This window comes from Rhodamnia argentea, chromosome 2 (genome assembly GCF_020921035.1).
Source record: "Rhodamnia argentea isolate NSW1041297 chromosome 2, ASM2092103v1, whole genome shotgun sequence".
Taxonomy (NCBI): Eukaryota; Viridiplantae; Streptophyta; class Magnoliopsida; order Myrtales; family Myrtaceae; genus Rhodamnia; species Rhodamnia argentea.
In genome coordinates, this window is record NC_063151.1 from 26,785,397 (window position 1) to 26,900,629 (window position 115,233).

Genomic DNA, 115,233 nt, shown 5'->3' on the forward strand with positions numbered 1-115,233 from the left:
TCCCACCATAAAAGTTCCATGGTCCATCAAAATCTTGCAATGTTAAGTATCAGTGTACCGATTCAATTATTTAGGTTAAGTCGGTGGATGAATTGTGTCCACGTCTGTCAAAATGGGGGCCCTTTCTCAATAAAAGGACCTTTTCTTGAACGGGGGCTCCTTCAGCCTCTAAGACGATGTAATTGATCGGTCCCGGAAATAATGAAACGCGGCCGATACATTTAAGTCCACATTCACATTGCAATCGAATCAATTTTCAGATCAACTTCATAAATACATCTTGGCCGGGTATAAGTAATGTTAATTTTATAATCGCGTACTTGACATGAAAGATTGGTTAGTAAAATCCCGGCCGTTGTCGCACATCTAACTATCGAGGTGTGTACAAGCACGACTACAAAAGTGCCTAAACTAATAATACACAAAATCTGAAATGCCGACATTGGAAACTTCCCAGGCAAGAGCTAAAATGATAGAATTCGAAGAAGATGAACAATCGACCCTCTGTTATACAAAAACCAAGTCCAACCCACTCCAATTTGGAAAAAAAAAAAAGGAAACAAATTACAAATAGATGGAGAATCTGGGTAAAAGGAAAGAAATAGAGGGAAAAAACCAAAAAATTTAAGTCACAACTAACAGTCCAAAGGGTCACGAAGACGGAGATCCGACGCTCCCCATCAACCCACGCGTCCCCGCGGCTTCCTCGTCCGCGGACAGGTCGTCCGTCTTCCTCATCGCCGCGTGCAGCACCACCACGACGGCCCCGATCAGGATCGCCACCAGGATGTTCACCGTCGCGTGCGTCAGCAGCAGGAACACGATCGTCAGCACCGACATCACGGCCAGGACCACGCGGTCGTCGATCGTGCGGCCGAACACCGCGAGGGGCTCGTCCCGGAGGAAGTAGAGGAAGAGCCACGCGGCCATCATGACGATGAAGACGATGAGCGAGATCGGGTGCCAGAGGAGGCTGAGGAAGAGGATGAAGAGGAAGACCATGGCGTAGTTGGTGCGGAAGAAGGAGAGGTTGGTCCGCACTCTGGAGAGGGCGTCGGGGAAGCTGGAGGGGAGCCTGAGGGAGCGGATGTCGAGCATGAGCTTCCACGGGCGGCGCTCGGCGAGGCCGGACTTGATCCGCTCCTTCGCGCGGGAGATGAACTCGAGGTTGGCCGGCGCCGAGGAGGCGGAGGAGGTCGGGATTGTGCCGTACGTGGTCATCTTTTGAGTTGGGCTAGGGTTTTTGCGATTGCCGGCGACTGATCGGAGGTCGAAGAAGCAGAGAAAGAAGAGGATTGGGGGAGGGCGAGGGATTGGGGGAGGGCGAGGGATTGGAGGAGGACGTGGGAGGTGGTCAATGGAGCGAATGTGGCAGAGGCGGGGTTTTTATAAGGTGGGTGTGAGGTGCATGGGCTCCAAGTACACCCCCATGTCTATTCTTCCCCCATTTGTGGTAATATTGGGACCCACTTCGAGCCAAACCCCAGCATGGATCGGTCAAAATGAACGGAATTAATTGAAATTCTTGGTCGCAGTAATTGAAATAACTTTTAGGACTCCACCGAGTTATATAGAAAATTTAGGTCTTGACTGCATTTTCTTGAAGAACTCTAGACCTGTACTTGCAAATACGAAATTAGGAACATGAAATGCATTGTGATCAACTCAAGAAGTTTGCTTCTTTGGAAAAGCCATCCAAAGACATGCATAGAGGAGGCAAATTCCTTTGATCCCTGGGTTGGTAGGGCGACTTCGAATGTCGGGAGATTTCTAACTCCTGAATTAGAGGTTGCATGTTCAAACCCTACGAACTGCATGCAAGGTCAAATTTATGATCTTAAAACCGGAAGTCTCAATCAATTCGTAGAGTTTGTGGAGTATGTTCTAACGAACTTTATTATAGTCGGGCCTCCATATCTGCGCCCTCGTTTACGTGAAAAGAAAAAAATAGAAAAGACATAGACAAGTAAAGTTGGCTTGGAGCTGAGCGCACGCCATCACGCCAACGAAAATAACCCAATAACTTCGGCCTGCGAACATTATGACTTCTCGTTCCGTATTCGACCCGCTCCTGCGGCAATCCCGGTGCTAATTGCATCATCACGGGGCGCCCCGAGAAGATTTGACTGATCGTTTCGGCCTTTCGAGAGAAAATTGGGGAAAAACAAGATGAAGTTAGACATGCCCACATGGAGCTCTTGGACATCAACGACGCGAAAAGGAATGCCCCATCGGAGTCCGGCTTTTGCCCATCATCGCATGTGGCGAGTGACTGAGATTCGCGCTCTTTCTACTTGTCATTTGGCCCTTTAGGGACGCGCGGAAGTGATGATTTCCCCAATTATTGGTAGCTATCGTGTCGCAAGCTTGTTATGGCCAACAAGACACTGAAAGACCCTCTCGCTTTGGTGGGTTAGTGCTTGGAACGTAGGCACTTAACCGCTTGCGAGCCAGACTGGGCGTCGACGTTTTCTTCCCAATCAACGATGCGATTCCGTGATGCTAAATCTCTCGCTCGTGGAAATGGAAACGTCCGGAGAATGAGAGGGTCGGTGGAATCCACCCGCGAGTCTCTCCGCTTGTTGGCTCCACCCTCTTGTGATTTTCCTAAAAGGTACGGTTTCTATCTTGTCATGCTAATCCAATTTCGGACTAACTTAGTAAGCATCGAATCTTGGCACAAGTGGATTGCTATGACTTTTGCTTGTTATTACACTTCCTCATTTGTAATTTGCTTTATGTGTGGGAAGAATTTACAAGCTCAATTGGGTACGGATGTCGCCCGAGAATCTACCGGAGTCGATGAAAAAGGCAAATCCAAAAGAATCGGCTCGGAACGATCCTGTTTGTAATTGGCAAGAGTAAAATGCTCTTGTCCAGAGTCAAGCCCCGAGGACGCTAATTTCTCGGGTCATTGAGGGAAATACTCGGGTAGGGGAGGTCGTGTCATTTGGATCGATTGGATTCACCGACAAGTAGTCAAGATCACATTGTATATATGTGTGTGCGTATTCTTTGCATGCAAGGCACTTCTCTCAATCTGTCCCGTTCAACAATTTATAGAGGTGGGTGGAGCCGAATTCGATTGCACGATTTGAGAGAGTTAGAATAGTAATTCGTGATTAGAAATTTAAAGCTAGAATTTCTTACCCTTTTTTTGTGTTATCTATCTATTGTGGTTAGTTGAAGTGCTTCGATCTTCCCCGATTAAGTCAACTGCTTGGGCTTGACAAATCACCACCGCAAAGGGATACTAGTGGGTCGAGTCTTGTAAGATACCTTGCCCCCATCCCGTACAGGTTGATAGGTTGCGATTTGAAATTTGAATAGTGTTGTGGGATGGGCATGGGCCGAATTTGGCATTCATCTTGCGGGTAACCCGAAATTCGAACTCAAGGCCGCCTACTTTATTAACATATTTTTACGCTTTCGAAAAAATATAAGGTCGGTTATGTATCTATACCCCACCCCCTCCCCCCAAAAAAAAAGACTCGTGCAATTCACATTTCTTTTGCAAAAATCATTTTTTTCTACTTCATTTTTTTTCTTGGAAATAAATACGCTGAAAATCTTAAAATATGTCTTGAAAGTATAAAAATGCAATTAAGTTTTTCCATTAACTCCGTCCAACTTGGCTAATCTAAAAACCGATATGATTACTTTTTTTTACTATTTTTTTCTCTCCTATGTGGCGTCGACTACCTAAAACAATAAGTATAATGCTAAAACAACGTCGTTTAGATCTAAACATGATTTTTTTAATCTGAAATTTTTTAAAATTAAACTAAAAAATTAAGAAAAAGAGGAAGGAAGTCAAAACGGGCAGGGCATCCAAGGCCCTGGTTTCCTTCCTTTTTTTTTTTTTGGGTTCTGTATTTCTAAAAATATCTTATTTTTTAATATAACTATTTTTATTTCTAATAAAATATTAAATTTAGATCAAATCAACGTCGTTTTATCAATGCAATCACCAAATAGGAAATAGAAAGTAGTAATAAAAAGATAACGTCAATATTTTTCATTAGCCAAGTTGAATGGAGTTACTAGAAGAAGTTCATTGATTTGACAAATTTTAAGATTTGATTGCACTTCTCATAAGTCTTAGGGCTCAATTGCACCTTCCCGACGAGTTTCGAGATTTTGAATACACTTATCCATTCTCTGTTTTTTCATCTATAGAACCCATACGAGAGTTTTGAAATTGAAATGATTCCACGATCTGGATTTCCATGACAGAGAACTTTGTTGGGAAATTATAAATGATTATGAAGGAAACAAAACTCGTATACTTTGTTAAAAAGAATTTGATTTATACTTTGAGAATTTATTATAGATATATTCCTATGCCTTTTATACATAATGAGCTCAACGCTTTTATTTTGATAAAAGCGGGTTTCACAATAGAGGCAATGTCATATGAGATTCTATGGGAGATATATTTCAATATTCATATTAATCCTTAGTGTTTATGCAATATTACTCTTATTTATTTAGTAGGACAAATTTCCCTCACTAATGGTTAATTATCTAGTTAGAATTCCGTTTATAAGTTAAATTGATTGATTGACAATCAAAAAGATATTCTCATAACTTTCCTCGTGAGACACAATCATTCATAGATAATTTCCTTTGATAATAGCTTAATTTAAGGATTCTAATTTGATTATATAGGCGAACAAATCCTCTCAAACCTCTGATCATTTTCACTTCAACGGCTCGTGATCTTTATTCATCAATCAACCAATGGCTAGTTTTTGAGATTGATCATCGAAGTGGTTCTAGCTTGGAAGACGAGGAGTATATAAAGAGCACTAAGTTCAAAGAAGAGAGATCAAGAGAGGTTTACTTATTCATAATTGTTTATTTACGCTTTTGTTGACACCTAAATTTTGAGCATAAAAAATTAGGGACAGATCTCGCTCCCTAAAAAAAAAAAAAAATCATTTAAATTGCATATAGATATTAGGAGCATCTGCATTAATAGTTTACTAGGTTCATATGGATGCATTGGACCGACGACGGGCGAGGTAAAAGGAATTGGACCAAGTGCGCGGAGAAAGACAATTTAGAGAAGTCTATTATTTTCTTAACGGCCTAAATTTTTTATCGAAAATCTCAACAATATATTGTTTCGATTTTTTTTTCATCACATAGCCGATGGTTTCTGGGGTTCGAATGACGAAAATCTATATTTCTGGTGTGATATATATATAAATAAATATATATATAAAAAAAAGGAAGATGAGCACATACGCTTAAAGATATTCACGCGTCCATATCTGCAGGGGAAACGAAAGGAAGGTGTAAAATAACAAAGAATGGAGATTTCAACGGGGTTGTTTTTTTAAAAATAAAAATAAAAATCAATTCTCCCACCGCTTAGAAAGGGCACATGCATGTCGTCTATAAAAAGAGAGGGGGGTGGGCTTCATCCAGTGTGAAGAGAGGAGAAAAGGGGGCGTGGCGGTACCAAAGGGAGCAGAAAAAGTGAGAAGCCAAGTGAGAAGTTGAGGGAGAAAGATGAGGTCATTGACGCCGGCACCTCCTCCTCAGTCCTTCAAGACAAGTGGCTAGGTCATAGGCTCGAGCGGGTCTTCCTTTTACTTTTGGGCAGATTCGGGCCGAGCCTTACTCGGAACAGTACCGAGGCCCGGCCCGAGAATATGCCTAATTTTTAAGCCGGGCCGGGTCGGGTCGGGCGGCCGCTTTTTGACACCTAATTGGGCAAAAAAAAGGATGGAGAGGGAGGGAGAGAGAGTCCACGGGTCCTTCATTCACAATTCACGTCAGAATTTTGACTGACAAAAAAACACACACGGGACAGAGGCCATTGGAATTTTCCAGAGCTCCACCGTTTGAGAGTTTTTTTTTATTATCGGAGTCCCTGTTTTGTCGTGAAGGAAAAACGAATCAGTCAACCCTTGAGTGCTTTCCCTCATCTTCCAGGCCGCCCTATCTCCAAATCATCCATAGTAACCCCGAGTCCTGATCACAATCACCAACGCTGCGAAATTCGCGTGCTAACTCAGTGAACCATCACGACCACGACCTCTCATCCTCATCGTCGTTGTCCGACGCCATCATTGCCTCTGGTTACCAAGGAGTTCGCCGACGCCGCCGCAACACATTTGCGGAGCTACTACCAGTGTCCACTATAAGCACCCCCAAAGTCAGCCGCGAAGTCCTTCACTGTCTTTGTTCAGCTAGTCCCTTTGGCGAGCGTGATCCGTGAGTTGTCCCGGTCAACCGAGTTCGAAAGTAAACAATATCGGCGGCAACTCGATCGGTAAGTATTAATTTTGCTTGATTTTATTTCCTAATTTTGAATTCGCGTGGCTTTCGAATATGTTCAAGTTTGATTTATTCTAGCTACCTATTTTAAATGTTTTAGAGCTTTGCTTATTTTATTAGACTTAGAAAAACCGATTCGAATTAAAGGAGTGATTCCCTATTGACAAAGTGCATATTCGAACTAATCTTGACCCTTAGATTTGTCTCGATGGCACGGGGGTTTAACGACAAGATTTGATTCTTTGATCCAATCCGTCATCTAATTCAAATTGGAAAATATTTTCAAAAGATCATGCATTATTTTTGATGTGTTTTGGCTTGTCACCTCTAATTTCTCTTAGTAAGATAGGATTTCCTAGATTTCCTATCTCATTAGTTTTTGGTAGTAAATCAAACACATTTGAATCAATCTATAAATCTGTTGGAAATTGCATCACTTTCCAAACATGCACATGCGAATAAAGGGCTAAAAAGATTTTTCTAAAAATTATGGGATTTAATGAAAATTTAATTTCAGAATCTTTTAAGATAATCTTTAACCGACTCATATCGGATTTTCATCAATTTTTTATTTAGAAAATTCATAAAAAAAAATTACCAAAAAAATGTTTCACTCATGTAGTTGCATATAGTTTGGAACATTCTATTCATATAGACTGAATTCATTCTTTTATATATGCATGTCATGTAGGTTTAGTCGCATGACCGTTATATCATTTTCACGTTGCATTGATTCGCCGTGTCATATAGTTTTGCGGTGTCATTAAAGTCTGTCATATCATATAGATCGACATGTCATTTTGTCATATTATTTAGTGCATGTAGTATTAGCTTGGCAATGATGCCATTTTGCATTTGTATGCCATTTAGGTTTTTTAAATCGTCTAGTTTAGTCTAATATCACATGTCATTTAGATTAAATTCATGTCATTTTTGCATGACATGTAGGTTAGAATTTATGTTGTTTTACATTTTTTTTTTAGATTCAAAAACTAAAAAAATTCGTTATGCATCCATATCATGCTAGGAGTAGTCATTATCTATCATGTCATTGGAATAATTGTGCTCTTAGAATACAATCACATTCATGCATTGCATCATTCATTTAAATAAAAAAAATAAGTACATCGTTTGGAACTTTAAATCACAATCCTCAAAAGTTGTTGACTCATATAATTTTCATTGAAATGAAAGGTACCGAAAATGCATTAATAGAAATATTAGCGTAACCAAGTTCCCGAACTCAATGAACCTCTGGTTCATAAAAATAAAGTATTTCTCTTGATACTTAATTTAGGTGTCTAATTAGCCTATGATTAGTGGCGACTCCAAGTCAAATCATTTGCTTGTTAAATAGTGAACCGTAAGTTGTGATTTGGTATGGACTTGGGAGAGTCCGAGTTAAGTTAATTAGATAATTAGCTTGATAATCCATTAGCCTAAAAACTTGATTTTTAGGTCGTGACAACGTTTATTTGAAATCTTGTAGGAGGTGTATATAGAGTCAAGTGTGTATAGTGAGACAATCTCAATAGAGGCAGTACTCGCTTTTGTGGAAGTGCTTGTGGCGATCAAACTTTCTGTAATCTTTTATTTGATTCCTTAGTAGAATCCAGCCGGTAAGCTATTAGTGTGAGAGAATGGATGTAAGCTTATCAAAAGCCGAACCACTATAATTTCTTGTGCATTGTCTTCTACTCTTCACTTGCCTCTATCAACCGTTTAGTAGAGGCATTGCATGGTTCTGTTAATTGCTTTTGCTCCTATCAAACTTGTTTATCTCACTTCCGCATTAATTTTTAAAGTTTGATCACAAACACATATTCACCCCCTCTAAGTGTTAGGTCTAGCCAAACAACAACCTTGTATGGTAGTCACTATTTTGTTGGGCTATTGGACAGTGACCCCTACCTACAAAGGCTTCAATTTGGGCCCTTACCTCCTTCTCTTTTGCTTTCCTTGGCATGTTGGTCCACATAGCGAAAAACAGACATTGCATTATATTTCTTTTGGTCGGAGACATTATATCAATTGAAAAGAGAAGTCTAGTTTGAAATCACAATTTGTCTAGTGACTTCATCATCTTATTTTAGGGGATGAACACCGGGACAATCGACTTTAAAAGTTATGGCACTTGAGAAACTACTTCTAATGAAAACCAAAGACGAATATAAAAATTCCCATAAAAAGTTTCGCAATCCTCAACCGGTTCAATAGGTATCATTTCAATAAGTGCAATCTCTTTTAAAAGTTCCGTTTTCAATGAAAATTTACAAATTTTGTCGTTGGCAGATAAGTTGAACTCATTAGATTTGTAGTTGAAAAGGTATAAAATTTTCGGCTTGAGTGGGTAGTTCTACGTCGGCCTTGCTCGTCTACGACGTCTTGGCCTATGCTCGGTTTCTGAGTCGGGCAGGGAGGAGAATGAACTATTCTTTTTGTTGGTCGAAAGAGAATGAACTGCTGGCGATTCCTAGTTCCTGCACAAAGTTCGTAATTGGAGAAAAGGATTTGCCGCTTGAATAGTTTTACTAAAATGAAGGAACGGATAATGTCTTTACTATCCACGAAAATATTTAAATCTTAATTATTATCGATAATGAACATATTTGTCATTGACTAATCAATAATTATCTCAAGCGATACAAGTCATCATGTTCAAAAGAATAATATCAAATTAATCATCTATTGCAAAATAAGGGGAGAAAATTTCAAATAAGGACACAAATGTGTACTCATTTTCTCAAAAGAGAGTTCAAAGTGAAAATTATTTTAAATAAGGATTTAAAGCGACCATATTAGCCTCAAAGAAGGATTTAACGTCGCGTGGCGAGCCAATGGCATTTTTGTCTTTTTATTTTTCATCCCTCTCTCTCTCTCTCTATGTTTATTTTGTTTTTCTTTTTGCCGGGCAGCCACTAGCTAATGCCCGAAGAGGACTAGGGTCGTGGCCCTTGCCGACGCCGACAAGGGCTACGACCTTGCTAGTGGTCGGCAAGGGCTTGCATTTCCTTGCTCGGAGGGCCGGCAAGGGTCGTTGAGCCCTCGGTGCCGCAACAAAGGAAAAAAGAAAGAAAAAAGAGAAAAAGGAACAAAAAATTTATAATTAAAATTATCTTTGGACGAAAATACGCTTGATCGATCGAAATATTGAGGTTATGCCCTCATTATATACCGTTATAGCATTTTTAAGCATTTATTTGAATTAAAATTCACTTTAAATTATTTTTTAAGAATATAATTTTTTTTTTTGGGGGGAGGTTAATTTTTAAGAATATGAGGTTACTTCAAATCTTTATTTGAATTTTTCCCTAATTAATGTCGATGGAAATCATGGGGTTTACGTGAATCATCCTTGTTCTTTAATCTTTTTCAACAACGCGTAACACCCACGCCCCCAAGTGGGATGCTGACAGCGGAACTCATCCATATCCGTCCTACTCACCTCCATATCTCCTTAGTCGACAAAAAAGGTAAAAAAAAAAATCCATAATCATCACATTCTATTTAAGGGAGTTAAAAAAAAAAATTCAAAACCTGAAGAAAAAAAAAAGCCTTTTATCCCAATTGCCACGTCATCTTAATTCTACTTTTGGTTTTGTTTGCTCGTCAATAATTATCTCCAAAGTGTGGGGACCACCCCAAATAAACAATTCGATTTTTTTTTTAATTTTTATTTTTTCATTTTCGAACGGAATGGGCACATCATCATGATTAAAAATCAGGAGGATAGCACGCAATGATGACTTGACAAGTTTTGTATGGAGTCGTGGTCGTGGACCCAGTCTTCAAATACGGGGTCGTATGGCCCACCTGCTCGGATGAGGTTGAGATACTCGTCGTTGCTCCTGAGGATCGAGTTAAGATATGTAGGAGAACCATTCTATTTCTTTAATTGCATTTTCCCTAAAACAAAAAAAAAAAAGAGAATCTTGTTTGCTAACGTAAATGATTCTGATTCTGATCTAGATTCTATTTTCGGAATTGATTTTAGAAAATCAAAATCAATTTTAGAGCAAAATTCCGAAAAAAAAAATTGATTTTGAAAAAAAGAATCACTTTTAAGAATCATAAAACATAATAAAGTCTCACATATCTCACTTTTCCCTTTTAATTCTCTCATCACTTTTCCCTTAACCTAATAAAAATAAAATATAAATATAAATATAAAAAAAATTCGAATTTAAAAAATCACAAAAAATTTAAAAAATCCCTAAAAGTAGAAGAAGCTTAAATTATGCTAGTTTGACATCATTTTCATAAATTTGGACCTAAATTTCATAGATTTCACTCTTCTACAAAAATTATTGCAGTAGATGAGGGCATCCAACATAGGGATTAAAACAAACACCCGCTAACATTTAGGATAGAAGCTAAAATGATAAATGAAGAGTTCTTAATATAGGGAACTCTCATGTTTCAATCGAACTTCGAACGTCATGTATTAAAATTTGTGTTTCGTTTATGACATGCTAAAAAAAATGTATTTTAAATTATTTTAGTGTGCATTGGAAATTAGTCTTCAATTTAGGATGAAATTTTACAAAGTAACTATATAGTTATTTGACTTAAATGAAAAAAATTAGGAAGAGAAACCGTTTTTCGAAATAAAAATTTTGTGCAATTATCAAACACGTTTTCATTTCAAGAACAAAAATTTTGGATAGTTATCAAACGCGTTCTGATTCTCTAAAACTAATCCAGGAATATAATAAAAAAAATTCATTTTAATCAGAATCGGAAACATAATGAGTACCACACGTAGCCTTATTTTGGCTTGAACCAAATCAATCATTCGCGTTTCCCCAATTTTAAAATACGATATTCATATATTCATCTCTTGTTTATTCTGAAATTCAAAAAAGGAGCCGATTAAATAATTTCGTTCAGATTAATTACGAAACGACAGCGCTCGATAGTCGATATAGCGTTATTTGGAAAGTGGGGACAACCAAACGACTAAGAAGAGGCTGTACGAAATGATAATGCTGGAAAAGACGAGAGAGAACTGGCGACTGCCTCGCGCCTGGGGGCTCCTCCGTCTGCTCCGAGTTGCGGCTGCTGCAGCAACCACAGGGGTCGGAGCCGAAGCCAGGAGCCGAACCGTTGCAGAGCAGCTCGTCGTCGTCGTCGTCGTCGTCGTCGCTGATACGCAGCCTCTGCAAAATCTGAACTGCCATGGCTTCCTCGACCAGCGCTCTGGTACTCTCTCGAAACGTGATGACACCGGTTTTCCTACTTCCCTTCTTATTTTTTTCTCTTCTTGCGTGTGATTTTTTGTTTTCCCCTTTTCCTGTTGTTTTTCGATTTTGATGACGTTTTCCGTGTGCGTTCGATTCGGCGGTTCCCACAAGGGACCGGGCTCTTTAACGATCGGCGAGCGGCTTTGCGCGTTGGCGATCCCGCTCCTCGGCTTACTCGAGGCCGTGGTCGTGAAATTCTCGCGCTGCTTCGACTCCGACCGTCGTCGGAGGCACTGCTACACTTTCGACGAACTCTCCCGCATCGCTAAGAACACGCCATGTCTCTCTCTCTCTCTCTCTCTCTCATCATCCGTTCCTTTATTGTCGTTGCATGACAAGGGATTAGTCGAAAACGTTGAGCTGATTGAGCGCCATTCGGTTGTTTTGGTTTTCTGCTGCAGTTTCTGTCAATGAGATCGAAGCCCTGCTTGAGCTGTATAAGAAGTTGAGTAGCTCGATCATTGACGACGGCCTGATCCACAAGGTGATGTAGCATTTATTGAGCTTTCCTTTATCAGGCCGTTTGATGAGTTGCAGTCGTGTAAGTTGTGGAAATGGTTGAGTATGTGGAAGTGGGAGCACAATTGGTTCACAGAGATTGATAAGCTTAGGCCTCTAACTTGTTGCCGCTTATCGAATTGCTTACGGAATTTACAAAGAGAATTGCCTAATTAAAGAAAGAGTAGTCTCTGGTCTGCGAGGAGCAAGTGCAAAGAAGTTCAGGTTTATGTCAGTAAAACATCGAGTCAATATAATCACCATTATCAGTTAAAATACAATCACTGTTCTAACAAGCATCATGTAAGTTGACTAAGTGTAACTTGGAGTTTGATCTACTCACCTATAGTGCTTCATTTTAAGAGTATTTCACTTGCCGATTTCACAGGAAGAACTGCAGCTGGCACTATTTAGAAAAGCAGCGGGCAAGAATATTTTTCTAGACAGGGTAATTCCCAATTCTGTTTTTATGTCAATCGGGGAGATTTTCACTCAATCAGATTCATGGTTTCCATTGGATTGATTTTTTTGACAGAGCCATATCATGTTGTCCTCATTGAAATATTACTCAGGTCGACTTGAAGAGTTCTTTCATAAATAGAGCGCAAAATGAGTACTCGTGAGCAAATTGCCATGAAAATGCTAAATAAACAGTATCTATTTTGACAAGGGGAAGGGCCAGGGATTATGCGATGGAAATCTTTTTTAACTTTGATAGTATTTGTGTAAGAGAAACGCTAAAATGGTAATTTTTTTTCTGAACTCTCACATTTTTTCTGGTCATGAAATAAAAGTGGGACAACTTTGTGCACTTAATGGTTAGTGCCGTCAATAGCCAACATGTACTCCTAAATTGGTGTTGCTTCAGCTCAGTAGATTTCAACTGCCACGGCATCCTTCATTTGTCGTTTCACCAAATTCATAGTTCATTAGTTAGCTAATTGAGGAAGTTGTTCTGTTGGGCATCTCTTCACACTGTTTATGCCTCCTGTAAATGTAGCCAAGGAAGCCCATCTTGGTTGTGTAAACTCTAAGCTGCCTTTGGTGCACTTGGGTTTCCTGGATATATTTCATTTATTTTGCTCAAAAGGAAGTGGTCCCCATTCCCAGGAAGTTACTTTTTATTGGACTTAATCTGCATGAAACACGAGTTGCTGAGGGCTGCTGCTTGCTTCCGTCCTTTACTTTTGTAGTCCTTTAAATCCTTAACTATCCTTAAAATGGCAAGCAAGTCTCTCATTGATAACTTTGCTTGCTTATTCCTATTATTATGTAATTCAATGGATTTATTTCGTGATAATGTCTGTAATTTAGGTTTTTGATCTTTTTGATGAGAAGAAAGGATGGTGTTATAGAGTTTGAGGAGTTCGTTCGTGCACTTAGTGTCTTCCATCCATGTGCCCCTATGGAAGACAAAATTAACGGTAAGTATCCAGCTGGCATTTTGTTCATTATGTTCAGTATCCATGTGCCCCAATAGTTGATAAAACTATTCCACCCGGCATTTGCAGTTGCATTCAAGTTGTATGATTTGAGACAGACTGGTTATATTGAACGGGACGAGGTAAGTATCTAAATTGATATGTTCAGACTGAAGGTTCATGCTGTTTTATCTATCTCGGAGACCAAGTATTATAATGTTCTCAATTTCTTGTATGCTTAACCTTAAGGTCTCTTGGCTGCTTGTGCTTCAAACTGACCTGCTAGCTAGCAATGCATGGCATGCACTTGTTCAGGTTAAGCAAATGGTGGTTGCCACTTTACAGGAATCAGGTTTATCTGTGTCTGATGAAGCCATTGAAGCTATTATAGATAAGGTGAAAACTTTGTTGAGGATTGATATTGGCATGCCTATGTGTAGCATTGGGTTCCATGAATGTCTTTTTCTTTCTCTTTGAACTATGTAGACATTTGAAGATGTTGACATAGACAAGGATGGCAAAATAAGTAGAGCAGAGTGGATGGCTTTTGTTGTTCGGCACCCAACGCTTCTGAAACATATGACTCTTCACCATTTGCGGTAAACAATGCTAAACATGTTTCGAGTGTTTTGGTTTTCATTAATTTGATTAAATACGGGAATATCCTGATGCCTACTTTACTTCAACCTTACCTAGGTTGCTATTTTTCTGTTTCCTGCGCTTCCATTGAGTTTGCATTTCTTTGTTTGGTCATCCTCAGGGACGTTACTACAGCATTCCCTAGTTTCATTTTCAACACGGAAGTTGACGAATGATGGGTGTGACAATTATTCAACCTCTTGATCAAGAAGAACCAAGGTCGCAAGCCTGTCGCAGCTGCATTGTTGTCCAAGACTGCGAGGGACTTCCGACAGGTTATTGTTTATCTCAGAGAAGAAGGCCCTATTAATAACTCAACTACTGCTACGCAAACACTGAGCTTCTCTTGATAACGCCATTTCCCTCGTCAAACTTTAGCTCTCAATTCATCCTCGGTGCGAGGGCACTCGTCCAATCTCCTCGGTCAACAAACTACATTAATTCTTTTGATTCGTTTATCAACCAATTCATCTGTCATTTGTATTTTTTCCCCCTCTCTGCCCTCCTCTATTTTGCTGTATAGACTGCCGAATTAGAAGATATCTGAGGACTTTTGAATGGATCTCACAGGTCTCTTTGTGGCAATTTGGGACATTGGCTTTTGCTCATCATTAAACTAAAATGGCTTTATATGGAGTACGGCAACCGGCGAAGTTGTGTTGTGCAGAGACGCTATGACGGTCACCCGTCAAAGAAGGAAAAAGAAAATCCGACAGATGGCTATTCCTACCGAGTCTCCGAACAAAAGTATCGAAGTGAATCGAATGCTAGCTATAAGGGAAAATTTCAAAAAATGACCTAAAATGTCTTTATATTTTTAAATAAAGGCCTAAAGTGGATCTTGTTTCAATTAAGAGTCTGAAGTGTTCTTTTTATTTCGATGAAGGGCTTGATCAGGGCATTGTTGTCTTTTTACATTTTCATCTCTCTTTGTGTCCATTAAAAGCATCTGATAACCCCATTTCCCACTTCACCCGTACTTCCCTGTCCATCTCCTGCCGCGCACTTCCCACCGCCTCGCATCCCCTCTGTTCACGTGTCCAACCCCACTGGAACCCCTTCCGTCCGGAATGGCTGGTATGAATTTGAAGTTTCCTAGTTCCCCTACCTCCTGTTGAACTGCTCCGGTGAGAGCAGGGGCTCGGGATCGCTGCAACTCAGCCGGCTCGACGAGAACCTCGTCGGCCTCGCGAACATGGGGCTCGCGATCTGCTTGCTCCACCGCAACGATCCTCCACCTCCGCTGGCACCGCTCGAGAACCTCATGCTCGACTCTGAAAGCGGGAAGAAGGCCTTCTCCTCCTCTTCGCTTGAAGAACCACGACTTCATCCCCTTGTAGTATCAGAACAAGAAGACCCTGGGCTTGGGTAAGGAGCCGAACGGCGACATTCTGTTGCTCCAGAACCCTCTGATGCCTCCCCGTCGGTACCTCCATGGCGAGGCCGTCTCGGGCTCCAAAACTAGCCTCTCCAACGCCAAGCTCCTCACGAAGCCAAACGAGTACGATCGCTTCAGCAGGAAGTCCCTCGCGTCGCTCGTCAATCCTCTGATAACGGGTTCTTCTGGGCGATTGTTTCGGAATCTTTGATCGTCGTTCTTCGAGGTTACTGTGGTGGCTGTTTAGGTTGTTGAGGTTGTTATGCCGGGATTTTTGAGGATGATGTGGGGATGTGTCCTCGTCGGCTCGGTTGTATCCTCACCGCCATTAGAGGGACGAATGGCGATTCTGGCAGGAGGAATATCCCGGCACTGTAGAGGGGGCAGTTGGCGTTTATCTATGGTTTCAATGTCAGGCCCGGCAGGGGGATGCCCTTCCTCGTCGGCGGCGGCGGTGCCGGCCCTCGCCTGGGCTGACAGGCCGCCAACGGCCACCGGCGGACGGGTGGAGAGAAAATGGCAGACAAGAGAAAGGAAAAAATAAACAATTTTTTTAAAAGGTAAAAGACGAAAGAAGTGAAAAGGCTGGTCGGCTCTTTATTGAAAAAAGAAATATTTTAAGTTTATTTTAAAAAATGGTTATGGGCTTTTTGAAATTTTCCTATATATAAAACAACATTAGATTTTCCGATGGACAAGTCAAAACTTAACTTTGGAACTGAGGTTTTTACGTCAAATCCGAGTAATTTGTCGAGAGTGTTTTAACACAAGGTCGTTAACAATTTAGAAGTGATCTTACTCTCATGTCCTTCACTGTTTGTAATAAGTATTTGATGGGTTGAGTTATTATATGTATCAATTATATTTATTAAATGAGTCATAAATAATAAAACCCAAAATAATACGAGTCGTAAATACGTTTACAATTTATTTACACCCAACTCAACTCTAAAATTCTTTCTTCATTCTCTTTGGCACTTGCCCAATCCATACTCTCACGTCGATTAAATATAGAAGTACTTGAGTAATATGCGTTAGGTCGAGTATGCGTTGGGTCGATATAGATTATTAGGTTTGTTTTTTTTTTTCCGTCGAAAAACATTAGATTTCTATTGCATGGAATTGTGTCAAAACGAGTTAAACGAGTCAATTTAGGTCGGATCATTTCCAAACCGATCCAAATCCGACTTGATCTACCCGTTTAACGGACCTACTGATGAGCAAGGACACGCTCCATTTTGTTTTGATCTGACCATAGTTTTGATTGGATCGGATTTCTTTGAAGAAAGATGGTTTTTTCCTTGAATGATTTCTATTATTTCACTTTTGATTTTTTTTTCCCTAATTCGCAGCGCTCGCACTTACTTTTCTTATTTAACCCGAAACATCTATATAATTTACATTTCTAATTTCTTTAAATCCCGAAATACTTACGGGCAATTTTCGTGTTCTCCCATTTTGGAGGGGAAGTCCGAAATCGAGGAGAACTCCTTCGCGTTTGACTGAGTTGAGAACTCCTTCTGACTGAGCTAGCAGTCCCGGGAGTAGAAGCAGAAGAAAAGATGGAACCTCCGTAATTGTTCCCACATCTCCAGCTTCGATTCTCTCGCTTCTCCGATGGCGATGAGGCACTTCAGAAACCGATCCAACACCCTGCTCGTTCGTCGCTTCACCTCTCCCCTCTCTCCTCCGCCGCCCAATCTCCTCCGCGGCCGCGACAACCGCCATTTGGCCCCCTCCAATCCCGGTCCCTCCGGCAACGTCTCAGTCCCGCTTATTCGCAGTCACTACACGATGATCCCGCCTTCCAAGTCGCGCCTCTACGCCTCCTTCTTCTGCACCCTCATACACCTCTTCTTGACCTGCGGTAGGTACGCCAAAGCCGTGGACGCCTTCGCCTCGATGCGGAGCCGCGGGATCGTTCCCGGCTTGGCCTCGTGGAACCGGCTCATCCACGGGTTCAATGCCTCCGGTTTGCTCTCTCACGTAGGGCTTCTCTACTCGGAGATGATCGACTGCGGCGTTGCTCCTAATATCTTCACTAAGAATGTGGTGGTCCACGCTCTCTGCAAATCGGGGGACGTGAATTCGGCCCTTGGGTTGCTTTGGAACGACGCGGATGTTGATACGGTGACTTATAATACGGTCATGTGGGGATTCTGTAGGCTAGGTTTGGCGAGGGATGGTTTTGGGTTGTGCTCGGCTATGGTGAGGAGCGGAATTAGTCTTGATTCTTTTACTTGCAATATATTGGTGAAGGGATTTTGTGATATTGGGATGGTAGAGTATGCCGAATGGGTCTCGGAAAATTTGGTTAGTGGGGGGATTAGCAGGGATGTGATAGGTCTGAACATTTTAATTGGTGGGTATTGCAAACGAGGTGATGTGAGTTGTGGACTCGAGTTAATGGATGCGATGAAAGGGCAGGGTTTGTTGGCCGATATTATTAGTTATAATACTTTGATCAATGGGTTATGCAGAGTTGGTGATTTTGTTAAGGCTAACGGACTTATTGAAGAAATTTCTAGGATTAGTGCTACACAAGATGGAGAGGGTTGTGGGGATTTGCAAGCAAACCTCATTACGTACACTACACTCATAAGTTCGTACTGTAAGAATAAGAGCCTCGATGAAGCATTCTCCTTGTATGAGGAGGCGGTCATGAGTGGGTTTTTGCCTGATGCTGTTACTTATGGTTCGATCGTTAATGGCCTCTGCAAATGCAGTAGATTGAGCGAAGCAGGGGTGCTCTTAGGGGAGATTGAGGATATGGGGATAGATCATAATCATATTGTGTTTACTACTTTGATTGACTCTAATTTGAAAAATAGGAAATATGCAGATGCTCTTGCACTTGTGAGCCAAATGATAGTTCGTGGGATAGTTTTTGACGTTGTTGTGTATACTTCTTTGATGGATGGACTCTTTAAGTTAGGAAATGTCGAGGAGGCAGAGAAGTTGTTTAGGACTATCATGAATGACGGTCTAGTTCCTAATTACATCACCTATTCTGCACTGATCAACAACTGGTCCAAATTAGGCTATATGGATATAATAGAACGGACACTAGAAAAGCTCGAGAATGAAAATATTGCACCAAATATCAGGACATATACTTCCATTATATGCGGCTACATTAAGAAAGGCATGTTTGATGGAGCTGTCAGTATCAAGACGAAGATGGATCGGCTAAAAATATTTCCAAACATATATACTTATGCTGCTCTAATTGACGGCTTCTTTAAAGGAGGTAGACAAGAGGTTGCTCTTGGTCTTTACAGTGAAATGAAAAGAAGAGGTTTGGAAGAAAATGAGTTTGTAGTTGATGCTATTGTGAACAACTTGAAAAGGGAAGGAAAGATGGAGGAAGCTGAAGAGCTCCTTAAAGATGTTGTATCTAGAGGTCTATTGCTTGATCGAGTGAATTATACATCTTGGATGGATGGCTTGTTCAAGGTAGGGAAGGAGTCAGATGCATTCAAGCTCTCTCAGGAAATGATGGAAAAAGATGTTGGATTGGATGTTGTTGCATATAATGTGTTAATCAAAGGTCTTTTGAAGCTTGGCAAAAATGAACTGGAACCTGTGTTTGCTGAAATGAGAGAGATTGGTTTGACTCCGGACCATGCTACATACAATACGGTGATAAAAGCATGTATTGAGAAAAGGAACTTGGATAATGCTCTCGAACTTTGGAATGACATGGAGATCTCTGGGTTAACTCCGAACCTGATCACATATAACATTCTCGTGAAGGGACTCTGTGAAGCTGGTCTGATAGAAAAAGCAATCTACGTGGTCAACAAGATGCGCATCCACGGCTTATGCCCTACCTTCACTATGTATAGGGCTTTGCTAGATGAATCCTCAAAAGGCAGGAGGGCCGATGTAGTTTTGCAAATGCACGAGAGACTTTTAGGAATGGGGCTTGAACTCAACCAGGCAGTGTGCAACTATCTCATAATTACATTTTGCAGGCTTGGGATGACCAAGAGAGCCACTTCGGTTTTGGAAGATATGAGGAAAAAGGGGATCCCGTGTGATATAGTTACATACAATGCTTTGATCCTTGGGTATTGCAAGGGAAGCCATCTGAATAAAGCTTTTGCTTTATACTCTCAGTTGTTGGTTGAAGGGGTTTCTCCAAATAGTGTGACATATAATACTCTTATGGGTGGTCTGACTTCTGATGGTTTAATGAGAGAAGCAGATGAATTATTCGGCGAAATGAAGAGAAAAGGCTTACTTCCTGATGCTATGACATACAATACGTTGATTACTGGCCATGGTAAAGTTGGAAACAGAAAGGAGTACATGAGACTCTATTGTGAGATGATAACTAAAGGCTTTGTTCCAAAAACCAGCACTTATAATGTGCTTATTAGTGATTTTTCTCAGGTGGGGAAAATGGAACAGGCTAGAGAGCTGATGAAAGAGATGCAAGCGAGGGGTGTGTCGCCTAACTCTGCAACCTACGATATTCTAATTTGTGGTTGGTGCCAGCTCTCCAATAAGCTGGGGCTGGATAAAGTGTCCAAAAGGTCATACAAGGCGGAGGCGAAAAGACTACTAACTGAGATGGATGAGAAAGGATTCATTCCATGTGAAAGTACCCTCTCCCATATCGGTTTTACCTTTTCAAAACGTGGGAAACATGTTGATGCTGAAAGGTATTTGGCAGAATTGTACAAAAGGAGAAGTATGGATTGAATGTACTTTAACCAGGTGAGTGGATACACCATATGCTGGTATCGACCTCTTCAGTGGCTAGGACTATCTGTATAGCAGGATAACCTTCAGCTTCCATGGGGTATGCTCTTTGATGAATTTACTTTTTTATTCATTTCATCTTTTTCATTTTTCACATATACGCTCGTGTGCATATGCATATGTTTTGGGCTCATTTTTTTCTTAATCTTTTTGTATGTTCTGGGAGGTGATTGCAGATTTCGAGGTTTTGAATGTATGCGCAGCAGCAAGTGCTTATATTTGTGTTTTTGCATGTGCTTGTGCATTCAAGCAGAAGTCCCTTTCACTAAATCTATTTGTACACCTCTTCTGCTGCTGGATGATTTTTTTTTTACCACCTTAACATTAACATACAATGTATTCCTGAGGATGTCCGTCTTTATTGGAATATCAGTCAACTGTGTGCTCTGCCGCGGAAGCATTCCTATAGCTGTTCAGTGAATTAGGAAAATCTTCATATGCATCTTCAGGCAGTTAGGAAGATGCCAACACCAGATATTGTGGATGCAGATTGGAAACAATTGAGAGTTCCGTTTTCGTTCCGTTCTTTTGTATAGCTGTTGCCTCAACAATAACTGCCACTTTGAAATCAAAAGCATAAGAGATAGAGTAGGCATGAGCACTAGGAAGATCACCATCCAGAATATGATGAGAGCAAGCAGTCATCTAGCCTTCCTTATATGGATCAGTCTTCTTAGGTGATTTGTCCTCTGTTCCGTTGAGAAGATTATACAAAGGAATTCCTACCAGGGTGTGGGTCAAGAGAGGAGTTCTCCATTCCTTTTGTTCATCCTGAATACACACTTTCTCCTTGTTGCTCTCTCCAACTTACAAGCAAGGCATCCTGTCTGTATTCAGGTATCTTCATTTCCCCGAGGGAAGGATTCGTGCTGCAGCTATATGAATAACAATTCCATCTCTTGAAAATCTGACTTCATCAAATGTCTTCCTCCCCTAAGTACTCGACTTCCTGGAATTTTTTTGGTGAAGCATATCCATTGTAATTTAACCGCTTTCTTAAGCTTTTGTATATACACTGTAACTCAACCCCCTTCCTTTATTCTATTTATATTATGTCTTCTGTCTTGTCATTCCTCTTTTCCTTTTCCGTGGTTCTAACTTGTCATGAAGGAATGGCAGACGTGCATCTAGGTAGGTGGAATTCTTTTGGATCTGATTTCTGGGAAGTATTAAGGTTTTGACCAAGTGCTTATGACTGGAAATGAATCAACAATCAGCTTAGGATTGCTTATTTGCATCACATGAATGCTGGTTGCCATGGCACCTGATTCTAGTGTCTTTTGCTGCATGAATTTCGTGGAGCTAATTTGCATAAGGCTGGTTCTGGTTGTTAATTCATCTGTTTTCATTTCCACTTGTATGTTGAAGGTTTGTAAAATCATCAACTCTGTTCCTGCCCAGATATTTGCAGATGCTGATACTATTTTGGATGTTCAAATGGATGTGAAATTGAGAAAGAGCAATGTTAAATGGTAGATGCCTAAAGTTGTTTGTTTGTTTTCTCCCAAAGGATTAAAGGAATGCCTGGGTTAACGGAGTGCCTAAAGTTTTTTCCCAAAGGGTTAAAGGAATGCCTAAAGTTTCTATAACATCTTTATTATGGGCCTATCACACTGGAGGTGCAGAATCTGATTGCCTGGGTTAAAGGAATGCCTAAAGTTTCTAAAGCATCTGTTTTCGTATCTGTTCTTGAAAATTGAGCGCATCATACTACTAGGTGCCAGAGATCGCTTGATAGAAGAAGTTCTTCATCCTTCAGGTTAGCTGCGTAAATGCAGATGCAACTTCAGCTCTTGCTGGGGGACCTGCTGAGATTTAACGCCATAAAAATGGTGTTTAAGCATACCTCAGAGTTCAAATCAATGCAACTTAGGTAATCTCTCTCTCTCTCTCATGCCCCCACACGCATGCATGTGTGTGGATACATGTTCCTGTCCTTCACCCTTTGTTTTCAGCTGTTGATGCGTTCTAACAGCATTCTATTGTATCAGTCTATGATTGGACACTGTCTCGGAGCTGCTGGAGGCTTGGGAGCCATTGCAATGGTGAAAGCCATCACAACGGGGTGGCAATGTCCCACTATTAACCAGTTTGTATGTACTTTATGCTTAATGCTTATTATTGAATAGCTCTAAGCTGTGAACTAGGAAGAGAGTGCTTGTTAGGCTTCATTGTGTATGGAATGATTGGATGAAGAGACCCATGAAAATTCCCGCTAAACTAAGCTTAAATTTGTTTGGCAGATGTCACTGAAATCTGACAAACTCTTAGTAAAAACTGGAAAGAGAGTGCTTGTGAAAAAAGAAGCCTCAAGTAATTAGTGTTGTGGCCGAAAGGAATTTAAATGCGGGGCAAAAAACATATTTAAGCAAAGTTTATACATGTTTATGGATGAGAACTTATTCTAATGAGGAAGCAAATGACAAATGACTAATGTAACTTGTAATATTAAGCATTGGTTAACTTATTCATTGGAGTCTTCTCCTTCCTGTCTCATGCATACAAATTTTTGCTTGTGTGATCAACTATGTTGTAGAAGATCTTTGCTTCGGTAGAACAGTGTTAGGCAGCTGGCCGGGGTCTGTTACCTTTGAGTCTGTGGCATTTAACTCATCATCGGGAGAATCCCGAGACCTCTGTGGAGTTTGACACTGTTACAAACAAGAATCAGCAACATGAAGTGAATGCTGGTGAGTCATTACCCGAATATGGTACGATATTGACATCGGTTTGAATGGTAGATCTCAGGTTAATTGTGCATTTATTGTTGCAGCCATTTCAAATTCGTTTGGATTTGGAGGAAACAACTCGCTGGTGGCCTTTTCAGCATTCAACCCTTGATTATGCCGCTATTGTTATGAATACCCTGAAGAATTCATCTTGTTTGTTTGAGATGCCAGAAGTAATTTCTCACCGAGAGCTGCCTTCTGCTAATAGTCTAGAGTTGCTGCATACCTTGCATGTCATTTGCAGGTAATCAGTAATTAATAATTGCCACATCCAACTCTGGGGGAAGAACTTTTTATGTCTGTTCTTTCTTTCTGTATCACTAGAAGCTATTTACTAGTTGTAAACGATTTGCTTCATCTTTGGGTCTTGCATTGGCAAAGGATATGCTTTAGGCTATCGTTATATTAGTGATGATTTATGATTTTGGGATCTTTAGGTATCTTATTCTGTTATTGGGGGTGATGGAGGGGTATCTTCCCAAAAAATTTATTTATCTGGACAACTTGGTTCTGGTAGAAGTGTGTGTTTTCTCTCTTGTGGATTGACACATTGCTGGTAGTGTACAATTTCTGACATGGGATAGGGCCCCTCGCTAATGTACTGTCCGAGGATGGCACTGTGTCTTAAAAGAGGCAAAATGGTGATTAGGGTTGGTAATTGGTAGGGTCTGACTTGTTTGTAACATTGGCAATGACCACTTGCATACCCGATTCGCTAGTGATTTTTCGGGAGCACTCAACTTTGCAAATGGTATTTGGATAAATCTATGCGAAAGTTAAGATTTGTAATAATCCGGAGGATTTGGTTATAAAGTGAATAGAATCCTCTTCTAAACGAGTTTAAGCCTTGTTCTCTTCTTATTTATTCCGCAGAAATTACCAAAAAAGTTTAAAACTCAGACATTTCAATTTGACCAATTTAGTCCTAAATTTTTCTTTAATTTGCCAATTGAGCTATTCCGGCCAATTTTGGTTGTGAATCGGTGACAAGGATGATAGGCATCCTTCGTAGCACGGCCACGTTGACATGAACAATTTGTAATTTCTTTTGTCTTTTGAGTATTTCATTTTATTTTTTCTTTGCTTTGTTTTTTCAATTTGTTGGTGAGGGTCATTGGCAGCCCTTGTCGGCTCCCAAGGCCTCATCTACGATCGGTGGGGTCGCAAAGGCCCTTGCCTAGGGTCTTCATGGCCACATTGACAACAGAGGAGGGCGCAAAGGCCCTCGCCTATCTAAGCGATGGTCACGGAGGCCTTGCTCAAGACCTTCGGTTAGTGAGTGATTGGCAAGCCTCGTTGGTGATTCTCGCCAGCAACAATGAAAAGAACAATGGAAAGACAAAAGAAATACTAAAACGATGAAAAAATTGTTCATGTCAATGTTAACCATGTCACTTAGGACGGTCGTCTTGGCCGAAATTGGCCGAAATGATTCAATAGGCAAATTGTTAAAATGTTTAGGATCAAATTGGCCAAATTAAATATCTACGATTGAATTGACACGGGTGCAATAGTTTTAAGGGCTTTTTTGAAATATTTTTCCCATTCCAAACCACGGCAACCATGTTCTTGCCCATATGTGTTTCATGTGTTTTAGGAAATACTCTGTATATTTAAGGGTAAGTACCCAATTGTCTGACCTTTTCCATCCCGTTTTCCATAGTTCCCCCATGCGATAGCGTAGTTTTCGGACCCAAATTATTTTAACCCCGAATAATCCATGTACATCGAAAGAGAAAACTCCCATGTAAATTCCGATCACCCAATTCACACATATTAAATAACCACCCACTATATGTACACTCAATTCCTTACACAAAAGAAAAAAAAAGGAAGGTATCTTTTTTATATTCCTAACTTTTGCTCATTCATTCTATGCAACACTTCCATTATTCTCGTCGCCACGGTTAGGGGTGAGCGGTTCCAAGTTCCTTACGGGTTCCACCGGGAATCCGGAACCTACCCGTCTTATCTTGGAACCTTGAATCTACCATGTCACGGGTTCTAAGGTCGGTTCCAGGATATCCGAGAACCTATCAATTTTTTTTATTTTATTTTATTTTTTCATTTTTAGTTAAGCAAGATAAGAGTGAACGCTACAATATCTAAGAGAAAGTAGAGGTGAGTGGTTTTAGGTTCCGTACATATTACATTTAGAACCCGAAACCAATTCATTTGAACATGTTTATCATTTTTTGGAACCCGAAACCTAAAAATTTGTTTGGCTCCAAATTATACACTCATCATCGGAAGCCATTGAACATTGTAGGATCGTGCAAAAATATATACCTAAAAAAATATAAAAATTTATTTCAAGATCTAAGGTCCATGTTCTAGGTTCTAGGTAGTGGAATCTGGAACCTACCCGTTGGAACAAGTTCCTCAATTTTTGGAACCTGGAACTTACCTTGCATACCTTGGAACCCGGAACCAGGACCGGATTTCCGGTTTCGATTCTCGGTTCTACCCTGGAATCATGCTCACCCCTAGCCACGGTGGTTGGCCCGGTGAGTGCTCATCTTATTCTCGAGTGATTTGGGGTCAGTAGCAAATGGTTCAAACCGATCCACGATCGTCGTAGGGGGTGGAACTCCTGTGCCGACGCCCAAGGGGTGGGTCGTCAACGCTGGTCATCTCTACCCATTCCTTTTTAATTAAATAAACATAGAGGCTTTTATTGTTCTCAAGTTATGATTGAAGTCCATGTTACTTAAACCGTACCATCGACGCATTTGCCAAAAGCAAAAGGGGCTGTAAACAAATTGGCTCCAATCATTGTTCCCATGTGGTCGAAGCCTTCATTTGAAGGCCCCTTCCAGATTTCTGCTTTTCGACCCTAGCACCTGCCCTTACTGTGAAGATGTGATTGAGCAGCCAAGTCACACATCAATTGGGAAATCAATCCCCCAGAATTAACATTAATTTCAGCAGGGACCCATGATAGGCATCATTACATGAAAGCCCATCATCTGAACAAAGAAAAGAAAGGCAAAAAAAAGAAAAAGAAAGGTACTTTCTTCTAGCTTTTACCTCTTACCTTTTCTTTGTTTCTCCTTTTCTTGTTCCGGTGAGCTGATCTTCTACTTAGTTTGCGTACATATGAAGTTGAAATATGATGCAAGTGAGAGAAGGGCTCTGAATCTGGCTTCCAAGAAAGTTAGACATTCTGTTGGCTAGGAAGTTCATCATCTTAATCTAGTGAAGAAAAACAAAAGGTGGTCAAGCTCCTGCTGTGATGGTGCTCCCACACGTGTGTCTTGGAGCCCAAAATGCATCTCAACTTCACTTTCCTTCTATGTGGTCTTTAACACTGTCATTGTGTGAGAGTCTTGTTGATGAAGCTATCTTTCCTTTTCCCCCTTATTGCTTCTTTGGGTTGTGGTGTTTGTTTTGGGGAGGCCAAAGCAGCTCTATGAATGTCATCTCCTTTCGACCCAAATTGGCATTCTCCTCTTCAGTCTCACTGTGGGGAAGTTCACTACCGTGTCATCTTCGGCCTTCCAACTGCGTGAATTGGTACAAGATTCTACTAACATTAGAAAAAATACCAATAACAATGCCAGAGAGGGGGGAAAAAGAAGTTAGGGATAAGAGTCCTCCAAAATATTGTCCACCGCCGCTCATGGCAGATCATGCGCAGACCTCAGCCGAATGAAGAGATTTCAAGCCACTTGACCAGTCAATGTTTGGTCTGTTGGGTTTATGAGATCAGTCCAAAAGAGAAGGTAGTTTATATTAATGGTTATGGCTATCATTGGTCGGGTGAGCAACATGTGTACACCACTATGTTAGGTTTGGGTGTCATTCTCATCAACCTCCCTCATGAGTCTGGTCATGATGCAGTGACCAAAAGTTTGAATTTTGATTCTGTTTGAATGTATCAGTGGTCAGGGTAACTGTTCCTGCATATTGTATGGCTTCTGGGTAATCAGTAGGTTGAACGTGGAACATGCAAAGAGTCCTCAAGTCATCTCGTCTTTCTAGATAGGTATAAATTAGAGAACTTCTTCTGTCACTTTCATAGGGTACAATAGCAACCTATGTACTTTCAGCTAGATGAATTTTGTTCTTCTTTCTTGTGGGAGACAGCAACTGTGCCCGATGACCCATGCCAATCGCATTCGAAAAGCATGGCATGCTTGCCTTAGAATTGAGAAGGCGATCATTCTAGGGATGTGAATCTCCCCAATTCAGGAGTGCAGCATTAAGTAATTTAATTGAGAGATCCTTATCGCACGTGCACCAACTGTCCAAATGTACTTGTTTTCTGATACAGAGAAAAGGAATATTACCTAAATTGAGTGACAAGGTGGTGTAGGAAGATGGAGGCTTCCAGCCTGGCCAAATCCAGTCCAGGACAGAGTCTTTGTCCACCTCCAAAAGGAGTGAAGTTGCTACTTGTCACCATCTCTTTATGCTTCGTAAATTTGCATCCAAAGATTGATCATCAGTTCATGAGACTACAAGAATTCATATCTTATCCAAAATAGACAACACAACATGTATCTTACTTGCCACCTCCATGGGTAGAACTGGTATGGCCATTCGTAGTTGGTCTCATCAAGATGAACTGACCGAAAATATGCAAGTACACACCATCCTTTTGGAATTGAGTGCCCTTTTATCTCGACATCTCTCGTCGCCTTTCTCATCACTCCGATTATTATGTTTCCCATCCTTAGAGTCTCTGTAATGACCTGTTTGGATCATCCGGTTCTTGAGCTGCTATTTCATTTTAAAGTCCACCAGAAGATGAGACCCATCAGTTTTGATAAGGAAACTTACATCTTGGGTGAATGATAGGGACAAATAGTCATTCCAATTCAATTGCTCCCCAAGCTTTGCCTTGCTTCTTTTCAGCTTCATGTTTTCCTCCTGAGGTGATCGATCGATAGCTCAATAACGAATGGAGCGACAATGTCAATGGCCTATCTTTTACTGTTGCATACAGTTCTCTCTCAAACCAGGATGGTCCCAAATAGTTATCCATGGATTCCGAAGATTTGACACATAAAATTGGAGCACAAAAATGTTCTTTGAAATTCAAGTAAAAGCCAACTGATCTAAGTCCTCTTTGCAATTTTTTTGGTTGGCGCAGAACAGTATAAGATCTCAGAAAAGGATGGACTAACTTCTTCACATAATGAGTCGGCGATGGATGTGTTAAGCGCACGTGAGACTAAGCCCTAGAATCTAGTGAGTCTCACGTGGGGTCTATCTGATTCAAGTGTCTAAATGCAAAGATGAAATATCTTAACTGCATGGCAATTCATTTCGAAAGATGACATAATGATCATTGGGATTTCGCAGCTCACATAAACAATATGTAATGGCCTTTCCGGTGCAACATTTTGCAAAATCAAAGTGCGCGCCATACCGTCAATTGTTGTAGAGCAGCTGGACAATCTGAAAGGTATTTAACTGCTAGAGTAATCAGAACAGGCACTGAATCTTCTCCTGGTATCATCATATCAATGACATTATCTGCTATTAAATCATCTGTCAACTGCTCATGTGGGTCATTTAGCAACACATCCACTACATCTTGTGCCACTGTTGAGATTATTAGCCCTTTGTCCCTCTTAGATTTTATAATATTTTTCACCAATTTGGACATTCTCTTCTTTGCCTGAAACCAACAAAAGAAAAAGAAAACAACAAGATGAGAAATAACTTGTGAAGGAAAAAGGAAAAGAATTTTCTAGTGATTAATTTAGCTTGCCTGAAGGGATCTGTGGAGTCTACTTCCAGGTACATTTATTGGAAGAGACATGAGCCCCAAGATAAATTCTTGGAACTGTTTCTTCAAGAACTCCATTCCTTTACCAGGATCAAGGCTAATCAAGGCCTTGACCAGTACTTGAAAGGCTATCTGCAGACAAAGGAAAAGAGAAGGGACACTTTGGCTTATACTATCCGAATAAGGAGTTCCTTTTTCTCTTCCCCTTCTCTTTTTAAGCTTAGAAGGTAATTATGTTGGACCAAAATTTCAGGACAACGTGCGGCCATGCATTATCATTATGCAACCCATTGATAGCAACTGGGGCTTCCCCACTTCTTCAGCAAATCATCTCAAAACTGGGCAGAAGCTACATATAAAAAGTTCATAGTTCACATTCATTACACATCCAAGGAGAGAGAAAAAGGCTTCTTTTTTTTTTAATCTTTTGACTCATTTCTAGGTCATCTCAAGCTTTTTGGCAATAAAGTTCATCTCAAACTTGGAAGGAAGTAAGTAATAGCCGCATTTCAAAAGTTATTCAATATAGCAGGACAGAAAAAGAAAAATGAAATAGCCAACTGAAAAAGTAAAGGATCAAGAGAGAGAGAGATTGGTACATTTTTGGCTTCATCTTGTATGAGAATTGGGTGATCATCCCTCCAACATTCCATGGATTGTTGAACGTACTTCTGCATGTCTCGGGTGATCTGGGCTTTGAGCTGTGGAGATTTGAAGAAAGACCCAACAAGGCCATGGATCCTCCTCTGCAAGCTTCCGTTGATGAGCAAAATGGAGGTCTTGCCCATGAGCTCGGTGAGGGATTTGGGGTATGATGGCACAAAGGTCTTGGCATCACTTTGCAGGATGAATTTGGTCACTTCTGCATCGGTTGATACTACCGTGGGGCTCCCAAATATGTGTGACTTGAACACCTTTCCATAACTTTGCACATTCCAAAGAATACCCAAACAAAAAGAGAGGAGCTCAGTTGTTGAAAAATTTTCATCAGTGATGTTTCAATCGCATGGCTGGAATCATGGAAAAATTCCTCTGTTTTTTCAGTAGATGACATAATAGTACTAATAAGAAGTACGTGGTAAATTTGCATAACAGTGGAGAGAGAGAAAGACGAGTGTGCCAACGCGCACATAATTTGCTACTTCCCCATTATGTTCATTGAAACAAGAAGCATGAGTTTGTGGGTATGTCCTATAGACTCTGGCTGAACTTACATGTGACGTCGTTTGTTCATGAAGGTCTCGGGTCGGTCCGAGTAGGCAGAAGAGATAAACTCGATAGTTTCGCCGATGAAGGGCCATCCAAGAGAACCGGGAGGGACTTCAAGTTGAAGAAGTGGGTTCTTATCCCGACTGCGTCTCGATGACATGACGATCACTTTGTAGCAGAAAACAATGGCGCAGAATAAGATTGCTGCTGTCAACAAAATCGAGGCATTATCCATTTTCTTTCCAACTCAAGGCTCTCTCTCTGAGCTAAACTCTCTCTCTCAATTGAACACTGTGTGCTTCAGTTGAACATATGTTTTAAATATATGTTCATCAATGAGAGAGAGAGAGAGAGAGAGAGTAGATTCCAAGTTCATGTAGGGTAGAGTTTCTCCGATTTAAAGGTGAGTGATTTGAGTATTGTTAGGGATATTTAAATTGGATATTTGATAGAGTGCCGACGGTGAAATCTTTTCTTTACGCCAGCGGTCTTGATAAATCAATCAATAGGTTGTTACTTTGTAACATGTGTATGGCGAACAAAACCGCATCGAAAAGATTAAGGGAGTCGAAGAACTTATACAAGCTTCTCTCTATTTTCTTTTTAAGTTCCTTTGTTATAAGATCTCACTAGTTGTAATTTCCTCAGCAAAGGCTCTCAAGTGAACCAAAGTGGCCTCATAAGATGTCGGAAGAGGCCTGTCTTCATATTCAGATTCAAGGGCTATAAGGTGAGATAGTTAATTAGCCCCTAAAGATGGATAAAAGCTCTATTCACGTGAACATCTATTGAACTGTGGTGTTCTTGCTTATTTCTGTTAGATGCTGCTTTTTTCGGTTTCGGAACAAGAACTGCAAATGTTCTGCGACTTTCTGCATCGAACGAGGTAACTTTGCGTCCGCCCATACCGATTAGCCGCGCATGATTCTTCGGATCCTTCATGGTATTCTGCCTAATAGAGAAGTAAAAATGAAGAACTGTCAAGGACTTAACGAGGGCTTAAGCTCATCCTGTGTGTCAGCAAAAACTCAGATGGACGAAATCTAATCAAGACAACTCATAATGAGGATCGCATGTGATGATCCTCATTCCCCCCGAACGTGTGATACAATACTCGGGGACCCAAATTTCCACAGAAACGATTGGTCGCAAAAGCTGAGCTGACACTACTCATGATTGCACCTTCGGCAAAAGGGTCTGAATTAGCTGGGGATGTGGGGGGGGCGCTCTTGCAATCTCCTAGAGCCGCACGGCTGCATTCTGAAATCATAGCTGCAGTGGACCCTCTTCCATTTGCCAAAGCAGCTTGACACGAAGCATCATAATAATAAGTTTCACACTTTGAATTTGAGTTTGGTTGTTCGTGTGTTTTCTTCTTATGAACATCAGTAGTTTGATGGGTCAAATACAGAAGATAAAGTTACGAAGAATCTCTACTTTTTCGTCCTCGTATTTTTGCCCATTTTCTGATCAAATTCATATACTTTAATCTATGTACTCGAATCATTTTTACTTCAATAAATTCTCCGACATCAAATTCATCCGACGTAGCTGTCGGACGACATTTATAATGTGGCATGGATAATATTTTTTAGTGTCCGCGTGGGTATCCGTTTTTGGCTAATTTTTATTTACATTATACTCCGACTCTGTCTACATCGTCTAAATTTTTACAAACACGTCCATGTCCATGTCAGCTGAACTTGGTCGAATTTAGCGGAGGAGGCAGATGGTCAGAAAAACCATGAAAGTGCAAGGACTACAAGTAGAATGTTTCCAAGCATTGTAACACTATTTAGGAGCTAGAAATGGTTCATGTCCCCCCGATATGTCGGCAAGTTTCGACTTAGCTGTTTTCTTAGGTTCATTTTTTCACAATTATTAGTTGTTATATCTCGATTCTCTGAAACAAAACTCTCCACCTTGCCTTGCAAACCTAAGAGTTTATATCCGTTACTATCGTAAATACAAGTAGAAAAAGCTCTATAGGTAAGTCATATCAGATCAGAAGTTATGGGGAATGAGCTCAAAGGTAGTCCCCCACCTCCATAATTTCTTGTGGCACATTCTCTCTCTTCCCTATTAGTTTTCAACATTATTGAAACACCACGTCCCCGTCCATCTAAATGAATATTCATATGGTAAAAAGTTATATCTCGCTTTGAAAGAAAATAAGAGAAAAATACGTACTTGATGCAGAGGAACATCATGCTCCGAACTGATCTAGAAAATTTCTCGTTGTCCAAAACATTCTAGACATATCCCTACTAAAACAAATCAATCACAATAGTTCCCGATGCATTGTCTCGAGGAGAGAAATTCGGAAAAATTTGGGATCATATGATTGTACTTAGATCTTAACCTTCCGGTTGTCCTGTCCTAACTTCTACCGAGCAGCTCCAAAATAGCCGAACATCAAACAAGAAACCAACCAAGAAAAAGTTGCAATTACCATAAATTAGTCCAAACCCTAGACTTGTATCATTGAGGGCAGAGGGAACCCATGATTGCATGAACGCATGCACTCAAAAAAAATTACTTTTTCCCACAAAAATCATGGCATTGTTCCATGCATGGACAAGTCAGCTTGGTCTTAACTTATTGAGGTACACACCATAGAGATGAGCTTTCCCAGCTTTCATATTCCAATTAAATCGACAGCTTTGAATAAATTACTTTGCAAGTTGCGACTCCTAAAATTTCGTTTCGACCATCATCAAAGCACATCTGCATCCATAAAACCTTTGACCCAATTCTACGTTCTTCGGAATCTCGAAGGTTGTTTGTTTGCATTACTTATAAGCACCTCCCTTTTCCCTTTGTCCAAACTGTGCAACTCGTGATGATTCGGCTTCTTGTCCAATACATATATAGTTAAAAAAAGGGAAAATCACTCAAATTGTTCATGAACTTTGATTCAATGTGTAATATAGTTCATGAACTTTAGCCCAATATGTAGTGTGGTCCATGCACTTTCAATTTCTTCAATATGGTCCCCGAACTTTTAGAACATGTTCAACTTAGTCCCCGAACCATAAAAAAAAATGCTCAATATCTTCTTTGAACTTGAATTAATGGAAGGACTACATTGAACATTTTTTTATAGTTCGGAGACTAAATTGAACACGTTTCAAAAATTTAGATACCGCATTGATCAAATTAAAAGTTCGGGGACCATATTATTTCTCTTTGTGTTTGCATTTTTCCATTTAGTCCTATATCATGTCGAGGATGTTAGGGAATGTATTTTATAGCTAATTATTCATTGAAAATTCAAAAATAAAGGGTCTAGATCAGAACCTAGCATGATTACACTTCCACGTATCTATTATTAGCAAATTATGCATCGATGGGGCGAGTGAAATCGTCTCGCTATACAAGTCTTTGCCTTGTATACCTTGTCCTCGGCATTTATGACCGGAAATCGCAGCTAACGGCAGTGTATCGTTTAACTGAATCAGAGTAAGTAGCTAAATTCGTTAAACCAGCAACAAGAGTTGACGTGAAGGGGAAGAATTTCACAGCCTTATGTCCATATTTCCAAAAGCTTGCCCTGTCCTCTTTCTGCTTGTGTACAGATGGTTTGTCTTGAATATCTTCAAATTTCCTACCTCTAGCATTTAGCATAGCCATAGAGGTTAAAACGGCAAGACAGACAACAGATTGCGAAAATAAAAATGGGACAGCTATATCTCGTACCTCCTAAAATACTAGAGATTAATTTGGCCCTGAGAAGCTTTTTACCATCAATATTTTTCAAAAGAAGACATGTACAAGCAAATGAACCGACCGAATTTCAGGGAAAATACCGTCCAGAGGATGATGATTCAATCTCCCCGAGAATGAGTTCTTCAATCACGAAATTCATTCAGATTGAGCAACAAAAGTTCCAAATCTGAAAGAAAGGGTTGCTTAGTCCGACTAGCCCTACGGCACGACGAGTAGCAAGGCAATCCATCAAATGGACGGCAGAGACTTTGCACGAATGAACTGTTTGAGAGTGGCTTTCTCCTCATCAAGGCGCTTCCTTTCTTCAGGATCTCTTGGTTTGATCTTCCTCTTCTCCTCCAGTATCCACTTGAAGAGTTCACGTTGTTTATCCTCTGGAATTGGCTCTCGTGGTTTCACAGGTTCTGTGATGATTGGCACAGGTACAGGTTTCTCAGTAGCAGGAGTAATCGTAGACACTGCAGTTGAGGATATAGCTTTGGAATCTTCTTCCTCTGTGGTATTGTCCTTCTTGTTGGTCCTCATGAACAGGTAAACTACAAGAATATGTAATATTCAGTCAAACAAGCAAAGCCCCCAAGGTTTCACCGACTTCACATCACAAGGAGACAAGTTGACAAGATTTAAAGGGATTCAATGAAATGCTTAGCAGTCACGCCATGATCAAATAAGTAGTAGCCTGACAATACAATCATGAGATAACAGGACAGAACAGATTCTTAAGCTACAATTTTCAGCTGGTTTAAGCTATGTTTTTAATCAGAGCAGAATGTACGTGCAATGAAGAGCCCGAAAAATCTATACCTTCTATCATAAACGCCAGGTGACAAATATCAACATTAACACTAGTTTATAATTTCTTCAGCACCTTCTGCCTTTCATCACATTTCCTATATAGGTTAATATGATAGTGATATCCAACTTCCAGACAGATAAGCGGAATAGGTGAGGGTAAGCTGGGGGAACATAGTTTTGGTAAAGGTTGTTAAGCAAGCATTCAGTCCATTTTGCTTCACATGCTGTATCTTCAGATTCTTACACATTTCGGAGTCTTATCGTGCTATGCATCCTAAGGAAATAATATCCACATAGAATTTGCCACATTCCCACAAATAACTGTCCATAACAAAATACGCAGCCATAGCTTGAATAAGCAACTCAGAGTCAAATCACGATGATTTCCACATTCAACTGCATTGGCAATACAGGCAATCGACGGAGTATGATCTGCCAGAACTCTCCATCCATTTGGCATGTGCATTGATACTCTAGCAGGGTTCCTTTTCCAAAGTTAAGATTAATGGAAGAAGGGGATTTGCTCGTAATGTAGCAAATTACACATGTGATAGCAGTCATCACTATAAGCAGATATATCTGGCAGAGCAAGAAAGAGACTATTACTCTTCCTTCATGAATGCTTTTATAACTGTACGGCATATCTCTTACACCAAGTTTCTTGGGCTGGCATGACATGAGCTTCCTGGAAAATTCCAAGAAAAAGGAAAAATAAAGAGCAGAATGCAGGGTCCTGTCTCGACAGGGTATTTCATAGAGTTCTCGACTAATAATTTCCATTTTCCTCAACAAAATCTGCTATCTTCTTCCAAATTTTCAGGGAGAAGTATTGTGAAATATCAAATGCAAACCTCAAGCAATAGCTTTGCTGCATACTTGAAGCTGTACCCCTAATAGTAAGCTCACAAGATACACATATCTCTCGTCGTCCTTACAGGCCATCAATGAGCTGACTTCAGAACTTCAAGAACGATCGAGAGAAAAACAGGAATTTGTTTACATGAGCTTTCACATGCATTTCATACTTAAGGTGCCATCCCTCAAAATAAGAAAATCTCTCAACAAAAGGATTGAGCAGACCATTTTCCAAGAATAAGTTAACGTTAATGCAAGGCCTAAAACCCAAAGACACTGGCAAGATGACTCCCACTAATATCCTATTGTACTAGACTTCTCACTCCTGGTTGTCATCCATCCACCAAATCTAGAACATTCACAGGGTTCTATTTTGACCCATTGAACCAATAAGGATATGTGACTTATCAGGTCGCTGTAACATTTAGGCATAGTTCATGGAAGACCCTTTGTAGGTCCAATTTGCAAATGCAGTCTACCATATGTTATGTGAAAACATATTCAAAATATGCTGCAGAACCAACCCTTGCAAGACGCTTCAACAATTACTAGCCATGAGAATCTGAAATCTATTCAACTTCCATCACTTAAACTTCACTGTAAGATGCCCTTTCCAGCCACAACTGCAGTATCAGATCAATAGATTACTGGAGTGCATAGGACCAGTACCCACCCATCAGAATCCAAGCATGCGGAGAAACAGGATTCTATTTTTTGCACCACTCTTTTTTCTGATGCATCGCCAAACTTCGATAGCGCAAGAACAGCCTTTTTCCATTCCGACAATGGCATTCAGGGTTTATTCCGCATCGACATAAGACTGGTAATTCCTTCGACACATCTACGGAGCTCCTTCTTGTTGTAAGCTTTCGGGCATTCTAGGGGAACAAAATCCATTTTGCTTCATTGCAAATAGTGGATGCTTATTATGCCTTGTTTTATACAAAAACGAACCAAGGGCCTGGAGAAACAGCGTTCACTTCTAGAAGGATCTCTGCTAAGTCATCCAGATGCTTAGTGCTAAAAACAGCGCGCCACTGAATCCTGCTTGCAGGCATATAAAATTCTCAGCAAGCCAATTGAAACAGATGTCCAACTCCAACAATGCAGCCTCCTGACTAAAACGCCATACCATCATTCTCATCATTTCAACGACTTCTGGAAAGATTAATATTCTCTTCATTGTCCTTTAAAGTCACCTTTGAATTTTCCCTTTCTGCCCAAAAAGGTAGCATAAACGCATTCCACTCAAGTTTTCTCTCCAGGCTTTAGTTTCCCTTCTCTTTGTCCTCTTCCTAACAAAGTAGAATGAAAGAATTCTAGCCTAATTGATATCAACTCAGGGAGTTAATTCTTACAGGTAGAACCAAAGACCTAAAAGAAAGAAGAGGCCAATTAACCAAATTAAAGCCCCGAAATAAGTGAGGGGTTCTACCGAACACAAAAGGAGCGCGACCATACACACAAAAGCACGGACGAAAAGAAAACGCACGGACCTCCAACGGCGGCATTGACAGTCAAGAGCAGAGGCCAGAGGAACTTGTAACGGCGGGCAAAGGACTCCTTGGGAGGGGGCGGGGGCGGCGGCTGCGACCCCATCGTGTACGACGCTGCGGCCGCTGACGGCGGCGAAGTGGACTCCTTCCCGCTCGGTTTCAGCTGCGCTGTCGATGCGGAAAACGACAGTGGGTGGCGTTAACTATTGAAGGAAGAAAGAAAGACGCAAACCAGGGAAAAAGAGTCTGAAAGCTGGTGCAGAGCTGTTCGCTTTGATTGATGATGCTTTACACCTTTTTCACTTTTTCTTGTGTCAGAATCAGATGGGCTTTGTTCGTGAGGAGATGAAGAGGTTCAAAGGGCGGGGGCGGCGTTACCTTTCTTGGGTTTGTTGGTGTAGAGCTTGGGACCTTCTTCGCTCATGGCGGACCTGATGTTATTCTCGATCTCCACTGGGTTGACAGTGACTTTGCTCCTTCAGATCATCTCCTTCGCCAAGCAAATTGCGGGGTAAGACACCCAAGCGAAAATGGCCCTGCACCCTGAACTTTAATCCTCATTCTGGTCTCAATTTTACCTTTTGCCTCGTAAAAAATCTCCAATATTAGGTATAATCCCATAAAAAAATCCGAAACTTAGAGTTCAATTTCAATTATATTAGACGATTAACAATGATTTAAAAAGTATATATTTTTAAGTGATCATTAATTTCTCTTGAAATAATTAATCATTGAGAGATGTTTTAATTATCGATAAGGTAAAGGTATCGGACACTCCCAACCGGTAGAGATCGGCAATCTAGACTCATCAATGAAAATGCCATCGTTCTAAATATTTTCGTGGAAGATGAAATTATTTTTTGTCCATTCATTTTTTTAAGCAATTCATTTTTCTCAAAACAAATAAGCAGTTGTGAATTTTTTTTTTCGAAAACTCGAATTAACATGACTAATGAGTGAAAAGGAATAGAAAAGCCCATCAATAGGTAGCGCATCATTAGAAAGTTTTGTTTTGCAATTGTAGACGATAGGATGGACTGATTATTTTTGAAGTAAGAAAAATGATATGAATGCTTCCTAAATTCAAACTTAATATGTAATTTCGTCCCTAAACTTTTAATTCGTTAATTATAATTCACGAAATATCGATAAACATTCAATCTAATCTCTAAGTTATATTAAAAAATTCAATGCCATCTTTCCCCTAGTTCAAGTTAACGGAAATTGCCGATATGTCTTCCAATTTATAAAGTTTGAATAAGTGACAAATAAATTATCCAGGTAAGATATTTATCTCAAAATAAACAATCTTTGTCATCAAATAATGATGGGCATGTTAATGCCGTGAATTTTTTTCTCCGTTTCTAAGGTAAATTAATAAAATGATGCACATGTTGATTGTTGACTCATCATTTTTAATAATCCAACTCAAAATATAACGATTTATGTCATCAAATAACATCTAATATGTCGTTTGAGCAAACAAAAAGACTTCATTAAATCTTTATCGATAATTTAAAAATTATATTGCATATTAAATCAAAGTTCGGGGACACGTTTGTGTCATTTTTCCTTTTGAATTAGGAGTTAGCCCTCAGTAATTACCTTCATCTCGAGGCTCGAGCCCGGTGAGATATATCCATAGGGAGGAGTCGAATTGGGCCTAAGAAACTTTAGCAGGAAAAGCCCACGGTGGCCCAACATGAGCCCGACCCATCATCGTCTTCGGTCTTCGTCTGCGATGGATGGCACTCTCTTTCGAGCAAAACCAATCGTGAACTGTCACGACGCGCTCGCCTCGCTCCCGCCCAGCCATGAAAGTAGTCGCTGTATCCATGCCTTCATTGGGAGCGCGAGCGCCTTCGTGTTCTTGCTCGTGCTCCTGGGACACCCAACAGAGGCTCCCTTACAACCGCAACGCCCCCAGGAACCCCAATTCCGGCAAGCTCAAAACCCCCGCTCAATCCTCCACCGTCCCGACGCCGCGCACCGCCGTCGCTGCTCCGACCCACCGCACGGACCCCCGTGTCGCAGATCTTCTCAAGCGCTCTAATGCTCGCCCACCGCGCGCTCAAGGTGCTGTCACTCGCGTTTCGCTGTTGCATGAGCTTGTGTCTTGTCTGGCGTTGTTAGTGGGGTTTCTTGTTAGAGACTCTGAGGTTGTGCTTTTTGTGAAGAGCGTTTTTTTCTGATGGGAGCGGGAGTATGAGTGGGTTAGTCGAATGGTTGACTCACTTGTTTCTGAAGCAATAGAGTTGAGATGAATAATTTCTGGAGACATTGTTGAAGCTGGTGGAAGATTTGAAGTTCTGTGCCGTTTTCTGTTGGATATGTTTTCATCATGAATTATTTTGTCTAAGTGGTTGGTGTTGAGTTGTGTTGCTCTTTTCAGATGAATCGTACTTGGGGTACGAGCAGTGGTTGCCTAGTCCGCCGAAAGTGGAGAAGCCTCGGTCTGTCTATAATGCTGCGTTGTTAGCATACATTGGGGATAGCATATACGAGGTGTGTGCTCCTTGAGTTTGATCTTATTTTGGAACGCGCATGTGGTCAAATTGAATCATTTTTGTAGTGTAATGAAAGGAACCGAGCGAAGCTCAAAGACAGGTTCTTGTATCTTGAAAAAGGAATATATTGTGGGAAAAAGAGTGGTAGTAGTTCAGATCAAATAAGTGCATTCTAGTTATGAGGACTAATTCTCAGGAATCGAATTCTTTCAACAACACTCACCCTCAGTGCTTCTTAAAATATGCAGCTATATGCTCGCAGGCACTTTTTGTTTCCTCCCCTGAGCATTGAAGAATTCAATGATCGTGTAACATCTGTAGTACGTTGTGAAGCGCAGGTAAATTGTAGTTCTTGACCAAGCTTCTTTCCACTGTAATGCTTTCTGCGACTTTGGAAGTTAAAGTATGTGCTCTGACTGAAGTTCATGCATTTAAGTTTGTTGGTGGTGATCGTTATGGTCTATGTCCTCAGTCCTCACCTGAACTGACTTGCTTTAAGAATCTTACTTCACTGTCTTAGTTACATATAAATGTTTCTATGGGAGAGCCAGTTGCTTCTCAAGGTCATGGAAAGGTATCGAAAGAGACTTTGGCTGAAAAAGAGACTGTTCACAGAATAGATCTAGTTGTGGTTGGTCAGGTTGAAGTTAGACGTATGTACGTATGTGTGTGTGTGTACCCCTGAAATATAGAAGTCGAGAACGGATGGAAAAGTGCATGTCTCCTTATCAAGGCGTACTGTGGGTTTTGTTGAATGTGGTTATAGATGTTTGTCTTTCATTGTACTCCGCGTATCTTAAAATTGCCGTCTTTTATGGTATTCTCTGGTTCAGACGTTTGAACTTGCTGTGGTTTACTTCCAATGACATCTACATTAATTTTTTGCCAAATTTCTTTCCTGCTATTATTTCTTTTCACATTGGGTTGTGGGGCATTCTTGGCTGCATTCCAGGATGAACTGCTTCAAAAGCTGCTTGCTGACAATTATCTATCAGAAGAAGAAAGGCTGGTGAAAGTTGCAATGCTCCTTAATAAAGACGTGCTGCGTGACTATTTCACACTTTTTATCTTTGTTATCTTTCTCAGAAGCTGCTTTGCTTGTCGCAGGGGTGTTCTTCGGTGGGGAAAGAATGTTGTTACGGCTAAAACACGGTCTAGAAAACGTGCTGGTTCTGCAGTTTACAACAGAGCATCGTCACTGGAAACTTTGGTTAGAACCCTTACATGACATTAGTCTAGTAGTAGAAAAAACATATCATCCAAACAGTGGAATTTCAAACACTTGAAGCGATCCTATGGTTCTTCCGTTCTGTTTTTTTATATCAAATTTCCTATTACATTGCTTTGCAGATTGGTTATCTGTACTTGACGAATGTGCAGCGCTTGGAAGATGTCATGCTGAAGTTGGGATTCTCAACAGGTGCTTCGTCTGAATGGGTGCTGAATCAAGAGCTACTAGTAAGTTCTAGCTTGGTGATATGATCTTTCTGTCATTCTATTGGTCAATGTGACTCGTGGGGATTAATCCACTTGTTCAAATGTCTTTCTTTGCCATATTTTTCTTTGAGCGTTGGAAATGGACTTCTTTGTCCATTCTCTTTGATAGTGGTAGTATTTACTTGTTGGCTAATACGTGTCTCCTTCCAGGTCAGCTAGGATGAGAGTGAAGATAAATACATAACACATGGCTGTGACAATGACCAGCCACTACTAAACCCCCAAAGGGCAAATGTGGAGAGCGAATCAGTAAGAATGTTTTAAGTCTCATTATCTTCAATTAGATGATAATTGAAGGTCACCGCCAGTATCGGACGAATATCTGGGTTTACTTTTCCTGTTGCACTGTACTCCATAGGCCGCTGGATAAATTATCAAAATCTGGTTGTAATGCATACTCGGTCTCCTCTTCTTCCGTCACCTTTTTCCTGTTTCTCTGGTTGCGAGACCCCATCCTCGTGTCCCTTGTGAGGTGAGGGGAAAGGCTGTTAAGTGATACATCACTAGAAAACACCCACATCGAAAAGCGACCATTTGAGCGCCGTTTTTTGGGCCTCAATCTGCTTGAATTTCGGTCATGCCATTCATAAATGGTATCGGGACATGGACCATCGTGGTGAAGGGAGGCTCATATAAATTATGCAACATATCGGTCTGACAAAGGGGTGGCTTCCTACTCTGGTGGGAAGTTGGTGGGCATATATGCCATGCTACACTGCCCGAGTCGTGTGTGTGAGAAGCGCCAAGGTGGTGGGTTTGTGTCATTGTGAGACCCCATATTTCACAGTGGTCGAGTGATGCATGGATCAGAGATCAACTCCACAGGTCATCATCGGTCGACTACTCCTTTTAAGGCACACTCATGTATCTGAGTCAGGGAACTACAGTCAATTGCCACGGCTAATCCTCAAACTTGAAGTCTTGAAAGGCCTCTTTTCCCCAAAACCACATTCGACACGTACTTGGTGTGTAAATCCAGCATTGGTGACAAAATAACTAGGCCTCAAAAGTAGTTACACAGTGGTTGTTAAAATCTAGATTTAGGGTGGGTTTATTTCGCTGAAAATTTTATGATAAAAGAAAATAGTTTTCATGAAAATCATTTTTAAAGAAAATGATTAGTTTTCATTTGTTTGATCGTTTAGAAAAAGTGATTTTCTTCTTGCCAAAATTGAAGTTTTTCCCCCTCTATTTAAGTTTGTTGTTATGAATCCACGGAAACCGTTTTGTGTAAAATTTGATTAGTTTTTTGACATCCAAACACTGGAAAGTAAGTAAACAATTTCTCGAAAATGGTTTTCCTTTCGAACAAACGGATCCTTAATCACTAAATTCAACGATTCTGCGATCTGACCATGGGCTAGACTTTGATAACGATGTTGGTTATGGTTATCTTGCAGATTGTTGAAGCTTTACCTTTGTACTTTGTAACTGTTTAATATTTCGTATGTAAAAAGTAAGGACCATGGGATTATATAATAGCTGGAGTGGGCAGCATGATTATGCTTTTCACTTGGCCAAAAAGCACTCAGTATCTATGTCTCTGCTTTAGTTACTCGCCACGCAAAGTGCTGCTTGCGTTCTTTAATGTTTATGATGCAGGCCATTTATAATGATAGAGCGACATATTTCTAGCTTATATGTGATATGTTTGTATAACCTCTATGATCTTATAGACCCAACAATGATTTTGCAATAACCTATTTCAATAAAGGTCACGCCTACGAAGGAAAGCTGTCGCCATGTATGGCCGCTACTGGAATCGAGAAATGGACACGCGAAGCTTCCTGATTGTGAGCAGAAAGGGGGTAATCAATCATTGCTTGCTTAAGGCTTAAGACACGAAGGCGCAATAGATCAGATAAAGAATCGATTCGGTGATTGTTTGGACATGATAAAGAACGAAACTTTGGTGTGTATCCACTCACTTTGATCTTAGGATCCCAGTTCAAAAGGCGTAAGCAGCTTCAAGGGCCCCCACCCCACCAGTCCCAGGATCACATATCTTTTCCCCACCTCCCCCTCGTTCGTTGGGCAGCATTCGATATTCCCACGATTGCTTCTTACGAAAGCCAAAGTGTTTTCCATGTGTCTTCTCTTGGAAAAAACCTCCGAAGCATCTGGATATCGGTACCACGTTGTGATTGATCTTGTTCATCGTATTAGTTGGAACGTTGGGCGAAAATGGACCGAGGCCGGAAAAGTTTTGAACCGGGGAACCTTATGGAGAGAAGGGGGTTAGGTAACTTCAGTAGTGACTCTTAAAAGATTGGTGGTTTGATTGTACTGCAAATCTCGATTTGGGTCCGAAGGTCAGCGACTCTCTGTTCCGCACATGTTTCAACTAACACTGTTGCTTTGACCTTTGGTTTTGACGCACAAATATTTGAGCAGATGAAATTTGATTGGTGATTTGGCCAAACTGGCGAACTTGGCCCGAGACATACCTCCAAACATTGTTCCCAACAAGATTGAGGATCGATAGTAGGGGTGAACATAATTTCAAGGTAAAATCTAAAACTGGAGGATTGAATCGATGGAAACATGGTATGTTTCAGGTTTCAGGATACGCATGGTAAGTTTTAGGAATAAGTTTTTGTGTTTTTCTTTTTCTATAATGCGGTAATCCTTGGCATAAGATGATAAATGTGTAATCTAAAACCAACCGAGCTTCCATTTCATGTTATATCCATGACTGGGGCTTTCACTTTGTTAATACTACACATTCTTTGTGTGTCCAAATACAAGTTCTGATTAATGTATTGTAATAACAAATGGTGGTCATTATAGGTGATAATTTATTACAATCATTCAATTAAAAATGCAACTGGAACCTGAGTACACCATGGAATCGACCTCGGAACCTGTGACAGGTAAGTTTCGGGTTCTAGGGTGGTTCCAAAAAATGGGAAATCGATTCCAACGGGGTGGGTTTTAAGTTCCAGATGAAAATCAGTCAGCCCTGACCTAGAGCGCAGCCACTAGTTTCATGAAAATGAAATGTATACTTCTTCAAGAGCTTCCTCCAGTTCCGACGTCATTGGTCTGCCCCTGACAACACCGAGACAATTGACGATCTAGTGCTCGAAAGCCAGCTGAGGATAAGATACCCCACTCGACGTGAATCCGGAGTCCACAGTAGTCTCGTTACAATTGAACTATGACAAAATAGACCGACGTTCCTCAATGATTAGGAAGAGTAATCTGTCTTAAGCATGCTTAATTACGTCTTTGATTTGAAGGGAAACCTGCTTTCGATCACTATATGACGGTCGGAACATGTTTTATTTCTATCGAAGTCCATGCACGTCCAAGGGATCCGTGAAGTGGATTATAGAGAGACAACATAACAACCCACTCTTCTATAATCTCGGCAGAATCGTCCTTAGTAGCTATTTCAGCCCCTAGGACAAACTTGGCCGTGTCACATACTACTAATTTTCTATTGTTCAATGCTACTTCATAGGATTAGGGGTCACATACCTAAGTTTAGTGGGGAAAACACCTAAAAAAGTCATAAACTTGTTGTATTTGTGCCTTCGATTCTAAACTTGCTAATTATGCCAATTTAATCCTAAAACTTTTCGTATTTTTCCAATTGAATAAATCTGGCCAAGTTAGGCCGGCAATTGTTGACTTGGACCCTGGTGATCGTAAGTGGTATGACTAACTGACGTTGACAATTTTTTTTTATAATTTGTTAGTATTTTTTTTTTTTTTTGGTTGTTGCTTTTCTTTACTCTCTTTTGTTTGGAGTGAGGGTTGGCGACCCTCGCTGGCACTAGGAGAGGGCTTTGTGGCCCTTGCCAGCCACAGTGAGGGCCGCGACGCACTTGTCTAGTGCCGATGAGGGCGTTAGGGCCCTCGGTCCAAAACAAGCAAAGAAAAAACCAAAAAAATATTAAAAATATCATTAAAAATATCCACGTTAGCCCCGACCGTGCGACATAGGAGAACCAGTGCCAATGTCAATAGTTGTTGGCATAAGTTGGCATAATTGAAAGGTTTAGAACTAAATTGGCTTGAGTGTAATAGGTTTAAGGCTTTTTGAGTTTAGTCAATATGCTCATCATCCGCATAGCTATAAAATCCAGTATTCATATTGTAGGGTAACATACCAGATAGGGATGCGTCACGCACCGTGCGAAACGTGATGACCGACCTTATGTGCGGAAATCGATTGTGCATTGAATTCAAATTGGTTCAGAGTTGAGTTTGATCCGTATGATGCAAAAGTCGTGTAGTACAAATGTCGATGGATGATCTATATGCAGGAAGGTGCACATTGGACCATACTAAGCTAATGGTTTCATGACAAACCTTAACACGTCAAGAAACCACTAACCAAGATTTGTGATCTCTCTATAACGAGGCTGGATAAAAAAACAAACGCTTTTTTATTTGCTTCGGAACCTTCGGTAAAAATCCAGAAACATTTCATCTCAATTTCTGGGATCATGTCATAGGATTTGTTAAGCCACTGTTAGTTGTTTTAAAAGTTTAAGATATTAGATTTAGACGAAAACATGATTAAGGCGAAATACGGGCCTCCTGCTATGATACAACGAAATATTTCGTAATATTAATACCAACTATTTCAAAGTTTTAAATTATCTAATAAAATAATGAATTAGGGATCTACGTATCACTAATGCGGTAAGTAAAATAATTTATGATAGGGAAACGAGAGCAGTTGGGAGTACCCATCACATATTGTCATCTGGCTGTCCCATGTATGCTGCTGTTGCCTTCTGGCATCATCAATTATTTTACCTAGACATCGTCCGTTGGTGCCCCACTCGCAGTGATGTCAAAACCGGAAAGAATGGTTCTGTATGTCTTGAATGATTCATGCATCATGCGTGATCGATCGGAGAATCGCTGAGAAAATTATCCAATCAATCACGAGTCTTGTTATAAAAGGGCAGCATATTAATTCACTTATCGAACGCTGACGTAGAACATAACTACCCGCCTGATGCCTTTCTGTAGAGAGACCGTCAAAAGGGAGTTCAAGTTCGAGCTCGTCAACGTATTTAGTTGACCCCACATTGACTCAAAAGTCTAAGTCGATGAGTTATGAGCCAACTTAGATATATTAATTATTCTACGACACATTAGTTTTTCGACGTGGGACTTCTTCGACACGACTTACATGTTCACCCTAACAAATCATCCCCTTGCGTGTGAGTTCAGTGTTAGATTTTGTTCCCTCTTAATTCGGGCAACCTTGATATCTCAACTTGAAGCTTCAACGCCCACTTTCATCCTTATTCTCTTTCTTCATACCGAACCATGAAGACTACCATAGTGATCGCTTTTCTACACCACAATGCCTACGTGCCCGGAAACTATATTGATTATTAGATTCCTTTCTCGAGATATTTACCATGCTACATGAATAGATTTTGTCGATCATCGGCTCTGATATCATTTATTATTGTGCCCAATTTTGTTTTTTCTATTATTCTTTTTTGTGAAAGCCTTGAGGAATATGAACAAGGGAGGCCCACATGACATGACATTGGAAATTCTTCAATCTGATGAGCTGGACACGAGCATGCTGATTATCCAGACAGAACCCATGGGTCCGCCGAAAAACAAAAGCAAATAATAATAATAATAATAGTTTATGATAAAGTAAAATTCGCGAAAAGGATTCACAAGATGAAGATGAAAGACGCTCTAAGAAAAAGGACATTATTCATCGAAGTTGTTGGATGTGTCGAAACTGTTGACTAATGTCGATAGTGTCCAAACCGAATAAATAAACATAATTTCGTATTGATATGATCGATCCATTTCACATCGAACGATGTCGTGTTCAGGTCTTGCTCACTTCATTTAGCTCAGTTTTGGGAAATGAGTTGACAAATATTGACACAACTCACATTAACCGTTTTAGTTTCCTAATAACGTAATTATCTATTAGAAAGCGTCGAGATAGAGATGAAAATGAGTCTCGATTGGCATTTTTTTTTCGAGGATAGAAAACTTGACACAGTCAAATTCATCACGGTATCTTCAATGGGTTTGGTTTCGCTCGAACACGTGAAGTATATAATATATATTTTGACGTGAGTAGGTATAAGTATGAAAAATAATCAGAGAAAAAAATAAATAAATCCTAGCCTTACAACTCGATGGTTGCAAGCCAAAGCCCCAATGATTGCGATGAGACTTGATCATGTCTCATCTCACTCAAAGTCATTTGATTACAATGGACAAGGCTTGAAAGATGGGGTTCATGTAAGATTTTCCATTGCTTGGTTTATGGGTTTTGTGACAGATCCTAATCATAAAAAGCCTTTTGCTCCTTGCTTTCTCTTGCTCCTCCCGGCAAGTAATCAACACCCATGAACAGTGAAGGTTCTTCAGCTTTGGCTCGTTATAGAAAGAAAGAGAGATCATTGTGTTAATTAGATAGCTGTCTCCGAGGTTTATGTCGCTAAGAAGCCTTTCTATGGTCCCTCGAACCATGATATCCTCCTGCCACGACGAGTCTTAACGACGCATAGTTTGACGCGTCATTATCTCGACATTAAAAGGTTTTTTTGGAGAACAGTTGCCCGAGAGAGATCGGAGAAGAATCAAGTTGCCGAGTGAACGCATCAAATCGAAAAAGGGCCCTTTGGAAAAAGGATCATGTGCTAATAATCCAGAGAGAATTGGATTTTTGGTAAGGATTTTGTCGGCGACGTCCTTGAGGCACTTGTTAAGCAACCGATTAAGTAGATTTCATAATTTTCAATGCGTTGATTACTCTCGTGTTATGCGCAATCAATGCCTTAAAAATCGAGTTATTCCAAATAAATTATAAGTAATAAGTGCTCTGGGAGCACTCGACAATGGGACCTTAGAAAATTGACACTCCTTGGTAAGCGTTAACTTCTTTTTTTTTTTGTATCTTAAATCCTTTAAAATCACATAACAAATTGCTAATTAACCTTCAGATAATTTGTTGATTCGCTCGGTTAGTAGATCTAATCACTGACTGTTAAACAAATATAGAGTGCATTCCTTGCAACTTTGACTTGCAAAGGTCCTCAACATCAAGTGTGCTATGATATGTTGATGCTGATTAAACATAAGAGTGGGCACTCGAGGGCAAATCAACCTTCCTAATGATTTTATTTCCCATTAAATAGCAGACTAATGCCTGCCATCTTATTCACCTAACCATTATTAAATTTCCAACAGTCAAAGAGCTTCATCTATGGACATTGCCTAGCCAAAAAAGAAAGGGAAATGAGGGGAAAGAAGAGAAGAACTACATTTCTATGTATACCCCATGTAACTTTATTAGAAGTCATTAAAATTTCTAAGTTAGACATTGACATCATATCTAATTTTATGGACATTTGCTCAATTAGTGCCTCATTAAGCCTAATGTGGCATTTGACATGGTATAACGTGATGATAGACGAGACGGGACGAGATTTTTTTACCTTATGAATACGAAGTGACGGGTCACATTAGAATTTTTTGCGGCAAATCTTCATTGCCCCAACGATATCTTTGAAACAAAATTGTCTGGAGTGCTTATTGTAAGTGCTTGGATCATCCGATTGCACGACACGGGTAAAGTCACGGGGCGATTGCACGAACCGAACCGCGAAAAGATAAAGTTTAGCTTGAACAAAGCGCAGCCTTAACTAGAGCCTAGGAATTAGAAATTTGGACTTGGCCTAGAAAAAAACACAAGCAGACAAAGCCAGGGACTTTAAAGATGCTTTTTTGTTCCTCATGAAACATGCGCAAGAAACCGTCAGCCGACCATGCCATCTCGGGATGATTGAGTTCGGAATCTGTGTGTTTTCCGTAGGAAGAGCGCTTCGTAATGCGGCCAAACAGATCGCTGCTCTTCACAGCGTTCATCACGTACATTTTTCACATAGAAACCAAAAAGCTGAGTCCGATAAAAAAAAAAAACGGGAAACTCAGAAATTTTACGACATCTGTAGCAGTTTCCCTGGATGACGAGATGGAATCCCGCGTCGGAGCAGGAGGAGGAGCATGAGTCCAAGGTTGGTGGGCCCAAAAGTCGCCCAAACATTGAATTGGTCCCACCATTTTCTTTGCCTTCACATTGATCTCTTCGTTGTTTGTGATTTATGGTGACAGCTGCGACGAAAAGCACCTTCATTTGTGGTTTCAGCTAGAAACCCAACTTGAATCCACTCGCTCAGTGGCCTGGCCTTCCCTTTCTTCGACTCTAATCCCTTCTTTTTCTCCACCATTTCCATTTCCTCTCCTTCCTTCTTGAAAGCCGTAAAGCTGTTTCTTCTCTCTCTCTCTCTCTCTCTCTCTCTGTGCAGAAGCATAGAATAAAGTGGGGCAAAGTGCTGCTGGAGACAGAATAAGAGAGGAAAAAAGGGCATTGCTTTGGTGGTGCACTGACAAGAGTGCTGGGCTCATGGGTTTGAGGCTTGTGCTGGGGAATGTGTTTGGCTTGTCGCTGGTTCTGTGCGTTTGTTCTGTATTAGCCTCTGTTTCTTATGATTCCAAGGCTATTGTCATCGATGGCCAGAGAAGGATCCTCATTTCTGGATCCATTCACTACCCAAGAAGCACTCCCGAGGTACTTACAAAATGCATAGCACTTGTTCTTGTTTTTCATTTTTTGTCTTCCTGAGGGAACACTTAATTGTGGTTGTCATGAAATGTATGACTTTGGCTTTTGTGATTTGGGTTGGTTTTCCAAATTTGTGAAGAATTCTTGTGCGGGCTTTGCATCATATGATTCTTGATTTCATTCTTGCTGGTTCTCTGGTTATTCTTTCTTTTCGTAAAAATGTGATTTTTGCTTCATGCTTTTTTTTTTATTATTATTTTTGCTACATGTAGATGTGGCCAGATCTCATTGAGAAGGCAAAAGAAGGTGGTCTTGATGTGATTCAGACTTATGTTTTCTGGAATGGGCATGAGCCATCACCTGGCAAAGTGTGTATAAGCGACAACATTTTCTACTATAGTATTATGTTATTCCTACATTTTATTTGACTGTGAATTCCGACTGAATGTATTCGTTTTATGTCCTTTTGGTAGTACTATTTTGAAGGAAACTATGATCTGGTAAAGTTTATTAAGCTGGTGAAGCAGGCAGGTCTCTATGTTCATCTCAGGATTGGCCCCTATGTGTGTGCTGAGTGGAACTTCGGGTAATAGTTCAAGTGTTTGCTATTTATAGAAATAATGAAATAAAGGGATTTCAAATTTTGCAGTTAAATTGTTTTGTGGTAATTCAATTTTCCAGTGGGTTTCCTATTTGGCTGAAGTACATTCCAGGAATCAACTTCAGAACAGATAACGAACCTTTCAAGGTGAGGCATTTTGCCCTCTCTCTCACCCCTCCTATCTTTTACCTTTTTCAATTAACGTCACCAGTATACCGACATGATCTTAGTCTCTTCTGATGTTGACTTCTGCCAAATATGAAGTATCAAATGCAAAAATTTGCAACAAAGATTGTCAACATGATGAAAGCAGAGAGGTTGTTTGAATCTCAAGGTGGTCCAATTATTCTATCCCAGGTACATGAAGCAAGCCTCTACTTGCATATTATCCTTTCTACTAGTTATTATTGACTGAATTAACTGTAGTGTTTTTTTCTTTTTTCACTACAAAAGATTGAAAATGAATATGGACCCATGGAGTATGAAATCGGGGCATCAGGTCAAGTTTACACGCAGTGGGCAGCAAAAATGGCTTTGAATCTAGACATAGGGGTCCCGTGGGTCATGTGCAAACAAGATGATGCTCCCGACCCTATTGTAAGCTATTTTTTTTGTCACCTGTTCTTTTAAATTTCTAGATCCACTCGGTATGGTTCTTGTGTTTTATTTATCCTGAGTAGCTGCTCAGGAGCACATTGTCCCCTCGCTGGTGATGGGCAATATGCATAATTATTCCTCATCGCACATGGCTCAAGTTTACTCAATGCTTTGTCCGATCTGTTTCTGTTTCTGTTTCTGTTTCTTTTCTCATTTCCTTGTTCTCTGTGCCCTCGTTGTGATGATTTGCATTTCTAGTTTCCCTTGTACGTAATTCTTCTCTTCCCAGCTTCCAAGATCAGCAATGCTAATAGGAGATGCTTTCTTTTTGGTTTCTTTTCCGTGTTGACGTACTAAACAGGAGTTTTTGAAGTTATCCAAGTAATGAGAATCAAATATATTTGGCACACATCATTTTATGCTTTTCATTCTTGTGTCTCCTAACAGATTAATACTTGCAATGGTTTCTACTGCGATTACTTTTCTCCAAACAAGGCTTATAAACCCACCATGTGGACTGAAGCTTGGACGGGCTGGTAAGCTAATGAAAGTCAGTAAAACGAGATCTTTTATTCTCCACCCAAGAAGAACGATTTGCATGAATATCTTCCTTCCCCTTTCTGGTTTCTTATTATTTTGTGGTCCGCATTTTGAAGGTATACTGAGTTTGGAGGTGCAGTCCCATATCGTCCTGCTGAAGACATGGCTTTCTCAGTTGCTAAGTTTATACAGAAGGGAGGATCATTCATCAACTATTACATGGTACTGAATTGCCCGCAGCTCTTTTTGTTTGAAGCACACCTTATATCCCTGAATAATCTCATTTGGTTTAATTTTGTTACTATGGGTTTTCAGTATCATGGGGGAACCAATTTTGGCAGGACTTCTGGTGGTCCTTTCATTGCTACTAGTTATGACTATGATGCTCCTCTGGATGAGTATGGTATGCGAAATTGTTTCAGTTTCCATGGATACGTGCTGTGCCTCATTTATTTTCTAAGAAATTATGTTTTCGTGCAATTTTTTTGCTTAAACAGTGTTTTTCAATCCAAATTTTGATCAAGCTCTGTGGGGCATCCTAAAGAAAATATCCAGTGATTAGCTGTTTTTGCTTTTTGTTGAAATACTGCCTCCCCCAATACTCGTAGTAGTTGACTCAATCTCTGCAATCCACCAATTAGTAATCATGTTTACGAAGCAAAAATTGCTGTGTAACACATGAAATCTCAGAAACAATGTGCAGAGTATGAGTTGACTGACAAAAATAGGTAGTATTATTCTTGAAACATGGGTGTTTATATGGTTATCATTTTTACCAGGCAGATTTTTTAAGTCTCTGATAGTCTAGATAACTAGATCTCCTGTCCAGAAACATTTGGAAGCACACATACACATGCTGGGTTGCTTTGAGGACCCCTTATCTGAATGGCCTGCAAGAGCTATTTACAGTGTAGAGTAACGATTTTATACAATAGTCTGCCTATCTTTTAATCTCGGTGGCACTGTTATCTATAACTTGAACTTTAGAATCTACAGATTCTATTTAGATGGTTAAATTTATGTGAAATACCTTATTTTTTTGTTATGGGTCAGGATTATTGAGGCAACCTAAATGGGGTCATTTGAAAGATCTGCATAGAGCTATCAAACTTTGTGAACCAGCTTTGGTATCTGCAGAGCCTGCTGTGACACCACTAGGAAACTATCAAGAGGTTAGGGTTTTTTTCAAGTGTTATCTAAGAGTTACATTTTCCACCTGGAGAGTATCTGAGACTAAGCTTCATTCATGATTATGTTACTGCTTACTACAGGCTCATGTCTTTAAATCAGATTCTGGAGCATGTGCAGCATTCCTTGCAAACTACGATCGGTGGTCTTTTGTTAAAGTTTCTTTTGGGAGCATGCATTATAACCTTCCTCCTTGGTCCATCAGCATACTGCCTGATTGCAAGAACACAGTATATAACACTGCACGGGTGAGAGAATAAAATGCCCTTTCTCCTATTCTTTTCCTCCTCCATTTTTACCCCATTAGCCTAAGAGAAAGGAATACATGATGAAGTTAATGCAGTTGCGAGGGTTGCATTCATTTCAAACTATATCAACATCTTTGTATAGCATTGCACTGAGTAGTGATGTGTACTGTCAGGGAAGTTCCATTGCATACTTACTATTCCATCCATGCTAAATCCTTATGTGTATAATGTCATTACTCCATCTCCTATTGTCATATTTTCAAATTTATTTAAAAATAAAAATACAAAATAAGCATTTTGTGCAACCGAAGTATGCTGAAATTAAAAAAACAGGTGGGAGCTCAAAGTGCACATATGAAGATGACTCCAGTGGATGGAGGATTCTCTTGGGAGGTTTATAGCGAAGCGACTGCTGCTTTTGAAGACAGTTTATTTACAATGACTGGGTTGTTGGAACAAATAAATACAACCAGAGATGTTACTGACTATTTGTGGTACATGACAGAGTAAGTAGACTACAAACAGTGAATTACCTCAACTTCTTGCAGTCTTGATTTTAGGATCAATATCAGAACATATTTGGTCTACCTTTCTTTTACAATGCCCATACTTTCTTCAGCGTCTATGTGGATCCTAATGAAGAGTTTCTGAAGAGCAGAAGTTATCCAGTTCTCACAGTATTGTCTGCTGGTCATGCTCTGCATGTTTTTGTCAATGGTGAACTTGCAGGTAACTCATATGTTCTTAGGATATTGTTGCATGATTTATCATCATTTTTGCATTGCCTTAATGGCATAGTTCAGCAGAATAGGGCCTTCATTGATAATTGTTTCTAGAAATTTTGAAGAACCAATAGTACATGAATAAAACCACACCAATAGAGGTTGCCCCAAAAGTCAACTTCATTGTTGATATGCTAGCACGTAACATTTATAGTTTTTAATGCTAGGGCACTAATATGTTCTTTTTTGACCTCTTTAAGTGTATAGAATCTTAAAATTGCTCGCACGTTTGCCAACCAAAGTATTCAGTTTTCTTTTTGTCACTCTGTGACAAAAGTAATATAAGCAGCCTATGCTTTTTTCAATGATTATGTGTCTTCATCTCATGCAGGAACTGCCTATGGAAGTCTGGAATTTCCTAAACTAACTTTCAGTCAGGGTGTGAGGATGAGAGCAGGGACCAACAAAATTTCACTTCTAAGTATTGCTGTTGGTCTCCCGGTAGGTCTCTCTTTCTCTCTCTATGGGGGTGGGTGTGTGGTGTTGGCATTAGCATGCTCGATGTTCACACACTCATTCCCAGGATTATGTCTAGCGTGAGTGAATACTAGTTTTTTCTTGCCTTGTGACAATCAACTCGATTCCAGAATGTTGGAGTACATTTTGAGACATGGAATGCTGGGATTCTTGGTCCAGTTACGTTAAGTGGTCTCAATGATGGATGGAGAGACTTGTCATGGCAGAAATGGTCTTACAAGGTTTGTATCTCGAATTCTACGCATCTATCATCTTTTCATACTTCTCTGAAAAGGCTGAAGGTTTCTTTTGGTTCAGGTTGGTCTCAGAGGAGAAGCTTTGAGTCTTCATTCTCTTAGTGGGAGTATTTCAGTTGAGTGGGCACAAGAATCTTTAGTAGCAGAAAAACAGCCTCTAACGTGGTACAAGGTAAGTATTTTCAAAGTTCAGCAAGGCAAACTGATTTATCCTCCTAGCCTCCTAGGTTAATGAACTGTATGGGAATCAAAACTCATGCTTATGGTCATTGGTCAAACCAGGACAAATAATTTAATAAGCATCTGCAAAGTTGCACACATATCCAAATCCTACATCCCTTATATTTGATAGCTATTCTCTTTAAATGAGAAAGATGACTTAAGTTCTCAATTTGCCTAGGGCTGGTGACATCCATTATTCTTGTTCTGTGATTTGTATTATGAGTATCAGAAAATCCCTTTCTGGTGAAGTTTTTCAGATTTGGCTGCAAATAGGACAGATGCATGGTTGATGGTTCTACCTCATATGATAATGCATGATATCTAGTTTGTAGTTGGTCTAGTTTGACATCAGTAATGTGACAGAAATTGACTTTGGTGTTTATCATGCTTCCAGACTATTTTCAATGCTCCAGGCGGAAGTGCACCACTGGCTTTGGATATGGACAGTATGAGTAAAGGTCAAGTATGGATAAATGGACAGAGTCTTGGGCGCTATTGGCCTGCATATAAAGCATCTGGCACTTGCAATAGCTGTAATTACACTGGAACTTTCGATGAGAAGAAATGTTTAAGCAATTGTGGAGAGGCTTCCCAGAGATGGTAAGAACAAGTATTATCCTTTCTGAACTTTTTCCACAAGGAGATATGAAATCATCTAGAAAGCTTATCAGTGCCTAAAACTTGTCAGGTATCACATTCCTCGTTCATGGTTACATCCGACTGGTAATTTGTTGGTTGTTTTCGAAGAGTGGGGTGGGAACCCGAATGGGATTTCTCTGGTCAAAAGAGAGATCGACAGTGTCTGTTCCGATATATTTGAATGGCAACCCACCCTGATGAATTGGCAAATGAAAGCTTCAGGCAAAGTTAACAAGCGCCTGAGGCCTAAAGCGCATTTATGGTGTTCCCCTGGTCAGAAGATCTCGTCAATAAGGTTTGCTAGCTTCGGAACGCCGGAAGGGACCTGTGGAAGCTTCCGACAAGGAAGTTGTCATGCCTTCCACTCGTATGACGTTTTTGAGAGGGTAAATTTTCTAATGCCGCATGCATTATCTAGCATTGAGATCTCATCCGTATTCTACTCAGCAACATAAGCCACCTGGATAAACTATGCTTAAGAAATGCTTCCCAGTCATTCATTGCTGCTATCGCATTTTAAATGCCCCTTCACGTGCATACTATGGCCGTAAGACTGCATTTCATGACGTGCTGTGAGAACTCAACTTGGTGATGTGCTAGATTTTACAATAAAACATTCCCAAGCAATTTGAGTCTCGAGAGTTTCACGGTATTTATAATTGCATCTGGTAGCCTTGAGACTTCACACTTGGCGCATCTTGAGTTTGACCTATTGTTCCGTAATAATTCATGATGTTCTTGCAGACTTGCATCGGGCTGAACTCATGCTCAGTAACTGTAGATCCCGAAATATTTGGGGGAGATCCATGTCCGAATGTCATGAAGAAGCTCTCTGTGGAGGCAGTTTGTAGCTGATGGCCTACAGAAGTTCAAAAGTTAACCAAGTCTGATTCTGGACAACATCAGTTCCGGCATTTGGGTTTTCGGGTAAACTGAATTGACACATTCAATACTCCAAGAACCATTTTTTGGCTTTTTCCGAGGTGAAGTTTAAAATAAAGGACACACCTCTTGGTAAAAGCCCACATAGATTCTCCAAGGGAAATCAGATAGACATGTACACAAAAGCTATAATTACTCTGATTTTGGTGCTCTGATGGAGAGTATTCAGAGGAGGGAGTTTGGTGGAAGCACATTGAGACGAAATCAATTTGAGTCCATGTGCGCATGAGTTTAGAGTCGGAACATGGAAGCGTCTTGTTTCCAGTAACTTTTTTGTATTGTAATGGATGTAATCCTAAAGCAGCAATTTATTCGATTTCTTGTTAGAAATTCTTCCTCCCAAGTTATCAATCCGAGGAATATTTAATCTGTGTCAAAATGCATAGTAGATCCTGCTAGTTACCATTCCTTGCAGTTTCTTTGTAATCTGCAATTATGTCTCCCTGATAGGATAGTCTTTCAGCCATGTGTGTGGAAAAAGAAAGAGAGGATCCAGACATGAGTTGAGTCGACCGAACTTTAGTAATCAGTTCGATCAGTTTCAAGCTAATAATAGTTACAGGACCCCAAGAAATGTGTTGAACGGGACTGGTTTTCTTTTCCTATGTGGTATATATTCCCTAAGTTTGGATACCTAAGTTTGGATATTGGGCCGTCGTGGTTCGCTCGCCTAAGGGGAAAGTTCTGGCGGTGCCAGATCTTTGCACAAAATGAACATGGTCCATTAACCTTGGAGGCGACTTCCTGGGAGTCGTGGACTTCTTTGCGACAGTCAGACAGCATGCAGCGAAGCGATCATGCAATTTTAGATGATGCAGTCACAAGCAATTATTCGTGTGAGTACGTGCCGTGAGATAACTTCTTACGGTTGATGAAAGATGACAGGATTTTCAAGCATCGGACAGACCTGTAAGGACCTTAATTGCCTATCCTGGACCCCGGTATTTATCCACGAAATAAAATGTATACTGCTGTTCGATAACTTCTCCAATTGACAATAATCACGGCGCGGAAGCAATATGATTTGGTAAGAGAACCAAGGAATCCAAAACATTTGGCGTGGAACGGTGGAAAGACTTTGAGATTTTGACAGAGTCGTCATGCTCTAGGAGCACTGAAATTATTGTCAAAGAGGAGAGGGTATTGCATCCTAGCACCATAATTACACAATGCTTAATGTATTTGCTAACACCACATATTTACTCTCCTGTAGGACATTTTAGCCATTAGCATTCAGCAGAGGATATTACATTGCGCAATCCATGCCATGCACAGAATATAGACCAAAAAGAGTGAACCATCAAGGACCTACCAGAGACTTCCTTGGCCCAAATTAAAATCTCAGACCACGAGTTCCAACGTTTGGCTCATACACACTTTCATCACATTAACAGCTGACAAACTACCAAAATCTATGGTGAGAAAAGGGCTATATAATAAAGTACAGGCAAAATCTTCCGGTCCATGTAGTTTTAATAGAGGTGACAAACCAACCGCAGCCCTACACTAGTACGATCAGAATTTTAGAGTTCCAGTACGTCACTTCCCAGAAACGAAAGCGGCGACCCTCGCGAGAGCAGCAGTTTCTGCTTCCCTCTTTCCAAGTTTTCATTTGGCAGTCTATTCTGTGGTTGGATTAATCAATCTTCACTGAGGAGTAGATCTTTCGAACAAACCAGAAGCAAGCATAGAAGCCAATTGTCCCTGTCAAGACGAAAAAGGCATATGAAATGATTATCATGTACCCGAAGTAGAGGATGCCTGAAACCAACTTCGTGATTTCCAATTTCGTGAAGAAGTAGAACACTGAATAGAGGAAAAGGTATAGAGCCGACGACCCAGCGGTCAAGTAAGATCTCCACCACCAGTGGTAGTCCTCACTGCACAACTGGAAATAGCAGAGCACGATCGTGATCTCAGCACAAGTGACCAAAAGGATGATGAACACAATGAAGAGGAAGCCGAAGATGTAATAGAACTGGTTCAACCATATTGAGGTCAAGATGAAAAACAGCTCGATGAAAACGGCACCAAAAGGAAGAATTCCTCCAACGAGAATGGAGAAGACCGGCTTCATATACCAGGCCTGTTCAGGTATCTGCCTCGGGATTTTATTGGTCTTCACAGGATCTTCCATCGGCGGTTTTTTGAACCCCAAGTAACTGCCCACAAACACTAAAGGCACTGAAATACCAAACCACAAGCAAAAAAGAGCAAACATTGTCCCAAATGGCACAGCACCAGATGATCGCTCCTCCCATATTAGGGCATTCAGCACGAAGAAAACAGCAAACAGAATACCAGGAAACATGACTGCAGTCTTTAAGGTGGTCTTCTTCCACTCAGTGCCCTTGAACATCTTGTACAACCGTGATGACGAATAACCAGCAAATAAGCCCATGAAGACCCATAAGAGGACCATCGCAGTCATAAGACCCCCTCGGTTGGAAGGAGATAAGAAGCCCAGCAAAGCAAAAATCATGGTCACTAGAGCCATTGCAAATATCTGAACACCTGTTCCCACATAAACGCAAAGTAAACCTGGATTGATAGGAGCCCTGAAAACATCTCCATGGACGAGTTTCCATCCTGTTTCTTCCTGAGCCTCGTCTTGGGTTTCCAACTGGTTATAGTTTGCAATATCTCTGTAAAGAGTTCTCATCATGATCATTGCCACCATCCCAGAAAGGAAGAGGACAATCATTAGGGAATTTATGATGGAGAACCAATGTATCTGATCGTCATTCATAAGGAGGTAGGTATCCCAACGAGATGCCCACTTAATGTCACTTTCCTGAGAAATGCCAAAACACAATTCAGAACCTCAAAACATAAAGCAATTGAGAGAACGAAAAAAAGAGCAATTCAATGAGATCATTTCACAAGTACGCACCTTGAAACTGACATCGTATGTGAACACAACTTCCTTATTTGTGTCGACTTCCTGAGGAACAGTGCTACCCTGAACTAAATTTTTGGTATTTGCGTTACATGTCGCCACTTGAGGATTTTTTTCATCCCATACCTTGTAATCATGCTTAATACTGTGCAAAATATCAAGTCAGAATGCACCAAATTGCCACTATTTGACAAATAAAATAAATGGCATTGAAATATTCCACACAGATAGACAAAAGCAAAATATAACAATGAACATGCATAGAAATTGTGGGCATTGAATGCCTTTTGCTAATCCAACGTTAAACAGCTCGGATAGCTAAAATCATAAATAGTAGCGAAAACCATATATTATGTATAGTTCGGCGCGAAAACAGAAAATGATATTCGTTTGGTTAGTTTAAAGCCAAACCAAACAAGCTTCAATACTGCTGAATGTCCCAAAAACCTGCGTACAGCCAAGATGCATAATTGCTTTTGAAACAGGTATGTCCACATCAAACCTCCAAAAGAGCTGCACGAGATTCATGGTTCCCAGTATAACCAACATCAAAATCACTCTACGATGCATCTCACAATAATAATCAATGACAACAGTGGGGAACTACAGAGATGCTTGAACATTGCAAAAGATCCTCTCCGAAATATTAAGGTAACTAACGACCATGATTTTGTCTTCCTCACTTCTTCCGACATAATATCTCCTTCCTAACTATCAGCAAAAGGACTCCAAACTTTATGATCAATTAATGGTTAAACAACTAAACCTGAGAAAGAAGTAAACATACAACTCGTTGAAGATAGAGAGTCAAAGCCACACCTATTAGGAGTGACTTCAAATCCAACAATTCTTGCAGTATCAGTCAGCTCGTCCTTGTGAAACATGACTCTGAAGCTCAAGTGATTATTGATGAAATACTTCTCCTCTTTGCTCTGAAATAAACAGACAAAAATATCGTCAACCATTCAGGCTACAGTTTGCTTAATTGTAGTTTGATCTGATACTTACCCCAGCATAATTTCCTTTAAATCCGACACGAAAACCGTGTTCATAAGTGGTTGATGAGCTTCCATCCCTCCTTTGTCTTAGAACAGCCACTGGAAGGTTATCAAGGATCCTGCCAACACAAATGATTCGTACTAAATCTGATCATAGAAAGAACCTGATAGTTTAGGAAAACAGATCGTCACTTAATATTGGACCACAATAACCGAAGAAGGCCCTACTCAACCAGACAACAAGGAGGCCCGAGTTCTGGAAATTTATTCTCACTTAACTTTCAGCGAATTATAGACATGAAGTACTTACATATTTACTCGATATTCATCATCAATTTTCTCCTTAAAGTTCTTGGCAGACTCAGCATCAAGAGTATGTCGACAGGCTACTTTGCATGGTTCCTCCTCCCTCATTCGAAACTGGGAGTATATATAAAAACAATAGACATATACACCATCATACAAGAATAGTATTTTAATTATCATTCAGTATGATCCACGGAGAAAAAGCCAGAAGATGCTTACCTTGTACACAGAATTCTCAATGCGGTCACCCCTAAGTACCTCTCCCAGATTTTCTGCATTGTTTACAATCTTATTGGGCTTACAGTACGTCAAATAATAGTAATCATAGGGAAGCTGTGTCTTGGTAGATGACAATTTGTTCACTTTGACAGTAAGTTCTTCCCCCTGTTCAGAATGATGAGATTACGAGTCAAATGCCCATAAAGGTCTTCTAATGTCATATAAAATTCAAGTTATGACCAAAAAGAGTTAGTTCCTGGATTCCTATGTCGTAAAGTAAGTTTTTTAACATTCACTCAGAAACAGAGGGACCGCATAATATGCAAAAGGGAATTGGTCAGCTTATGAATAAACAAGATAAAGTTCTCTCAAAAGACCAAGCTATAAATCATTCGTTTTGCAGCTATCTCTCATGTTTGTGACAGGTTATACGTCTATAAGTGGGCCGTCAACAAATCTCATGGCACATCTCGCAAGGGGGCCATCACTTCAAACTTTTTTGAAAACACGATCATCACCACCAGCACATGCTAATGCCATCAGCATTATCAAGGGTCGCTTATGCATCATCCTCCTAGAGTCAAGCACATCATTCATCACCAGAACCCCTCTTTGGAGCCAGAATTAGCCCATTCAAGCAACAGTCTCCATCTGCTAGCGCACCACTCTCATCTAATTTAGTGCAAAAACGTCTCAAGACTGTAAGCAACTGTTTTGATGTTATGGACCATAACGTCTCTTCAATAACAATTTCATCTCCTTCTCCTTACTTGCCCGTCCTCACTCATTCTTCACATTCTTCTGTTGATTTACAAGATCATCAATCGAAAACTTAATAGCTCCTCCATATGCCATAATCTTGACACCCCCGACCATCAATCATCAAGTGATTGCTCAAATTACCGTGCTAAAGCATGTCACAGGCCGATGTACAGCTAGCCACTTCACCCGACAAAAAGTGGAACGCAGTACCGTAAAACCACACCAAGTGCAGCAAGAAACCCTAGATCTAGGGACGATCGGCAGACCCAGAAGCACGCAGCACGAATCAAGCCCAAAACCCTAGATCCAACATTAAGTCCCGAGCAACGCTCGAGGAAGATCAACAGACGCGACGGATCAGAAGCGACAAGCAGTTAACGGATCAAGCGGAAGACCAATGAGGAGAAATGATCGGGGAACGGGGAGATGGGGGGGAGAGGCGTACGGTGGTGAAATCGCGAGGGGCGACGCCTGGGAGGTAGAACGAATGAGCGGAGGAGCTCAGGAGGAGAGCGAAGAATAGCCATGTCGTAGCTCGAGTGGGAACTCTTCCCATCGTCTTCTTCGTCGCCGTCGCCGTCGCCTTCTTCTTCTTCTTCTTCTTCTTCTGCGATTCGCTGCGGAGAGAGACGGAAGCTGAGCTATGAAAAGGCAAAGCAGAGTACGTATGAGTTTTGGTCGACTTCAGATTCTGTGGTTGGTTGCCAAGAAGGGAGATTTTATTAATTTATGTAAATATTAGAAGGATAAAAAAAAATCACGTGAATAGAGATTTTCACCACATACAGAAAATAAAATCAAGCGCACTATGTAAAATCACTCATATTTTTTTTTCTCAATTAATTTTTATGTGTGAATTTGTCTGGTAAACATCTCCTAAATTTTTTTTTTTTTTTTTTTGCCCTTGTGGGCCATCAACCTTTGATGGAATCTCACTACCTCTCTCCCCCGTTTGGATTATCCACAACAGAAGCCAGATTATAAGGATGCGTACGGCAACGTTTTGGGTTCTAGGAGTAATACCTTAGAAATAATTTTTTCTGATTCTATTCTCGAAAACGATTTCTGAGTTCAGAATTTCTATTCCCGAAATAAAACCCTCAAAATTTATATTTTAAAATTCTTATTTAATTATAAAAATTGTCAATAGAAGTGGCGGAGGTCGGCGAGCCGCGACGAAGGAGATCGGCTACGGGAGGTAGCGGTCAACGATCGGCGAGCCATACGGACTCGTGGTTGTAAATACGAGGAGTAAATTACACCGTATTTATTTTTCTAAATTAACAGTGTTTTTCTTTGTACTCCCGAGAATAAAATATACTTTTCATTGGGGTGTAATTTATACTCCCCATCAATACGAAAACATGAAGGTGCAGAGGAGCCACCTCGGTTGGAGACTCAAGGGGGCAACACCGACACCTTATGACTTTTATAGTTTGAGCTCATATTTTTCATTGGTGATTTAAGTTTAGGTGCACGAATAGCTACTACTACATATACTCTTTTTCGCATGTGCGTGTGCTAATTATAGTGAATGGACATAGACCTGATTTAAGGGTGAAAGGGGATAAAATCTCGTTTCTCAATTTTCTTTTATCGCTTTTATGCTTTACTTCATTTGTGGTTTGTGCGTCGAATCTTAACATTTTTTTTCACTTTTTGTTTCTGTTCTCGCGAACACGAATTTGTTTTAGGAAAAGAAAAATCAATTAACGTGCCCAAACGGGTTTCTGCTCTGGGGAACAATAGAACAGAAAAATGGAAAATGATAAACGTTGCCAAACAGACTCTAAAACCAGAGAATTCTCAAAGTCGAGATTGAAATAACAATGCAGTCGGATGCTCCTTCGGACCAGATATCGAATCAACATGTCCGTGGCTTCTCCATTGCAGTTTCTTCCGGTTCGATGAGCAACTAAAGAACAAAAAGGGCCCGACAGAATATTGATGATAACGGAAGATGGGCCAACGGACAAGGATCTTCTCTGCTTTGAGAACAATTGTTGCCCGGCCCGCAAGGTTTTGTTCACAGCCTATTTCGCTAGAATTCCTTCTGCGACGAAATATCTTTCACCTAATTAGTTCTTCGATTTTTAAATGTAGGAAAAGGATTAAGTGGCGATTCCTGATAGGAGTGATCCAGAAAATCATGAAATCAATGAATAAAACTTCAATAAAATTGTACAAACGTGGACCGAGCAGTAGTTTGACTCAACGAAAAGGGTTCAAAAAGTACAGTTTTTACAATTCGACGGAATTTGACTCAACGACAAAACCTGAAAACACTTCGACACTATATTAGAGTTTGACTTGACGGCAAAGTGTCTAGGACAAAGATAAGCGCCGGAGTTCAACTCGACGACGAGAATTTGAAAGTTCTGACTAAGGAAATTAAAGCGCAGGTAAAGATAAAAATAAATTTGTTTGACTTGTTGGGGGCTTTTTGGTGGATGCTTGGTGGTATTTATAATGATTGAATGGTTAATTGCTGCAACTTTCAAATGACCTCCATCGACTGCGTTTGGTATTCCTCATGAATTGCTCGATTACGTTTTTTGGTATTTAGTTCTGCCATATAAGAGGTCATATGACTGTCGATATCCCTCTGAGGACTTGCAGCAATTTGAATCTCCTTCCTCTTCTTCTTTTTTCCCTTATCGATCATGCCCATGTTTGTTTTTCGCCACGATTCTCACGATCAAGCCTTCAAGTTGCTGTTTAAGGGCTTTCATGAATGTCGATCACTATTCTACCGCCGTACGTTCAAACGGTGACTGGCCTCCGCTTCTAGCATGCATTTGCCCCGGATTATTTCAAATTTCTGACGGCATAACCTGCTGTCGGCGTAGGAATCAACAATTACTTCAATTCCGTCGTCGTATTTGACCACTGGACACATGGCATTAATAGATGTCATTGTCGGTTGGTACATGAACATCCTTCAATAGATTGGTAACTGCAAGATAATTCCCACATGCCGTATGCCGTATGCACGACATATCCATGCTCTGACATCTTGTCTTGACCCTTCCTCTCGTGCCTTACTCATGTATGCCCGCGGACGAACTATTTTTGGTGTCAACATGGCCAATCGTCGCCTTAATCGTCCACAAGTCACGATGACTTGGACAATGAACGGAGCGTGCCTCGACAAATTCCGGGGCTTCGCATAAGCGAACTATCATTGCCTCGTGCTGCCACTGTGGCCGCGGGTTTTGTGATGCTACTGCTTCGTCCAAAGGTGGAAAAACAGGAAGATGATGACAGTTCCGAGTCCCACAAGACCGTTGTCTCCGGTGAAGAAAAGGTAGCGTTGCTCCGCCCAGAGTTATTTCAGGTTCGGTCCTCGTGACCGCCGTGCTATAGCCAACGCTGCTTAGCGAGATAAAGCTCGACAGGTTGGCGGCGACATTGTCGTGATAACGAATTTCCAACAGAGTTGAGGTGATTTGCTGCATGTCTCTAGCGTGAAACGCCCGTTCCATTCCGTGCTTGGAGGGACCTCTTTTGTTAGGGGCAATCCCGTTGTGCATCGGCTAATATCGGAGCTTTTAACTTTTACCGTCGGAGGCGTCAAGACAACAAGACTTGAAATAATGAATTCCGAGTCACTAGTCATATTTTATTACTTTTAGTGTACGTTTGTTTTGCAGAAAAAAAAAACGATTTCAAAAACATTTTGTTAAAAAATGATCGATTGTATTGCCTATAATAAAAAATAAACAAAAAATATTTCTATCAACCATAAAAATGTATAGACATAATTTGCTATCGATAGCGAAAATATTTTTCATTGACTAATTATTTCAAGCGGTGCAGGTGATTACTTCTACTAAAATGCCTTTGAAGCTATTTATTTTTCACGAAACAAATAAAAAAACTATTTTTTTGGATTTTTTTCCGACTTTTCGGCGTTTAGCTGATGGAAAACTAATCAGTTTTCGGGCTTCATTTGTTTTGCGAAAAATAAACCGTTTTCGAAAAATATTTTTCGGGAAGCCGTTTTCTAGGAAAATGACCATATTTTTCTGATGTTTGGCTAAAATTTGAAAACGGATTGAAAATTTTTTCCACCGTTTGGCAAGGAAAATATTTTCCACCGTACCGATCTTTTAATAATTTTTTATTTATTTTAAAATGATTATGTTAATTATTTATTTTATCTTTTTTCTTCTTTTACTACTTTCTTTTTATTTATTATTAAAAGTTCGATTTTTTTTTTTGTCTTTTCTCTTATTTTTTCCTTATTTTTTTTCTTTTCTTCCTTCTTCCTGCTTCTTCTTCCTTTGTGCGCTCGCCGCTCTAGAGTTCTACAAAAAACACCAACGATTCATTGCTCGATGAATCGCCACCATTGCCATTAAAGCTTGTCCTCAAGCTTTAAGAGAGAGAGAGAGAGAGGACATGATCAGATTCTCTGTGCGGAACCATGGGTTCGCTCAAGAACGAGATCTACCCACCTACCTCGCTGATCAACTCATCGTCCCTCGTTCTGACCCCGCAAAAAAAAAAAAATCATCGTCCCTCTTGCTTTCCAAGTTGAAGAAGACGCCTCTGCCTCCGTCGGATATGTCATCCGTCGCTCTGGAATTCTGCGAATCCCGAACCAAAGCGAGCGAGCGAAACCAGGATGATTAGCATTCTGGCTGGGGTAGTTCACCGAATGATCCACTGAATATTCATTGAGATTTTCTCTTTCTTTTTCGAGTTGTCAAATTCGTCGGGGAGAGCGGGATGGAGGAGAGAGAGAGACTATGAGATCACGGTGGAGAGAGAGACTGCGAGAGCATAGGGATGGAGGAGAGAGAACGTGGATGGAGGAAGAGGCAAGACAGAGGAAGATTTTGGGGAAAATGATTTCCCCTCCCCAAAAGATCGAAATCGTTTTCTTTGATTTTAGAAGGTTTTTTTTGTTGAACGGAAAATATTTTTCGTTGACCACTCATTTTCCGCCTCCCAAGCACTGAAAATTAAAGAAAATGTTTTCCGGAAAAATATTTTCCTTGAAACAAACAAAGCCTCAGAAAAAAATTTCTATATCTGACCATCACAAGTTTAGATTGCGGGAAAACAACTTCTCTTTCTGGCAAAAAGAAAATAGCTTTCCATAATTATCCTCACAAATAAAAACTAACAATTTTCCTTGAAAATGATTTTCATTCTTAAATGATTTTTTATCATAAAAAGTTAAATTAACATCGAAAGATGCCTTGGAGCATTTCGCGCTCCAACTTATCATTGGAGTGTGAAAAATCAATGTTGTAATTAAGCAAGCGTTTTTTTCGTATGCCGATTTTCAATTTCCAATCAACAAATAGGTAGATCTTTAGGACAAACACGAACACATACTTCACAAGCAATGCATTTATTAAATTCAAAATGAATTTGGTAGCGGAAACGCTTGGATGTGGTTATTTTTTTTCATAAGGATACTGAATAGTTACAAGTAAACGATTCGCGTGGGAAAACCGGATAAGGTAATCATGAACCATTGACCAATGTGCCTTGTGGCTTGTACGCGCAATCGACTCCCGATGCTTTCATCTAGAGCTCCGATCCGAGCCTCTCAACATATTAAATTAGATCCACCTCTACTAAAGAATTTTATTTAATGAGTTATGGACCGATTATGATAAGTTAAGTGCTCAATGCCACATTTATTTTTCGATACGAGACTTTCCAAACACAATTCACACCCGCATCTCAACACTTTTTTCGTGTATTTTAACTTAACGTATCGAATTATATCCACCTTCACTAAAAAACTATAGTCAATGAGTTATGACCAACCATGATATATTAAGTACTACATAGTCTTGATATGGGACTTTTTCATCGAATTCTTGCGTTGTAATTTAATTTTGATATTGTTCAGCGCTAGTTCATAGGCCCTCCACGCAGAATTTTATTTAATGGTTATGGACCGATTATGATAGTTAAGTGCTCAATGCCACATTTATTTTTCATACGAGACTTTCCAAACACAATTCACCCATCTCACACTTTTTTCGTGTATTTTAACTTAACGTATCGAATTATATCCACCTTCACTAAAAAACTATAGTCAATGAGTTATGACCAACCATGATATATTAAGTACTCAACGCTACATCAAGTCTTGATATGGGACTTTTTTCATCGCAATTCTTGCGCACGTTGTAATTTAATTTTGGATATTAGGTTCAAGCGCACCTGTCTAGTTCATCGAAAGGCCAGTCATCCACGCAAGGATCGGAGGATTTACGTCGGATCGGGACCCGACCGAGACCTACCTCCCCCGTCAATGGACCGCTACCCCATGGTCTAATTCAATCCTCAACTAACGCGGCATGCTCTTTATTCATGTGGTCAAATTGTCATCTCGAAATCTCGACCCACTCTCTTTTGAATTCCATTATGATAAACGGCGCCGTTAGGAACGAGTGCAAGTGGACATTGTCGGGCGTTGGGCAACTCCAGAAAATTGCTGGTCGAATTTGGGGACAAGTAAGATTCCATACAAGACTAAGGTGCAGACAAATATCAAGAATCATTTTAAGCGCGCAGTAGAAGGCAAAAGGGAGAGTTGGTGCTTTCTAGTACAAGACGATCTGCCCTTTAATTGAGGTATCTTCCTGCGCAAGATGTCTCAAACAGGTCTCAACGAGACCAGACCCAACCACATGTTGGTAGCCAACTTTCTTTTCACTCACGGCATCCGAGCGGTCCATGGTCCGCGACAACTCCCCTCTTCTCGAGAATCCATACATCCGTCATCAATATATGGACAGCCATCTCTCGAGCACAAATTTAGGTTCGGCCCTAGTGGAAAAATAAAATAGAGGACCCAACAACGTATATTCACATACCAAGATTTACGACATCGCTCAATTCGTGATACTCAAAAGTAGAAAGTTCAGATTCTTTACTCATAGATAAATAAGTTGTTGGACAATACTCAACACCGTTACCACAAAAAAATATGGATTCCGAAATCAATGTTTGTAATTAAGCAAACGTTTTTTTCGTATGCCAATTTTCAATTTCCAATCAACAAACAGGTAGATCTTTAGGACATACATGAACACATACTTCACAAGCAATGCATTTATTAAATTCAAAATGAATTTGGTAGCGGAAACGCTTGGATGTGGTTATTTTTTTTCATAAGAATACTGAATAGTTACAAGTAAACGATTCACGTGGGAAAACCGGATAAGGTAATCATGAACCATTGACCAATGTGCCTTGTGGCTTGTACGCGCAATCGACTCCCGATGCTTTCATCTAGAGCTCCGATCCAAGCCTCTCAACATATTAAATTAGATCCACCTCTACTAAAGAATTTTATTTAATGAGTTATGGACCGATTATGATAAGTTAAGTGCTCAATGCCACATTTATTTTCCGATACGAGACTTTCCCAACACAATTCACACCCCCATCTCAATACTTTTTTCGTGTATTTTAACTTAACGTATCGAATTATATCCACCTTCACTCAAAAACTATAGTCAATGAGTTATGAACCAACCATGATATATTGAGTACTCAACGCTACATCAAGTTTCGACACGGGACATTTTTCAACGCAATTCTTTCGCACGTTGTAATTTAATTTTGGGTATTAGGTTCGAGCGCACCTGTCTAGTTCATCGAAAGGCCAGTCATCCACGCAAGGACCGGAGGATTTACGTCGGATCGGGACCCGACCGAGACCTACCTCCCCCCCCTCTAAATACACATAGTAGAAGTAGACTATATGATTGACATAGGCTTGAATCTCTCCTAGGACCTTCCCTCGTTTCAACCAAAGTAGATTTTGAGGGGACCATGGATGCACATAGGGCTCGAGAGCACCTCCCCAGTCCCCATTTTTTTTAAAGCAACAAAAGTAGATTTTGAGGGGACCATGGAGTTCACATATGGGAAGTTCTGAGGGACCGACGGCCGAGCGTGGTAGCCATAAATTTGGCCTTGCGGTACCTAATCCTCCTCGTAAATTGGGGTGCGTGAAGCATCACATCATGCTTGTGATGCGTGGAAATTACCTAAGTAAAAAATCGAAAGAAGAAGAAGAAGAAGAGGAGGAGGAGAGAAATTGGAGTGAAAACAGGAGGGAAATAAGAAGAGCTCGATTGTGATGAAAATCTCCGGTACTTTCGTATATGGCACCGAACTCCATGCTTCGCCCTCATATTAATTAGCAATGAGCATGGTTTCAGGATGTAACTTGAAACCTGAAATCGGACCAATAGAGAACCTATTCGGCTTTAGATTTTAAATTATGCATGATAGGTTCCAGGTTCCAAAAATTGAGGAACTGTTTCGACGGATAGGTTTTAGGTTCTAGATAAGTGGAACTTGGAGCCTGTAACATGTATTGTAACTCGTAACAAGTTTTTGTGTTTTTCTTAGTATATCGTTTCACGCGATCCTGTGGTATTGCATGTCGTTCGATTATGAGTGTGTAATCTGAAATCATTGACCTCGGCTTCCAATTTCGGCTATATTTATGACTAAGGTTTTTTATTTTGTTAATATTTCATATTTATTCGTGTGTTTAAATATGAATTATGCTTAGTGAATTGTAGTAGTAAATCGTGATAGTTAAATGTGATGATTCACTTCAATCATTCATTTAAGAATTTGTCGAGTTAAATTGACCAAATAATTGCAGCTCTTGCATTTACAGCCGGATCCCAAGTTCTTTCACGTGCAAGTGTCCCCCTCTCGCTGGTCCAAACATCGTAAAGGCATTTTGGTTGAGCATCCAATTGCACAAATGCCTTCATCAATGCCAACACATACGGGTAAAAACAGATGAGCGTGTGCCGTGTGGACGCCGATAACGTTTCGATGAGACGTTTTCTCGGAACACTGCATTGATACTGAAAGTGCAAAACCTTTATAATCTGTCAGTTCATGAATCTTTTTAAAGAGTTCATGAAGTTCCTCGAAAAAATTCCCATGTTATTGACTGGTTGGCTTAGATTGACGGCAAACTTAATTCAGATCTTCAGGTGCACCGCCACAAGAGATGGACCGATGAGGCGCCGCAAAAGCTGGTCCAGATACCCACCCGACTCGCTAGATCAAAATAAAAAGAAGAAGAAGAAGTAATGGCTATCATTTATTGACTTTTGTAAATATGTGATAATTAAACAGCCAAGTGCCGAAATTGTGGTTGAAATTCAGAGCGAATGAAAGCGAATGACAGCATGACCACAGCATAGGAATTGTGGATTCGATTTTACGAAGTTTCGAGATATTCAAGAATGCCTGATGAATGTATTTGTTGATCGATGCAGCGATTCAAGATTTTTGCCCGCCCGACTCGGTTAACATACGTCACTATACAAACTCCACCATCTTGTTATAATTGCAATTTTATTACCGGGTCGAACATACCAAATTATACATCGACAGAGAAGTCGCAAACATCTTGCCAGAGCATGTGAATGTAAGGAGGGAATTATCCAGTCGGTTCTTAAATCTATTGTACGAATGCCGGTTCGGTCATGAACTTTTTAATTTTATCAATTCGGTCCTCAACTTCTACACGAAATTTAAATGTACTCCTTCCGGTCAATTTTCCGTGAGAAGACTCGGAACATAGCCACCTTCGACGCTCGGCAAGTCGGCAACGACCGAACTTTCGGGTCGGCAATTTTCAAGCGATAATTGACCGGAAAAGTTTACGTTGGAATTTCGCGCAAACGCTTAAGGCTAAATTGATAAAATAGAAAAATTTACGATCGAATTTCACGTATGTACGATAAATTCATGACCGATTGGATAATTTTCTCTACACGTGAGCATGCAACTTCACAAGTGTGGTGTTGACGCCAATCGCGAGTCTTATTATCGATAAGTCAATGAATAAATTTTTATTATCGACACCAATCGCGAGCCGCAGCTCGAGCTCATGGCCATATGGGCATAATTTGACTACAGCTCGAAACAAAATAAAAACGAGAGTTGGAACGTGAAGCACACGCCACACGATATGTGTTCTTAAGGCATCAAGTTGGCTCGTGGTGTCCGTTTTGGGGATGTGACGTCGTACCTTCGTCGGGTTGGGGGTGTCAATCCCCACGTCCTGTCCCAAATACGACGATCAGACTCAACCCATCCACCGGGAAAATCGATACGTAATGTGATGTGGCCTTTTGCATGATTTCGTCTTTGCTAGAGGGGCTCTCGATGATTTCGTGATAAGGACAACAGTCGTTGTTGACGTGGCCTTTTCTTATTATCGAGTCAACTTAATTTCTATTGATTACTGCTTTTTTTTTTAGATTTTTTTTTCCAATTCTGTTGTTATCAAAAGAATTCATACAAATAAAACAACCACTGAATGATTTGAAAAATATTTTTCAATAGACGATCGCTTATATAGATTAAAAATACAATTGAACAAATATATAAATGTTTAGACATAGATTATCAACAATAATAAAAATATATTCATTGACTAGTTACTTCAAGCAATATAAACTATTATTTCTTAAAATTATTTTCTGAATTATTTTTTTTTTTCGAAATAAACATAGCATAAATGTGTTTGCACAAAAAATGGCTAAATATTTTTTGTTATTACCGAACATGTAATGGACTTAGTCGATGAAAGCAAAATTTGGTCATTTATGAATAAAATTATCGACAGCGTGATAAATCGACAATTGGAAGGAATCGACAAAAAAGTGGAAATCGAGGAAATTATCAAGGTAGTGAAGTAAAAGAAATAGTCGATAATCGCTTGTAACCTCTATTGGTAACTTCCCTCTGCAACCTTCTCTTATAACTTCCATTTATACCCTTTGTTTGTAACATCCGCTCCTAATGTTTTTTTTTTTTTTTTTGTGAGCCTTCATTTGTAACCTCCGTTGATTGTAGACTTTAAATAGCCATATCGTACTCTTCAGAGGCTCCCGCACAAATCAAACAAAATATTACCTCTCAATACGATGCTTTTCTAACCCCCAAAAAAAAAAACGGTGCTTTAATTTCCTTTGTTCTTTCGACCAAAAAAAAATTCCTTTGTTCTAGTTTTCATATTCACGTTGTCGATTAAATTTTGGCATGTATTTTTATCTCGAGTGTTGCGAGTTCGATTAAATTGTGGCATGATATTATAGAATATTTAGGCTTTGTCGTCGATTAAATTCTAGCAAATTTTGTTTACATATATAATTATTGTACTTTCTAAATCGTATCGTTGATCAAATTCTGATACGGTTTATGTTTGTATAGTTCTATTAGAAGTGAAATTGTTGATTCCCTAATTAACCTAGATATTTCCATTCTGGAACCCTCATGTACCTTTTTTCTCCGCTTAAAAGGTGAAAAACTACTTTCGACGAATGATATTTTGTCGCGGGAGAAATTCCAAAGAAACAAAATGTTAATACGTAAATTCTTATATAATTTTGCCATAACTTTTTTAAGTTTGAAAAACATACTGGATTGGGTGGGGAAGTAAAAAATTTGGGGCTCGTTCGTTTAAGATTCAGCAAAAATACAAAGTACCTTTTTTCCGAGCAAAATCCAAACCATTATATACAGCCTCTAAAAAATTACGAAAAAGCATCTATTACCAATATTTCTATATTACTAGAGTTTCAAATGTTTTAGATTTTTAAAAAGTTAAAAGTTCCCAAATTTCAACATCGAAATTAAATGAAAAAAATCAATTGGTAATAGCACAAAAAATCTCAAATTAGTACATCTATGACAAATTCACTTCTCATAAAAAAAAAAATTCAAACCGATACATCTGCGACAAATGAATGGTAAAAACGTCAAACCAGTACACTGATCAACTGTCACGTGTCATCTACCTCAGCAACTTGATGGTAGCATTTAATGGAAGTTAAAGGAGGGTGAATTTATCATATGTGTACCAATTTGAGATTTTTTGTGATAAAAAAAAAATTTAGAATAAATTTGATATGTGCATTAATTTGGGTGTTTTCGAAATATAAACCCGAAAATCAAGATAAAATTGAATTTCGGGAGGACAAACAACCCCGCGATTCTGAGAAAAAGAAAAGAAGACAAGCTTCCGGCCCAGAAAGTTCTGAGCCTGTGATTGAAGTCCTGGCAAAATCTCCACCATGAAAAATCCGAAGGAACAAAGAAGAGAGCCAAAGCGAAGGTGATGTTGCAGAGCCATACCTTTAGGTGCGTAAATGGCGAAAGCGAAAGGCGTCTCCTCCATTTCCTTTGTGGTTGGGAGTCCCATTCAAAACCAGCTCGGCAGATGTTAAAAGTGTTCTTCTTGTCCGTCACTTCTCATTTACGCCGCTTTAACCCTCCAGACTTTACTGCCCCCACCAAAATCCGACACCCGCCATTGATGAACGCACGTCTGTAACTTCTGGAACGCCCCAGTGGGAAAACCCCTAGACGACGCCGCCGTCGTCCACAAACCGCAGGTCGTCCTCCCATCTGGGTACAACACGGCCGGCGAAGAATGCTCGGGTTCCTTTATAAAACTCGAAAGAATCCCCAAGATCCTCCGTATTTTTGCAGTTGCTTCGAGCCCCGTTGACTGGCCGTTGATTTGTCAGTCAACGAGTCGCGTCAAGATACGAAAAGTATCTGCTGCGTCGGCTAACGTTAGTCACTCTGTGTTATGCGCTTGAATGCGCTTAAATTGCTTGTGTTGATCAGCAAAAGATGTGAATGGTTTTTGTTTTGCTGTTGGCTGTACCATCATCCTCTTGCAGTGTTCGTTTCCCCGTTTCAATCACCATGCATAAATTTATAGCGTCCAACCGCCACCGATTTTTCCGTACTAACTTTGTGATTGCCATGAAGAACACGACGTGCTTGGATGGAAATTACCAAAATAAAAACAAAGGTTTTAAACTTATTGTACATATGTCAATTCAGTCTTGAATATTTTAATTTGTCCAATTTAATCCTAAACATTTAGATCACCATAGCTGGTCTTTTTGTCATTTTTATCATTTTTGTCGTTTCCCTTTTTTCCACTGTGGTTGGCGACCTTCGCCGGCCACTAGGGAAGAGTTTGTAAGTCGGGGAGGGGTTGCTGACCACAATGGGAAAAAAATTAAAAAACAATGAAAAATTTATATTTTTTTTAAATGCAAGAATAATCCGCGACAGCATTAGCCAGCGTCCATGTCATGATTTCTAGCCAAAATTGGCCAAAAAGATCGTATAGACAAAGTTTCAAAATATTTAGAATTAAATTAGCAAATTGAATGGTATAGAGAATTAGGATGAAGATTAAAACTCAAATAATGGCCGAAGTGTCCTCATTTTCTCAAACAAGGGCTCGAAGTGGGATTTGTTCTAAACAAGAACCTGAAGTTGCAATATCAATCTCCAAAAAAGCCTCTCCTCAATTGGTCAGTAACATTTTCATCATTTATTTTTTTAAAATTTTTTTCTTTGTGTTTCCTTTTTCTATTTTCTAAAAATTGAAAAAAAGTAAAAAAACAAGAAAAGAAAACACAGGGGGGAGTTCCCCCCTTTTTTTGGTATTTTAATTTTAAATTTTTTAATTTAATTTAACTAAAAATTCAATTCAAATTGTATTTTGTCGAAAATGCCCTTGATTGACCAGTCGACAAGGTCAAGCCATTATTTGAAACGTGTATAACCGCTTCGGACTCTTGTTTGAAACGAGAAGGGCACTTCATGCCCTTATTTAAAACAATGATTACTTCAAGCCCTTATTTGAAAAAATGACTGTACTTCGAGCCCTTAATTGGAATTTTCCCTTAAAACTAAAATGAAACAAGGAACAGAACGTTATTACAACACACTGTTTTACTGTAACGAGGAAAAGATGTGGACATTCGAAAGAATTGAGGCTACGTGTGTTCTAGAGTTGAATGGAATGTCCATGCCTTCCATTGATAGAATCAGCATTTCCTATGAATTTTAGTTTCTTAATGCTGAAGCCATATCAAGTACTACAATGAAAAATGAATGATTTCAAAAATATTTTCTTTTAAAATGATCACTTGTATGGCGCACAAAAAATGAATAAATCAAATATATTTTCATCGTCTATAAAAACATTTTGTTGATAATGAAATATTTCTCATTAACTAATTATTTCAAGTGATAAAAACCATCACTTTTAGGAAAACATTAAAACATTTTCCAAACCATTCATTTTTTTTGCGAAATAAATGGATTATAAATACACAATTCTTCTCCAGCCCCATTTCCTGCTACTAAACCTTGCCTAATATAATTCCATTTCATTTATCACATCGATCAAAAGTTAAGCGAGTGAGCTTTTTCGTTTTAAAAACATGAACCGTTAGAAAGCGATACGGCTTACAAGTTCATATCTCAGTACTCTAAGAGCACTTATTGGTTAATGTGTTGTTATTTTGTATAGAGCATAAGCTAGATATCCAACATTAACTATAAATAAGTCTTGTTAATGAGTAAATCATACTTAATACAAAAAGTATAGAAAGCGGCAATGACTTGGGATTGGAATCTTTCTTCATTTGGACAGTTTCCTATTGTGTTATGACGTGGTTCATACTCCCTATTGACTGAAAGGCACAGAGGTCCCACTCTTTCTCCATTTGGACAATTTCGCGACTTCTAGGGTTTTCTTGTGTCGTTTATATACGATATCTTTCTCTTGTATTTGAAAATTGTAATGGAGGAATGTATGATACTAATTATAGTGGAATCCTTTACTGGATGAAAGTTTTCTCTATTTCATTATATTTGTGCGCTTGATCCCGACACATTCACACCATATAAAATACACAAGCTACATTAATACCACCCGCACTCGGACGCAAAAGATGGTAAGTTTCAATGCATGACATGAGCTGTCCACGTACGTACAGCTGCGGGATTGAGGCTTGGGACTTTGAATCCTAATGGCCAAGAATTCCCAACTCCAACCGCGGCATTCACTCCCCCCACCCTACCCTTTTTTTTTTTTTCTCTTTTACCAATTTTTTTTTTTTTAGTATGGCCACGTTTCAACCTCAACCCCATTGAATTGAATGACCCCTTTCCAGTTGTAGTTCCAGTGAATCTTTAATAGGGGGCCTGATTGATGACCAGACACCCATTTGAGGAGCTGGAAATTTTCCCCGGGGGTCTTACTCATTGTTCATGAAATCATGTTTTGGGGTTTTAATCTTGTTGTGTTTCACTGCTCGCAATCGAGCATTTACTCTGCACGTAATTATGCTAATCTATCTCTCGGTTTTGGCTAGAGTTTGTACATATATATATGGTCGTTCAGAGAAGCGCACGGAACAAGGCCAACCAGAGCGAGCCACATAGCGCTTGAGAGGAGCAGCTCTCTCTGAGTTGGGTTGGGGAGTGAGTGCGAGCCCTCTGTTTTCCTCTGTGTTTTTTTGTCTGCTTCTGCGATGGCTCTGGTTGGAGCAACCACAGCACCACCGCCAGTCAAGCTCTCTGTTTCTTTACTCCTCTTCCTCATTTGCCTGTGCTTGCTCTCTCCTTGTCAAGGTGCATTTTTTTTTCCCGTCTTTTTTCCTCCAAATTTTCCCTTTCTCTTCCTCTCTCTCTCTGTCTCGGCGAGTTTGTTTTATTCGTCTTGGTCTCTTGTTGCTTTTGACTTGGGAGGAAGTTGGTGTTCCGTTTGCGGTGACGTCTTGTTAGCTTCTCTCTCGTGAGGGGTGTCCTGATTTTCTCTTCCATGTCCTCAGTGTCTGCAATCCTTTTGTGATCACAGCCTTCTCAGATAAGAGCTTGTTTGATCAGTGCCATTGTTGGGTCTAATTGTACCTCATTGAGACACACAAACATTTGCATTTCTAGGGGTTTTATGTTTAATGGGCACTTCTTCTTTGTGATGAGACCGTACTTCCTGGGATTTGTGGTTCCTTGATTGATAGAAAGGTTTTTTTACGGGAAAAATATCAATGTCTGTTGCCTTGTGTCTTTGATCTTTTCTCATTGCCATTCAATCTTTGATCTTTTCTTCTGCGCAAAATGTAAACATCATTTTGCAAGTGAAGCTGGCCGCCGTTGCTCCTACGCAAAAAGCCCTTGCTACATTCTTTTTTTTTTTTTTTTTGGGGTCAAATCACTTGCTATATTCAGTCGGTACATTTTTCAACCTTTGCATTCTCCTTCCCCATTCGTTTTGGTTAATGCCTTAATGGTGCTTTGATTTACGTGGATGTTGGCAGCTGATTAGAGACATGGGGCTGAAGAAATTAAGGAGGGAAAAAAACAAACTTTGCCACTGACACAATGTTCTGCAATGCAGGGAAACCAAATTACTCGGAGTACAGGTACCCATTCATCCGGAAGGCAAGCACATTCTCATCGTCCTTGTCGTTTTCATCGAGCGCCAACAACGCCTACGACTACATCATCGTGGGTGGTGGCACCGCCGGGTGTCCCCTGGCGGCCACCCTCTCTCAGAACTTCAGTGTCCTGCTGCTTGAAAGAGGGGGTGTCCCGTTTGCAAATGTCAATGTCTCTCTCTTAGAGAATTTTCACCTCACCCTGGCGGACCTGTCGAAGACCTCAGCCTCACAGTTCTTCAGCTCCACGGACGGCGTTCTCAATTCCCGGGGTAGGGTCTTGGGCGGCGGCACCTGCATCAATGCCGGGTTCTATACCAGAGCAAGCACAGAGTAAGTCCTCTGAGGACATTTGACAAATCCATGGCACACATCTTGTTTATCTCTTCATAGCCGCATGCAGTTTCTACACTGGTATATCTCCTTAAAGATTGAGGTAAAAAAGGCAGAGAAAGAGAGAAAAGATTACTACTTGTGAGTGGGATGAGGAATTTCTTTCTCTTGGACCCTACTTTCAGTAGGGTAAATGAGAATCAAGAGAAGAACATGTTGCAAGCTAGTACTAGAAAAGACAGCCTATTTGCCTAATTCCTCTTTTGGATTATGGAAGTCGCACAGTAAATTTCAATGCATTCACAGTATCAGTGGCCAACTTCCAGTTCAGCAAATAAATGCTTTTCAAGGGGAACAGTGCACAGAAAATTGATACATACACTGCCACTGTAAAGAAGATTTTACAGAGAGGCTAATCTCCTATTAATTTCAGCATTTTAAGTACCCGCTCTCTCACTAATCATCAAATCTAGGGTGGATAACACCACTTGTGTAAACTTTTTTTTTTCTTACACCAGCGGGGTATACTATAATCATTCAAAACTAAACGTTCCCCGGCGAATGCATATATTGTTTATCCTCTAGGTAAAAGTACGCAAATTAGTTTGAACATGTCAATACTCCAAAAAAGCTTGTAGTCTTTCTTTTCCTTTCTGATGTGAGAGATAGCTATCCTTTTAACCAAAAAGGCAAAAATGCCTTCTCGCTAATACAGAACAGAACCTACTTCTAAAGGTAGGTGTTCTATTAACTTCTTTTTTGCTTTTTTGGGGGGCGGTCATAACTGTTTTAGGGTGGTTGAAAGACATTTGACTTTAAACCATTATGTAGACAGTTCACCATCACCGGAAGATGTTGACATGTCCATGCAGCTGTAGCCTGTAACAGTAGTGCTTCCTAGCATTTGCAGATCATAATTCACTCTGCTTCTTAAGAAACCTTTGTGGAAATTTACTTCTGCAGTCTGTATTTCCCTGGTCTCACGTTAGTTTTGCAAGATCTAGACATATATTTGCTTGTATTAGTCCTTGGATGTCTCTTTCTTGAAGAAGGAAGAAGAAGAAGAAGAATGGAGAATATACGCCGTAAGCACAGACGTCCGGTTTTCGTACATTCCTTGAACCAGCTCCCACATTTGAATGCCCTCCAATGCACCAACGTGTCCCACCTAATCATAAATTTCTGGATGACCGTCGAAAATAGTAGTTGTTAGTGATATGGAAACCGGATTAGAGGTTGATGACTGTCAATCGCGCATCATGATGTCTTGTGAAAGCAAAATTGCGCTTTCTCTTGCAGTTGTAGCACAAGATATGAAGGCATTTTAAGCAGACCATGCTTGGCAAAGTCGACAGATTCAATGCTGCAATCTCGCTACTAAAGCAATTAATCTTTGAGGTTTGAAAGCAATGACGGTGACCACGTGACAATAATTACATCCTCATGGTACCATATGTCACCGCATTTATGATACCCATCTCTCATTTTGCTTCATTTGGTTAGATGCTTGTCTGGTCCCTCTTTATTTATTACTTCTCATGAGATAAGCATTGAACTTTAGGATAAAGAGAAACATTAAATGGTGAAGGACTGTTGGAGATATGTAGATGGTACTGGTTGTTAGTCTGGATTAACGTTTCTATAACTTCAGCATTAATAACTGCACTATGTTCTGGTTTGCAGGTTCATTAGAAAGGTAGGTTGGGACGAGAAATTGGTGAGCAAGTCGTACCCGTGGGTCGAGAAGCAGATTGTCCATAGACCGGACTTTGCGCCTTGGCAACAGGCATTCAAGGACAGTCTTTTGGACGTTGGGGTGTCACCTTTTAACGGGTTCACCTACGATCATTTATATGGGACCAAAGTGGGGGGCACCATTTTTGATAGGTACGGCCGGCGCCACACTGCTGCCGAGCTTCTTGCCACTGCAAATCCTCAGAAGCTTACTGTATTGATATATGCGACAGTGCAAAAGATTGTGTTCGACACAAGAGGTAAACCTTCTTAATTGAATCGATTGGCATGAATGTTGCACAAGGCCAGTTCTTGTCAAGCTTTTCAGCACTAAAACGCTCTTCTTGAGCTTGGCTTCTTGACTTTTGTAGTTGATAGTTCGCCATAGTCCTTAACTGAAGCTGTTGAAAGTATGAAGCTACATCTGATATCACATAATGGGCAAAAATAGAATGTATTGATGATCTTACCGACTCGTAAACGTTATTGGAAACTGAACGTGAAACCTTTCCCTTCGCAGGGAAGCGACCAAAGGCGGTGGGAGTCGTCTTTAAAGATGAAAATGGAAATGACCATCAAGCTTTTCTCAAGAGCAATCTGCAGAGCGAAGTAATACTATCTAGTGGAGCTATTGGAAGCCCCCAATTGCTCCTGCTCAGCGGCATCGGACCAAAAGCCGACCTTGAAAAATTGAACATATCCACAGTCCTGGACCAGGAATTTGTTGGGAAAGACATAGCGGACAACCCTATGAACACCATTTTTGTACCCACACGTAGACCGATCCGCCAGTCACTCATTCAGACCGTTGGGATCACCAAGTTGGGAGTCTATCTTGAAGCTAGCAATGGATTTGGGCAATCTAAAGATAGTATCCGCTGCCACCATGGAATCGTGTCAGCAGAGGTGAGCTTTATTACAAATAATGAAATCCAAAGACCCTGGTGATATTAATATTGCCCTACAGACTATTAACTACTTTATAACTTGATATAGCCATAGCATGATAGCATGGTCTAGGAAGCTTTTGTATCACGTTAAGAACCATTTTACTTAGTGCTATGTTTTCTCGGTTCACTTGTGCAGTCTCTGTAAATTCGTGATGACCATCTTTTGATGTAACCAGATCGGGCAGTTATCCACCATACCCCCGAAACAAAGAACTCCAGAAGCCATTCAAGCCTATAAACGAAGCAAAAGGGACCTGCCTCATGAGGTGTTTCATGGAGGCTTCATCCTCGAAAAGATTGCCAACCCCTTGTCCAAAGGCGAGCTAAGGCTGATTAACACCAACGTTGACGACAACCCTCTGATCACCTTCAACTATTTCAGCCACCCTTATGACCTGGAGCGGTGTGTTGACGGCATTCGCCTGGCCACCAAGGTCGTGCAGTCCAAGTACTTCACGGAATTGACACGAGTGAACAAGCAAACCACGGAGAAGCTGCTCAACATCAGCGTCAAGGCTAGTGTCAACCTCATCCCCAAGCACACCAACGACACCAAGTCCCTCGAGCAGTTCTGCAGGGACACAGTGATCACGATCTGGCACTACCATGGAGGATGCCAAGTAGGCAAGGTGGTGGACCATGAGAACAAGGTCCTTGGCATTGACCAGCTCAGAGTCGTCGATGGTTCGACATTCAGCGAGTCCCCAGGGACTAATCCGCAAGCCACTGTCATGATGATGGGCAGGTACTTCTACAATCTTTTCCCTTCAAGGTTATATATTCAGAAAAAGAAGAATGGTCTAATACGTAATGCTCTGATATATTCGTCTTGGTGGGATATGCAGGTATATGGGAGCTGCAATCTTGAGAAAAAGACTGGGACGAGCAGCTGCAGTGTGAGGGCCAAAAAACTTGCAGGAATTTGAAGGAGTTAGTGTATGTTGTGACTTTCGAAACGTAATCTAGCTAGTCATTCTAATTTGTGAAAAGAAGAATCTGATTGCTTGGGAGATGAACAGTTCCATTTAGTGCTAGTCCTATGTGAGCAACCTTAATCTACTGTCTTTTATCCACGTTGCGGTCCACGAGGAACCTGAGGTGAATGGAAGATGTTTGAATGCTTTTAGCTCATTTCGTTGGTGGTTTGGACAAAACCTCACTGGATCTAAGAGGGTAGGAATGCTGGATGAAAAATCATTGCTCATCAATCCATTTAATTAACCAATCTGGACATAAAAAATTTTGGGCCTTCTCTGTTTTCACATTATTCAGGCAAGCGTCACCCGGAAATTTACATCTGAAATAGCACAACCCTTTCAGGGACTCAAGTTCTTGATTCGAGCAGTAAAGAATTTCATTCCTTGCGAACCCTGTCGATTAGGAGCTGAAATATTCGTGTGAGATATATTTAACTTTTGTGATCCTAAACGAAATCTACCTCAAACGCAAGAGTTCTCTCCGACTCCTAGAAATGACTGACTAACTAGGCAGTGTTTGTGAGTCTCTGTAGGTTTAGAGCCATCAGTCTCTGAAAGTTCTTGCTTAAATTGTGTCTAAACCTTGTTTGACTACTCTGATAAAACCCCTAGAAACATAAGATGGGAAGTTCTCCCTCATCGGAACCAGTGTTGCTGAGCTAAGCAGAGAATGGTTGGAGAAACTGAACAAATAGGGTGTTAGAGTAACATCGGAGAATGAATGAACTTCTTCCCATGAAACTTTGGGAGTGATTGAGATGCTCCAACTCATCCAACTAACTTACTTATAAGTTCAGTGCACGAGGCTACATCACAGCCAGCCTGACAATAACAATTGACAAATAGACAAGTTAGCTGGTGAAAAGAATCAAATTTGCTGTTCCTGTTGACTTTTTCACTTGATAATGATTGAGAACGTGGAGCAGAGTGGGGGAGAGAGAGAGAGAGAGAGAGAGAGAGAGAGATTGTCATTGCAACTTTGTAAATTGTTGGGGTTGCTTCATTTTGAGGTTGTGATGTGATGCCACACCCGCTTCTTTCGTTGTTTATTCATAGAACAAGTCTTGGGTCGATGACATCTTCTTACTTCCTTCAAGTTTGGATCTTCCTTGAAACATGGCCCTGAACACCACAGCCTGCATCAATCCAGCCGTATTATATTCAGATGCAGTAACTTTCATGTCATGCCGAAGAAAAAAAAAAAATAGCTCATCGTGATCAGTTTTGACCCACTTTGCATTTTGTCATCTCGTTTTTCACAGTTCCCCAGAAAAGCTTCAAAGCTTATCCCAAGAAAATGGGAGAGAGAGAGAGCTGTGATGAGACCTGGGATTGTTCTGCATACTGTGCAACTTCCATTGATCCAACCTTTCAGTTTCTCCAATGCATATGGCTTTCTTCGCAAATTCACGCGAAAGCATATCAGATATTTTATGTGAGGGAAAAAGAAGAAGAAGAAGAAGAAGCGTTGCATTAAATGTCACCACATGTGAGTTTTGCCTAGTCAGTCGTAAAGGAAGGTCAAACTTCGCTTTCAACACTGTTTAAAATGCAGCAGTTGAAGGGGTAACATCCATGGATTTTCTAAGGGGCAATACTGTTTGAAAGGAAATAGTTAGCCGATGATATCCGAAGTAGAGAAAAGATTCATCAAAAGTGAGAGTTCTGTTCGTTCATGCATCGATGTCACGATGATAAGATATGTCTTCAGTATTTATGAAACGAATAGTAACTACTAAAATTGAACCGTGCTCGTATTAGTGAAGTCACCAATTGGACCATGCATAAAAGAATAACGTTTAGCAGGTAAAGAGGTAAAGCGCATTTGATCCAAATGATAATGATGATTAAATTGTGATGTCACATGGTAGGTTATTTTTATGGTTGATTCGCACCAGATACAAATCCTCGAATTATTTTAAGAATAAATTTGGACCAAGTTCACACATATAGTGATTTAGGTACTTCCCATGTTAGTTGCAATGTTTCTATCTTCCTTCAATTACTTCTTTAATGTCATTGCATTATTCCCATTTCCACCCCCTCTCTCTCTCTTCAAAAAGTTTCCTTACATTTTCTATTTATCTTGAATTAAATCAACTCTTCCTAAAATCCTACATCTCTTCTCTCTCTCTCAAAATGGCTGAGAAAGTCTACCCTTCCAAGCCCAGCCCGGTCGGTGCTGCCGCCCCGAACCCACCGTTCCCCTCCACCAAAGCCCAGCTCTATGGCGCCAACCGCCCGGCCTACCGCCCTCAGCCCCCGCGCCGCCACCGCCGCAGCTGCTGCTGCTCCTTCTGCATGTTCCTCACCCTCCTTGTCCTCGCCCTTCTCTTCCTCGCCGCCATCCTCGCAACTGTCCTCTTCCTCGTCTACCGCCCCCACCGCCCAACCTTCGCCGTCTCCGCCCTCAAGTTGTCCTACCTCAACGTCTCCCAGTCCTCCTCCACCGTCAGCTCCAAGTTCGACCTCAACGTCACCGCCAAGAACCCCAACAAGAAGCTTGTGTACTACTACGGCCCCATGACCATATCGGTCTCCAGCGACGGGGTGCACCTCGGCGAAGGCTCCTTCCCTTCCTTCGTGCATGGGACCAAGAACACCACGTTGCTGGAGACCTCAATCGCGAGCGACGGCGGCGGAGCGATCGACACGGCACCCCTTGCGAAGCTGACGTCGGACATGAAGGGCAAGAGCGGGCTGCCGTTGGAGGTGAAGCTGGAGACGAAGGTCAAAGCGAAGATGGGGAGCTTGAAGACGCCGAAGGTCCAGATCAGAGTGACGTGCGTGGGGATCAAGGTACGCGTGCCAAGCGGGAACGCGACGGCGACGGCGTCCACGGCGGGGGCGGAGTGCAAGGTCCGCACGAGGGTCAAGATTTGGAAATGGACGTTTTGATGGAGGTCTATACGATTTTTGTGGCATAGTGATATTGTTTTCCCTTGTATACTTTCGGTTCTTACCATTGAACTATCTCTCCTTTTCTCTTTTGTTCATGGCATTGTGTTTGTAAATGGGATGAAAGTTGGGTGGAATTAGTCATCAATTCTTCCGGCTTCCCTAGTCGTTCAACGAGAGGACGCCGATGGAACCAGAAATGCCTTGTTACAAGGGAGGAAATACTAAAGTCCGTGGTCAAGTCGACCAAGCATATGAAATCACGACCGTTGATTACATCATATCTATTTATGAGGCTCACGCGAGACTCGCATGATCAATCATTATGATGAAATCAGGTCAGATAAGTACTTTACCGTTAAGGGTAAGCATTGGAAACTTCAAAAGATAAACTAACAAAACAGGCAATCAAGTTTTAAAAGAAATTCCACCCAGATAAAGTCAGAATTTGGAGTCTACACAACAGGACTTAACTTTCGGGCTTGTAAGTCATACATATAGAATGTTGCACAGACTCATTTTGCAATTGATCAGATTGACATATCTTATCACAATGCTTGAAAAGTATGAGGATCGATGATTATTTTGGACGAGACCTCTTGTGGAGTTAGAAGTTAGAACGCAATCAACTCGATCTACGCAGTAAAGTGAGTTTAATCACGGAAACCTCATGCCCATGTAAGTCAAGTCGATTTTTTCTGATACTAATCGTTTCCTTATTTTAGTTCTATGAGGTTCTAATCTTTTACAGTATGATGTGGCATGGGAGTTGATTTGAAACTTGAACGGGTTGAAGCTCGGACGGCGTTAAGCCCAAGAACCATGAGCCCATGGCCACTAATGGGCCTATCTGTAAGCAATTGGCCGGGATCGGTCTTTTGTTCCGCTGCGCACCCCACTCACGATAAGAAGAATCTAGACCGTCAACCACCACGTCAAGAGCGTCATTCTAGTAATCAGCATCAACGGCTATCGCTGCAACTCGTTGAACCCTACCAAAACCCCTGCGAACGGACTCGGACACGTTCGTCTGAATTTAAGCGAGCTTGGTGAGCTTGGGATCAAGTCAATGTTCAGGACCTGCGATTGACTATTGAATCAACGCTAATCCTGGGTTGTCTTCTCCGGAATCTGTGCTGTGTTTGCTTCCTCGGCATTTTGTGGTGAATCCGAAATGTTGCGAATTGCTTCGAAGCTAGCTTCGTCGCTCAGGTACCGTTAATGGGCATCGCAAATATGACTTTCCTCGTGTGTATGGAATTGCATGACTGATCGGGCTTCTTTGCTTTTCGTGTATTGATTTTTACAGTCACGGTTCTTCGAAGAAGCTGGTAAGTTTTTCCTTTTCTTTTGTTTTTTGTCTCTCATTTGCTGCATTTGTATTCTTTCCGTAATTGCTTATGTAGAACTCGTTCGATTCAGTCGACCCGAAGTCGGGAGATTAGATTCCGGGAAAAGAAAATGAGCGAGCTAGAGCTCCGATTTTGTTTTATGGGCTAGGTGGATTTGTTTTGCCTTTTGTTGTTGGGGGAGTTGAAAGTTCTTCCGCGAAAAAGATTGCATTCTGGCCGTTATTTAGTTGATGTCTTCGTTAGACCATCAGACATGTAATTGAACTGTCTATTTTGGAATTTGTGTTTCTTTTTTTTTTTTCACTGATTTGTCAAGTCATCCTTGGGATCGACACTTGAACTGATCATTCTCGATGCCTGATGTCTTGGAAATGAAAGGCTTGTCGTGCAGTCCTCGGGAATAGATGTTATGTCGCGAAGGATATCAACTTTGGGATTGGAGCCCGTGCAGCTATGCTGCAAGGTGTCACCGAGGTTGCGGAAGCTGTAAAAGTAACAATGGGACCTAAGGTACCCTCTGTTTGTATGATATCCGTCTTCATTTTCTCTTCATCGCATGCGTGGTGTACTCTCTCTCTCTCTCTCTCTCTCTCTCTCTATACTTAAGGGCTACTTATTGATTTTTTTTTTTTTTTGGAGAGGGGGAGGGTTTAGATACATTCCAAATAGTACTCAATATGATTGTGAAAAAGACCACAATATGGTCGCCAATGATTTTACATTAACCTAAAAGCTTTATTCTTTAGATTCATCGTAAACATGACTACCACTTGTAATGACATTGAGGTCAGATCAAATGAGTATACATGTAAACATTATTGTGTAATTTGGTTAATCCATTGCATTGAATAAAAAATTTAGGGCCGAATTGTGATAATTGAAAAGAGCAGAGGGAATCCCAAAATCACAAAGGACGGAGTCACTGTTGCCAAAAGCATCAAGTTCGAGGATAAGGCCAAGAATGTGGGTGCGGATCTCGTAAAACAGGTGGCAAATGCTACAAATAAAGCTGCTGGAGATGGTAAATTCCTCATTTTGCTTGTGTTTTATGAGCATCATAAGCAAAATCTGCATTTATGCTCCTGGCTTCAGTTTGTTTTCTTGAGTTATAACTTGTGGTGTTTGCCAGAGATTGTTGTAGTTTCTCAGAGCCAAGAAACCTGCACTTGACAGACAGGGGTCACGACAAGATGCTTAGGTTGACCTTTTTTTTTTCTTTTGGTTGAAAGTCACTTAGGTTGACTTGACTGAGAACTATTTTGGAGTAGTGCTACGCTAGACAAAATGATGATAGTACAATTAGTTGTGGTTTACTGACGAAGTGCGGCTGCTTGTCGGTGGAAAGCTTTTGTGTGCTTTATTGCTCCAATCAGGACCTCAATTTCCTGTGGAACTTCAGTTATTTTTTAGCTGCTGAGTTTGCAGTCTTTTCTGTATATACTCTTTCTAATGCCTTTGGAGTTTCTGCCCTCCAATTCTTTGTACTGGTACTTGTCTAAAAGTGAGTTTGAATTATTCTTTTTCTTCTGATGGGTACAGTTGCATAAAGAGTTTGAATCATTCATGTTAGTTGTCATCTTATCATGCTCAGTATGTTAATTTATTGTTCATGACCTGGCTACTCTGACTTGTGAATTGAAAGAGTTTAATCTTTTCCTTTTTGGTGACTATTTCAAGAGAGATACCTACCTGGTCGCAGGTACAACTTGTGCAACTGTACTGACCCAGGCAATAGTGATGGAAGGATGCAAGTCAGTAGCTGCTGGTGCAAATGTGATGGATTTGCGCAGTGGGATCAATAAAGCAGTTGATGCTGTCATGGCTGACTTGAAAAGCAGAGCCCTGATGATTAGTACTCCCGAAGAAATCACACAGGTAAAGGCCTTCCTGTAAATTATGCTGCTGACAAGGATGTGTTTATCAGTGATTGGCTGGTTTTGTGGAATTTGGTTATCATGAATTTTGGATCTCAAAAATGGTTGTTATACATAAAATGATTCATTTTCCCAAATGATCAGTTATTATAACCATACACAAGCATTATGGGCCAAAATTTCCTCGTTAGTGATAAAGATTTTTGTCATTGCATGTGAAGCACTAGTAATATCGAATGAATAATCATTGGCATTGTCATGACCCATTTTGGCATTGTCATAAATGCTCATTGGATCTGCTAGTGTTTGTATTTCTATAATCCATTTTTAAATTTGCCGCAGTTGCTTACTGTATCTCCCAACAAATCGTTTGTATACTGATAGATAACTGACAGGTGGCTACTATCTCTGCTAATGGTGAACGGGAGATTGGAGAACTGATAGCACAAGCAATGGAGAAAGTTGGAAAGGAAGGAATAATTACTGTCATTGTAAGCAGATTATGTTTTCTTTTGTATTGTGCTCCTTGGTTACCCACATAGATAATAAATGTGTTGCACATAGGATGGGAACACGTTGGACAATGAATTGGAAGTGGTGGAGGGAATGAAGCTTGCCAGAGGTTACATGTCTCCTTATTTTGTCACTGATCAAAAGACCCAGAAATGTGTAAGCCAAGAGCTCCCTTTCTTAGCTTTGAGAATCTAAGCTCGGGTGTTCCTTTTCACTCATTTCTCTCTGGCCCTGATGATATGTTCAGACTCTGAAAAACATTTAGTTAATGTGGATCTTGTTACTATGAATCTTTGATGCAAAGAATAATTGTGGAAACTGTAGACAAATGTCCCTGCCACTGAAAAAGAATTCTCTCGCTTGATATGAATTTCTTGCTGCTTAAATTGTGAAGGGATGATGTTAGCTACTATAGCCATTTGTTCTCCCACCACACTGATTGAGTCACAATATTGAAATTCTTTTATGAGTTCTGAGTCCACATAGCTAAATGCTTTGTTTGCATGATCCTAGATTGGGACTCTCTTTATTCTTGCAAGTGGAAAATAAGTGGAGAAGAACCATTGAGATGTTGACATGAGGAATGTGTAATTGCAGGAACTGGAAAATCCCCTCATCCTCATTCATGACAAGAAAATTTCAGATCTGAATGTGGTTGTGCAAATATTGGAGCTGGCTGTGAAGGTAGTGGACCGTTTTTAAGAAATCTTTCCAATAATGGTTGCTGTGAATAATTGCATGAAATAATGAAAATTACCCCTTTTTTCTTCTCTCCTTGCCCAACCTTCTCTCTTTCTCTGTGCAGACAAACAGACCTTTTCTCATAGTAGCTGAGGATGTAGAGAGCGAGGCCCTGACAACACTCATCATTAACAAGCATCATGCCCGGATAAAGGTATTTAATATATAGGGCCTGATGACAATATATAGTTTTCCAAGTACTCATAGATTCATTTTTTGGAGTGATGTGTTGACAACAATGGTAGTTTCATCCACTTCACATATTCCCCTGTAATATGGATGAACGTACATATAGTATTGTAGAGCACTCCCAGTGTCAAAGTCATTTTGTAAGCCAACTTCCTTCTCTAATTCAGAAAATATTTTCCTAAAAGTTGCGGAAGAGTACAAAAGGCATTTGTCTCCCATTTTTTGTTAAGTAAAACCATAATAGCCTTCATTTGGACATATTTTTTATGTATGATCAAGGAGTTGCTTAGTATGTGTGATACAGAATTACCGTTAATAGAGAACTTCAATGTCCGAGTAATTTTTTTAACCACAGATCTTATTCAAGCTCATCTGCATTCATGACATGCCTATACAAATAATTACTGTCTTCCTAAATACATCGTCTTCATCATGTACCCTTCTTCTTGATCGTCGAGGCAATTCAATTTTGATAGTTTTTTGCTGGGAAATTCTCTTCAGCTCTGTGCCGTGAAAGCTCCTGGATTTGGGGAAAACCGAAGGGCAAACTTGGATGATCTTGCTGTTTTTACTGGAGGAGAGGTGATAAAAGTTGAGATGCCCAGAAGTTCTTTGTAAATGCTTGCTGTGCATGACAGAGCAAATATTTACAGGTTATATCTGAAGATCGTGGTCTTACTCTTGATAAAGTCAAAGTTGAAATGCTGGGTAGTGCAAAAAAGGTGAGTTTGAGGGAATTTTATGCTCTGTGTTGGATTTGTTTGGGTAAATCCTTATTTACCACTGCAGGTCACCGTCTCTCTCGATGATACTATTATTCTACATGGAGAAGGCGACAAGAAGGCAATTGAAGAGAGATGTGAACAGGTATTACTGTGACTTGGTTGAGTATAAAGAATAGTTGTTTTCTTGAGTAGCTATGGCGGTTTCCATTTAATCGATGAGAGCAAACACAGACGTGCCTTCCGTTACAATGATGAATTGCTGCTATGCAGATGTCACTTTTTAGTATTTCTGAATTCTGATATCATAACTTCTTAGCATTTTATATGGCGTTCATGACGATGGTGACGTCTAATTAATGTGTATCTACTTAGCTGGGCGACTCTCTTATTCACCTCTCACTTGAAAAGGAACTTCAATGCACTTTTCTTGCTTCCAGTTATTCATATGAATTTTGTGCAATCATAGGTGAGAACTTTGAGAGCCTTGTATAACATTGCAAATGAGTGAACTTTCAATTATGTCATACTAAAAGCTAGAGCGTCTGTTTAAAGAAAGAAAATCTATGGTGGGTGAAGATATAAAGATTGATCACTTATGTTAAGTCTACAATGAAAAGGTCATACAATCCCAATACCAGGAATCAGTTTTGGCCCATTGGTTTTATCAAAGATGCAGGTCCCTATAGATAATAGACATGTCGAACTTAGTCTAATATCCTTTGAGCGGTAAGACTCCAAATGTAATAGAACAATAAGTGAAAGAAGATGGCAAGAAGAAATTTCGCAGCTTCCTCATCAGATTACTTGCTATATTCCATCTAGTAATCATTCTAATAGACATGGAAAAGATTTAATTTGTATAGTTAATATAGGTTGGAAGATTTTGCCCTTCTCTTTTATTGTTCCATTGTGTATATCACTTTCCTTGTTTTTAACTCTTTAACTTTATTAGCATAAAACTGAGAATTTACAATACAGACCAAGAATTAGCAACTGGGCTGAAACATTACAAAAGTAACAAATAAGAGACCAGTGAAAGAAAGATTCAACAGAACAGCATCACAAAGTTTTTATATTTCTTTTTTCGGTAATTTTCACGTCTTGCCTATTGGAAGAAGCATATTCACGAATAACTGGCTTTTGTAAGGACTGTTAGTAACTAATGCTTCTTGGAGAGAGTAGTTTTTTCCCCAGTGGGGCCAAAAGTGAGAGAGTAGTTGACATGCAATTTTGTGAGCAGCTGAGAACAACCATGGAGAAGAGTACATCCACCTTTGACAAAGAGAAAGCACAGGAGCGTCTTTCAAAGCTGTCTGGTGGTGTAGCTGTTTTTAAGGTTTGTTTATTCGCTATCCTGATTCTTTTGTGATTTCATGCTTGAAACATCCTGACACGTTATTAATACTTATAGGTTGGTGGGGCTAGTGAGGCAGAAGTCGGTGAAAGGAAAGACAGGGTCACTGATGCCTTAAATGCTACGAGGGCAGCTGTTGAAGAGGGTACCGTGCCAGGTATTCTTTCTCTTATGCATAAGTTGCTTCAACATTTTCGGAGAACTAGTCTTATATGTCTATTGGTGTCAGGTGGTGGTGTTGCTCTTTTATATGCCACAAAGGTCTTGGGGAATGTTCAGACTCAAAATGAGGACGAAAGAAGGGGTGTCCAAATCATTCAAAATGCTCTTAAGGTTTGTTTTCCAATGTTATCACCTAGTGTACTTCTGAGGTTTATTTGGTGTTCGTTCTCTAATCCATTGGTTTCTCTAGGCACCTTCACTCGCAATACTCTCAAATGCTGGCTTTGATGGAGTTCTGATTCTTGGCAAATTATTAGAGCAAGATAATTTCAATATGGGATTTGATGCTGCAAAAGGTATTTTTCCTTCTCTCCCAAATATTACTGATAAAGCACAGACCTCTCCTAGTCCTTGATAACTTTTTCCTAGAAAGAATTACAAAGTTGTCTTTATCGATCTCAACTGCCACTAAGCTGTCATTGCTAGCTTTCTGTACTTGGCATGAACTATTTGTTCTTATCATCTTCATTTTCCCCATACTGTTTTAAAACTTAATGAGCTATCTTATTATAGCACAAGCCATGTTGTTTCTAAGCTATTTAGTAGAAATTTTCTGTCACTGAAGCACTGACAATGATTGTGCACTGAAATAGGAGATTACGTTGACATGGTGAAGGCAGGCATCATAGATCCTCTCAAAGTTGTTAGAACGGCATTATTAGATGCTGCAAGGTGAATATCAATTTTTCGTAAGTTGCTCCGTTTTTTCTTTATTTAAGCTGAAAATTTGCTACAAACTGCAGTGTCTCATTGTTACTGGCAACAACTGAGGTGGCTGTTGTTGAGCGCGCGAATGAGAAGAAGCCTCCTAGTCGTATGCCGGATATGGATGATATGGACTATTGATTTTTCTATTATTCAAGTCGAGAAGAAAAGGTTTGCATTTTGGTTTGCATTTTAAGCCCCCTTGAGTGTAACTGGAGAAAAATCTCCTTGCCGGGAATACCCTTACGACGCCTTAAAAACATTCCAATTATTTGGATGGAGAAGAGCTGATGAGAACGAGAAGATGAATTTGACTTGGGAGAAAATACCTGTTAGAGGCAACCTTGTGGTGATGTAGACTTGGCTAGCATTGATGAAAATTATGAAAATTCTGATTCACCTTTCCCAGATTTTGTTGAATGTGAGACTGATAGATTCTTTTGTTCATTCTTGGGGCTTTTAGAAGTAAAACCTTCATCGAAGACCGCAAGAAACTGTACCTTAGTTTTTGGCTGTGAGGACAATTGCCCGCATATGGCAGGAGGGGATGGCATCGAGTAAACTATCAACGGTCAGTCTGTTGTGATGCTAAAAAAGAGAAAAGAAATGCAGAGTGCTAATAAGCTACATGTCACCGTTCTCAGAATCACACAAACGAAGGAAGTGATGGACGAGGTTATTTGGACAAAAGGTCTGAATGAATGCGAAGGATGTCAACAGGAAACGCAAGCCGAATAATAACAACTTATACGCTTTTGATTGTATCTAAAGCCTCGATGAAGTTCCGCTCACATCCACCCAGTCTTGTAGATGAATTTTCAACCACCGGGTAAAAATATTAAAGGAGGGGTGCTTAGCACACTCGCCCTTCCAGCATGAAGATTAGATATTTCCTTTGTGAAAATTATGGTCCGGTAAGTCCTGGGACTAGGGGATCCTTGAAGAACCTTATTAATGTACAGACCAAGCAAATCAAGATGTGGACTTCGCATATCATATGAACAAGCCCCCATGCCAAAAACAAGGAAGTTTTGAGCGACACTACCATCGGATGATAAACCAACAGATTCCAGTCGAAATCTCCACAAGAAGATTGCCTCGCACTGAAATATGATCAAGCGGCACAATGTTGCTTTCGACCAACATAACACCCCCAAATTCTAATACCAGTTTCAAATTTCCCTTCTAACCCAACCATAAAACTTTAACGTTCTTCTATATAAATCTACGCATGGAGAATGAGCATCTAAGGCTCGGACTTTATCAGTTCCTCAACTGAATTTCTGTAACTGGCAATTAGATCCCTGGCATCAAGACAACTTAATGTATTAAGAAATATTACCAGTGACTGAACAGAAAAGTTTGTGACTAGCACTACCAACCTTCTTTGGTTTAGCATTTGCTCAGCTTCCTCCAGCTTACGCTTCTGCCCCTCAACTGTCTGAAAAAAACCCAAAAAAAAAAATAAAAAATAGAATGACATGACAAAACTGTTCATGTAATTTACATGAAAAATACATGCCAATGCACATGGAAATTGTTTGATGCGGTATTCAGTTTCTCAAGAACCAAATGAAGGGTATTTCGTGCCATATCTTTCCTCTTCCAGATGCTTAATGAAGTAAACATATACAAGCTAAAAAAAGCCAATTCTAATAGTATCTACAAGAGAATAGATATTCATCATGAGGGTAATGCTTCAAGGAAGTAATACGACATGGCAAAAGCTGGATGTCCAAAGTTAATATACATCGACATTTGAATATGCACGTTAAAAAGTTAAAAGAAAAGAAAAGTCTCTTATGCTTTGTAGAGATGAAAAGGAGAGGAAAATGTGAAGGTTGGTAAAGAAGATATCACATTTCTGCTCCGATACCTTTTTGCAAAATATTCAGATTATCTACACCCATCTCTCATTTTCTCCCCCTCTCTTCTCTCCAACAAAACATTAGGGAAGGGAATAGAATAGAAAAAGGAGAAAAAGGGAGAAACATTTCTTCCTTGGTGAAATTGAGCATAGGGAAAGAAGAAATAATGTCCGATACCAGTACATTAGTTTCTTTCTCCTAGTTTTGAAGAGAAACAAAAACTTCCACACCCCCTCCCCCCACCCCCAAATCCCATTTGTCTCCATTTCGTTCCTCCGTACTGAACCAACGTTATTCTACAATCTAATAGAGCAGCTATTCCAGCAAACCAAAGTAGTGTTACGGTTTGCATTCTCCAACTGAGAGCTGTCATTCACGACAAATAGGCAAAATGGAGGAGACTCGTTGTCCGATGAACATAGGTCCAAAAAAATGAGAACAACAGGCTGGAAACATGAATCTAAGGCCAAGATTGACAAGTGAAGTAGGAGATGATAGCCTAGTAGAAGGAGGAGAAAACTTTTATACACCTGATGATACAACATAAAGGGTTGGACTTCGATTGGGGCGAAGGAGCAGGTTTGGGGCTCTATGGTCAGGATAAGGAAGAGCCTAGTCAAGTGGGCACAGAAAGTGTGCCTATTGGACAGAGTTGGAAGGATACAAGCGAGACATGCAGCTCTCAGGAAACTCCTGTTCAAATGGATTCCGGGTAATGGCTAAAGAAAACGAAAGACAAGAACATGCTCTAGCCTGAAATTAGAAACCCATCTCTAAGCATCACAAATTACCAGAGGAACATGTGTAAGTGCTAATTGGAGAAATCATAGATTCATAGTTACCACAGCTTTGGAGCTAATTGACCCAGCTATCGAGTTCAACAGCTGCTGGCACTTCTCAAACTGATTGTTCAGTTCACTGACCTTCAAGAAAGAGCCAAAAAAAAAAAGAGTAAATAAAAAAAAGACAAGCCAAGAATGTCATAACCTCGAATAGGGTAGACTAAAGAGCCGCAACCGAATTCGAAACGAAGCAAAAGACGAGACGAACCAAGGAATCGGAGTGCTGGTCGCGAGTCCCGTTCTCAACGGCATCCGCCAAACTCTCCACCAACTGCAAAAAATCAAAAGTACGAGCATCATGAGCGGCAAGTTAGGCTTTTTTTTTTTCAAAAAAAAAATCTTTATGTGATTGCAAATGCATCGTACGTGCAAGAGGTGGAAGTGAGAAGCGAGAGACTGGTGTTGCTGCTGCTGCTGAACGAAACGCTGCTGCTGTTGCTGCTGCTGCGGAAACTGCGGGTGTTGTTGGAATTGGGGGAGCTGAGGTTGAAATTGGTGAAAGGGTTGCTGCTGCTGGGGAATAAGGTCGGGGGGTTGTTGCTGGAGATAGAGATGATCATGGCTCGTGGGCGTAGAGACGTTGCTGTGGGTCGCCATGCTCGGGATCACGTTCCAGCTCCCCCCCGAGAACGAGTGCTCCATCGCTCCCTCTCCCTCCGTCCCTCCCCTTCTCTCTCTCTCTCTCTCTCTCTCTCTCGCTTGCTCGCTGCGGTCAAACAACTGTCAAGACTCGGACTTGATAGAGACGAAGATCTCTCTCTCTCCCTCCCTCAGAGACCGTCTCTGAATCTCTCTCTCTCTCTCTCTCTCCAGTCAAAATGAAAACGATGATGAGGCCGGATCCGTTATGGCCCATAATAGCCCCAAAAATGATTTTCGCTAACATTTTACGAACAATCCCTTTGATATTGAAACTTTATAAACGATAGATTTGATGTTAAAGGCTTTCAAAAGTGTTCATTGATTGACTCGGGGCAAGTGCCACGTCAGATTTTCCGGCGCACGAGTCATTAAAAATTTAAAATGACAGCTCTTTAAATTTCATGTCAATTAAATGTCATTACCCGAAAAGTTTTGATGTTAAAATAAGTCCAGATACGTTATGGTATTGATACTGTTTTTGTGGCCGAATGATAGTTACATTTTGCAGCCGCCGTCTTCCTCCGCACTAATCCACTCCTCCCCACAATCTTTTGATGTCGAATTACCGAACTTGGTGCATTTGGTTTGGCCTCCAAAGAACGGTCAACTCGTAGACAACCGCGCACAATTACAGATATATCAATATAAATTGGAGGACAAATGTATAGAAAAAAAATCCTAAATCTATTTTTTTTTTCAAAAAGAAAATATTTATTTCATATGAAAGAGGTACATAACTCCAAGATAAAGATGCAAATTCCACAAAATTACAATACCAATTCAACCATAAATCTTTCAATTATACAAATTTAGTTTTAAACCTTTTCGCATTGATACCAATCAACCCATTCGGCCAATTGTGATCGAAAATCGCTGACATTAATACTAACTATTCTATGTGGTATTGCTGATGCTTATTTTGTATTTATTTTTTTTCCCTTTTTCCCCCTTTTGATTGCTGGTGGCTGGCCAAAGGTGAACAAAAAAAGGAAAAAATATATAAATAATAAAAATATATTAAAATATTTAGAATAAAATATTCACAACAGCGTCTATCGACATCCACATTAGCAATTTTTTGCCAAAATTAATCGGATGGATTGAATTGCTACCAATATGAAAATGTTTTAAGGATTAAATTGATCTAATTAAAAGGATTAGGACTAAATTGAAACTAATACATTAAATTTAAGTTTTTTTTTTTTTCGATACTTGTCCCGAAATTGAAAAACCACGGACAACAATAGACGGATCACAAAGGACCCATTTGGCATCATGGTGTTTTGGCAGCGGATCTATAACGTCATGAACCGAAAAGCAAAACTCTAACGCTGGTTCTCGCTAGGAAACAGCCAAAAAATTACAGAACATTATTCATGAACTGCATCAACACCAACATTAGAGGTAGAGATGGAGTTGAGATGATTGCGTCAATACTCGATTCGTACACTAAAAGAATCTCTAAATGACCTCGATAGTCGACCCTGAGGTGCTTATTTTTAAATGTTTTATCTGATCAAAGAAGGAGACTCACGTCAAACTCGAAGGCTAGAGCGTTATAGGGATGCGGAGTCCATCGTAGCTCAGCTGCACGTCAATGCCCTCCGTCTCCAAGAGCTTTTTAAGACCTTCATTCACTGCTTCATGATCCATGAGATGCATCATACCTTTCGCCATTTTCCAAACCAGGAAAAACATGGTAAACAGAGTTTTCAGAAGGTGACTCCAAAACAAGATATCATAACAAAAGAACAAAGAAGATATATGCCAAAACTATAAGCATGAAATATATGAAATCCTTGGCCCTGAAATCTGAAACTAAACCAGTGCAAACTTCATAAGGGCAGAAAACTTAACTAGATGATCCTTCCTCATAAAATGTTACTTATTTTAAAATAGGGCCTCTGACATACCAGTGAAGAGTGTTCGCTTTGGTTGGATTTTGCGGACCTCTTCCAAAGCCTGATTGAGAGACATACAATGTGAAAGTTATCGAAGAGTTGATTGGCTTCCTTTCTAACAAAGTTGAGCTATTGAAGGTTTTACCCTAGGGAGGCCAAAATGTGTCGAAGTAGAGCGATCTGGCCTTAATGCATCCTGTACAACCAATAAGATCATCAGTTTCATATTCATACACTAGATCGTTACACATCACCTGCTAACGAACAATCAATGTCTGTATGAAGAAACGTGTTCATTGCAGCAGGAGAGAAAGACGCACCACTATCAAGATGTCACAGTCCCTGAGAAGAGGATATGTTTCTTCTGGTATTTCACTAACATCACTGCATACAGATATACAGATCAGGTCCACTGAAGCATAAGTTCTTAGAAATGGATCTGGAAAATACTAGGCTTCGTTACCTAATGTAGCAGACTTTACCAAACCGAAAACCAAGAGAACGATAACCTTGTCCATGCCACACTGGCAAAGGAGTTATCTGAAGCACAACATCCACAGAGAAAGATAGCAGAATGAGACAATTTTTTATAACAATTGTACATAAGCAGTGGCATCTCTATCTAGAAAGAATGGTACTATGTGGTCAAAAACCATGTTTCTGCATGCTTTGGTTTTCCTAACTACAAATATTTGAATGAGAGACAACAGATGGATGGTAGCACATGCAAGAAATGGGGAAAGGCAGTTCCAGTACTTTCCATGTAGTCATTAAAAGTTATGCCACACACTGTAACTTCTCATCTGCTCTATACAGGAGTCCAGAAACCCTTCAATGAAGGTCAAATCTGATGACTCGGCCTCTATTTAAAGATGTGAGACATTAAATACTTTTCCTCATCCCTCAGTCAATACTAACCAAATTTTGAAGATTGCTCTTACGTAAGTAGATGTCCCTTTCACATATCCAGTTAAACCAGTTAATTCTCCTGCCATATTCTCGGCATCCTTTCTGGCCCTTGGAAAATTATGTTAATAAGTTCATTGTTATTAGACACTCACAGTACTATAACATGTGCACCTAATGACTTTAAAATCGTGAAAAGCAAATAGATGTAAAAGCAAACAATTACAGTGAATATTTCTTCTTTATTGAATTAGCTAAGCTCTTCTATCTGAACGAACAAGGAAAATTATATCAAATTAACTAGGTCACCATAAAAAAGAATCACCTGTCAACAATTTCATTTTGCAAATCAATGCTAAAATCCATAACTGCTTAAATCAACTAGAGTCAGAACAGAAGTTCAAAAAACAAAGAATTTATTCACATGTATGAGCAAAAATTGCAATAGCATAGGGGATGACTTTAACCACTCTGCCAAAGCATTATGGAAATTCACAAGGTGGCAGCCAGTGAGCGAGCAACCACATTTACTGGGTTTATTATACTTGATAGGAAAGTACAATGCAGTAATATACAATATCCTACCTGCAGATCATTCACCACAAATGGCTCCTCCTGCATTATGTTAAACTGCAACTCTGACACTGCAGCACCAGGTATGATGCCACTGGTATCCACTAAATAGTAATGAGTTTTCTTCATCACCTAAGGCCGTTTTCACAACAACAAAACAACATATCTACTTAGCATTACAATAGCTAACACAAAAGGACCGCACAATGTAAATGGCCTAATCAAGAAATTTGCAAAGTGATGTCAAGATCTGAGGAGAATCTTATTGTGTAGCAGAATATACCAACAACAATGATCACACGTTTGGAAACATAAAAAGCAGTAAAAAGAAACAGCATGCGCTGGGATGAATTAACATAATCTTCACTGTGATCTACCAACCAGATGGAATAATACTCTAACACAGCTCAATCAAAACAATTTGTCCACCAAGATATATACAAGTTCACACATCGGAATGCTTTCTTCTCTCATCTCCTGGAATTTATAGGTAGAATTCCTTCTCTGGTCATATCCAGATGTACATTCAACCATCCAGCTAAGGTCAACTTCTTTCCTGTTCCTATACATATGAAAGTTCACCCCATTAACCAGTAACTAACCATTCAATCCAACAAAGTACAATCATCAGCTTCCAATTCCCCAATCTCCTCCGCAAATTCTATCTTACAAACCACTTTAAGGAAAAAAAAAAAACAAGATTCCTAGTTTGGAGGGTAAGAGTGCTGCATCAATATATCAGACCTGTTTAGAACTTACACAAAATGAATTGCACCTGGCCTGGCTGCCCCCTCCAACACCCACCCCCTCCAAAAAAAAAAAATCCCTCCCAAATAAAAGAAAGAAAGAGAGAAAAAAGCGCTACCATTATAATTGTGCAAGGCATATAGGTGATATCAAATTCCAAATTTTCCTATTTCTACTTTCATATTTGGAATGAAAGGGGAAGTGACTGCTTTGATACAAAAGAACACTGCAACTCACCTCAAAATCACGTTTGGCTACATAAATTGGAATATGTGGCTGGACGTTATTAGTCCAATCTCGAAGATCATCAAGACCTGAAGAGGAAAGTACTCCCAATATAGTGTAAGTAGTTTCGGACATTACTTTGAAGGAAAGAAAAAGAGGAAAGAGAACTCAAAGGTGAAAAGGCTTTGTTTGTTCAATGAGGTCATCAATCATACATGTAGGAGAAAACACACTAGGAATTGTTCAGAGACCTCCAATGGCATCAGCATGAGAATGAGTAATTATAACCGCATCAATTGTTCTTATCCTGACATAAACACAACTAGTCACTTTATCAGCAAATTGCAGACAATACGAAGAAATTTAGAAAGTCTTTTTAACAAACCTAATTCTTAAACCTCTGTTCGAGCCTTAGAAAAATTGCACAGTCCTATAGCTAGCTGACAGCGACATATGACCCCTCACACTCCTTACCATTTCACAAGTATTGTAAATCCAAGAAGGCAAAAAGACAGGAATCAATCTATAAGTTATAGAAGCATTATATGCATTACGGCCTATAAGAAAATGTTTTTTCATTTTCATCGCTATGATAGCTAATAGTTCATCGTAAAATGCTGTGAGACGGCATTTTCCTAAGTTATGAATCTTCAGTTTTTGGAGTTTTGTCTCAATTAGATTGCAATTTTACTGAAATCATTGATAATACAAAATTCTAGGAAGAACAGTGAGAACTATTGTGTCCTACTTCGACTGGAATAACTACAGAAAAAAATTTGTATGGGGAGAGAGAGAGAGAGAGAGAGAGAGAGAGAGAACTAACCCGTATGCAGGGAACCATCGAAGAGCACTCTGGTAGAAAAACCTGAACAAAAAGAGACACACGAGTATCCGCTATTACAGAGCTAATAGGAACGATGAATAGATTTCTCTCGATACTTGGCGAGTATGACCAGAGAAAGCAACGCAACGAACTGATGCAGATTTTCTAGCTCAGAAAGACAATGCATAAAATGAAAAATTCTGCATGTATCCATCACTTACTTTCCAGCATCTATGAGGATATTACATTTTCTGGTTGGTCCAGGATATCGAATGAGAATGCTTGTGTTTAGTCTCCTATTCTTGCTCCCTGGTACCACAGCTTTTAAGCATACCTACAGCAGATTAATAAGCAAACCATGCCCTCAGCCGCTACAAGTAGGTCCACTCCTATGTTTTGAAGCATCAATTCACTCATATAGCAGCATTCAATCAAGCATAAGAGGTGCTGCACCCATACCGGGCATTTCTTCAAAGGATTCGTCAAGCAGCTCACTCTTGGAATCCCCTCGCTGGTCCCAGTTCCCATAAATATGATCTCAGAGTCGGACTCTCCGTCATGCCCCCTCCCTCCCGCATCTTCAGCAGCAGCATCTGTAATGCAATTCGATGAATGAACAGCTTTCAACACGTAATAATACCACTTACTTATCAAACGAGTCACTGCAAAATCAGCGGGAAAGAATCAACCAACACTCGATCGTCCAGAAACTGCCGGTCATGGCGGATTACCACGCGAAGCCACATAAGATGCGCGCGAGTGGAGGAGCGAAGAGAACTCACTGAGAGAAGCTCGAGAAAGAAGCCTAAAGGGAGATGAACCGCGCCTGCAAAGCGAGACCGCAGGGTCCGAGATGCGAAACCGGCGTCCGCACGGAGCCAGGCGCGTCATGCTCGGAGCGCATCGAGCAGTCCCCAAGAAGACGGCCATCGGCGGAGCTTCGGCGCTTCTTACTGCTTTCCTCTCTGTGTGCGTCAAACAATGAAACTGACGAACGCGAGTTCGAAAAGCGACTCTCTGGAAGTGGGGAATCGAGAATAATCTCTCGTTCGTTTTGGCCTTCAGTGGATTCCGCAGAAGGAGAGTGCGAGCCGAAGAAGACGAAGGAAAACGAGCCACACCTGATGGCTCATTCCCGAATGCGGTGTCGTTTGACTGACCCCGACCGTGACATAAAATAAACTTATGTTGATCTGACCTAACCGATTATAAATGAAAAATCTAACTGATTATGAAAACTATATACGTAACAATCTAATTATAAATCGACATACAAATCGAATTTTTAGCTACCGAATTTGAAATGATAAATGATCGATAAATCGCATACTCTCTCAATATAAAAGACAAATTAAAACGAGAAATGTCTGATAAAATCACTTAGTCACTTAATAGAAAAGATAAACTAACTTCATTACAACAATATTGTGGTCAATCTAATTAGCAAGAAATTAGTGTGCTTTATTTTCAAATTGTTAAAATGGCAATACCGTGAATGACGCTTAGACTATGCAATTACTATGCCAACTTATGTGGACAATTTTACACTTCTTTGACGAGATATTTAGGATTATCTTTTGATAACTTGATTCGCGCGCGTGTATATCATACACGGTGGGTACTTAACTACCGGATCACCGAATATTAGGCTTAATTCCCTAAAAAAATTTGCATTTGAGGTTTAATCTCAATTCTGCTTCAAACCTTTTTTATCTCGGAAAAAAAAAAAACCCCCATAAAATTTAGGTCCGGTTCCAAATCTACCCCAATTTTTATTTTCTTTAAACAAAAATCATTAACTTTCCATCTATTCTCTGGTCCCAACTTAACGTGGCATTATCCATATTGATAACAAATCGACATCCGGAAGATGACATGGAAAATTGTCCCCAAAGTAAAAAATTTTCGAGATATTAAAGCTTGGGGTTTTTTTCGTGACCAAAAAAAAAAGTTCGGGGTAGATTTTGGATTGGACCTAAAGTTTGAGGTTTTTTTCGAGATAGAAAAAGAAGTTGGGGTAGATTTGGGACTGAATCTAAAGTTTGAGATTTTTTTCGAGATAGAAAAAAAAAATAAAGAGTTTGAGATAGAATTGGGATCGGACCTAAAGTTATGATTTTTTTCAGGGAATTCAGCCCCAAACGTTGGTAAAGAACTGACGTGTCCTAGAGGAGAACTTGACCAATTAAGTATATTGTAGTTCTTTCAAGGGGGAAATTGTACAAGTAAGTTAGATTTGTTCATGCGATCAAGATGCTTCCTTTTAGCCCTTTTCTTTTTGTTTGCTTTAGAGTGATGCAAAAGATTGATTAAAAACAACTAATATAAACTTTAACCGGAAGTTTCAATCTACTTTTTCGTCGTTTCCTCCTTCACATATTTTAGAGCCACAAAAGAAAAAGGACAGGTGGAACATCATATGATACGTGGGGAACGGCGGCGTCCGAGACGGATCACCACGCCATGGGTTTGAATTGGCAAGTAAAATAAAGTCAGTTCGACGGACAAGATTTGAAAATTGCCCATGTGAAGCTTTTTTATATAAGTTTTGGTGGTTAATTTCGTTTTTTCAAGAAAAAGTTTGTTACTCAATTGAATCAATCGAAAAATTTAAGAACCCAATCGTACTATGTACATGAAATTCAGGACAAGGGGTGCAATTTTTCTCTCCAGGTGATAAGTGGATTTGAAAACAAAGAGAACACGATAATCACCGGGCTAAGTTTTAGAATATCCGCGAACCGAGAGAGAAAAAAAAAAAAAAACTTACATATTTATGCATTCACATGCAAGGGAGGCAAAAATTTAATGACTTAAATATTTCTAACCAATTAAAAATTTCAAAACTTTTTTTTATGAAAAATTTATAAAAGTGTTCACGTCAGACGCATATTATGATTGGTGTCCATATCAGTAATTTCTGATTTGATTAGCAGGATAAATTGAATTGATATCAATCGAAAAAATATTTAGAAATGTGTTAGTACTAATACAATAAGTTTAAGAGTTTTTAGTATACCTTTTCGGCTTTCGTCCTCGTTTCCCAGCACCGGGGACAGCCAAAGCTGTACTTTTTGGGTTTACTCATAAAAAACCAGCATCGACCGGTTGACTTCGCATCCTTCTCCTGGGCGGCACTGGTTCCGCCTCTCCGATTCTTCAGCCTCCTCCTACTCTCTTTTGCAGCCGAATCTTTCCATCACTCCATGAAACATCATTTGCCTCATCCTCAAAGCTCGAAAGCCGCCCCATTCTTTCTGGAGATACAGACTGCACCACCACGCCATGGCCAAACCCGGCTGTCTTCTTCACCTTCCTGCTCGTGTTGTTGTTGTTGTTCTTCTTCTTGCCATCTCTGTCTTGCTTGGCCATGGCGTCCTCCATGTCGGAGCCTCCCACGGCAGACGCCGGAATCCGCAGACTGCCGTCGTCGAGTCCACCTCTGTGAAGCAGCCTTACCGGACTTGTTTTCATTTCCAACCGCCCAAGAACTGGATGAATGGTTTGGTCTCCTCTCTCTCTCTCTCTCTCTCTCTCTCTCTCTCTCACACGCGCACACACGTTTGTTGGTGTCTGTCGCTGACAGTTTTCTTTTGTTTTGCTGGTCTGTTCTTCTTCGTGTTGAACTCTGATTTGATGCGGTCTGGTCGTGAAATGGGACAAACCGGTTACATGGGATTCTCAGATCCAAATGGTCAGTCTCTCTCCATCTCCTATGATTTTGCTCATCTTTTCCCCTTAATTAGTTAAAACTTGCTTCTTGATGTTCACTCCTTATTTTATGATTCATGCCAAAACCATCAAACGCTCCTACTTACGAACGAGTAACATTGCGATGAGTTGCAAAATTTAAAGAAGATGCAGCAGCAGTCAATTCTCAGAATGCTTTGGCATATTTTCTGCCACACTCATAAACAGCCAAAAATTACCCAAAACAAAAATAAAAATCTTAACCTTTGACGTTTGTGCCAAACTCATTCTGAATCTTCCAATTTGGTCAATTGAGTTTTAAATCTTTTGACAATTTGCCAACGTAGTTCATTCGTCCAATTTTGGTTGGAAATCGCTAATGTGAACATCATCGTCGCACGTGGCATGGGCGAGCATTGACGAGGATGATATTTTTTATTTTATTTTATTTCTTTTTTGCATTCTTTGTGCTTCGATCGCTAGCCTCGATGATTGGCCAAAGGTAAAGACTAGTAAGGTCGAGCCTCGCCAGCTTTAGGCGAGGGTTGACTGGTTCGGCCTCAAGCAAGGATCACCCTCCTCGGATCCCGGAGGTCGAGCCTTACTCTTGCCAAATCTCGCGAAGTCACCCCTCGCCGATCATTGCACGTGGCCGATTGCCAACCACCGCCGACGGCCGGCAATCGATAGAGGAAGAAGGAAAGAAAGAAAGAAAAGAAAAGAAAAAATAAATCCAAAAAAAAATTTATAAAAATTGTACCACGCACGACGGTCGACATCCACGATAGCAATTTCCGGCAAAAATTGACCGGATTGATAACATTTATCAAAAGGTTAAGGACTCAATTAGGCAACTTGAAATGTTTGAGATTGAATTGGTACAATTAGGAGTTTTTCGATAATTTCCATATTTGGAAAATTACCTGCTAAACTCAAAGCGGTGAATAGTTTCGATTATGTGGAAATTGACCTGCTAAAGCTTAAGATGAGAGAGGACCTCCTGCACTGCAGGGCCAATGATTTACAAGGGCATTTACCATCTGTTTTACCAATACAACCCTCAAGGCCCAGTACCGGGCCACAAGGTCTGGGCCCATTCCACGTCGACGGACCTCGTGAACTGGACCCCACACGTCCCCGCCATCGTCCCGTCGCAGGAATACGACCTGAACGGCTGCTGGTCAGGTTCGGTCACCATCCTCCCGGGGTACAAGCCGGCCATTCTCTACACCGGAGCCGGACCCCAGAAAAAGCAGGCCCAAAACTTGGCGGCGCCCAAGAATTTATCCGACCCGTATCTGATCGAATGGGTGAAATCGCCCCGCAATCCTCTGATGGCAAGCACAGCCGCCAACGGGATCAACGCGAGCTCATTCAGAGACCCCACCACCGCTTGGGTGGGCCCCGACGGGAGGTGGAGGGTGATCATCGGGAGCAAACGAGACAGGATGGGAATGGCCATTCTGTACAGAAGCAGAGATTTCGTTCGCTGGACCAAGGCTCGACGCCCGCTTCACTCTGCTGATGACACCGGGATGTGGGAGTGCCCGGATCTTTTCCCGGTCTCTGCTCGATTCCCCGTCGGCTTGGACTCGTCCGTTAATGGTCCAAATGTTAAGCACGTGCTCAAGGTCAGCTTGGACGACACTAAGCATGAATACTACACTGTCGGGACTTACGACTCCCGAGCGGATACGTACGTTCCCGACGAGGGATCGGTAGATAGCGACTCCGGGGTTGAGATATGATTATGGCAAGTTTTACGGTTCCAAGACCTTCTTCGACAGCGAGAACAACCGGCGGATCTTGTGGGGTTGGATCAATGAGTCGTCCACCGTGGACGATGATATCAAGAAAGGATGGTCCGGAGTCATGGTAAACGAAAAAAATTTATGTTCGTATGTCTAGTGGCCAATGCAAAGTGTTGGAAGTCGGGAATGTCTGTGTGGCAGGCAATTCCAAGGACCCTTTGGCTAGACAAATCTGGAAAACAGTTAGTGCAGTGGCCGATATTGGAAATAGAGAAGCTACGTACCAACCAAGTTGATTTGCCCAACAAATTGATTGAGGCGGGAACAGTTCTTGAAGTTCCTGGTATAACAGCTGCACAGGTGAGCTTTTCTGCTCATTTTTCCATCAGGCATGTTCATAGGTTTCTTGTCACATGAAGAAATTACTATCGCATTAAGAAAAGTTAATCACGGGAATATTATTTCGTATATTCGGACACAGCGCTATAGGCGGACCTGATTATTCGGCGAACCTAAACTCCTGTTCTAGGGTGCTAAAATGGGTATGGCCCCTTCAATCTCCTTTTCCATGGCAGGCAGATGTGGAGGTCTCATTTGAAGTGAAAGAGCTCGAGAAGGCCGAAGCGTTAGAGCCGGCTGGGACCAACCCGCAAATGCTGTGTAGCCAAAAGGGTGCTTCAGCCAAAGGTGGTGTTGGACCATTTGGATTGCTGGTCATGGCTTCAAAAGGATTGGAAGAATACACAGCAGTGTTCTTCAGAATTTTCAAAGGCCAGAACAAATATGTTGTCCTCATGTGCAGTGACCAGAGCAGGTCCAACCTCCCTCTCTTGAATTTCTTTCTTTATCTCAAGGGCACATATTCCGCCGACCAATCCCCAGAAAGTTTCTGAGTTTTGGCTATCCTATCTGTATTTCTCTTTTCAGATCTTCCCTTAAAAATTGCAATGATAAGACCACTTATGGAGCATTCCTGGATGTGGACCCTCTGCACGAGAAGCTGTCGTTGAGGACCTTGGTGAGTTCATTAACAGATATGAACACTTCATATGGGTCTGATCTAGACTTGGAAATTCTTTCTGCCTATCTAATCTGGTCTATCTCTCCATTATATTCACAAACCAATGGAGCATTATAAGATGTTGGGAACTCATTGATTTCAAATAATTGATTAATGTGCTTCGACTCTCTTTCTTCCCCCTTCGTGCCTTAAAACAGATAGACCATTCTATAGTGGAGAGTTTTGGTGGTGGAGGGAAGAGCTGCATCACAGCTAGGGTTTACCCTGTACTGGCTGTGAGAGATGGAACCCACCTGCATGTCTTCAACAATGGGGCTCAGAGCGTTGGAGTGCCAAAGTTGAGTGCTTGGAGCATGAAGAAAGCCAGAATCAATTGATTAATACCGGGCATTTCGGTTAAGCGAAAGAGGTGCTGAATCCATACCCACAACAGATGAATGAGCATATTCTACAAGTACGCTAACTCCTATGTTCTGTATTTCTCTTTTTAGATCTTATGTTAGGATTAGGAGTGTCAATGGGCCGGGTCTCAGCCCGGCCCGAGCAGGCCCGAAACTGAACAGTGCCAAGCCCGACCCGGCCCGAACCCTCTTTGGGCCGGGTCAGGTTGGACCGGTTTCTTTTTTTCCTTTTTTGAATCAAAATCACTTGACATGTCCGTCGAATGAAAGAATACAAAAAATAAAAATGAAAATAAGACAAATTAAAAAGAAAACATGGGTGAAAAAAAAAGAGTCGGAACCGGGCCGACCCCAACCCGTCCCGATCCTAATATTACCAAGCCGGCCCGAAAGGCACGAAAATTAGGGTGAATTTTTTGACCGGGCTGGCCCTATTCGGGCTTTTTTGACACCTCTAGTTAAGATACATGTATGAATTGTGTTAAAAAAAACTCACATCGAAGAAGAACAATTAATATATTTTAATTGGCCCATAACTCATTGGCTTAAGCTTTGAAGTGAATATGAATCCATCTTTATTTATTAATAGGCTCGGACTTGGACTTACGCTACACGCTCTCAAACATGTTACCATAACAATAGCAATGATAAGACCACTTATGGAGCATTTTTGGATGTGGTCTTCATTAATATATATGAACACTTCATATGTTGTCCGATCTTGACTTGAAAATTCTTTCTGCATATCGAATCTTGTCGTCCTAATCTCTTCATTATATTCATAAACTGATGGATCATCTTTTAAGTGTACGATGCAACCCCATATTGCTGATGTCCATCTAAAGCTTTCGTTGAGATTCCCACTGACTAAATTTAGCAAGATTCAGCATCTTTTTGAGTTGTGGCCTTTTTATTTGTCCCAACTCCGCATGTGGAAGCTTACTCATACTTAATTTGGATTTCAGATAAATGTCTTGATCTCCTCGCACTAACCTATGCATAGTTATGGTCATTTGTCATGCCACTGAGGCATGATTCTCCCTCTTTTGCATTCTCTAAAAGCTAATAGTTTGTTCAACCATCCACCCTTAAAGCACTTTGAGACATATGCCCACTTCTTGCCCCCCATGATGGAAACAAAGATCACAACTCAGTGGCGAGAAGCCACGTTTGTGAATTCTAAATCGTTGGAATTCATAATTTCAAATGATGATTAACTTGCTTTGGATAGCTGTTTTTCCGATTTTTGCCTAGGGATAAAAGATTCCGGGTTCATTCTGGAACATACCCGTCAGAACTAGTTCCTCATATTTTGAAACGTGAAACTTATTCTGCATACTTGAAACCTGCAATCTACTATGTCACAAGTTCTAGGGTCGATTCCAGAGTTTACCCGGGTTTCACATATATTGTTAAATGAAATATTGCAGTGAATTATTACATTTATTGTTGTTATAATCCACTGACCATAACTCATTTTTAGGCACACGAAGAATACGAAACATTAATAACTCAGTAATGGATATAATTGGAAATGGAAGTTCAGATTAATGGTTCTAGATTACATTCATTATTTGATGCCATTAAATACCATAAGATTGCATGAAAACACAAAACAAGAAAAACACAAAGATTTGTTCTAACTCCAGGTTTCGGGTTTCATCTTCTCAAACCCGAAACCTACTCAACGAAATTGGAACTTGAAACCTATCATATGGGAAAAGGACATTTTTAGTGTCGAAAGTTGCGTACGGAGATCACTTTGGTGCCAAAAATATTCGCCGAATCACTTCGGTGCCAAGTCGGAGATACAATGATTACTTTGGTGCCTCCGGTAAAAATTTCCGGCCAAAATTTTCACGTGCCATTAATAATTAATTTTTTAATATAAAATGACATTTAAAAATAATAATAAGTCCACATTGATTGCCACGTGGACTTCTACATTTTAAAATAAATTAAAATAAATCAAATTCAAATTTAAAAATTAGCTAAAAATAAATTCGTTCAAAATACAAATAGTATTTAACATAAAATTAAAGTTAAGTTTATAATTTAACAAAACCTTAAAAATTTTAAAAAAAATGTTTCTAGTTACCAGGTACCAAGGCTTGGCAACTATCGTTGGCCATGCTCCACCATCGCCGACAGTTGTTCGGCGATAACAAGGGCCGTGCAAGCCCTTGTCACCTGTTCTGCAACTTTTTTTTTGTGTGGAGTTTTTACTTTATTTTGTTAATTTTTTAACAGAATTTTTCAATATTTGTATTTTTTGATAATTAAGTTTGTATTTTTATTTTTAATATTCTTTTTTTAATTTTTACCTTTTTTAATTGCTGATTGGACCTCACTTGGAGCCACGTCGGCTGAAATATTAGTAAAACAATACCACATCAGATTTTTGGCGGACCAAATCGGATTTCGCACTAAGTTATTCTATATTGGAGAGTTTCGGCGGTGGATGGAAAACTTGCGTCACAGCTAGGGTTTACCCTATATTTGGTTATGGAAGATGGAGCCCACTTGCATGTCTTCGACAATAGAGCTGTGGGGTGAGTTGTTTCGGGTTTCGTACTGATTTCACCTAGAATCTACCCGTAGGAACAAGTTCCTCATTTTTTGAAACATGAAACTTAAAACCTACCCTGTCATAGGTTCTAGGATTTAGACCACATGTATTCTTAATTAAACAATTATGGTGAATCATCATATTTAATGATAATCATTTGTTGTTACAATTCAACGACACCATCTCATATTTAAACATGCAAATAAATATGGAATATGAACAATGTAAAAGTCTCGATCATAAATATCGCCGGAAATGGAAGCTCAAACTAATGGTTCTAAATTATACATTCATCATCGAATGCTATAGAATACTACAAGATTGTAGGAAAACATATACTAAGAAAACCGGATGAAAATTCTTACAAGTTATAGGTTTCGGGTTCCACCTACTTGGAACACGGAACTTACTCGTCAAAATAGGCTTCTCAATTTTTGGAATCTAGAACTTATCTTGCACGCCTTGCAACCTGGAATAGTAGCGATGTGCCACCGGTCCGATTTTAGGTTACATATTCTACCTAGGAACCATGCTCATCCTTATTCAACGATGTGGCTCAGAGTGTTGGAGTACATGGTATTTCTTTAAAAGGATTTTTCAAGCAGCTCTCTTTTGGAATCCCTTCACCGATCCCAATTCCCATAAATATTATCTCAGAGTCCGGCTCTTCCTTATGCCCTATTCCTCTTGCTTACTTTTTTTAAAAATAAGAATCATTTTCCAAAATATAACTAGAAACCGGCTTTTGGGTTAAACACTCCGCGCTTGCATACAAGAACCCCAATGCTTGCTCTGGTGCCCTTGGCGGTGAGGCGGGGATAGAGGTTGGGGCCGAGTCTATCAAGATCCGTCGATGCCAGGCAGAAGACGCCCGAGCCCATGGCCCAGCCCCAGCCCGTTTAGGCCGAGCACAAGCACATCAAGGTCGCGCTTAAGACCCCCGGTACTTGGGACCTTGGCCCCGGGCCCGAGTCCATTGAGGTTGGGCTCGGGACTCTTGTGCCCAAGCCCGTGGGGCCCATCTAGGCGGAGCCCAAGTACATCACGACCGTGCTTGGGACCCTTGTGCTTGGGCCTTGGTCCTTAGTGCCCACGCCCTAATCCATCAAATCCGAGCTTGAGACCTCAACGACCAAGCTTGAGTCCGTCGAGGCCAAGCTTGAGTTCTCAGTGCATATGTCATGGTCCATTGAGGTTGGGCCCAGAATCCCAGGTACATCAAGGTGGGGCCCGGGACCCTAGTGCCCGTGCCCAAGTCCCCGGCACCCGCACCCAGGCCCATCAAAGCTTGGTCTGTGACCCCGACACCTTGGCCCGGGCCCATTACGATCGGGCCCAAGACGACAATGCTTGGATGATAAAATTAATCTAAAGACATTTTTAGACATTTTTGAACTTCCCTAATGAGATATCTACGATATTTTTTTTTTTTGTAAATGTGTATGAAACGTTGTTAGTATCTAATTATTGGATCCCCAACAGAACTATATAAGTTTACAACTATTGTATTTTAAAAGCAAAGTTCCACCAATTAAATACATCTAATTCTTTCTGAGTGTCAACCGAATGAGTGAGTTGGTTTTGTTTATATGACCTAGACAACCCCATTTTAAGATGCTCTCTTGTTGCCCCACCTTTCGATTGTTCTTGGATTAAAACAACTAATATTGACTTTGAGAAGCATCAATGTACTTGTTAGATACTTATCCTTCATGTATGTTACGTGTATTTTAGAGGTATGAGAGAAAAATCACAATTTCATTACACAATATAACGTTATGTTGCATCTTACACATTCAATTGTGGTTCGCCTCTCGCATTGGGGTCATTTCAAGCTCTCTCGATTCACATGGTCGGAGTTGGAATTGCTTCTCGTCGCAAGCGTAGGACGTGTAACCTATGTTAAGAGCAATTCTCCCGTTAACAGTGATCACTTATTTGAAGGAAAACAAAAAAAAAGAAACACGACTAGTGACTCCCACACGTGCTCAATTGCAAAAAATGATCACCCCTGCCGGTCCAACCGGGATCGGCTTGGACCTAATCAGCTGAACAACGAAGCGCACCTGCCGCTCTTCCCCTTTCTCAATTTTACTTTGTTCAAAATTTGACGATGTCAGCAACAAGCAGACATCCCACGTTTACAATTCGGCCCCCTTGCACGAGTGGAAACCGGACGCAGCCACGAATTCAAATGATAAAAGCAAATAGTGAAAGATTGGCCAAATTATTGACCCGAAAGAAAAGGAGTCGACTTTTTTGTTTTATTATTCTTCTTTGGGATTCGTGCTTATCGTTCTCCCATAAAATCGATGGGGAGCATCGTGATGTGGGTCACGTGGCATCATGGGTCGGTTTGGATTATGATAAGAATGAAGGAGCCGTACCGCCAAGGGACAATACCAAAAGTCAAAGTCAAAAGAGCCAAAAAGTGTGGCCCATGCTCGCAACCCATCCTTGATGAGGTCAAAAGGATCAACGCTTTTAATGATGACGAAAAGGACACTCATGATATCAGTGGTAATCTAATTGGGAGTAATACCAACTTTGCACGTGCGTAGTAATTGTTGACATTTAAGCAAGAGCTGTTAATTTATGCCGATGAATACGAACAGTTGGGAAAAAGCGTGTCAAAAGTCTTAAATCTTGTGAACGGAATGCGATCAAGTCATAAACCTTTTAATTACCTTAATTGTGTTAGGATTCGACACACAACCATCACGAAATAGAACGTAGAAGCGAGAAAGAAAAATCGAGATACAAAATTTATCATGATTTAATTATAATTAATCTCTCGCACCTCTTTATGTTACATCATTCAATTACAAGCGAAAAAGAGAATATAAAACGGTAAATATGCATGGGCCTAAGCCCAAACTACATTATATGTAGCAGTAAATATTCAAGAGCAGAACTCCCTACTTTCTTATCAATATAAAGTATGAATCACTCCCCGCTAAATTAAGTGTCAAAGCATTTGAAAAACGTGCGGTTAAATCCTTTCGATGAACGACACCTAAAATTGCCTTATATGTCACTCATGACGAACGTGGCGTCCTCGAGCGGCACTTTTCGATCTAATTCGTAAGCCATGATGCGTTTTGCAGCAAAAGCTCAGAAATGGGTTGAAAGGTTTAGGTCGACTATTGTTGTGTGCTTAAAAATTAGGAGAAGTGATGATTCGAAGAGAATTCTTCAAGTGGAAATGTTGTCCGTGCAAAAAGAAAAATCTTGACCTCCATTTCACGGAAATGCTAAAGCTGTTCTATGTCATCGGAGCTTAAACTCTGTATTTCGATCCTCTGCCCCACAACGACTAGCAACAACGGTTAAAAGGTCGTTCCATTTGTCTATGCCACCTTCGAAGAAATCCAACAATACATTTTTGTATCTCTAAAGGATAATAGCATAAATCGGGGGTGTCAACGGGGCCGGGTCTCGGCCCGGCCTGAAATTACACAATACCTAGCTCTGCCCAACCCGAGCCTGAATTACCTGTGACCCAAATCTTCAGGTTGGGTTGGTTTTTCTTTTTTTTAGAATTTGGAATCAAGATCCCCATAGTGTTAAACAAAAATCTTCAGTAGCAGATTTTGAGTTCCATGTAAAAATTGCATGTCCACTTATGGTCACCCACAGGCACACGTCGTAATTAACACAATGAATGAGCTCCATTTCAAATTGCTCACAAAAAAAAAAAAAAAAAAAACCCTATTGGCTTGTCCCCTCAAATTGGATTAGAGATCAAAATATACTAATACTGCTGACACGCAAACATATATATTTTTGTCTATCAACAAATAGACCATTGTCACAAATAGAGAAATCTCGAGATATCAATAGTCCTATATTTAACATTGTTACATCCTGTACAAGTAAATGGGACAACACAGAAGTCCATCAAGAGAACGAAATCTCAAAGTAAATTACAGTGATTTAATAAACTTTCTATATTCAGAAACATAGAGATGTCAAGAACGGGACATCACATCCAAATACAAGCTGCACGACCATCTTCTGACCTTAGTTACGAGCTTAAGTGATGTACTTGACTCTAGATCACAAATTCTTTAACACAACAAAAAAGGGAAAAAATGAAAAGGACACCGTTAATTGAGTAGCTTGCATTGAGAGTCTTCGTGGGTAATACCGTTAAGATTTGCTGATCACCATCTACAAGCAAATGATCTCTGTGTTTTTATCAAGCAGTGAGGTTCCTCGCAAGAATACCTTCAAATGTAGCCCCAAGTCCAAACGCCAGAATCAAGCCGAACTCATTATGACTTTGGTCTTCTTTTTCCATCTTCATGCTCTCTTTCAGCCAATCTGTCCCCGTTGACCAAGTAGCTGCAAACTATCCAACAATCTGAAGGGCTTCTCCAACAACTAGTGATGTGCCTTTGCAATGAAGTAACCAATTGCATCCTACACACAATATGTAAAAGGAAGAAACAACACACTTAATCTTGTCTTTGGTAATTAGTTTACTCACAAAAGTTTACTTGCCAAATGTCACATATCAATAATTCAGCAATAAGATTACTCGATCTAAGAGAGACAGTTTAAAATAGTTGAAACAACAGCATAACATATTGGCAAAGTCTGTCGGGAATTTTGCAACAGTGTATACCTCAGTTTTTCCAAATTATAAGTACCAACCTCCAACTTTGTCAATCATCAAGAGACATCGATATCAAGTTTAACTCGATGGTCGTAGTTGGCAACTTTGCATTAAATTTACGATGAAAATGAGAATTAAGGTATCCATTGAAATATAGAAAGGTATAAATATTCTACAACTACATTTTTTTTACTTGACTCAAACTTTTCGAGTTCTTTTAAGTCCTCCTCAATCGAACAAGAAAGTGGCACGCTTCGTAACCAATCTAGAGCATATATAAGAGCCTCAATCATGATTGGGGTCAAGGAGCTACGAAACACATCAAGCACATAGCCTATTGTGCTAAATGCGGCCTCCGATGCAACAATTGAGATGGGCGCGACCAATATATCTCGAGCAATGGAAGAAATGATAGGATATCTCAAAGAATTTCCTTTCCTCACTGGTTTTGGGGCGTTAATTTGGTTAAGTAGCCTCTTCTTTCTTTTAGGTCTTTGGTTCTACCTATAAGAATTTACTCCCTGAGTTGAAGTCAATTAGGCTAGTATTCTTTCATTCTACTTTGTTAGGAAGAGGACAAAGAGAGGGGAAACGAAAGCGTGGAGAGAAAACTTGAGTGGAATGCGTTTATGCTACCTTTATGGGCAGAAAGGGAAAATTCAAAGGTGACTTTAAAGGACAACGAAGAGAATATTAATCTTTCCAGAAGTCGTTGAAATGATGAGAATGATGGTATGGCGTTTTAGTCGGGAGGCTGCATTGTTGTAGTTGGACGTCG

At 40.3% G+C, this 115,233-nt stretch overlaps 13 protein-coding genes and 1 pseudogene across 26 annotated transcripts; 8 read left to right on the forward strand and 6 right to left on the reverse strand.

Moving 5' to 3' along the window:
• Positions 1-505: 505 nt before the first annotated feature.
• Positions 506-1,339, reverse strand: LOC115737573 (PRA1 family protein F2-like). The gene has a single exon (XM_030669759.2). The coding sequence runs from the start codon at positions 1,219-1,221 to the stop codon at positions 652-654; it is 570 nt and encodes a 189-aa protein (XP_030525619.1). The 5' UTR covers positions 1,222-1,339; the 3' UTR covers positions 506-651.
• Positions 1,340-11,249: 9,910 nt separating this feature from the next.
• On the forward strand, positions 11,250-14,726 carry LOC115737572 (annotated as a pseudogene).
• A 2,270-nt stretch (positions 14,727-16,996) lies between these two features.
• On the forward strand, positions 16,997-23,397 carry LOC115737567 (pentatricopeptide repeat-containing protein At5g14770, mitochondrial). Of its 11 annotated transcripts, none has more exons than XM_048274000.1 (6): positions 16,997-20,280; positions 20,846-21,257; positions 21,751-21,859; positions 22,019-22,113; positions 22,232-22,930; positions 23,014-23,397. In XM_048274000.1, exon 1 carries the CDS (start codon positions 17,088-17,090, stop codon positions 20,178-20,180), a length of 3,093 nt encoding a protein of 1,030 aa, XP_048129957.1. In that variant the 5' UTR covers positions 16,997-17,087; the 3' UTR covers positions 20,181-20,280; positions 20,846-21,257; positions 21,751-21,859; positions 22,019-22,113; positions 22,232-22,930; positions 23,014-23,397. The 11 variants fall into 11 exon arrangements, with proteins under 11 accessions (XP_048129957.1, XP_048129956.1, XP_048129961.1 ...); XM_048273999.1 differs by lacking the exon at positions 21,751-21,859 and having other exon boundaries at positions 22,232-22,333; positions 22,777-22,930; XM_048274004.1 differs by lacking the exon at positions 21,751-21,859 and having other exon boundaries at positions 22,232-22,333; positions 22,780-22,930.
• A 2,583-nt stretch (positions 23,398-25,980) lies between these two features.
• On the reverse strand, positions 25,981-30,194 carry LOC115737570 (3-epi-6-deoxocathasterone 23-monooxygenase CYP90D1). Its single transcript, XM_030669755.2, has 8 exons — positions 29,924-30,194; positions 29,309-29,633; positions 28,692-28,841; positions 28,347-28,598; positions 27,755-27,844; positions 27,481-27,666; positions 27,262-27,386; positions 25,981-26,473 (listed from the first exon to the last, which is right to left on the reverse strand). The coding sequence occupies exons 1-8, from the start codon at positions 30,151-30,153 to the stop codon at positions 26,389-26,391; spliced, it is 1,443 nt and encodes a 480-aa protein (XP_030525615.1). The 5' UTR covers positions 30,154-30,194; the 3' UTR covers positions 25,981-26,388.
• Positions 30,195-33,647: 3,453 nt separating this feature from the next.
• On the reverse strand, positions 33,648-49,105 carry LOC115737547. Of its 2 annotated transcripts, XM_030669719.2 has the most exons (5): positions 49,091-49,105; positions 44,668-44,675; positions 37,172-37,304; positions 36,794-36,961; positions 33,648-34,183 (listed from the first exon to the last, which is right to left on the reverse strand). In XM_030669719.2, the coding sequence occupies exons 3-5, from the start codon at positions 37,215-37,217 to the stop codon at positions 33,876-33,878; spliced, it is 522 nt and encodes a 173-aa protein (XP_030525579.1). In that variant the 5' UTR covers positions 37,218-37,304; positions 44,668-44,675; positions 49,091-49,105; the 3' UTR covers positions 33,648-33,875. The 2 variants fall into 2 exon arrangements, with proteins under 2 accessions (XP_030525579.1, XP_048130012.1); XM_048274055.1 differs by lacking the exons at positions 44,668-44,675; positions 49,091-49,105 and having other exon boundaries at positions 36,794-36,996; positions 37,172-37,302.
• On the forward strand, positions 38,560-41,734 carry LOC115737594 (mini-ribonuclease 3). Its single transcript, XM_030669784.2, has 7 exons — positions 38,560-38,869; positions 39,186-39,298; positions 39,549-39,638; positions 40,253-40,305; positions 40,408-40,510; positions 40,651-40,758; positions 40,948-41,734. Exons 1-7 carry the CDS (start codon positions 38,608-38,610, stop codon positions 40,954-40,956), a joined length of 738 nt encoding a protein of 245 aa, XP_030525644.1. The 5' UTR covers positions 38,560-38,607; the 3' UTR covers positions 40,957-41,734.
• Positions 48,918-56,223, forward strand: LOC115737376 (beta-galactosidase 1). Its single transcript, XM_030669467.2, has 19 exons — positions 48,918-49,378; positions 49,645-49,740; positions 49,846-49,958; positions 50,054-50,120; positions 50,238-50,330; positions 50,427-50,570; positions 51,018-51,106; positions 51,227-51,332; positions 51,426-51,513; positions 52,164-52,282; positions 52,382-52,546; positions 52,880-53,052; positions 53,166-53,275; positions 53,660-53,769; positions 53,916-54,026; positions 54,103-54,213; positions 54,658-54,863; positions 54,952-55,288; positions 55,647-56,223. The coding sequence occupies exons 1-19, from the start codon at positions 49,214-49,216 to the stop codon at positions 55,755-55,757; spliced, it is 2,514 nt and encodes an 837-aa protein (XP_030525327.1). The 5' UTR covers positions 48,918-49,213; the 3' UTR covers positions 55,758-56,223.
• Positions 56,224-57,139: 916 nt separating this feature from the next.
• On the reverse strand, positions 57,140-61,727 carry LOC115737365 (transmembrane 9 superfamily member 7). Its single transcript, XM_030669449.2, has 7 exons — positions 61,474-61,727; positions 60,267-60,431; positions 60,052-60,161; positions 59,752-59,860; positions 59,563-59,675; positions 58,738-58,888; positions 57,140-58,638 (listed from the first exon to the last, which is right to left on the reverse strand). Exons 1-7 carry the CDS (start codon positions 61,582-61,584, stop codon positions 57,481-57,483), a joined length of 1,917 nt encoding a protein of 638 aa, XP_030525309.1. The 5' UTR covers positions 61,585-61,727; the 3' UTR covers positions 57,140-57,480.
• A 14,639-nt stretch (positions 61,728-76,366) lies between these two features.
• Positions 76,367-81,398, forward strand: LOC115737578 (protein HOTHEAD). The gene is made up of 6 exons (XM_030669763.2): positions 76,367-76,502; positions 77,269-77,641; positions 79,325-79,635; positions 79,896-80,281; positions 80,502-81,070; positions 81,171-81,398. The coding sequence occupies exons 1-6, from the start codon at positions 76,403-76,405 to the stop codon at positions 81,223-81,225; spliced, it is 1,794 nt and encodes a 597-aa protein (XP_030525623.1). The 5' UTR covers positions 76,367-76,402; the 3' UTR covers positions 81,226-81,398.
• A 1,939-nt stretch (positions 81,399-83,337) lies between these two features.
• Positions 83,338-84,312, forward strand: LOC115737584 (NDR1/HIN1-like protein 6). Its single transcript, XM_030669769.2, has one exon. It carries the CDS (start codon positions 83,442-83,444, stop codon positions 84,198-84,200), a length of 759 nt encoding a protein of 252 aa, XP_030525629.2. The 5' UTR covers positions 83,338-83,441; the 3' UTR covers positions 84,201-84,312.
• An 829-nt stretch (positions 84,313-85,141) lies between these two features.
• LOC115737580 (chaperonin CPN60-like 2, mitochondrial) lies at positions 85,142-92,357 on the forward strand. The gene is made up of 18 exons (XM_030669765.2): positions 85,142-85,412; positions 85,510-85,531; positions 85,931-86,062; positions 86,414-86,573; positions 87,252-87,427; positions 87,822-87,917; positions 87,991-88,095; positions 88,537-88,623; positions 88,745-88,834; positions 89,371-89,451; positions 89,523-89,591; positions 89,659-89,736; positions 90,835-90,930; positions 91,006-91,105; positions 91,178-91,281; positions 91,361-91,466; positions 91,764-91,842; positions 91,914-92,357. Exons 1-18 carry the CDS (start codon positions 85,375-85,377, stop codon positions 92,014-92,016), a joined length of 1,722 nt encoding a protein of 573 aa, XP_030525625.1. The 5' UTR covers positions 85,142-85,374; the 3' UTR covers positions 92,017-92,357.
• Positions 92,358-92,912: 555 nt separating this feature from the next.
• Positions 92,913-95,295, reverse strand: LOC115737585 (mediator of RNA polymerase II transcription subunit 9-like). Of its 2 annotated transcripts, XR_007197386.1 has the most exons (6): positions 94,952-95,295; positions 94,794-94,856; positions 94,586-94,666; positions 94,274-94,382; positions 93,258-93,316; positions 92,913-93,179 (listed from the first exon to the last, which is right to left on the reverse strand). XR_007197386.1 is itself a non-coding variant. In XM_030669770.2 (5 exons), exons 1-5 carry the CDS (start codon positions 95,225-95,227, stop codon positions 93,122-93,124), a joined length of 537 nt encoding a protein of 178 aa, XP_030525630.1. In that variant the 5' UTR covers positions 95,228-95,292; the 3' UTR covers positions 92,913-93,121. The 2 variants fall into 2 exon arrangements, 1 of the variants encoding a protein (XP_030525630.1); XM_030669770.2 differs by lacking the exon at positions 94,274-94,382 and having other exon boundaries at positions 94,952-95,292.
• Positions 95,296-96,539: 1,244 nt separating this feature from the next.
• On the reverse strand, positions 96,540-112,550 carry LOC115737581 (putative hydrolase C777.06c). Of its 2 annotated transcripts, none has more exons than XM_048274037.1 (13): positions 112,546-112,550; positions 101,185-101,523; positions 100,862-100,995; positions 100,624-100,736; positions 100,403-100,444; positions 99,831-99,886; positions 99,592-99,668; positions 98,620-98,739; positions 97,592-97,668; positions 97,449-97,512; positions 97,274-97,324; positions 97,141-97,189; positions 96,540-96,894 (listed from the first exon to the last, which is right to left on the reverse strand). In XM_048274037.1, the coding sequence occupies exons 2-13, from the start codon at positions 101,330-101,332 to the stop codon at positions 96,776-96,778; spliced, it is 1,050 nt and encodes a 349-aa protein (XP_048129994.1). In that variant the 5' UTR covers positions 101,333-101,523; positions 112,546-112,550; the 3' UTR covers positions 96,540-96,775. The 2 variants fall into 2 exon arrangements, with proteins under 2 accessions (XP_048129994.1, XP_048129993.1); XM_048274036.1 differs by having other exon boundaries at positions 101,134-101,523.
• Positions 103,883-107,241, forward strand: LOC115737582 (beta-fructofuranosidase, insoluble isoenzyme CWINV1-like). Its single transcript, XM_030669768.1, is given in 8 exon segments — positions 103,883-103,904; positions 104,088-104,096; positions 105,104-105,828; positions 105,830-105,967; positions 106,045-106,203; positions 106,419-106,657; positions 106,771-106,861; positions 107,062-107,241. Coding segments are annotated over 8 exon segments (1,548 nt in total). The 5' UTR covers positions 103,883-103,897.
• Positions 112,551-115,233: the final 2,683 nt, after the last annotated feature.

Coding starts and splice junctions, on each gene's coding strand:
- LOC115737573 (XM_030669759.2), bottom strand. CDS start 1,221: ATGACCACGTACGGCACAATCCCGACCTCCTCCGCCTCCTCGGCGCCG.
- LOC115737567 (XM_048274000.1), top strand. CDS start 17,088: ATGGCGATGAGGCACTTCAGAAACCGATCCAACACCCTGCTCGTTCGT.
- LOC115737570 (XM_030669755.2), bottom strand. CDS start 30,153: ATGGATAATGCCTCGATTTTGTTGACAGCAGCAATCTTATTCTGCGCC. Junction 29,634..29,923: donor ATGAACAAACGACGTCACAT/GTAAGTTCAGCC, acceptor GAATGTGCAAAG/TTATGGAAAGGTGTTCAAGT. Junction 27,387..27,480: donor TCTACCCATGGAGGTGGCAA/GTAAGATACATG, acceptor AAATTTACGAAG/CATAAAGAGATGGTGACAAG.
- LOC115737547 (XM_030669719.2), bottom strand. CDS start 37,217: ATGAGCGAAGAAGGTCCCAAGCTCTACACCAACAAACCCAAGAAAG. Junction 36,962..37,171: donor CACCAACAAACCCAAGAAAG/GTAACGCCGCCC, acceptor CCGCATCGACAG/CGCAGCTGAAACCGAGCGGG. Junction 34,184..36,793: donor TGTCAATGCCGCCGTTGGAG/GTCCGTGCGTTT, acceptor ATATTCTTGTAG/TTTACCTGTTCATGAGGACC.
- LOC115737594 (XM_030669784.2), top strand. CDS start 38,608: ATGAAAGTAGTCGCTGTATCCATGCCTTCATTGGGAGCGCGAGCGCCT. Junction 39,299..39,548: donor TTGGGGATAGCATATACGAG/GTGTGTGCTCCT, acceptor TAAAATATGCAG/CTATATGCTCGCAGGCACTT. Junction 40,511..40,650: donor CATCGTCACTGGAAACTTTG/GTTAGAACCCTT, acceptor ATTGCTTTGCAG/ATTGGTTATCTGTACTTGAC.
- LOC115737376 (XM_030669467.2), top strand. CDS start 49,214: ATGGGTTTGAGGCTTGTGCTGGGGAATGTGTTTGGCTTGTCGCTGGTT. Junction 50,571..51,017: donor ATGATGCTCCCGACCCTATT/GTAAGCTATTTT, acceptor GTCTCCTAACAG/ATTAATACTTGCAATGGTTT. Junction 55,289..55,646: donor CGTATGACGTTTTTGAGAGG/GTAAATTTTCTA, acceptor ATGTTCTTGCAG/ACTTGCATCGGGCTGAACTC.
- LOC115737365 (XM_030669449.2), bottom strand. CDS start 61,584: ATGGGAAGAGTTCCCACTCGAGCTACGACATGGCTATTCTTCGCTCTC. Junction 59,861..60,051: donor GATGAATATCGAGTAAATAT/GTAAGTACTTCA, acceptor TTGTGTTGGCAG/GATCCTTGATAACCTTCCAG. Junction 58,639..58,737: donor CATACGATGTCAGTTTCAAG/GTGCGTACTTGT, acceptor GGCATTTCTCAG/GAAAGTGACATTAAGTGGGC.
- LOC115737578 (XM_030669763.2), top strand. CDS start 76,403: ATGGCTCTGGTTGGAGCAACCACAGCACCACCGCCAGTCAAGCTCTCT. Junction 77,642..79,324: donor TATACCAGAGCAAGCACAGA/GTAAGTCCTCTG, acceptor TCTGGTTTGCAG/GTTCATTAGAAAGGTAGGTT. Junction 79,636..79,895: donor GATTGTGTTCGACACAAGAG/GTAAACCTTCTT, acceptor TTCCCTTCGCAG/GGAAGCGACCAAAGGCGGTG.
- LOC115737584 (XM_030669769.2), top strand. CDS start 83,442: ATGGCTGAGAAAGTCTACCCTTCCAAGCCCAGCCCGGTCGGTGCTGCC.
- LOC115737580 (XM_030669765.2), top strand. CDS start 85,375: ATGTTGCGAATTGCTTCGAAGCTAGCTTCGTCGCTCAG. Junction 86,574..87,251: donor AAATAAAGCTGCTGGAGATG/GTAAATTCCTCA, acceptor ACCTGGTCGCAG/GTACAACTTGTGCAACTGTA. Junction 88,835..89,370: donor AGCATCATGCCCGGATAAAG/GTATTTAATATA, acceptor AATTCTCTTCAG/CTCTGTGCCGTGAAAGCTCC.
- LOC115737585 (XM_030669770.2), bottom strand. CDS start 95,227: ATGGAGCACTCGTTCTCGGGGGGGAGCTGGAACGTGATCCCGAGCATG. Junction 94,857..94,951: donor CTCACTTCCACCTCTTGCAC/GTACGATGCATT, acceptor GATTTTTTGCAG/TTGGTGGAGAGTTTGGCGGA. Junction 93,317..94,585: donor CAATTAGCTCCAAAGCTGTG/GTAACTATGAAT, acceptor GGTTTTTTTCAG/ACAGTTGAGGGGCAGAAGCG.
- LOC115737581 (XM_048274036.1), bottom strand. CDS start 101,332: ATGGCCGTCTTCTTGGGGACTGCTCGATGCGCTCCGAGCATGACGCGC. Junction 97,190..97,273: donor CACATTTTGGCCTCCCTAGG/GTAAAACCTTCA, acceptor TCTCTCAATCAG/GCTTTGGAAGAGGTCCGCAA. Junction 96,895..97,140: donor AAAGCGAACACTCTTCACTG/GTATGTCAGAGG, acceptor AAATGGCGAAAG/GTATGATGCATCTCATGGAT.